Consider the following 118,091-nt stretch of genomic DNA (forward strand, 5'->3'; position numbering starts at 1 on the left):
TAGCATCAATAGAGTAGCTGTCTGGTGTTTTGGGGTGAGGCGAATGAGGCAACTCCACCTGAAGACTCAGTGATCTTAGATGAATGGGGTGTCATTCAGGAAATAAGCAAGGGAAAGAGGGTGGATCTTATGCCAAGTGCTGCAGCTGGTGGTGAAGGCCATTCCTCTCAGCCTCAGTCACTTTCTAAAGCTTAACCTATCTTTGTGATCCTTTGCAGCACTGTGTGGAGGAGCCTTTCATGAGCTCCCTCGCTCCTGTAGAAAAATCTTTAACCTCTCCTACAAAGAAGACCTAATGTGTCAGCCTCAGATATTTTGTATCATTTTTGGAGTCTTTAGTCATGTGGAATTTTTGCTTCGGTGAAATTCCGCTCAAAAGAATAATACAGCGTGCCTAGATTGCATCTTTTACACGTGTGACACGTATTGATATTTACAATGAGATTCATGAAACTATTGCACTTCTCCGCTAGATAAAATACTTTTCAACTACCCGTGGCCTCTGACTATGGCAAAAGAGATAGTTCAAGCAGCAGCATAGATGTAAAAATGTTTTGGATGAATAGCGGCGTGTGTAGCTACGTGCCAGTTTGATAGAAAAATAATTTAAAAATTCACCCTGATTCATGCCAGATAATTGTACAGGAAAAGCTGTTGAAGTCTATCTTCAGTTGTCCTAAGAGAATTGTTTTTGACTGTGCACAGGTGGACCTATCAATCTGGTGCCTGTTTACATGGATGCCAGATGTTAGCCAGCGTGACCAAAAGCAATTCAATACTTGGCTTTTTCATCTCCTCTTTCTTTTTCTTCTTCATCTTTTTTTTTTTTGAGTATCACTGAGAAAAAAATGTCTGTTACGATTGCTTCTAAGTAGAATACACATTTGCCTGTATTAACAAGGAGACATTAGGGTGACAGGAAATATAAACAAGTATGGTGACAAGCTACATGTCTATCATTTGGATGTTGCTAGCAAGTTATGCAGTAATTTGTAAGATATGTAAAAACAGTAGAAAAAATTGTAATTGGTAAATACTATACACTTTTTATAAATAAATGAAACATATCCATATGCATGTGATTGAGTCATCCATTATATTTCTCCAGACTGCAGAACAGTGAATGCTGCTAATTAGCAAGAATGATTAAATAGCCAAACCGTTTTATATTATTATATTTTATACTTGTTACTTTTCTGATAAGTGAAGAATAGTCTTTAAGATCTGGATGAATGTGATGAGCTCAGTGGAAGAACCCATGAACACTTCTGATGAAACTGAGGTGAACTAGGTGGAGGAGGACTGCATCAACGTGACGCTGAAATGACCACAGATGGCAGAGAAAGAACAGCTTCAGAAATGACAGGCTCGCTCAGAGAGCGAGGCTGTGGTAAGGCCTCATTGGTTTAACAGAGTGAGTAATTTCCTCAGTCATCCGATGTGTTGAATTAGGAAGAAGGAGAAAGACACAAAGAGAAAGAAAATAGATGGTATATGGTAAATGGACTAGTTCTTATATAGCGCTTTTCCACTCTTCTGAGCACTCAAAGCGCTTTACACAACTTGTGCATTCACCCATTCACACCCATTCGCACAAGCACAACTGACATTCACACACATTCATACTCCGATGAATGCATCGGAGAGCAATTTCGGGTTAGTATCTTGCCCAAGGATATTTGGCATGCAGACTAGGGGAAGCCGGGAATCGAACCACCAACCTTCCGATCAGTAGATGACCTGCTCTACCACCTGAGCTACAGCCAGCTGAGAAGTACATTTAAAATCTCCTTTTTCATACAATGTATCCCAAAATTGTAACAATTTTTTTAAAATTTTACAATGCAGTGTGTAGAGACAATCCAGTCAGGTTAATTTTAGTAACATTTCGATTTTTTTTAAAGGAGAAACAAAATAATTGGAGGTAAAATTATTTTATTCGCTTTACTCCATTTAAAGAAAAAAGATTCTTAGCTAATGACTGAGTGCTAGATAAATAAAAAGATCCAGATCCCATTAAATATAACACTTTATTTTACATGGAAAATGACATTTAATTACTTGCATTCAGGATTTTTGCCATTTGGTACTTTTTGGAGTGTAAGCGAATACAGTTCAATTAAACTCTGCCATACAAATGAAATGAACAAGACATAATCAAAATCCAGAAATGCTACTGCCTTCTCTTGGCTTGGATTTCTTTAACATAGATGTAGGTGAAGTGAGAAATAAAGGGTCTGAGACAAAAAAGAAAAACTGAATTTCTTTTTTGTAATCATGGACACCAAGTTGTCCTAGCACAAGAGGAAAGGAATCTCTGGCTTTCACAACCAGCATCCATGATGGCACGGGGGCACATTAGTGCACCTGGTATAGGGAACTAGCATATTTTTGGAAGGCCTCATTACTCCCCTGAAAAGTGTACACAGGTTTCAGAGCAACATGTGTTTTTCAATGGAGGACCTTGGTTTCAGCAAGACAATGCAAAACTATGTTGCTATGCACTTGCAGGGCTCTGTAGTGAAGGAGTCCAGGTGCTAAACTGGCTCTCTGCAGTCCAGACCAATCAGACCTGGACACGGGGTTTTACATTGTCATTAGGCTGATGTAGGTACAGCCACAATCAGGTTATAGATCAGACCAGATTAAGCAGGGCAGGAAGGCACAGCACATGACACAAGACGACAAGACAGGTAAACAACTGGTCAAAACACAGAGCATCAGTGAGTACGACAGAAAACAACATGCTGGGATGTTACAAGACAGGAATGAAGCATAACAAATCAGTACAGCTGTTGGCGCTGATTGCTGATCGGAGTTCAGTCGTGTCTGAATCAGGTCAACAAATGGCTTTGGCTGTTGGTGACCAGTTAAACAGTATGAGAGCAGTTATAGCAACAAAGGCTGAGAAAGCTGGTTAGAAATGCTCCTGTTGCAGTGGAGTCAGTATCACTGTTTTTTTTTCTCAAGGGTTTGTGTCCAAGCTGTTTCTTTATGTGCCATGTTGTGCATGCTAATGTATCTCTTGTGCTGTTAGAGGACAAGTTACCGTAGCTTGGTAGTAAAAGTCCAGCGAAACTGAAAACTCGGGACCCGGGGCCACAATTGAGGTTTTTTAATCTGCATTTTTTTCATTTTGTGTCGCCATTCAGTTACATTTCTTAAATATGTTCAGTAGATAAAAGGATTTTTTTATTTAACCCTCCCATTGTACAGTATAATTCTACCACATGCTAACATTTTTTGATATGCCTTCTCTGTGTCTGTGTTGAAGGTTTTTCTGCATTATGGGGACCACTCTGTTCTCACTTGGTGTAATTTAATTACAGCGGACCTTGGCACACCCAGGCAGCGCCCACGCAGAGCAGTGCAGAATGCCAGCCGGGAACATCCTGTCTTAGGCGACAGGAACATCAGATGCGACAGATGGCTCATAAATCATGAAGGTACGTGCGCGGTGTCGATGGGAGGCCTTCCTCTGGAGAGCACGCTGTGAGCAGGTTGGCTGGGGGAGCATCAGCTCGGCAATATTAGCACTGGACACATAACCACTGCGACTGGCTCCTCGGTGTCACAGAATCAGGGGAATCACTACGTCATGTTCATTTTCAGCCAGCATACACAAAGTTGTAAGGTGTGATGTGTATATATGTGTAAGAAGAGGTTTATATTTGTACGTTATCTGATTAGGGTGGTCCAGTTATGAAAGTACAGGGTATCAGTTTAAAAAACAAAGTTACAATCTGATTTGCTGTGTGCACCATATGGCAGAGCTCTCACCTAAAAAACAACAGCATTTGGTAAATCAGGTAGTTGGGCCGGAGTAAAACATACAGCTATTTTCAAATATATTTCATGGCCCTTAAAGCGAAGGCTTTTTAACTGTTTAAAATATTTACATTTAAACATTTGGAAATTTTATTCAGCAACGTGGATACTTTTTAATCATTTGTTTATTTCTTACTTATTTACAGGGTTGGTTGTTCATGAAAAGCATATAATATATTTTCAGTATTTCAATGGAAGCTTACATCTCTTTCTCTTCCAACAGACTGAAGCAGATTTAGACCTAATGGACCAAAAAGGATTGGTGCATCTTTGGATCCTTAAAGTCTTTTTAGGGATGCAGCACCATTCTTCTGAAAGTTATTCCCTTATTTGGTTTTTAGGCTATGTTAATTATAGCTCCCAAAAATGGATTCCAATTGGATTTGGATCTATTAGAAGGCATAGCATATATTTTCATTGCTATGCAGATGACACCCAGCTTTATCTGTCCATGAAGCCAGATGACAGAGACTAGTTCAGGGGTAGGCAACACCAGGCCTCGAGTGCCGGTGTCCTGCAGGTTTTAGATCTCACCCTGGGTCAACACACCTGAATCAAATGATTAGTTCATTACCAGACCCCTGGAGAACTTCAAGACATGTTGAGGAGGTAATTTAGCCATTTGAATCAGCTGTGTTGGATCAAGGAGACATCTAAGACCTGCAGGACACCGGCCCGCGAGGCCTGGAGTTGCCTACCCCTGGACTAATTAATTAAACTGCAAGAATGTCTTAAAGACTTAAAGAACTGGATGACCTCTGATGTCCCATCTGACTGTTGGGGTTTTCTCTATATTATTGTAGGATCTTTATCTTACAACATTAGGTAAAGATCCTCATATTTAGGCAGCTGTTGTTGTAATTTGGTGCTATATAAAATTCAGTTGAGCTGAACTAACCATACCATATTATTCACATAATTTTCATCCTGATCTTTTTTTTTTTTTTTTTGCCTGTCCCGTTTGGCTCTTTTGCCATCAGAATTGTTGTCTAAAGGCAAAGAAAGATGCCCAACGGATTTACTTTACCAAATTGACCATCCCAGCCTTGCCATAATGGTCCATTTGATTCACCTTTTATTGTTTATTTTATTTTCACTTACTGAACATGGGACAGACTTGACTGGGGGAAAGAAGGGGAGAAAGAAAGAGGGAAAGAGAAACAGCTGAGAAGAGGGACGGGGGAGAAGGGCAAAAACCAAAAACCAACAGAATGAGCAGAAAAAGAAAAAAAAGAAGATCTAACCCAGCGGTCCCCAACCCCTGGGCCACGGACCGGTACCGATCCGTGAGTCGTTTGGTAACAGTCCAAGAGAGTTGAGGCTCGGGTGTGAAATTTATGGTTTTCAGGGTTTTTATTGTTAACTCTGTTTCCCTGGGACTTTTCCTGTGTTATAGTTGCGTGTCTTATTTTGAAAGAAATATTTACACGTTACCACAGCGACCATAGAGCATTAGGGGCCGAAAGGAGGATGTTACTCTCAATGTTGTTGGCGCATTTCAGGAGGACGCTGCTAATAAAGTTAGACAATTTGTGTTTATTATTATATTTACAAAATACGGTCGTATCATTTGATTTTGTTGTATTTATCCGCGACGCCTTAAAGGCCGGTCCGTGAAAATATTGTCTGACATTAAACCGGTCTGTGGCGCAAAAGAGGTTGAGGACCGCTGATTTAACTATTCAAACACCCCACCCCTATCCCCACCTCACAGTAGGGTCCAAATTTCAAGTTTTCTTGAATTTTGTTGTAGTATTCAATTCTGAACTTGAAACACAATATGGTGTTCAGGTATTTAGGACTGCCAAAGTGCATTATTTAATAATAATTTTCAGTATCTGTCATTTCAAAACTGCCCCTTTATTGAGGAGAAAATGTCATATTTCTTGGATTAAACAACACTGAATTTCACATCATTTCTCTACCCATGCCTATTAAAGCGCTTGACTCTATATATCAGGTTTCATCCACAATTATTCATTTCTCATCTGTTGGGAGTTAATTAAGACACCACATCATTAATTGATCCTGATATGCAAATCATTCACAGGAAAAGTAATTTCCTTTTTGATTGCTAACTGCCTTGGCTTCTAATCAATGTTTTACTTTGCATTCACTCGTGTGAAAGAGTTGCTTCTGCAAATGCTACGCCGAGTGCGGCAGGTGACAATGTGTTACATCAATAAGCAACGATCCTCTTTTGAGTTTGTTTATCTCTCTTCGAGTCTGCTTATGTTCAACTGTGGACGTATATTGAGTCTCAATACACTGTGACATAGGAAAAATCGCAGCCTATTGACATGTACTTCATCTGTTTGTTTATTTGTGTTTTGTAATATTAATAGAAACCCTTCATTTGTTTTAATAATGACAAAATAAGTCATTATTTTGGGAGAAAAATAGTCTACAAATTTCCTTTTAATGAATGATATTATGATTTGAGTTGTTATGCCGTTTATTCATTTGTAGCAGACGTAGTCTAGCATCACTGAAAAGCTGAAAATGTGAGCAGCTGAAGTGGTGTTTTTGTTCCAAAACAAATAAGGTTTTAAAGCCAGAAATAAGCAGCTGGCAAGGCCCCAGCCCTGCAGATACATTATGGTCATTTTATTCGATCAGACATTAAATATCTTAGTTATTGCGCCTTTAAGCAATGAAGGCTTTATGAATATGTATGCACTGTGGCATGTTAATTACACCCAGGTCAAATATCATTTGCATAATATTAGTGTTTCAGAGGACTGACGTAGTTGGATTAGGGGTTTTCGGAATCATAACAGTGTTTCTAGTGTCAGATAAGTTGGCGATAAAGAATTAATTATTTTTTAGATTTCACCAGTGCACTCTCCTAATAATTTAGGCTACTAATTTTTTTGAAGGTCAAATGCCAGACAAAGATGTCAATGTCAAACTTTAAGTGCAATGCAGGTATTACTAGTTATTTTTCAGTTTATATGAATAAGATCAGTCAGGCCAGATCTTCGGGATATAACACGGATATCTAAAAACCTACTTATACAGACAATTTAAGTGCACGGTAATAATGTTTTTTATCCCTTTTGCAAAAAAGGTATTTTTTTCTGTTTTCCATCATCATTATCTTGGAGCTGCTTGCCTTTTTCTACATGGTAAGCTCATGAAGGGTGCAGCTTTGCCTAACAATGGAGAAACAAGAACTCTGCAAAGGTTATCACACCCCTGTGTTACACCTGCTTGATCAGTGGGGTCACCATGCAAGAAAGGAAGCAGCAAATGAAAAATTAAAGACGATTTCAATTTGTGACAGGGAAAACCCTTTGATAACCGGATATGTGGCTGGATAAACAGACTGACAGATGAACTGATGAATAATACACTAACAGACTTTATGAGTGGGATTGATTCCTTCTCAGATCAATACTTCTCATACTTACCTTGATGTGAAAGTGCAGGTATTGCCATTGTGAATCAGAGCACATCACAGCCATCTCTAGGGAACTCCGCTCTTCAGCTTAAAAAAGCAGCTGAAATATTCAGCATTAGTTCTGCTCAAAGCTACTGAATGTCACTGGTTCTCCCTTCCCCACTCAGCTTCCAACAGACACGCGTGCACGCATACTCCTGTGTTTGCATACTAATTTCTTTGTGCTAAACACCTTTCCATCATTCCTCTGATGAAATCTCTAGGCGACGAGATGCACAGTTGTTTGAATTGTTTGTTTGGAGTTTGTTATTCACTTGTTAATGAAACACAAAGGCACACAGCATCTTGAAGTGAAGAGTGGCATGCTGTTATACTCAGTCTGTAACCCAGAATAGGAACATCCAAACTGCAAAATCTCCAATGACAGCTTATCACTTTGAAAGACGAATGAGGACTGAAATTCTGCAAAGAAGTAAACGGAATAATTTTTCACACCAATTTTAAAAAGAATATTTACTTAGCCATTCAGCTGGCACTGGCAGTTATTCTGATCATCAGTTCAGCACTTTAGCCCAGACTACCATATCGCAACATGTTATTTGAACAAGAAGTTCAGTGAAATTATATGACCATTAATGAGTGTGACCGGTGTCTGCAATGCTGACTTCAAGAATTGAATAGAGTTTTGTAATGACTTTCGTGATACCCTGTTTTTATCATAATGTGGCATGAAAATGGGGTGAGGAATGCTCACTGAGTGGACTGAATGAATGTAGCCTTAGCTCTGCTGTCTAATCACACCTCAGCCTCTCTTGGCTATTCACTGTGGTTGCAAAAGAGTTGTTGTGTATTAGCTAAGTTTTCAGAGTGTTTTTGTCAATCCCTTTTTGTCAGTTCGATACGGTTTTATTTATATAGCAACAAATCACAATACTTGCCTCAATACACTTTATATTGTGAGATAAAGACCCCACAATAATGTGTTGCATTCCATGCCGATGCTTTGCTTTGTTTGATGGTGATTTTGGACTGATTTTATCTGGGTAGACCCCCAGTTTCACCTGCTGCTGCTTTAAGACTCCAGGACTCATGTTGAAGTATCCTAACTGAAGCCTGAGTTGTCTCTGGTGCAGCTACTGGAGTGTGAATGTTAGGCATAGAAAAGAAAATTACTTGTATAAACAAGGTTTTGAGTGATTGAGTAAGATTTGATGTAAGAAAGCACTTTGAGGACTCATATTGAGTAGAAAGTGCTACATAAGGACCTGTCCATTTGCTATTCATTTCAACCTGTTAAACTGAGTTTTTAAAATTTGATTTGTTTACCTGGGAAAACCAGGAAGAGTGTTTGAGTTTGAACTTTTTATCCCTTCCTTAGAGAGGCAGAGTGCCTCAGGTTGCTGAGAGGCTAGGCATCTTTGTTGAGGTCACCTCCCCACACATGTGAGTGACAGCACAAGTGGGACACCATTTTATTTGCACTGAAGCACAGACGGAGCCAGATTTTGTATGTGAGTGCAATCCCAAAATAGTGCTGACAGCTGTGGTTAGATTTGCGGGTGATTTATAAAAGTCGTGCTATTTTTTAAACACAGGCACAGTCAGTTCATTTCAATATGAAACGCCCATTATGCCAAGAGCCAATTAAGATATGATATTTTGCTTCAGTTAAAGGGAAAGTGCAATTTGTCAATTGTAATCAGGAAAGCATATAAATATAAGTCATTACGTGTATGTTGAATTAAGGCATACGGAGGCAGCCTGGCAGAGAGAGTCATAATGGAAACAGACTTTAGTAACTGACAGGCTCAAGTGCAGGACTGTAAGTCATGTGATTTAGTAACATGCAAAGCGTTAGTAAATCTGACTCATGGTTGGTAGCAGCCTTGAGCATTCCTCAGTATAGACTGCCTCTTCAAGTGGCCTCTGTCTCTGTATGAGTGGGAAAGGGTGCACACAGGTAGACTACATCTTATGCAGAAGGCGCAATGTGAAAAAGACAGGAGACTGCAAAAAGAATGTAGTTAGGTAGCATCAGATCCTCGTCTACAGGTTAACTTAGGAAATGAAAAGTTTATCCAAGCGAAGGCAGAGGCAAAGATTAAATAGTAGAAGTTGGTAGGGGTTGAGATAGGCTCCAGGTGGTAGGGAAGTGTTGCCAGATAACTGGGAAAATACAGCTGAAGCAGTGAATTAAATTGCCAGGAAGGTGTGCAGTCTATATTTTGGAAAGAGAAAAGAGGACGAGGAGACTTGACGAAGAAGAAATGAAGAAGGCAGACAGAATTACTTGGAGGCTAGCAAAGACTGGGGTCAAAGGAAAAGGCTTATAGTGAGTTTTAAATATGGCTAGATTGTAAAGAAGGAGAATGGGACTCATTTTGATTGGCTAGGCCAGGGGTCAGCAACCTTTAACACCCAAAGAGCCATTTGGACCCGTTTTCCACGCAAAAGAAAACACTGGAGCCGCAAATACTTTTTGACATCTAAAATGAAGATAACACTGTATATATTGTTTTTTACCTTTATGCTTTGTGTGAACAACTAAGGTGTGTTGCTTATAAAATCCATGAAGTGCTACAGAGAAAATTACATTTTATTTATGTAATTAACACATTTTGAACTCTTAAAGAAATATAACAAAAGGAAAGACACCCAGCTGAACTAAAATGACCCATGTAGCAAACAAAAACTGTTGTGAGCCGCCACCCTTATATCACCTTTGGGCTTTTGGATCCTTGACCTGGCTTTTAAAAAAATAATTGGAAAAAAGCACTATGCTGCTAAAAACAGAAAAATAGATATTTGCCAAATTCTGCCTAAATATGTATTTTACCTGGTTAATGTGTGCGGCTGGGCGACGTCTGCTGCGCCGCTGCAGGGGAGGAGGACGCACCTGAGCGGCACCCGCAATCACGCCTCGCCGCCTTAACGTCTGTGCTATCTATGCTGTTGTGTTGGTATGTGTCGGGCTGTGAGCTAAAAAGCTACAGCCGGCTGTATGAGTACAGCAACCGTGTGTGAAAATCGTGTTCATGCAAACATCGTCGGGTGTGCCGTGATATGTTTACAATGGGACTTCTTCTCCTGAACCTCTGCGCACAGCGTCTGCAAATCAGGGCTGTACGAAGTGACTTTCATCTTTACGCAGGACTGTAAGCTGTCATCTGTGAGGCGTGAGCGGTGCTTGTTTTTAACATAGTTCACGGTGGAGAATAGCTGCTGACATAATGTGGATCCGAAGATCCATAATTGGCCTACCTGGAATTGAAAGTCTCGATAAATGCACGGCGTTTCGGTGGGTACACCGGCATCTGCGAGTGTGACGCTTATTTTGAGCGATGAAAAAATAATAGAATATAATTTTATTTTTATATTCCAACATCACAATAATCTTCCAATTTAGAACTACTAGTTAAAAAAGAACTAACATAAATAAAATACAGCTAAATACTTTTCCCAAACCACGCGGATCCGCACTATAAGGACTAAAGAGCCGCATGCAGCTCCGGAGCCGCAGGTTGCCGACCCCTGGGCTAGGCAGAAAGATCAAGCTGGAAAAGATGCGCAGCAGGTTAGAGTAATTAAAGATACAGATGGAAATCTCCTAACAAGTGATGAGTGTGTGTGCTACAAAGACAGGAGGAGTACTCTAAGGAGTTCATGAATGAGGAAAATTAGATAAAGGGGGACAGATGGAAGAAAGTTACTGAATCAGGAAGTGCAGAGAATTAGAAAAGATATAAGACATAAAGGCACCTGCGAACAGGCTGAAGATTCAAAAGGTCGTTGGTCCAGATTACATACATATGGGAGATATGGAAATGTCTCTTCTCTTTTTGCTCTTGACGAAGGTGGTTGCACTTTTCTCCTCTCCTCCTCCTCCTCTCCCTTAACTTCCCTGCTTAGCCTCTTGTGTCCTTGTCTAGTCTCGTGTTTTTTGTATTACTTTTCCCAGGAACACTCACTCACAGTCTGTTCTCTAAAACCTAAAAGAGGAATTATGGATTTGATCAACTGGTCCCTGAATGCAATTGACACCCTTTTCTCAACGAGAAGTCTGGGCTTGGGTGAGCCTGAGTGCTGAAGATATCTACCTATTCAGAACCATGGTAACAGTGTTCTTGCTGATCGGAGCTGGCTTGGCCCTGACTTATCGCAGAATTAAGAAAGCAGAACCGGCTGTTCAAACCCCCAGAAGGCTGCCCGCTGGGATTGAAACGATGGGACGAGGCGTGAGTTTCTCAAAATGGGCTCATTGAGGGCAGCATGGTTAAGATCTTGGAGAAGCTTACGGCTGCCGTGAATACTCAGAATAAGACCTCTGAGTGCAAACTGGATTACATCTGGAGGGGCTCGCTCGGAATAACACCTCTGAGCGCAAATTGGATCACATCTTGGAGAAGCTCACTGCGGCCGTGAGTTCTCAGAATCGTCTCTTTGAGCACAAGAATGACAACATCACGGAGCGTAAGTTTGATAACATCATGGAGAAGCTCACGGCTCTCCAATGGGAGATTGAGAGACCAGTGTGGACTGTTAGAACAGCTTTGATATTCTCATTAGTTGTTCCCACTAAAGAAAAAACCACCATCATAATGCGGCTATCCCTTCGGCACCAGCTGTCGTCTCAAGGCTGGAGCTGAACAAAAACACCCTGATACGTTTTTAGACTGTTCCTCCCGTTCTATGCAAGGCCACCTGGGTTGGCTGGAAAACTGTTTACTTAGCCTGGCAGGGCGAAGGACACTGTCTCAGCTGAACTCTGGACATATACACACAGACATATATATACACATGCAGATGAGTGTGCAGATGTACACTCATCCCCCCTCCAAACGCCTTCAACTCTTAGTTTTTTTTTCTGTTCTCCCTGATGGAGCTCAGTCTGGGGGGAGTTATTTTTTTTTCTCCTTATCTTTCCTCATGTGGTGCATTTTCCATTGTTATACCTCTCTGACCTGTCTTCCCCATGTGATGTTTTTGTGTAATGTATGTATGGCTGGAGGGTAAGATGGCGCCGCAATAGCTAGGTTTCATTTGACGTAGACGTGACGTCGACGTAAAGCGCGAAATTTGACTGGCGGTCGGAAGTGAAAAAGATAAGCGCAAAATCACAGACAGACAGTACGCAAAATGCCTATGTCCTGTTGTGTTTACGGATGCTCCAGTAGGTCGACCAGAGAAACTGATAAACGGTATTTTAGGGTACCAAAAATAGCCCAACGAAGAGGAGAACAATGGAAAATTCTAACCGAAAAACGTAGGAAAAAATGGATTTTAAATTTACGTTTACAGTCGGGAGGAGCAGAGTCTGCCAATGCCCGTGTCTGCAGCGACCACTTCGTCAGAGGTAATGTTATGTTTGCAAACGAACTTATTAGCATTAGGTTGTCGTTAAATTCTCGTTTACTTAGTGCTTTTAAGTTAGTAGTCTAATATTGACTTGATTGGGACTATAGGCTGCCCAAGTGCTTTGGATGACGAAGAGTCGGAGGACTGGGCTCCGACGGTCAATCTCGGCTACGAACGAAAACCCAGATCGGAATCAGTTCTCAAACGAGAGAAAAGAATGAAGCTTAAGGCAGAACAGCATCGATGTGCAGAGGCGATTTTGGATATGCAACAGACGGCTGAGAATGGTTTACCTTGAAACAAACAACTGTCACTCTAACGAAGTCCTAAGGATGTGGCATGTTTGTTGACGTTAAAGCCGCTACCGCTAACTGTTAGCGTGTTTAAGATAAAGCAATATAAGAACAAACACTCACCCTTGCAAACACCAAACTGTATCCATCACGGAGACGTTTTTTTCCAAGGTTGTGGACCCACCCGCTGACAAAAAAATTGTACGCCTCCAGACTCTTGAAAGCTTTCATTTGCTGCCTAGTGTAGTAAGAAGTCTGGAGGACCAAGTAGTTGGTGATATCCACAGCCTCGATAGTAGGCAAATCCTTTACTTCTGTGGTGTATTCGGACATTTTCAAAGAATACGGATCACGTCCGATATATTTTTTAACTATCTGTTTATATCTCTCCCGAGAAACGGGGTCTAAAGTTGCACAATAGCTGCTCTCCTGACTCTCCACAGTGTCCTCCATGTTTACTTCCGCCCTCCACTCAAAAATCGCGCTGCCTCCGCACGTCATCAGAACCACGTGACCGCAACCCAACTATTGCATGCAATAGGTCAGCAGCCTTAACATGAAATTTCCCCTTGTGGGACTAATAAAGGTATCTTATCTGTCTAGGAGAGAGGGCAACAGACATTTATGTGACAGGCTACTTGAGGAATGGGGAAGTGTTCTATTACTGATTTTCAAGAACAATTGCTATCTGCAAAGCTGTAGCAACTAGAGAGGGTTCATGCTGACAAGCCATACCATCAAGATGTAAGAAAGAGTAGTTGAAGCTAGGTTACAAAGACAGGTGACTATTGGTGAGCAGCAGTATTTTTCATGCTGAAAAAAGAGCAATACAGATGCAATGCTTACTTTGAGAGTGCTGATGGAGAATTACAGCTGCACTAACGCTCTAAAGAAAGCATATGTTGGTTTGCCAGGACTGGCACTGTGGTACTGCTTGAGAAAGTCAAGTGTGGCAGAGAAGTATGTGAGAGTGGTGCAGGACATGATGTATGCAGCAGGAGTGACAGATGGGTTCAAAGTGGGGGTTGAATTACATCAAGGATCATCTCTGAGCCCTTTCCTATTTGCAATCTGTGATGGATAGGTTGAAAGATGAGACCAGGCAGGAGTTTCTATGTGTGATGATGTTTGCAGACGACATTGTGATCTGTAGTGAGATTTGGCAGCAGGTGGATGAGAGCCTGGAAGCATGGAGGTATGAGCTGGAGAAAAGAGGAATGAAAGCTAGTAGAAGCAAGACAGAATATGTGTCTGAATGAGGAGACAGGTGTAATGGTGTGGAGATAATGAAGGTAGGATTTTAAGAACCTGGGGTCAATCAATGAACAATGCACAAAAGAGGTGATGAAGACAGGCAGGCTGGTGTGGATGGAGAGTGTGTTGGTGATTTGTGACAGTAATGCAAAATAAAATAAAAATGTAAAAATAAAAAAATAGATCAATTTCAAATAAATCAATTCTTTTGTTGAAAAGGCAACATTTGAAGCAATATAGGAAAAAGTAGAGCTTGAAAAACATTGAGTCATTAAAATCCACCTGGAGAAACTTTTGATGGGCTGCAGGGAGGGATAACTTTTCATTCTCAGTCAGTTATAACTACCTATTACTTTTTTTGCTGAACAGAATAGAGTTGTACAGTTTGCAGTACTGCTGAATGATGAAAGGTGATTGATGGGGGTTTTTTTTTGTATTCGGGGGTAATTTGAAATGCTTTTATCATACAGTGGCTGCTAAAGTGGCAGCTGTGATTAGGCTCCACTCTACAGCATCATACAATGTTCACTTAGCAATCAAAGTCTCCTGTCTTTGTCTGATGCTTTTTTTCTCTTTCTTTCATTTATTTCTACAAATGCAAGCTAGTGCAGGGCAACTGGGCAAGTTTCTGACTTTCTTATTTGTCATTTACCACAACAACAGCCTCATATTATTTGTAATACCCATTGTTTTGCATTAGGAGTCAGTATTTAGAGTATCATATTTCAGTATGTTTTAGTATTTTTGCCAATAGTTTGATTGGTGAGCTTGAAATAAGGTAATGTTTGTATTATTATTTATTGTTTTATTATTATTTTTATTTATTCATTTTAGACATTTTTCATTTTAGATTAGTTAATTTTTTATTGTTATACATAGCAACTAGCACGTTTTTGATGAGAAGGTTTTAAACGCAGCAAGGCAGCAATGGCGGGTAACAGCATAACTCCAGCTCTGGTGTCTACCTCATGCTTCCTTACCTGTTTTTTTTTCTTGTGCAGGCTTTAATTATCTGGTCCCACCTGGTCTGGTCCCACCTGTGCAATCTTGTCTGCTGATAGGTTCCCAGTGTTCTGCCACCTAACTGGGGATTGGCCTTTTGTCTCATTATTAGAGCAGGATAAGCAACAGCATTATAATAAAATTATGCACTAGTATATGATGAGCTTTCTCCGATGGGTTCCCTCTCCCCCCCTCCCAGCTTTCCTCTCCCTTAGCGACAGGGTGAGGACTTTGGCCATCCGGGAGGAGCTCAGAGTAGACCCATGACTCCTCTACATCAAAGGGAGCCAGTTGAGGTGGGTGTGACAAGGATGCCTCCTAGGTGCTTCCTGGGTGTTCTGGGCATGTCTCATCAGAGGAGACCCCGGGTCAGATCCAGGACAGGCTGGAGAACTATATCTCTAAGCTAGCCTGGGAACACCCCTTGGTGTTCCCCAGATAAGCTAGAGGACGTGGCTAAGGAGAGGGAGATCTGGGCTTCTCTGCTTGGGCTGCTGCCCCCGCAACCCAGCCCTAAATAAACAGAAGAAAATGGATGGATGGATGGATGGATGGATGGATATAATGCCATTAAAAGATCTAAAGGAAAGCAACACGATGGAAGATTATTAAGGACACAGCAAGTGACAAATATCCAAAACCAACATTAAATCCAAAATAATCTGGCTTGTGTCAAACTGTGACACTATGCATGAAATGTGCTTGGCAGACAAAGGTGGTAACTTCAACTTTGAAATGAAAAATGTGTCAATTAAAGGCCTCACTAAAATACAATATGAGAATAAGCATGACCAATATCAAAATGTGCATTCACTTGACCAGCCCCTCTTATTTAACTTAATATGACTGGCTGTTGTCGTTCAACATAATCCAGAACATCCAACATTTTTGATTTATAAGGCCTTTGCATCTCTATAGCATGAGGGAATTAGATATTCCTTTGTTTGGTTGACTTCAGTGGCAGACTCCATGAACAGATCATGTTACACACACATTGTGGTTGACCTTGCACGTGCTGCCATGCCTGGAGGGGAGCTCCTCATTCTTATGCCAGTAGACATTATACCAAGGTGGGGGTGAAGCTGAACTCTGCTATGCTGGAAATCAAAGGCAGCAAAAGTCAAATGTATAAGCCATTTATATATCATGACCTGGATGACTGAGAACCTACACTGACAGACTATTGATTTATAATGTCCATACAATTGCACAACATATAAGATTGTTGCAACGTCTTGGTTTACCTGTCAGTCTGAAGCAGAAAGAAAGAAACAGATGATGATTTCATCTATTTTTGTGTTAAGTTTTTAAAAACATGAGTCCATTAGAGTGTCTTTTAGTAAAGGTCTTACAGCAGCACTGACATTTCCTGACAGCAGATAAGGCATTGCCCCCATGAAGCTGTGCTTGTTCTTGGAGTCGATTTCCGCTGTATTTGCAGTACTGTCTCCCTTCACCACAAGGATGCTGGCCAATTAAAATCTCAAAATCTGTGTTATTCAGCACAACCAAATGGCTGTTGACTGCTGTGCAGGAGCCTACAGCGTGGAGGACGGAACTTCCTATGAAAAGTTTAGCGGGTTGGCTTCCAGATGGTAGACAGATCTGCTTAATGCACCATGGGGCATGGTGAGCACACTGCTGCAATAAAATTAGACTAGTCACATAGTACACTTTCTAGGCATTACAAGGAAAATGTTATTTCTATTTTATATGTTAAAAAAAATGAATGAAGATGTCTGAACTATAACTGAACTGGTAAATAATTTTAGGTGGTGTCTGGTGGTTGGGAGGGGGGCGGGGGTTGTTAAAGAAGAAGCAAGCATCAGAAAATCGATAAACATACTAGAGTAATAGACTGTATGTTAAAGATGGACACAGCTTTCAAGTCTAAAAAGTTAAACTAGTCAGTAGACGTCTATTGAAAATGTCTATCGGCTCTCTTCATCGAAGACCTCAGTAAACACTACAAATCAAAATTATATAAACAACACACAACAGTATAGCAGTCTATGTGGAGGAGCATCAGTTTGAATCTAAGAAGTGCTCCTTATAAAACTGCAGGTCTACCATGTAAGTCAGAGGTGGGCAATTCCAGGGCTCGAGGGCCGGTGTCCTGCAGGTTTTAGATCTCACCTTGGGTCAACACACCTGAATCACATGATTAGTTCTTTACCAGGCCTCTGGAGAACTTCAGGACATGTTAGGGAGGTAATTTAGCCATTTAAATCAGCTGTGTTGGTTCAAGGACACATCTAAAACCTGCAGGGACATCGGCCCTCGAGGCCTGGAGTTGCCCACCCCTGATGTAAGGGGATGGGACCTCGCTAACCAGTGGGTAACATCATGTTACCTAAGTGCATAATTAGTGTATCTAATTATTAGGGGTGCAACGATATTCGTATCGATATTGAACCGTTCGATACAGTGCTTTCGGTTCGGTACGCATATGTATCGAACAATACAACATTTGTAATTTATTTTATCAACTTTCCTTCCGACGATGCTGTCTGTGTTGAGCGCTCAGTGAATCTGCGTTCGACTACTCCGCCTAGGCTGCACTGTCGAGCGCAGATCCACTGAGCACTCAACACAGACAGCATAGTCAGAAGGAAGAGCGCAGGGCAAGCTAGCAAGACACATGGACCTCCCCCACCCTCATTCAGATCTGGCGTTTGGAATTATTTTGGTTTTCATGTGACGTATGACCCTGAAGGTAAGCGAGTCATGGACTAAAGTAAAACAGTATGTTGGATGTGCCATGCAATGCTCAATTACATGGGTGGGAACTAGTGTGTTAGCGCAGTTAGCTCGTTAACGTGTTGGCCGTCTAGCCCCACACACGGGGCGATCGGCGGTAGCTCGTTAACGGAGATTTGCCGTGTTGTGGCGTTAAGGTCATTTCAACGAGATTAACCTGAAAGCACTAGTGGGAACACAACGAATATGACTGCACATTTACGCAGACATCATCCTAGTGCAAAGACCAAAACAACAAGCATGCTACTAACTTTAGCCGAGTCATTTAGACAGCTGTTAGCACATGATTCTCCTTATGCTGCTGAGAATATAGCCCAGAAGAAGCGGATAGTATAGCTTTTATTTTGGAAAGAGCCATTTCTCTGTAATAAACTCTCTTTTCCAAAGATGAGTGATTCCTCAATCAGATACAGGGCTTGCAATATCGCTAGCCCGACGTCCTGGAGCTAGCGATTTTTTTCAGTCGGGCTACCAAAATCTATCTCTGCCCTGCCCGTCGGGCTATTGTAGGAAGGAAAAATATATGTCAATGCTTTTGCATTCTTTCAGAAATGTAGCTGGGTAATTATGTCATTGGCATCGGTGAGCCACTGTCAATATGTGACATATTGAAATCGCGTTTGAATTTGCGCTTGTTTTTTTGCTTTCACTTTGCAATCGCACGAACTGTGTATAGAGAGCGACAGCACTGATCTGTGAGTGATGATAATTTGTGCACCAATTCCTCTGACATCGTCTTATTAATCGTTAGCTTACTATGCAAACATGACAAGTGAAATCTCCCGCAGCTTAAACATGTGAGAGGTTGATCGCGCAGAGAATCGCTGAGCTTATGTGAGTCCGTGTGTAAAAGCATTTCAGTTCTGCTGAGCCAAATAAGACAGGTCAGGGTGAAGAAGTGACAGCCAAAGAAAAGCTTACCACAAAACGGAGAAGTTATGACAAATCAGACTATAAGGCAAAAAGAAAGTGCAGCTTTATGGTTTCATGGACAAAAGAATTTCTGTGGCTGCAATATGACGAGCTATATAACCAGGGCTGCACATAAGTGGTCCGCAGGTGCGCATTCGCTGTCAAAATAAAAAAAACACGCACAAGGGTTCGGGTTAAATTTAAAAACTGTACTTTTGAGTTAAAATATATATTTATAATTTTAATAAATGACAAATTAAAAAGGCATGAACATTTTTTTTGTGTCGAAAAAATATCGAACCGTGACACCAAAGTATCGAACCGAACCGAACCGTGAATTTTGTGTATCGTTGCACCCCTACTAATTATGGACTTACATACTTGCACTTGCTGTTTTGAATGTATATATTCAGAGTGAGTGCAGATGTTGCACTTGAAATGGTCAAAAGTTGAGTATGGAATCCTTTCATAGCATAGAGAAAATGTCTTTGTTTATATAAAACTCTTGTGGAACAAATGGTAAGCATTTCAAATGTTCTTTTTATGAATTTATACATTATAATAAATAGATTAACAAGTTTGGTTTGCTACTTAAGTTTTTTACAATTGCAATTTTTTGCAATTGTTTCGCATTTATGTTTTGTTTGTTTTTTTATTTCGTGTCATGTTGTCTTTAAGTTATTTGTAATTTTCATTGATATGCAGTCAGTGGTTTCACAAATTGTAAATGTTTGAAAAATGCCACAGCTGGCATGACAAACACTGTAAATGCTGCAATGGTCATTCCCTGTATTTGCTAAACTTGCTGATTTGAATGTGAGACAACACAGCCCTCTAGAAATGCATGTGCAATACTAGTACACAGACACAGAGGTGTTGTAACTAAAATACTAACAAATTGAGTGTGATCCTGCTGATATGCATTGTGGATGTACTGCATTTATAATTTTGTGGGCAAGTTCAATTGAGTTTACTTTTCATTTTATGCTCATGTTGTCGAGGAGGTGAGACATTGTGCTGTGCCAGGTCCAGAGGCAGAGGGGCAGGTGGGTGATGACAGAGACGGGTGCACAGACACCATGAACAGAGAAAAGGAGCCAAGACTTGCCAAGCATACACAGACACCAGCAAGCCCCCAAATGACACAACATATGGAGTACGACTGAACAATCCCTCCACCCTTCTCCACCCGCCATCATCGCAGCGTCTTTTCCTGCCACACAGCAGCTCTGTGAAAAACAGGCACTGACACTGCGACTGGAAGTGGAGAATTTGAATATTTTGCAACAATGGCAACAGCGTTAGGCAAGTCCTCCAAAGACATGTTAAATCAGATCCTGATTCATACAGAGAGAAGCTCTGCTGAAAACATTTAATTTTGTATAATAAGTGAATCAGTGAAGCTTGTTATTAATAATATTTTTCCCTGCAGTTTCAGAGAAGGTGAGGTGCCATCATAAGAAGACAGAGGGTATGAATGAATAGCAGAAAGTGAGTGTTATAAGATTTATTTGTGATGTTTATGTCTTGGTGTAATCAATGCAGTCAATGTGCTGTCCTCTACAGCAGCTGCCCACCTCTCAATAATGAGGCATAGGCCAATTACTGTCCAGATGACTATCCACTCATTCATTAAAGGCGCACTCCTTGTCTGCAAGCCAAAAAGGAAACAGTACAGGGAGGGCATGACCTTGACTTATGATTACTCCACTTTTATCAAGGCAGAGCCCCCCACCCCCAAACTTTCTGGAGCCTTTCTTTGTCATAGAAACAGGTTATCTGGTTTTCAATAATTCAGAGATAAACATGATCATGGCATGGAAGCAATCGTGTATATCAGCTATCACAGCCCAAGAGCTCTTTGTCTTTTTCAGTTGTCCCCCTTCCTTTCTGGGCTTATTTTTCCCTTCCCCGTCTCCTTCTCCAACCATCACAGTTCTACTTAGTGCAACTCCACTGTAAAAGCCTTTACCACCAACCGCACCAGCAGAGTATCTATGACTGTAGGACACATCCAGTTGTGCAGTGTGCAGCGCTGGCGCTAACAGCAGGCTTTACACCCGCAGTCATTCAGCTGATTCACATGCTGTCACAATTATGAAGTGCTTGAAGCTGAACCAGGTCAAGTAACTTCTTTCCTGCTGGCTGCCTCTCAGGAGTTCATAGCTGCTTCTGCAGAACAAAACAACATATTCAACCCCAGATTTTCACAGAAAGTAAGTAAGTAAGTGTATATCTCTGGCACCCTCAGTTGGCTGCCGATGCATTCGGTGACAGCATTATGACCAACTCTATGTACATTTGTATGTGCTTCATCACTGGTGGGTATTTTTCAGCAAGAGAAATACTTGTCACCATCTGTCATCTCCCACAAACACATGGACAAAATGGCTTATGGTGGTTACAGCGAGAATAAGAAAACAGAACAGTTTTAATAATTTCATTATATAGACCTGGATTCCCCTACAGTTTATAGGCTGCGTTAGTTATTCAGGGCTCGAGACATGTATATTTATATGTGTAAACTAGCATACCAAGTGAGCTTAGTTAAAGGTCCAATAAATGTACTATAAACCGGGAACGCATGGTATTGCAAGACTGCATTGATCATTAAGCATTCATATATGATTTTGTGCAACAGAAGCATTAATTATTTAATGTAAAATCTCAGCAATTTCTCTGAATTAAAAGTATTTCTGCATTGCAGTCATCACGAATAATGAGTTATTAATTATGTTTGTGTCCTGTTCATGAACAGTAGAATGTTGATGTTGCATCTTGGATGTGTTTAGCTTGTTTGGAGAGTGAGAACCGTGGATCCATCCTTACTGTTTTACTCTCTTTAACCTGAAAACCAAGCGTTGGTTGGCCTGTTTAGAACCAGGAATACTGTAACTAATTATTGCCTGACACTGCGGCCATCATAGTGGGATAGTGTAACACCCGTCCCACGTTCTATTGAGAGGGGCCCTGGGTTCCTGTTGTTACTTTCCTATTGATACTCCCTTTTTAATGCTTATGGTATTAAATATGCAATAAAACTACACTATATGGAAATAAATCACACACAAGCAGGTCAATTATAAAGTTAACTCCACTTTAGTGAATGCTGAATTAACAACACAAAGAAAATAAGTAAAATCAATAAAGTTTGTTAAACAATGGTAAGGTATCTACCTCAACAGAAACAAAATAATCAAATAATATTGTGGGCCCACACGCACTCTCACCAAACACACACACACACCTCAAGTGCTACAGTCTTTCTGCTAGCAAACCCCTCGTTGCAGGCCTGAGTCGTGGCTCTGGTGCGTTGGGACCTAAAACAATATGGTCGCTTCACTTGTTGCCAAGCAGTAAAAATAAAAAGCACGTGCAAACAACAGTACTCACACCTCCAGGCAGTTCAAGGGGATAGCGGGGAAACTGGCCCATACGGTAAAAAAATACATTTTTCCTGGCCAAAATATATTTCAAATATATGGTAAATATATTTTGTATTTGTGATGCTCCAAAAAAATATATTTTTGAAATTGAAAATATATTTCTTTCAAACCAAAATACATTTCAAAACATATTTTAGGGTGAAGAAAATACATTTCCAACCTTACAGTAGAATGTATATCAAAGTATCCTTTATTTAAAATATATTTAGTGCAATAATGATGATAATGATAACAATACTAAAAGTAACATGTTTTATGCACATCTGCAAAAAACAGTTGGATTCAAACAAAACAGAGTCAAAGGTCTATCACGAATTAGGTTGTTTATTCATTTGCTTACAGTATTTCACATTACACAATATCTCACTATAATGTAGCGTTCATTGACTTTGAAATTATCTGTCAGTGATACAGTAAACAAGATACAACAACTGCTATGTACACTTTAGTTTTTGACAATATATACAATTTAGTACTTAAAGGAACACACTCCACTGTTTTGGAAATAGGCTCATTCTCCATCTCCCTCAGAGTTAAAAATGCAGCGTCTTCTTTCTAGATCCGTACGTTAGTAGGGCTCTGGAGCGTGATCTTACGGGATGGGGCGTAGCCAGGATTTTTGGTCAAGGCGCCATATTAGCAGGCCAAACAAATGCTTGCTGTGTGGTCGGTTGTAATGTTAGATTGCACTACCGACAAAGGAATAAGCTTGAAAACAGGCTCTCTTTTCATTGTTTCCTCACCTGGAAACATCATGAGGGAGCTTATGTGTTGGATGTTACCAAAAGAAGGCGTCTAGCCTGGATAGCAGCTGCGAGACGAGCTGATATTCAGTTCTCTACCAGCCACAGATATCTGTTGGTGTGCTCCAGTATTTTCATTCAGGTAAGTTCTAAATAAGTTCATATTATTATTTATAGCCTGTTAATTTTATTTTCAATAGCACAAACTTAGAACAAACATGCAGAACTACCTTCTATTTATAGAGTTGCTAATTATTTGGCATTATTGCAACAAACCAGCCTATGAAATGAATGAAACAAATCCTGACTGGGTTCCAACACTACACATGGGGCACTACGAAATCCCTGCTTCAAACTACATGCTACATACCACCATGCCAATCAGATTACTTCTTCCATGTGAGGGTAAAAAGGTGACCTTCCTGGATAAGATGGCAAAGGTTTGCTGCGTTTTGGTGAACATGTGCCCCAGTGTGGTAGTAAAACCAGGGAAAAATGCTCTTGTTAAATACTTTTAAGTCTTGTGCTGTTTATGTAGTGATAAGTTTTCAAAAGAGACAGTAAATTACAGAATGCTAGTAGTGGGTGATATTATACAAATGCTGTCATGATTTTATGTGAACATTTTGTCATTTGTAAACTATACATAACATTTTTTCTACATTGTAACTGATGTGATGTTCGACAAAGTGCTTTTAATTAAAAATAGGCAAACATTTCTTTGTTTCTTTATTCAACTTTTGAACAGTGGTATTTAGTAAGTACATATTCAGTAAATGCAAAGTATTTACATGGCCCCTAAATTAAAACATTATGGGTTATTCAGAACAGAACTATGCTTGGAAAAATATTGTCCCATCAGTTGATCCAACTCCTCCACAGTAGCAGGTGGAACTTTTCTTTTTTGAGGATGGCTTCTTTTACCTGTCACAACGAATGGTCTGTTTATGTTTTGATCAAGAACCTTTTTTTTGGGCAGCTGAAGAGGAGAAGTCTATCTTATGGCCAACCTCTGGCTGTATCTTGGTCATATTACCCAGCAAAACCCAGTATGCAGGTTCATCTGTAACAGTCCTTGTGCCACAGATCCTCACTGTTGCTTCTACATTAAACAGAAGAGCAATGACATGGCTGCAAGTCTCCACGACTCTAGCCATACAGCTGCAGTGGGCGGCTTCAACCTTCCCTGTGATGCTCACAATGACCTGTGGCTGCAATGCTGCAATTCAGTCTTTAAGAGTGCAGGACCTAAAACACACACAGACAAAGTTCATTTAAAGACAAGAACTTTAATAAGCCAAGTCCGACACAAATGTGTTTTATTTACTTTCAAATCCATTTATCATAAATGTAACAAATAAAGTGTTTTTATGTATCCATCTATAGAACGCTGCATGTTATATTCTAAATCTGCATGTTTCTTTTTAGAAACCTATCAGCAAAAAATGAACCTAAAGTATGTAATGCAAGGATGTAATCACTTTCAAGAGGGAGAAAACATAAAGTTCGACTTTAAGTGACAACTATGGACACCTAATATGACAAGCAGATTCTGCAGGTCATTAATCAATGTATAAAACTAAAACAGAATGTATTTTTAGTGACACAAGACACAAACAAGGAAGCAAGATGTGTAATTAGGATTATTTATAATAAATATGAATTAATTAGGGCAATTTCTTTAACCATAAAGAATAACTAAATCCTTCAGGACAATGTCACATCAATGCACTGAACTCACTATGTTATCCCTCTAACAGAGCCTCTACATGTTCTCACTGTAATTTCCCCCTCACGAATGAATTTTTGCTAGCACTAATTTGAATGCTGGGGGGAATCAAACGCATTTTACTCGCAGTACTCAAGCTGACTTACCTTTGCTTGAATGACGGCGTACTCACAACGTGGAGGCTTAAAAATAGCCAAATCTTGTACCCAGTCCTTGGTGAATTGGATGTGCGCCTCCAGAGATTTATAATTGCGAAATTGGTGCGCCGTGTATGCTCTGACTCCACAGACAAGGTATGAGAGTAGATCATGCTAAGTCAATAGCGGTTTGGTCTTCAGGGTTTCTACTCCACGGCTATATTTCATACGGGTCCACATTTCAACAATCAAGTACCGTCTCTTTGCATCTGGACAGAATCTGTCTCTATACCGTCATTTTCTTTTGAGCTACGTTTCAGAATGGTTCGTAGCAATCTTGTTTTGATTCGTGACCTGCCAAGATGGTGCTGCGCTCCCACAATGCATTGCGACATTACGTCAACTCCAAAGCCCTTTGCGTGCAGGAGTGTATGCGCATGCGCATTGCCACGGTGGTTTAAAAAATAAAGATATAATGAAAAGTAATTAATAAAAATTAAATATTTAAACATTCCCACAAATGTGCAATGAACGTGCAAAAACTCTCTTTAGTAGTTGTTGCTGTTTCTTTCTTTCTTTCTTCTTTTTTTTTTTTTTGAAAAATAACGACGTCTCTGAGGCGCGAAATCTGACAGCGAGAGGAACGGCCGGATACAGGAGACGGGAAGAAACAAGCCGATTATGTTCGCGTTAATTAAGTGGTTGGAAGATGTAAAATTCTCAATTCTGCCAACTGAACATATACGAGATTTTAATGAGGATGAATAATTAGCCGGCATGGAGGAAACGGACCTTTATTTCGTGGAGTGGCGACAAGAAGCCAAGGCGGGTGGCCAGTCTAAGAAGCCTCCATCATCAAGCTAGCAGGTGCCTTTTCCCATATAATATTACTTTATTCTCGTGTATTTGGAACGGAAGCGTAGAGCTGCCACCCAGGCAAAAGAGAAATATAAGTATATCACGTTATAACGTGAAAAGTTTATCGTTCTAACAATATACTATCATGTTTGAACAACATGTTTGAACAACATTGTACGAAAAATGTACATAATTATCACGTCCGTACAATATTGTGCGAACGTGACAATTATGTATATTATAATAACGTGATATTATATTATACAAACATGAAAAGCATAATGTTAGAACAATAAACATTTCACGTCATAACGTGATACAGCTCTATTTTTCTTTTGCCTGGGTGGCAGCTCCACGCTTCCATAATTTGGTAATCAAAATATGTAACTTAATTAATTATATTGTGACGTACTTTTGCCTTTTCTTATTATTCTGCCTTCTCAATAACTATCAAAGCCTATTCACATTTAATTTGGCTTTCACAGAAATCCTACCTCTCCTTCTGGCTACAGAGTACTTACCAAGGTTAGAAACAAAGAACAGTTATGCTTTATTAATGTTCGCTAATTACAATGTTCCACATTTCCTTGCTTTTTAAGTCATTTTTAGGCTTTTTAGAGTTTTTGTTTTTTATTTTTTTAGCAGTAATGTTTCTGCCTATTTATTTCAGCCCATGAAATCGAATGCAGATCTTCCTAATGTGAGATTTACATAAATGTAAGTAATTTTGTTTGTCATTGTCATTAATGTTGTTGCTGTTCTTGTTTTTGTGCAGTTTGCAATCATATAAACCTAGCAAGCATCAGTCAGCACAGTGACTAACCTAAACAGATTCTTGCTTTATTCACATATATTATATGTAATTATATATACCTGCACATTGTACCTAGGGTTGCAGCCACTTGGCCCCACCCCATTGTTGTGACAGCCCTGATTGTACTTATACACTGCATCTGAACAGGGAACAGTCTGCCACATTAATGTATTTTTAAGTGACTTGTTTGTAATACATGAATTTGTTTTTTACAGATGTCAAAGTCTCAACCTCATGCTGCCCTCCCCCATCCTCCTAAAGTAAGTATTTGTTGTTGTAGTTTTTTATGCGGTGTCTGTGTCACATGCTAATCATAATTATTGAAATAACTGTTTTCTAACAGATTTTCCAAAACACTAGTTATGTTTGTTGTCATTCAGACCAATACTACTGCTTAGACATTGTTTAGTGGTCATGCATGTTTGACAAGCTCGTTATGATACCAAAACAGTAGGCCTATCACAATAATCGATATATCGACTTAACACACAATACATGTACATGACCTCAATAATTGTTGATGATGTAATTTATCCGCCATTATATTTACAAAAATAAAATATAATGATAACAAAACAATAACATTAAATAACATTGTTTTCTATTTGTTAGAAAATTTACTATTTATTCAAGTTTTTAAGGTATCTAATATTTTGATTCCTAATTTCAATGATCTAAATACTTTAAGAATTAGATGTTGGTTTGTCAATTGAAAGTGTGTAGATCTTGCATTATTATGGTGTTATATTATGATTATACATTCAAAGACATAAAATGGTCTTAAAATGACAATGACATAACTTGTCGCAATTGTTTATGGGGCAATATACCGACCAACAAAAAGTCGCTATCGTAACAGGCCTTCAAAACAGACGGTTTTATGATTGATAAATTCAAAAAATAAATACATTTAATTTCTCTGAGATTCTCTAATATTCAGTTACAGTTCACAACACAGTTAACCGTACATGCAGTATTATACTGTAAATATAAATCTCTGCATTTAGCATCCCACTAGAAGCGTCACAGTTACTGCCTCTTTTTTTTTTTTTTTTTTTTTTTTTACAAATACCTGTACTATCACTAACACATTTACTGTTTTACTTTTAGCCTGTGGATACAAATGCAGATTTCCTTAATGTAAGTTGTGAATTTTAATTACATCATGTTATTTTTATTATTATTTATTTATTTATTTTATTTTACATTCAAATATTTCAAGCTTCTTGGTTAAAGAAGCTTGATTGCTAGTAGGTAAAGAATAGTTCACCTATAATTCATATTCCCAATTAATTTCTCACCTCTGATTGAATGCCTTTGTTTGTTTTCCTTTTGACTATAACAAAACATTTTTGCTGGATATATATGGTGAATTTATATGCATAGATACAGTCGTAGTGCTTGACACATGCAAACAGCAGTAGATGTACTAAAAAGGAAATAATTACAATCATGATGTTGATTGCTGATGTCAGTATATATATTTTAGAGGAATGTTTTGTTTTTCACCCAAAATGAACTATATTGCTTCAGAAGAGATTTATTACCCTACCGGACTCTTATATATTGTTCTGTTTTTTGTTTGTTTTTGTTATTTTCAGGTTCAATGGTGCGTGTTCTTCTAATGGCCGCCTTCCCACTGGAGGTTTTGATCCACAGCAATTTAAAAGGTAATCAGCTTTGAAAGTCAGTTCAAATGGTTAGCTAATAGTACTTTAAAAAGCCTACAACTCTGTCACCAGTTTCTTTACCAAAAATTACCCATAAAAGTATCGCTCAATAGCATATATTGTAGTTCAAATGTTTAGTTGTACAAATATCAAATTTTTGGAAATCTAAAACTAGTCAAACACTCAAATGTTCATGCTTTTTATAGGAGGACAGAGCAAAACGGACATCGGCGCAGAGTGAAGAACTGCCCTTGATAAGGACACTATGACAGCCATATATAGTAAGTGAAGACTTTCTGTGTATCTAAAATTGCATACAGCACAAGTAACTTACTTTGCAACCATTAAAATAGGTTGTAAAGTAAGTTACCAATACAAATAGGTGATGATGCATTGTAGTGGTTGGTCTCAGACAAAGAAGGTCAACAGATTTATGAATGCTGGAAGGTAAGGAGAGACGACCAAAAGGGGTGTTAGCATTACTGTAATGTGAACTGGATAGACTTCCCATCTAGGAAAAAAAAGAGGTAAAATTATGCGTAAAATATATCTGTATTAATATCTGTATCTATATAAACAGAAATATCTGTTTGCTAAATGAAGCCAGCTAACATAAATCACATTTTTATTTTAACTCTGATAAAAGTAATAGAACTGTGACTTTTGTTTGTTACAGTGGCGGTAAGGAAGGGGTTTCCCAGCGTGTCCAGAAGGGCTTTGAGGATTGCCGTGAAAGCTGGGGGAACTGAGACTGCTGGAAAAGGAAAAGAAATTACATTTTAAGTATGCTGACTTATGTTCATACAATCACACACACATATACACACACACACACACACACACACACACATATGTGTGTGTGTGTGTGTGTGTGTGTGTGTGTGTGTGTGTGTGTGTGTATATATATATATATATATATATATATATATATACACACACACACACATATATGTATATGTGTGTGTGTTTCTTTTAGAATGTTTGAGTATGTAATGAGAATAAACTTATAAAATGAATATTCCTTGCTTGATTGATATGCTATATGTATGTTTTAAACATCAAATAAAGATTTCTTTCAGATGTTACATGTGAATGTGTTTTCTTAGAAATATATGAAGGGTTAAATTTATATTTTTTTGAATGATTTTAAATAAATTTAAATTGTATTTTGAAATATATTTTATTAATATATTTCAAAATATACAAAAAATGGCCAAAAAATATATGTGCTAAAAAACATTTCAAAATACATAAACATATTTCAAAATGTATTTTAAAATACATTTTGAAATACATTTCAAAATATACAAAAAATGGCCAAAAAATATATGTGCTAAAATACATTTTAAATATATAAATATATTTTAAAATGTATTTTAGCACATATATTTTTTGGCCATTTTTTGTATATTTTGAAATATATTTCAAAATGTATTTTAAAATATATTTTTTTACCGTATGGGGGGTCACGGCTACCAGCAGGCCGCGGCAGCAGCACTCAGTCGTCGTTTCCACGTGCTCCCACGTGAACACATAACTTCAGCACACCAGCAGAAGGGACCTCTCTGACACGCCAGCAAGACGTCCGTCTCCTCCTACTGAATCACACAACCCTGCTAAATGCCAGTTCACATGCTATAACATTCAATCTTAGCATTAGCTTAATAAATAAAAACAGAGCAGAACAAGAGCTTAGCGAATATGCTAGGCTACGCTAGCGGCTATGTTAGCAGTTGTGCTAGCGGCGGTGTTAGCGGCTAGTCGCGGTTAGCAGTTAGCAGTTAGCCCGTTTTACACAATAACATTGGGTTCAAGTGTCAGACAAAATTCACATTTACCTCACAGTAGGGTACAACAGTTCTCGACTCCAGTTAACTATCCGTCAACCCGAAAATACGTCGGTCGCCCTTCTATGAACTGTGTTCACTCGACACTGTTCAGCTCTCGTCTCTCTCGCTTCCTGCAGAGTGCACACGGCTCCCCACTTACTCCCACCCCTCTACCTGAGACTACTTCAGGGTTCACTGGAGCTGTAGTACATATCAATACCATATCAAAAATAATGACATAAACCTCAAAATACAAATAAGAAGGTTGTGCATTTAACTGACACACATCACATACTTTGCAGGCATTTGTATACATTCTTGAACACATTAAACATTTGCAATTAACTATCAATATTAATGAACAAATTTAAATAATGAGCTACTTATATAGCCAGGGCTACAATAGTTTAGGACAAGACTATGCAAAGTAGAATCCACAGCAGTGAAATAAAGACTGACAGGTGACTATCCCCAATACAGACCACCATATGCATGCTGAAATCAGCCGCAAGTTTGTTTGGAAAATCACAAGCAATATTTGCTGAGTGCTCCCAATTTTGTAATTGGTGTATAATTTAAAGGCGCCATGGTAGTGGTGTCATTAGTATTTTTACTTTAGGCCTTACAGCATCTTCTCGTTGCATTTTTCTCATTTTAGAAAGCCTGAAGAGAGGCACAGATTGCATGCAACAGTCGATGTTCAGTTAGTTAAAAGATGAAAAAAAGCCAGGCCCCGAAAAAGCCAAAATTAATCAAATCGCAGGCTCAGCATGCGTGGTGAAGGCAAGTCTCTATAATGAATGTTGTATGAACAGGAGATGGATTGGAGGGCTTGCTAATTTAGTAACGTAGAAACTAATGGCTTTTTTCCTCTTGTATACTCTGCCATTTCTGTGGTTGCCTCTCTCAGCAGTGTATATTTTGACCATTACTTTTTTGAGGAAACTGTCGGTCTCTGTGTGTGCATGCGTGTGTGTGTCCCTCCTCTTCTTTCCCTCGCTCCCTCTGCTGATTGCTATTCGTGTTTCAGAGGCAGCCTGAACCCTAGAGCTCAAAGAGTTCAGTATCGACAGTTGTCCACAGTAGTGAGAAAACGAATGAGGAGGCAGTAAGAAAAGAGTACGAGAAGGAGGAGAAGCCAGGAATTCATTAAAACAGTTACTATGTTAATAAATACCAGTTTACGTTTCTAACAAAGGCTCATGTAAATTTACATAAAGGTTGATCGAGTGCATCCATCTGGAACATGAAGTTTCTGTAACAAAAGAAGTAGCTGCCTCGATCACACTATTTTAGGCTGCAGTTCTCACCTCGAGCCTTTATGACATTCAAACTTATATAATTTCTCTCAGACAATATGTGTACATCTGTGTTTTTGCATGCCATCTTACACCCTCAAGCTTAAATAGCATGCCGCTTCTTCCTTACTCCGCTCGCTACCCACCTGCAACATACATATGTAAATGTCCATTTAAAAGGGATTTATACCTTTTTTGTTAGAAATAACAAAAAATACTTTGATATTAATGCATGTACACTGCCTTCAGCTGTTTTTATCTGCAAGAATTTTCAGTGTAACGCTAACACATTATAATGAAATGTAATTCCCGACTACCGGTTCTCATGTGGTCTCCAACTTCAGATTCGAGGTTGAATTCTTTGAGATATAAACAAACAAATACTCAAAACCATATTAAAGATTACATGGCTGCATATATCCTCACTATTTATCTCTCTCTCAACTCGTACATGCGAACATGCCAACACACACACACACACGTATACGCCTACTTACGACCACTGGAATATACACCCTGGCAAATACTGTTTGCTGATATGCGGATTGGGTTCAAGAGCGGAACAGTGAGCATTTCAATCTAAACAGTAAACACTCTTAATTGGATTGTGTGCTTATGTGCTTTGATGTGAATCCTCTAAGGACTGTATATTATTAGGCCTAATTGATTCTGATACATATTTACATGAGTTTAGAAAATTACCCCCCCCCAAAATATAAATGAAAAAATAAATAAATAAAGTGAGTGGCTTCATCATGAGTCTAATTGCCACCATTTGGTTGACACTACCATTACTGACGCATTGTGTTATTGAGGTGCACTGCAGACTTCCACATTCTTACAAATTAGGCCCAATGGAGGCAATGGGAGCCGAGCAAGAGGGCTCACCATCACCCTAAGGCTGAGAGGTAGAGCACTGAACTTCTTTTGCTAGCCTTGAATACTGTCACCTGCCTGCGGAGGGTGTGAGTCAGGCAAGCCAACCTTTTTCTCTACATATAAGTATTTAAAGTCCCCAAAAATGTCAGCCAACACAATGCCAATGCAGTCACTTTGCTGATGGGTAAGACACTAACACCACAGTGTGTATGTGGTCTGTGAGCGCTACAGAAATCCAAAAGTCAGACAGCAAAGTTCAAGACCACTCTAGCCCATACTTAACACTAGACAGATGGCGTTCCAAATGCAGGAGCAGAGGATTAGGTCTGGAGGTTGATTGAAGGTTTGTGCCACTTTTTGGCACTGTTCTCCTCCGGGTGACACCGTGGTGGAGGAAATAACACGAGCTCCTTGGCCAAGCGGGCATTCACATCTTTGGTTTCACATCACCTGCAATTTGAATTCCATTACTTGCCATGCCACACTTCAAATAAAGCTCGGTCCTATTAATTACCAAAGTATGGGTTCAGGGTAAAGGTGAACGTGCAATTACAGAATTAAATCAAGGCCCTGTTTAGCTTGTCAGTCCTGACAGAAATAATTTGGGTGAATTATTAAATGCTTCCACCGCTCTCAGCTGCTTCATTGCCACCTCAGAAATATCAAGCAGCGAGAATCCACCCTCTGCTCTTTCTTCTCTAAAATAAAACTGTTAATTGTGCTTATTTTAAAGCATGATTAATAGATTAAGAACTGTTACTGTTGTATGTAAACGTCTTTGTGCCGTCGATGTTTTCTGAACCTTTTAATGAACGAGGTCAAGTTTAATGAGATCATTCTTAATCAGTGGTGGTACAGTGATCTTGCAGACATTGTATTTAATTATCATTCTTTTAGGTCCAGTGAATTAGAAGTTTTAATTAGCTACTGTTCAGATAATATTAAGTTCCGAGGTTATGCTATAATTAGCATATTGGGCTTGCAAAAACAGTCAAACTTACACAACAACGAATTTTATTTCAATCCAAACTTCTTCTGCTGTGTGTGTGAATAGAATTGTACCAGCTGTGGCGTCAGTTTGACCCGCACTCCTTTTTTAAATGTGTGTTTCTCTTTCCTTAAATGTAAAAAAATCCAAATGTCTTGTTTTGTAGAGTTCTGCTGCAAGCAAGCATTTTAACTAATTTTCTATAATGAAGCAATTTGCCAGTGGCTGACTAGATTCAGTGGCTGAGTTTTGGTCTCTATGACAACCAGCTGTCTGTAATTAGCAAATCAAGCCAGGGTGAGGCTTTAGGCAGTCCGAGTGGCTACAAAAGAAGTCAAGTGGCAAGTGTTCCAGTAATTGTGCTGTCATGAAGTTTATGCTGAAATAACTGCAGGAATGAGTTTTCTTCTCGTGGGTTTTCTCAGGTATTTAAAGCTTAAGGTTTTCTGTGGTTAAAAAACAATTACAGCTTCTCAGTGCTGTGCTATTTGGCTTACTGATTTTTTTTTTTTGTGTGTGTGTCTGTGCGTTTTTTTTTGTTTTTGTTTTTTTTGTTTTTTTCTAGCACTGTTGTGCTCCACTCTGTGTCAGCTGGTGGTGCATATTGTGCTAAAACAGCAAGAGGTATGTAGTGCACTTCAATGGATGCTGCTACTTTAAAAAAATATATAATTACCAATTAGTGGGTATATTTGACACTTCACAACAATGAACCGGCAAACAGGTTTGTTTTGTCTTTGTTTGTCTGTGCTGTAGCCCGTGCAGCTGCTTTGGGTTTGGATTATCCTGGAGTACATGGAGCGCCTGAACTCTCTGGACCAGCTTACCATGGAATCCCCCCTCACCCCTACAATCATGAATGGTTTGAGACTGTACCAAACATGGCCACCCCTCAACAAAATTGGCCAACTTTTCATAACGTGAGGCATAGACAAGCTAACCTAGGAACATCTGACAGATTTCTAATGACCCACGGCACTTACGGACCAGTTCAAAATGAATACACAACAAAGCCAGAGCACGGCTTTCCCAGAGGACAGTCGGTCAGTAACCGCGGTTCCAGTTTTAAAGGGGTCATGCGTGTTGCACTACCAACACGAGCTGATGCCCCTAGCCAGTTTGACCTTGTGAATAGGGATCCTCAAGGTCACTTGGTTGTCTATGGTGAACATGACCTTGTTGTTGATGAGTCCGTCCCAAATAGACAGGGCATTTTTCACCATGCACTCCCCCTGCCCCAAAACTGGGGTCATGGTGCTTACCAGAGAGCTCGAACTGTACATGGCCTCAGAAGAAAAGGGCCTGTCCTTGGTTCAAATCACTTTAAGAAAGTCCATGGAGCAGCAAAGACTAGTTGGGGTCCTCTTATGTTTGGTAGTTGGAGATACAGATTTCCTGGCCTCAATGCTAAACAGTTTGTTCAAGGTACCCCAACCCCCTTGGTGGTCTGAGAGACATGAAATCAGATCCCGTTAGACTTATTCAAATGAAAGGGTCTGACATTAAAGGCCCTGGCATATAGCTCTGCTGTCTTGTCAGATGGTGTTCCTTTGACTTTTTTTTTCTTTTTTTGAAGTTAACAGGGAGGCTTTTTGTGCAGGGTGGGGGTGAGAAGTGAGTCTACAATCTTAGTTTCACTGGAGACAAAGGGGAGGGATGTCCCTCCTACACTTATCTGTGTACAAGCGCCTATATTGTGTGTGTGTGTTTTTTTTTTTTGTTTTTTTTTTGTTTTGTGGGTTTTTTGTTTTTTCCTCACGTGTAACTCCAAAATGAGTGATATTACACACCCTCTACTGAATATAAAATTTGTAAAATGGTTATGGTTCTCTGGGGGTGTTTTTGTTTTGTTTTTTAAAACACTCTCCCACCGCATTATAAATGACTCACTGGGGCCTGGATGCTACCACAGTGCCATCTGTTGGTTCCAATGGGTAGAGAGCCTTTGGCTCACATTGTTGTACACAGGTGCTGCTTAATGGAGGGTCAGCCTTTGACAAATCCCATAATCTGTTTACAATCTGTTGTTTGCAAGTACTAGTAGAGGCTATGCTAATTTTTTTTCAAATAGCCTTGGCATTTCAGTGATGGCATGCTGCACTATTGGTCTGGAGTTTCCAATTAGATAATTCAGACCGTGCAAATTGGTATCACTCATTTTATAAAACAAAACTTTTTTTTTTTCTCACCAATGCAGAACATTGTCAGGAATTGCTGAAAGTTTGTGTGAAATGGTACACTGACCCATAAATCACTCAAGAGCCTAAGAGTGGGTTATGCGCACTAATCTTGAATGTGAAGAGGGAAACTGATGACGGAACAAAAATAAACCAATTAGCTGTTTGTGATAAGCAGGAAGGAAATCAATCACGGGAGGGTGGGGAAAAAAGAATTCAGTAGCTGCAGTGAGTTTGAACCCCACCTGGCAACCTCGCATGTGTTTATGTTGGGCTAAATTCAGCGAACAAGTGAAGACCCTTTCAAAATATATTTTGCAAGACAGGGAAAGGAAGGACAAACTTTTCTTTAGTCACTGATGGCTACATTAAAAGTGCCACAATATCCTGTGATCATTTGCCTTCTTAACCTTGATCAATAGCTTAATGACCCTTTTTACCGCTTCGAGGAGGGAAAGGAGGAGGCAGGGGGATTTACTATGTTTAAGCATGTGGCGAGCAGTAAGGACCCATCACCAGGCGCTCACTGCTGCTAACAAAGAAATCTAGCTTTCCAAATCTTATGACATCAGAGCTTCTTTCATGCAACACAGTTTCACTTGACTTTTGTAATGATTAACAAGCTCTTGTTTTAATTAAACATGCCAAATTAAGGCACTTTTAGTTGGTGACATTCTATTACTTTTCATTCTTAAATATTCCAGTAAATCATTGTCACAATTGTCAGTTGTTTTTGTTTTGTTTTTAAACTTAATTTTGCTGCTGTGTTGTGAAGAGTTGAGGCTTCAGGCAGACTTAAGTCAGCACCTCATTGATAGTCTCAAACGCAGCTAAATAGGCTCTTACTGCAGGGCCATTAAATCAAAATATATTTCACGCATTTTGTTTTGTATACACGGTGTAATTATTCGCACTATTAATTTCACACACTTGTACATTCCACTTCTTACTGACTTGACCACTATTGTGTACCAAGATTTGTCTGCGACCTAGGCTAGACCAGGCTTGCTGGGCTCTTTATCATGTCTGTTAGAGAAAGCATTTCTGCTTGCCTGAAAAATGTGTAAACACTGAGGCACTGCATTTTCCCTTAGCATCCTAAACAGTGCCTGCAAAATGGAAATAACTCAAGAACTTTTCAACAGGATAACGGTATACAGTGTATGAAATCACCTGTCTGTAATTAATAGCTCGTGCATAAATTGAGGATAATACTGCAACTTTCCAACAAACCTTCACTATATAAACCAGGGGTGGGCAACTCTAAGCCCTGAGTGCCGGTGTCCTGCAGGTTTTAGATCTGTCCTTGATCCAACACAGCTTTTTCAAATGGCTAAATGACCTTCTCAACATGTTTTGAAGTTCTCCAAAGGCTTGGTAATGAACTAATCGTTTGATTCAGGTGTGTTCAGGGTGATATCTGAAACCTGCAGGACACCGGCACTCGAGGCCTGGATTTGCCCACCCCTAATATAAACCATCCCACAGCCACCAATCCACCAAATGCAATTTTTATTTATTTTTTTAATAAACTAAATTATATCACTTTGTGGTGAAGATCGCTCATTTCAGGACCCAAGATCTGAAGTGATAGTTTAAAATATTTTGGTGGGCATTTTTGCCATGTGGGGAGGATGCACAGCAAAGGTCCCTGGGTTGGAGCAAAACCAACCTCTCTGCATTGAACCTTTGTTTTATGCTTCTATTATATCAAGCAGTGAGCTAAATATATATATTTGATTTACAAAAAAAAACATTATTACTCAAGATTTATTTACAGATATTGTAACCGCTAGGTTTTAACAGTCCTTTTTTGTTTTTTTTCATAAACACCTCTTGAAGCCTCCAATTTATGCTCAGCCTGCAGTGAATATGAGCTAAATGAACAGTCTTTAGAGAAAGTTGTAAAAACCAGCTGAGCCTAGGAAATTAATCTGAGGAATCACCAGACAACTAAAATAAAGAAACCTTTGTGTTACATTCAGTGTAGGTCAGTCTTTTTGAATTTGCTGTCTTTCAATTAAAAGAGAGAATTTATTTTCTTTAGCCACTGAAAACTGTTCCACTGAAAAAGTCTATTTCATTTCAATTAATTTTTATTTATATAGCACCATTTCACAACAGTCACCTCAAGGCGCTTTATAATGTATATAGAAAATCCCAGCAATCTCCTAGGAGCAAGGACATGTGACAGTGGAAATGGGAAAACTCCCCTTTAACAGCAAGAAGCCTTAAGTAGAGCCAGGCTCAGGGAGGGAGGGCCATATGCTGTGACCAGTTGGGGGTGAGGGAAGGAGAAGAAAGCAAAGAAAGATGGGACAAGAGGCAGAGTTTAAAAATTACTAATGATATCATGCCGTAGTGTATAGCTGATAGCTGAAGACTCTGTCTCGCATTCTGCGTTTAAAAACTCAAGGAACAAAAAGCAAGCCTGCAGTCTGAGAGCAAAGTCCTTTGTTGGGACAATATGGTGCTGTTTATGTTTTAAAAAAATATGAGGCCTGACTTTTCAATGTGAGAAAACACATTTTAAATGCAATTCTAGATTTAACAGTGAGCCAATGAAGAAAAGTTAATGTGGGTGGTCTTTCTTTCTAGTCTGTGTCAGTACAGTCAGTATTTGCTACAGTGTTTTGGATTAACAGAAGGCTTTTTAAAGAACCTTTTAGAGCAGGCCTATAATGAATCGCAGTAGAAAATGCATGAGCTAACTTTTCAGCATTACTTGCTGACAGGATCTTTCTAATTTTAGTAATATAGCTCTGATGGGGGGGAAAAAATAGAAGTAGTCCTACATATTTGTTTAATGTGTGGGTTGGAAAAATGGCTTCAAGATTCCTCACAGTGTTGCTTGAGGCTGAGATAATGCCATCCAGATTATCTAGTATCTGGTCAGACACCATTTACTAATAATTTTAGATTAGAGGAAAATAACTTTAGTTTTTGTCTACATTTAGAAATAGGAAGTCAGAGGGCATCCAGAACTTTGTGTTTAAGCTCTGCTTGTCATGTATTTGATTTGTATCAAATGGCTTCATAGATAAATAAAGCTGGGTATCTTATTATAAAAATGAAAATGTATATAGTGTAGGGAAGAAATAATGGTGGGGAAAGGTGTTAGTCCCAGCACAGAACCCTGTGGAACTCCATAAATAACTTTAGAGTGGAAAAACTCTTGGCAGCTAATATTCTCCCACACATTCTTATTTCAAAGAGCCAAAAAAGGGTGGGAGGAGCCTTAAAATCTTAAAATATTTCAAATGTATTTTTTACTGCTTTAATTTGACTTTTAAGTTCCACCGCAGGTTTATCGCAGTTTTCCAGGTTACCCAGTCCAGAGTGTGTTCCACTGCATGTTGTGACACACACCTCTTTTAAAGCAATGCTGACTGTCTTCCGTTACAAAGGCTCAGTTAATAAGAGCGTGTATGTGCTGTGTGTTTTGAAATGTGTGTATTTCCTTCTCGTGTTTCTTCCCCTCCTCTTGTTGTCCCACGCAAGGCTCTCACTGAGCTCACTATAGCCTGCCAGCACAACTGACCTGTGGTAAGGGGGAAATCAATAGTCAATTCCATTTTGCAGCCAGCGTGTGACAGGTACTAGATAGGAGTGGATTGGGTGCATGTAAGGAGCAGGAGCGAGAGTTGGAGCTTGTCTGACCCTCTCCTTTCCCTGTCTTTCTCTCCCTTTCCCTCCCTCACACACAGTGGCTCACAGGCTCACTCAACCAACCCGCAAGGTCGACACAGCAGTGTAGTGCCAGAGGCCACGCTCAATAGTGTAACACAACTCGGGGGTGTATACACACATTAAACACTGTCAATGGTGAATGTGGTTGTGCTCATAAGGGAACTTGTATGACAAGCACCATGAATGTGCAGAAACATATTATGAACTTATTATGAAAATTTAGTTACTGACAGTTTTTGTTTTTAATTGTTGTTGTCACACATTTTGTGCAAGTAAAGCAGTTTACACAAATTGCATTAAACTAAGACAGTGATCACACTATTTGTTCCCAAGCATGTTTAATCTCCAAAGTTCGTTTGGTTCATTTGACTGGTGTGGTTGCTGTGTACTATTTCTGGTCAAGGTTTAGTGTTCTGCACCCTGGTGCACTTCACACTTGTGAAGTATGTAGGAAGTCCTGCGCTTCCTCAACGATGGTGCTCTTTGTAAAAACTGCTTTATTAAGTAATTTACACATCTATAAGGCATGTGATAGAGCAGTGTGTCACTGTTTCCAAAACTGCTCCGATTATACCACAAAGTGCAAAATCAGGAACCTGATTGTCCTCCATAATCTAACGTTTCCAAAGCAAGTTAGTCTCAGGATTGTTTCCAACTACTCTCTTTTGGCTATCAATACCATCATTGTGTTTTATCTCCAAAGACCAGGGACAATGAAAGGCAACTATGCCTAGTGTGAGTATGCCTAAAGAATATCTGGGGCCAGATAGCACAATGGGAACGCAGGTTTGCCGGGAAAAGGTCGGTGGCAGTCTTGTTTAGGCATAGACCAAGGCGACTGTGCCACCCTAAGTGCACTCACAGATATAATCAAACTGACAGACTTACAGAGATTTAAATTAGGTATCGAATACATGTCCACATAAATCCTACCTGCCAAATCTGCTTTTAATTGTGTAGCAAAGCAAGCTGAACTCAAGTCATGCTAGCAAAAAATAATCGTTAAAACTGTAAATTGGACAGGGATAATGAACAATTTAGGAAGCATGTAGGATAAGGTCTTGTCAGGTCTCTCTTTGGTTTATTTAGTTCAACTTAATACATCTATTTTCTTCTACTCATTTGAAATGTAATTATTTATTAAAATATTGCAAATATGGTAAACATGCCTGCGTAATATTAGGATAGCATTGAATAGCACTGAAATATCAGGAAGCATTATCACTGTGAACATGCAAGTACACTGGCATTAGCATTTCACTTAAGTTGAGTCTCAGAGCAACAACATGGCTGTCATATTTTTTTTTAACACAAAGATATATTTTTTTGAATGCCCATCCTTTTATTATTTGCATTAGTTTTTTCCAGTTCCATTAGTTCTTTCAGCCTCTTCTTCAAAGAATGACGTGTGTTCTGCTTTTCTGGAGGTTTATATTTTAATCATTTGAAGCTCTGGTACAATTATACAAATGGACTGGAGGTAGATCACTTTGAAATATAATTTATAATAGGCTCTTTAAATAAATAATTAAAAAGAACACATATTATGGACTTTTTATTCCCAGTGTTGTGATTCAGTTCAAAAGCATACAAAAATGTGGGACACAAAACAGGCAGGTGCAAGAGCAACCAAAATGAGCTTTAATAACAGAATCAGGTACAAAGAACACAAACACGCATCTGTCTCTTTCTAGCTATATCTCTATATATTGAGAGGAAGAGATGGAAATCACAACACAAACCAATAAGCTGGGAAATAAAAAGCTACGGGGAAAGAAACAACAGCAGGACAAGACACGGACTTAAAAGAAGTGGAAAGTAGAAGTTAAGGTTGACTAATTAAACACATGTGAAACAAAAAGGGTAGGCTGAAAATCAAAAAGAAAGAAAAATTAAAAGTAGGAAGTAAAACCAAAAGCTACCAGACAAATAAATAACATAATGAAACAATAAACAGCCCCCCACAGACTTCAAACCATCATGCAGACTTTTGCTTTAAAACCTACAAATACTAGTGGTATCATTGAAATTGAAAAAATTACAGTCAACAAAAAATATAAATAGATTTTTTTCCTATTATAGACAGAGATATCTTTTGCTAGTCTCTTAAACATTTTTGACCATGTCCTATGCAGTCTATAAAATAAATAAATAAATCAGTATATTGACAAATGCAAAAGTAAATGTAAAGACTGTTACCCAAATATTTCCTATTTTTACTTTTAACACATGAGGAGATGTGTCATAGTGGAGCAGCAAATGATAAAAAATGAAGAGGAACAAATCCAGTGAGTGGATGATGGCCATACATTCCTAACAACAAAAACTTGCACCCGATTCTCATCGGTGAAGAGAATCAGGTGCCAGTAGTGACCTGCCAGTTTCTTAACTAAAGGATGTTGGACCCTGTTGGTCAGACATGTAAACATAGGTGATCCAGTGGAGATAATTTTGCCACTGTATGTCCTGTGTCGCACAAAGGAGCAGATGTTGTTCCTGGAGCTGGATTGATGGCCTTTTAAAGCTCCTTTCCACTTTCCTTTTGTAACTCCATGTGTCCTAGTACCTCAAATACACACTTAAGACTGCTCTGAGCTGTGTCTGCTCAGAGACACAGCAAACGTTATTCTAATGGCTTGTATTGATGTGGCATCCTAGAGGAACTACCTGTGAAACCTAAATGGGCTGCAGGTACCAGATCATGCTACCAGTAGTGACAAGACACAACTGGTAATGGGGTGAGAGGGCTTTTTTGCGCAAGACAACAGTCCAGCCGCTGCAAGGTACAGGCATAGGCAAAGCTGTGAAAGGAAGCTACTGGATGCAGAAAAATGACATCGACTGACAGCACACCAGCGAAGGCAGCTGCAGGGGGGTGGCTGCAAGATGTCCCCAGTCTGCTACCAGACCCCCACTGGAAGATGAACTGGTTTAGTGGGCAATTATGAGCAGTGATGCCAGCTGACAACCCTGCAGTTGACCTGATCGCCGGTGGAGATGCAACAGGCTAAAAAGCCGAAGCAGGAAACACCACCTCACCTGGACAATGAACTTATTTACATAGAACATCTGCAAAACTACACAAGCTGTGTATGTTGAAGCTACAGAAGATGAAAAAAAAAAATCTAATTATTATTTAATCTAATCATCTAATTATTCTAGAATTCCAACTCCAAGAATGACTGGTTTTTTTTAAGCTTGTTGTTTCAATGTACAGTAAAAAAAAATTCAATATTTGATTTTACTTTTATTTTTGTTTTCTTGCATGTACTTCTCATTTGAAATCCCCTTGCAACACTTTCTGGGGTTCCAGACCTGTGCTTAGACCAAGCCTTTTCAAAACCCTCAGTTTCTTCTTTCAGAGGTTCACTTCCCATTCAACTTTAATTTGGGCCATGTTGCCTCACTTTATTGTAAGTCAGTTATTGATCAAATGCAGAATTCATTATTGAGTACGTGAGCGTGAGCTTCCAAGTCGGCAAAGCAGTCCATCATGATGTTGTATGTCCACTGGCAAATGGTAGTTTTGGTTTGCCATCAGTAAATAGGTTGTTAAGTTTAATGAAACAAAACTAATAATTTTGCCAACGAAAATCAAATCAGTGCAATCAGTATTTTACATAACTGGTAGTAAAGAATGCTGAATTCGACTTATCAGGCTGAGTGCAGCAGTGGAATATCACTCTTGTAACAGAGGGCAATATTCAGCATTTCAGTATACACGCTTAGCACAATTACAGCAGTTGTGACTGCAGTTCACTATAGTATTTCACTGTATAGAAGCAGACAGATATGAGATGACGTTTACAGCAGTGTCTAATTTGGGTTAGTCGAATTTTTAATGTGAATGAGAATCTAAGGAGGAGACGGCATTCTGTTAAGCATAGGACAAAAACCGTAATCAAACCTAGCAAAGCTTCATCAGTTCAACTTGGCTTCGGGGCCCTCGGCTAATTTTACCGCTCACTGAAACATAGCGTGTAATACCCAGTGGATGGCAAACGCTTCGTTCATTATTGCTGATTAGGGGAAAAAAAGATCAAGCAAAATATGTCAACTCATGATAACCAGTTAATGTGTTTTTAATTAATGCTTGCTTTTCTTTTCTCCAGGTTGATTCCTACCCTAAAACCTACCAGTGCGTGTATTTAATTCCTCCTCCAGCAGCTTCTTGATTAACAGTTAGCTTCCATTATGCTTTTGAGGGCACGAGAGTGACCGTGCAGGGATGCGGCTGTTAGATTAAAAGTGGAGTGGGTGAGCTTGCTGGGTCTCCTTGCATGCAGTGAAATGAGACCTAAGCCACAGATTCATTTTAGAATTTAATAAGCTAATAATCGTGATATGGCAACTAGTTTCAAGTGTCCTTGAGGGGGGGTTCAAGGCACAGTTTACAATCCCATTTAAGAGCTTGTTCTATTACCATGCTGACAAAGTCTTAGACAGGCTCAGAGAGGGAGATGAGTGCATTTTGAAGCTACTTCAAAGGTCACACAAAACACAGAGGGGTCAGCCTGAGCCAGAATGATCACATTCTTCTTGCGAGAAGACTCCCTGGAGTCCGACTGAAGGACAGTTGACAGCTGCTGTATTAGCATCTTCTGGGAAAGTACTGAAAATTCAATTCAGCTGACATTTAACAGCTATAAGTTGAGCTATAATGATTTTTCTAATTACTCCATTAAACAGCCAAAGCCACCTGTAAAAACTTTTTGCTGAGCTTTTAAAAATGTGAATTTGAGCAATGTGAACTCCCCATTCTTCCTTCCCATAACTGGGCCCCATCAGTCACATGTTTCTTCTTGGAAAATAGCAGTTTCACAAATGCAAAACAAGGATGTTGCTGCCTGTGCTGCTTCTTGGCACACACACACACACGTCCTCAAATCCGAGCTACTTTGAGCCACGCTGTTTCATCTGGTGCTATCAGGGCTGATAAGAGCCTCTTGTCTTTCTGGGTCTGCTGCAGCTGCTGTGTGGTGAGTGGCAAGCCTCTCTGATGGCTCTCCTTTATCTTCACATCAAGCAATTTGCTGCTTCTTTCATTTTGATACTTGTGCCAGATTGAAAAGGAAAACTTTGCTAAACTTGTTTCTGAATGAGGTTAAAGCTAGGTAGTTGCATCCTCATCTACATGTAAGTTATGGACCACTCAACTTATTTAAAAAAAATCATCTTTAATCCATGTTTAATCTGATTTTCTGGTCCCTCTGTATTGTAGATGTGACATTTATCATCCTTTGTAGTTTAATACCTAATACACACACACTACACACTCTTAATACATTTAGGATTAAATAAGCAATACTAAGATAAGATGGTGCTTTATAGTACTTGAAGCGTATCGTTTGAAACATTTAAAATAAGTTGTTAGATCGTCGCACAAAGGTGTTTTTACCTAAACCTTTGTTAAATTTAGTACAATACCGCAATGTTGCCCAAGTCATCATTGTCTTAAGAGCTTGAAAAAGGCGACTGGACTTCTTTATGTTTTTTTGAAGTTGTTTCACCTCTCACAACTGAAGAAATGTCTTTGATTAAAGGTGAAATGTCTTTAAAAACCTTAAAGAAATCCAGCCGCCTTCTTTTTCAAGCTCTAAAGACTACAGTATGGCAATGTTTTTAACATGTTTTATGACTGCAGTTTTCTTCTAATCACGGGGGCAACAGTATTTTAGTGTATGGAAAACATCTTCTGACAGTTTAAAAATCGGAAGTTAAAAAGATTGATTCAATCGGTCTGGGATTTTAGATACTGCCCATATAAAAGGTCAGAATGTCTTAACAGCCATGATAAGAAAAAACAAATCATTCTTTAACTCCTTTTAAATCTCTTTTCAAAACACACTGTATAGTGTGAGAAATAAAACCAAAAAGGGGAAATAGCGGTGAGTCTGTCATTACACTTTGCAATGTGTGAGGGATATTGCCAAATCCTTTAAGTGGGCGTTCTGTAACCCTCAACAGCAACAGGAAAGGAAATCTACTGAAGTTGTAGAAAAATATTTCTTTTAACATGGAGACATGACTCACCGAGACACAAAAATAAATTCTACATAATGTATTCTCATCTATATGTTCTGAACATAATTGGCTGAAACGCAAAGAATAGCCAGACTTCATTTATTCTGCCTTTATTTTAAGTATGTCATATTGTGTTGTTGACAAAATACACTCCGAGTCTAATACCCTTTTCTGCTCTCCACCTCGTCTCTCTCGCTCACTCTCTCTGTCTTTCCTTCAATTGCCTTTTGTCAGAGCCACAGGCAATTACCTATTAGTAGTAAGCAGAAATTCTAAAAAGGAAAGCGGAGGGAAATGGGGGCCTTTTTGCACAGTGCTGATAAGAAACGGAGAGAAAATTCCATTTCTCTCTCATTGCAAAACGCAGTCTTCACCAAATAGTTATTTTGGACTGAGGGCAGCGATCTAACAGTTTGAGTGATAGTTACAAATTATACAAATTTTAGGTTATATTTCCTCATCTTATGGAGGTGTTACAATGACACTATGAACATAACATTTCTGCTCAACGGTTGAATGTTATTCTACACCAGAAATGCTTTGGATAGTCAAAATCTAATATGTCATTTGTGTCTTTAGCCTACAGAACAAATTGAACTGGACTCTGAGCAGTCGCCTGGTGTTGTGCGCATGCTACATGTTAAGCTGAGGAACAGTGAGTTTCTCAGCTTATTCTCAGAAACAGGCAGGTTGAGTGTTACAAGACCACAGGAAGTTTCTCAATGCTGTACCACTTACTGGTTCTGGGTAGATGTCTGTATGTTGGTGAGTCATGCACGCACACACATTCAGTACTGTGCAAATGTCTTATTTCTTTCCCCATCACATATTTCTTTTATATTTTTCTAGGAAAATGGCTGCAGTGATTTATCGAAACATGCATGTATAAATTGAAAAACAGTATACGGGGCAAAACCAGATCTGACAAGTGCAGTCAAAGAGCGCAACTCCCATGAAGGTCAAAGGCTATATGAAAACTTTTTATTAGATGCTAACGGCACCCTGTTTTCATATCAACACTGATGTTTGACTTTTGACCTTTGACCTTTTAGCATTACATACTAAAATGGTGTATTTTATTATCTTTACCTGTATGCTCGGAGTAGATCTGGCTGAAATCTTTTACTACTATAAACTGTAAAAACTTTAGATTTTAAGAGATATTCATCCATGTGTGATTTTTGCGAAACTACATGGCATCATCGTGATGCCGTAGGGTGTTGGATTAAAAAAATAAATAAGTAAAAAGACTATTGTGCAGCTCTCTCCGTGCTATGATGTGTTATACTCAATACGGTGTCTTGACATTTGTTTTCAAGGTCAGCTTTGACCTCAGGGGCTAACAGTAGAGGTCAAGGTCAAATGCTTAGCCAATCTAGTTACTCATGTCCCCCAAGGCCTAGTTTATTGTTGAAGTTTAAAGACAACCTGTAAAATATTGTGGGTAATTTAAAGTTTTTTTCTGATTTTCATATTTGTTGTGACCTTGACCTTAACCTAACCTTAACCCAATTTTCACCCAAATTAAAGCTGGAACAGCTCGTGGTGTTATTGATATCTACCATCACACAAAAAATGGAATATGAGAGCTTTCTGTTGTTAATTCAGTTTAGTTTGACTTAGTTATTTATTAGTTTCATTGTTAGTTTCTTTTTAGTTGTTATTGTATGGAGGGGTAAATGGTAAATGGTAAATGGCCTGTATTTGTATAGCGCTTTTTTCTAGTCCCTAAGGACCCCAAAGCGCTTTACACAACCTGTCATCCACCCATTCACACACACATTCACACAATAAAAGCTGTGTACACAGTTTCAGTAAACACACCAATGAAAGCCTCAACAGGCAAGTTGTAATAAATTTTTTACCAAAATAATGAATATTGCATGAATTATTTCCTCTGTATTTTTTGTTTTTTAGTCTTTAGTCATTTGAGTTATTTTCCTTTTTTTAAAGTCTACTTTTCATTTTTATTTCAGTTAACAAAAATAGGCTTGATGACCATTTTTCTTTTTAAAACAGCCTGAACTCATGTAGGCATGCTTTCTTGTAATTTAAGTAGTCTTCAGGAATGGGTCTCCAGGCATTTTGAGGGAAATTCAAAACTCTTCTTCAAATCTTGTCTGCCTGTTGTTTCATCCTCTGCAAGGATGATCCAACACTGCTTCAGGAATATTGAGGTTCTGGTTCTAGGGAGGTCAGTCCATGACTGATAGTATTCCACTGTGTCTTTTTTCTATACAGGCGTGCTTTTACTGCATTGGCAGTGTGTCTGTCATCACTGTCAAGCTAAAAAATGAAAACACTGCCACTCAGATGTTTTCCAGATGGTATTACATGGTGGAACAAACTTTGACAGTACTATTCTGTGTTCATAGTTCCATCCGTTTTGACAAGATTCACAACCTCTCTGGTGGAAAACAGCCCCAAACCGTGACAGAACCTCCAGTGTGTTTTACAGATGACTGTAGATGACTGATGTACCTCTCTCCTGAACACCTCTGTACATACTGACAACAATTTGAACCAAAAATTTCACGTTTGAATGCCACACTATTTTCAGTCATTTTCAGTTTGTGTCAGCTTTTTCTACCCATCCCTTTCTTAAGAGTGGCTGTCAAGAAGCCATTCTTTGCTTTGAGATCAATTCTGATGTGGCTTAAACAACAAGAGATGAATCCACAGAACTAAAAATTGATTAAAAAGCAGCCAATGTCCAGAGAATAAACCGGAAAACTGCTGTTCTAGACCACTTTAAAAAATTATAAGAAAGTATGGCTTCAGTGAAGCAAAACCAAAAGAAATGAGAGGTGATTCAAGGTTTTTGCACAGTACTTCACATCAGTGTGAAATGTAGTTCTGATGAAGACATTAATAAGGGAATCAACAATAAATAATCTGGCATAATTTTAGATAATTCCCAAGAGGTTTCCTTACTATTGAGTTGCTTGCAGTGTTTAATGAATTTAAAACTCTACTCTCACATTTTTATGATTCTGCTCCCTCGTAATGCTGTTTATCAGTTGCAAACTTTCATTGCCACCTGGTATTTTATTTTATAATATAAAGTGACACCTGTCCAAAATTGAAATGTCCAGAAATATATGTTTAAATTTTAGCAAACATTTTTAACAATGCACTGAACACAATTCTAGTAACAAAATCCCTATTCTCATGTGAAATATTATTTTGAATGTTTTTATTGTACATACACTGGTTTTAATGCATTAAAATATGCAAAACACATGATTGTGTGAATAATTTGCACAAAGTTTAAAACTACATGTCTATATGTTGGTGTTCATTATACAATTAAATGTTCTTTTAATACCACTAAAAAACTCGATTCCATTGTTTTCTGTTACTTTAGTAATCAGTTAGTATTTGCTTTAGTACTCTAAACTATTTGTCTTTTCTTCCACACAGTACCTTACAGTTGCAGAGATACTGATATAGGCTGTGATGGCATGTCTGGGTGGTGCTTTGTAAACCAGAACAAAGATTTCTGTGAATTTTAAACTTCTGTGTAATGGTGAGTTCCCTAACTGATTCTCGAACTAAAGAGCAAGGTTGACTTTATATAAAAAGTGCAGTATGTTTGAGAAATGCTGCCAGAACTTTACCAACTAGTTCTCATTTTGCTATAGTCACACTACGGACCGTGACATAGGAAAATTATTTGTCTCCACAACTGCTTGCCATCAATCTCAGACAGAAAAAAAAGAATCATTGTAATGGCTGGATAACAACTGATTTTTTTGTTTTCTTGGTCATAGGAGTGTTGCTGTCATACTTTGACTCTAGCCATTTTGTTTACGTCAGACCAGTCAGCAACCACCTAGCAAACACAAGTCGTGTGAGAAAAATATGACTGGTTTTGACTGGTGGTTGGAAGATGCTGCCAGTTCTTGTGAAACTGATTGCTAAAACCTTACGAACGCAGGTCTAGCGATTGGTCAATGACTCCTCGGTAACCACTGGCCACTAAAAAACAAAGTGTCTTTGAGCTGCTGGAGTTTGTTGGGGGTTGCACCTGGTGACAGCCAGCAACTATTCACCAACTTGCTGGGGAATGCGTATTTTTCCCTGGTGACCAGAGGTTGCCAGCAGGTTATCAACAGTCTCTAGGCCTATGTGAAAAAAGTCCAGTTACACTGTAACAGGTGATACATTTTAATATATTTTATATTTTTTATTAAATATTTCTCTCAAAATTTAGAAAGAGTTTCATCCGTTTTATTTAACAGTGTAACAATGGAAACTTGATAGCACCTGTGGATGTCTCTATCTGTTTTGTTTTTCAGCCAGCAGAGCTTTAAATGTCACTTCCCCGGTGAACCCAAGATGCCACGAGTGTTGGCTTTTATTTATGTGCTTAGATTTTTATTTAATTTTTATTTATTTATTTGAGTTTGTCAAGTGTCAGTGCTCAGTTTTTTTCTGTGCTCCACAAACACAGACAGAGATCAGGGAGGCAGGAGATGCACAGTGTGTATACTGAAATATTATGCGTTATGGAGATCACTTCCAGACCCTTGAAACACCATTGTCACCACCACCACTGTCAATTCCTCCCTCCCACAATGCACCTTGTCACTCAAATATTGTTTTGACAGAGCATGAAAGTTGGTAATTTACCAATAATGCATTTCATTTTGGCTGCCTAACAGGTTTTATCATCATGATATCCAAATGGATGTCAGTGATTGTCATGCTGGTGACATTTGTGAACGGAGCAAGAAATGGTGAGTGTAGGTGTCGGAGGAAGATGGAAATACCAATTACAATGACAATTCTTACTATCATTTTGTGTCCTTTGCCTTGGAGATTTTACCAAGTAAAAGACTAAACATTTAGAAAAAACATCTGAACAATCTTCACATTACATCTTTGTTTTTGTTTTTTTGTAATTTTTAGAGGATGGCATACAGCCCTGTGCAAAGGTCCACACATCCAGCTCAGTGGTACCTTTGGGATCCCCTGTGACAGCCACATGTGTCATCAGAGAGGACTGCCCTTTGGTCACTGGACAAGATGTTCATATAGAGTGGCGCCTTGATGATAGGCTTATTCCCAGCAGTCCAGAAGCCAGTGAGAGCAGCAGGGTTTCCAGAGCTGTTATATCAAGCTTCAATCACACCCGAGCAATCCTCACCTGCTGTATCCAAGCCTCTCCTCCTCAAGTAGTCGCAGGCGTGGAGATCCGAGCTGGATGTGAGAAGCATTTGCGATTCTTTTGTACATGGATCAAATTAAATTCCATTTAAAAATGACTTTGTTTTTCTTTTTACCTTTAGATCCACCAGAAGCACCGCAAAACCTCACCTGTCAGACAAACCTCACCAACCCCATCACAATCACCTGTAGCTGGGACCCTGGGCAGAGGGAAACCCACCTGCCCACACAGTATTCCCTCCATACTGAAATGTGGTAAAAATATGTAACAAATGGAATACAAATGCAAATATACAAAATATAGATTACAGTGAAAGACTGGTCAAGCAGTAAATATCATACTGGTATCAGACGTGTTATCTAGGCTTTGTCTTCAAGGCTGAACGACTATATTTCTTAAAATGTAATTTCATCATTTCAGGGCTGAAAATGAAAACTATTCTTATAAACTGCCACAAGGAGTCCATCACTATACCATCCCTCGTTTTGAATTTGTGCTGTTTTATGACATGAAGATATATGTGAAAGCTGTGAATGAACTTGGAGAGACAACCTCAGCACCACTTGTTTTAGAACCTGTTAGTTCGGGTAAGGAAAATATTTTGGGGTTTTCTTTTTTTTTTTAGCATTCTTCAAGCTCTGTTTGTATTATAAGTACTATATTTCATAGACAATACTAAATTGTACTTAAAATTGGTGGGAAAAAAAATTATGCATGCTTTTGTTTTTGTCACTATTTCAGCTAAGTTTGACCCACCCAGTATTCAAGTGATTTCTAAAAGGTATGGCTGCCTGAGGCTGAACTGGAATTTGTCCCCAGACCAGGCCTGGCTCCAGTCTTGTGGGTTATTAAACCTGGAATACCGATTTAAGTCTGTTGACAGCACACAGTGGAATGACCCAGTGAGTGCAAATCAACCCTTTGTTGATATCAACTGAAAATGTATCTTCCCAAACATTTGATCCAGTGGCTATAGACATCCAAATGCTGATATTCCTTCCCTGAAGTTCACATTGGATATGCAAGAACTTATGTTTGTACATTCTGTGTCCCTGAAAAATATGCCAGGTCTTGGTTCAAAATGCTAAAACTCCTGTGGACATGTGTCACCTGCTGCATTGGACTCGGTATTTTGCACAGATCAGAGTCAGATACCAGCAGAGCCCCTGGAGTGAATGGAGCAGCAGCCAGTCTGGTGTCACCTTGGAGAGTGGTAAGATCAATTCAGACTGACACCATCAGTCAGTCAACCATTTCCCAATCTATTGCCTTTTCTTCCATTTCCTGGTCTTTTCAATATATGCTAATGTCATCTTCTGCATCTGCCATTACTTTTTTCTATAGCGCAGGTTGTATTGAGCTTTGTTGCATTGAATCCATAAACCTGTCTTGGATGAAAAAGTTTTTATTTTCAAAGAGTAAAAGGAGATGTGCAGGCTTTTGACATGCAACATGCTGACAGGTGACTCTTTCTTTTTAGCTCCCACTGGACGCCTAGATTCGTGGATGGAGATATCTGAGGATCCCCTGCTAAAACAACTCAACATAAGCTTGTTTTGGAAGGTACACACATCACACACGTTGCTTGACACCTGTCACAAATTGATGCATTTTGTCTTCTAGCTCTGGTGGAGCATGAGAGGTCGTCTTTTAAAATATCTCCTCACATTTTTTCCTTCTGCTTCAGCCATCAAAAAGATTTCGTGCCAATGGCCAAAATGTGTCATATATCGTCTTGGTGCAAAAGAGAGTGGTGTGCTCTACAAGGGAGAACTACTGTACTTTCAGTCTTTCTAGGAGCGTTAAGAAAGTGTATGTAAAGGCTGTAAATGCAGCAGGGAAATCTTCTCCCACTGTAGTACAGATTTACAAACATAAAGGTAACTCACTCACAAAACAAATGAATGCATCATATCATGTGACATGTAGAATATGATATGCATCTTTTTCTGTCTGTAGCTCATCCTGTAGTATTAGATGCCACAGCAGTCCCATATGGAAACAATTCATTTCTTGTTCAGTGGAGAAGCATGGATTCCTCAGGACTCAGCGATTATGTGGTGAAATGGAGACCTTTGTTAAAATCAGGCCTCTCCCACATCCAGTTTGACATTGCTGGCCAAAACCAGTCCAGCATTGTTATAACAGGTATGTTTTACAATATTTGTCTTCCGCTTTCCTAATCGGATGATTATCCTCTACAACAAGAATTCGAACAATCACTCTTGTGTAAGATCTTCCTTTTCCTGTGCTTAACCTGCCTCTACACACTGTTAGACTCCTGTGGGCAATGATCCACCCTAACCTCTTCTCACTCATCAACAGGCAGCTTTGAGCCCTACAAGCCCTATGGGATCTCTGTATATCCAAGGTTTACGGATGGGATAGGCCCTCCTAAGACATTTAATGCCTACTTGAGAGAGAAGGGTAAGTCACCCAAGACACAAAGAGTCTCACACAAGCCAGCAGAGGTGTGAGCCAGACTCCCTCAACTTTGAAGTAGTCAGAAGAGCGTTGACTTACAGAATATATATTTTGTAATCTTTCACAGAACAGCTGATACATGATGAAATAATGCCCTCTTGTGGAAAGAAATGAATAACCTATTGGAGTAAAGACCTGGGCTGTCTAATATAATGTCTAATGGTTAAAAACTCTTTCTAGTTCTACTAATCACTTGTGATGTTGTTCTTTTTAAAGCCCCATCCATGGTTCCAAAATTACATATTCAAAAGACCTGGAATTCAGATATTAAGATTACCTGGGATGAAATACCATTAGACCAACGAAATGGAAAGATCCAAGACTACACAGTCTTCTACTGGAATCAGAAGGGACCCGTTAACGGTAGGTTAAATACCTTATCTCTGCTATGTTGTATAGGGTATTTTAAGTACTTGATCCCCTCTAATGTTTAACTGTTCTTCAGTTGTGAACGTAGATACAGAAAAAAGAAGTGTGATCCTTAAAGACCCCAGTGTGCATGGAGCTGTCTTGATGGTTAGCACATTTGGTGGGAGCTTGAATGGGTCAGCAGTTCATTTTGAATTTCAGCCCTTTGGTTAGTACAATCATTTTTTCTTTGGAGAAAGTCAACACAAACAGAATATGATCAGACGTGACATTACGTGTCTTTTCTTTTCTCAGATGAGGTCGCTAGTGCGATGATTGTAATCGGATCAGTTTTTGGACTTTCATTGCTGATTATTTTCATAGTCCTGACTTGTTTCTCCAAACATGAAAGGTAAGCTCATGCTCATACTGTTTAAGCTGGGAAGCTGTAATGCTGTTTATTCTTAACACACTACCCTAATTCTTTTTTTCTTTAACTTCAAGGTTTAAGGGGATTTTTTGGCCAGTTGTTCCAGACCCAGCTAACAGCTTTGTCCTAAGACTGACATCAGAATCAACACAGGTGTGAAAGCGGACATCCGTTAGAGGACAACAGAAATGTTTTTATACATTTATACGTTCCTTATTACTAATGTTTTTGACTAAAGCTGCAAAAATCTGCAATATGTAGAATGAAGAGATTGAACCCTACAGGGAATGACTGTGAAATTCTGCAGGAACAGTTTAGCTTCTTCCTTCTCATTATTTGGTTTAATGCCCTGTTAATTTGTTGTTTTAGCTTACAATGCTTTTCAATGGAATTAAGACAAATTTAACAAATACCCGCTAAACACAGAGGTTCATTTAACAGAGAAAGAGGCTGTTTAAGGTCTCCATCAGGATCTGGTGAAAACTAACAGGAGACTTAATTTAAAGCATTCCAACTGATATTAATTTCTAATGTTAGATATTTAAAGCTTGTTTTGCTGCATGAGTGAAAAAAAGACATGACATGGTGTAAAGCCAAGAAATTGATACTATTGTTGTCTCACTTATTTTTCACTTGCAGTATACCCATCCTTCATGTGACAGCGAGGATCCGATATATTTGTCCCACCTCAGCTTTCCGGACATCCCCATGAAACTAAGCAAAGAGGAGGATGATCTTTGGATAAACAGTTCAGAAGAGACCAGTGACCTTGGAGAGTCTATTTGTGGTTCGCCCTTCATCACCGAATACTCTGGCTCAAACAGTGACTCTGTTCCTTATGCTACTGTGGTGTTCTCTGGTTTTTGTAACAGCCCACCACCCAAAGAGCCTCATGTCTACCTGCGTTCTGAATCTACACAGCCCCTCTTAGAGGCAGAGGAACCTTTCACGCCGAAGTGTTACCAGAATCTAGCACTAGGTGGAATGACAGAGGAGCAGCATTTTTTTGGGCCAAGCCATGATTGTGTACCTGAAGAAGTGGCAGACCCAGAGAGTCTTTGGAATGACTTTCCTTTTCTACGAGCATTAGCCATGAATGATACTGAAAATGACTAAAGCACCATTGGCAATTACAAGTAGAACTGCTTTGTTGGAGGCTTACATAGATCTAAGTATGTGCAATGAATTTAATGTGATAACGTACACAGCTGTAAATAACATGGCTACTAGCTAGAATTTTTTTAAGCTGATAGAAATCATGTTGATATTTACTGATTATCATTGCAAAGTTTTTGTATACTTTGTAAAACTTCTGCAGCAAATGAAGTTTCTTCTTGTTTTTTGTTTTTTACTTTAACCTCCTAGGACCTGATATCCACTTATGATGACATTATACTGCTACTGTTCTATCAAAATTTTAAACGAATATCCTCATGTGGCTCTTATTTTTCTTAAAAACAAAAATAAGGGGGAAAAAATTCTTTGTTTTTACATTCATCGGGCCCCAATATGCCCAAATATCAAAGACAAACTAAAAATGCATGCCGTGGAAGAGTTTGGGTCTTAGGAGGTTAAACTATATTGTTGAGATTATATTTTTGTGGATTACATGTGAATTCTCTGATTGAATGTTTTACACCTTAAAAGTGTTTTCAATAAAATTATAAGTACTTTTTTAATATTTTAATGCTAAATATAGATATTATTTAAAATAGCACACTAATCTGAGATTAGCAGGACAAATTTGCTGGAAAACTCAGAAATGTCACATAAACTGATTTATAGATCCATTTATAAAAGCTGTATAAAGGATAATTAGTAACAGTAATCATCTGTAACAGACAACTTAACAGAGAACCAATTTTAAACCAGTACGTTCTTTCTAGCAGTAATTTGTTGCAAAACATATAATTTGTTTGACTTTAGTTTTGTTTAGTTAAATATATGAAAATTGTCAAAGAGAACAGTTTGGCAGGCATAAAATAATATTTTTGCACCAACATGATGATTCTCAAAGAATTACTGGATGAAAACTTGGCATATCAGTGTCAGCTTTAAAAGAAATCAGAAGACACTTGACTAGTGGAGCACAAAAAGAAGAAGGGTCAGGCCTAAAAATTATCTACAGCAGACAACCAGCATCTGAAAGTCATGTTCTTAAGAAATAGGGGAAGGGGGGACTCACAAAGACTGGACATATTTCTCGAGTCTCTCTGGGATATAGGGAGAAAAGGGGAGAAAAGTTATATTACAAAAGTAATGTTAAGTTGAATTATACAAGAACTGGACTGAAAAATCAGTGGAAATTGATCTTGTAAAGCGGTGAATCCAAATGTAAAAATTTCAGGTTCAAAGAATCTTTAATAGGAGGTCAGAATAGAGAAAATGGAAGCTGTGTCCAGGTTCAGAGCTGCATTTCTTGTACGAATTAGTGGCAGAAATGTACCATCAGATTTTGATCCACCACACGACTCTGGAAAGTGTCTAATTAGCAAAGCTTCATTTTTCAGTATGACAGTGATCCCAAACACACTGGAAAATGCAATAAAAAGCATACCTGCATAGAAATTAAACACAAAATGGATCATCATGCGTCCTGGATTGATCTCTCCAGAGTCCACATCTCAACATTATTGAATCAGTGTGGGATCATCTTGACAGAGAATGAAAGAAAAGGCAGTCAACATCCAGAGAACATTTGAATATCCTTCTGGAAGCCAGGAAAGTTATTCCTGAAGAATACTTCAAACTACAAGAAAGTTTGCCCAAGAGAGTCCTGGTTATGTTGAAGAATGTGGTCATACCAAATAATTTAGCATTGTACAAACTCTGTTTTTGTCTTATATATTGTATTTCCCCGTTTCAATACACCAATTTCCCCTTTTCCCAGCAAAGAAACGGGTAGTATTTTAGGAGGTTTGCACAGCATTGTATGTCAGCAGTTATAAATTGACAGTTTATTACCATCAGTGCTCTTTTTACTGCTTTTTATTTAAAAGTAACAGTAATAATTTTGGGAGGGGGCACTTCTCATTAACTGTGACTGCTTCAATTATTAAACCAAACAATTGTCACTGAAAATAATAATAATAATGAAATGTAACGATGAAAGATTCCAAAAGTCGTTTTACGCTCGTTTTTATCGACGTGCTCTGGGATTGTTATTTTAGCCTAGTACAGCATCTCGCAATCGCTACTCGGCTAGTTTAGTCTAACCAAAATGGCGATCCTCATGTAGGGGTCGAGTGTGATTATTGGACGAATTTGTCAGCAGTTTTAGACAGTTTATTCTCCGTCCTTGTTATCTATACTGTGAGCCATGTTCACAAACATAGGCCTGAGGGCAGTTCTCAAGGTCCAAGCTAGTGTTTTGCGGGAAAGCTCGGCAGCTCTCTGTTGTGCTGCATCAGTCAAACCGTGGACGAACAGGTCGAGTTTACTGTCAGGACCAAACGTGAGAAGTGGTAAGTGTGAGGAAGACAAAACTTTCTTGTGGGTAAATATCAGTCAAAACATGTGTTTCTGTGAGCAGTTCGTAATTTCGCTAGGTCTTCTTGGGAAGTAACTAACACGAACGGCAGGCGGCACTGTTGGCGGAGCTACATGTTACCCTGATAAGCGGAAAGACCGCATACTTGACGTCTGAAACGATTTTCATCATAACGTACTCCAAAGTGTAGTAATCGGCTTTGCACAGCCTCCCTACGCAATTCATTTTTCTATCACACAGTTCTCTCCACACCACCAAGACAGTGTGAAGTTACTGGCAGGTGTTTCGTCAGCTGCTCAGCTACTTGTCATTGAAAACAGTCTTTCACAAAAACCCATATGTTCATATTTCTTTTGTTGAGTCTATGAAAAATGCCAAGTGTGGGATTTCTCATAGATTCTTACAGATTTGTAGAGTTTCAAATGTGTACAACTATGTGTGGCTGATATATTTTTTTTCAGGTAGGAGATGATGCCACACGCAAAACCAAGCAGTGTAAACACAGGGTAGTTTCACAGTCTGAATTGGCTGTTGTTTTAAGTCCTGCTTCCTTTGTTGCAGATTTGCTAATTTTCCCTTCCAAAAACTTTCTGTGCATATGACAGTCTAAAAATATTAAAGTGCGCAAGGATCTCCTGGTGTGCACAAACCGGGTTACATCTTCATGTGGAGTCTTGATTCTCTTTTCATACTTTTCACACAGTCTCAGCTCCCACACAGATCAATAAATACATGCTGTGTGGAAAACTGGGACATCTGAGTTTTGCTTTTTGGGGGGGTTGATTTGTGTGTAATTTCTAAGTAGACAGGATAGCTTGTCAACTCTCAGATAGAGGGACTTTGAAGAGCCTCTCACAGCTCTTTTCACACACCTCCGTGTGCAAAACTGATGCCTGCTAATCAGAGGGTTGTTGCACACACAGGGTGTGAAACAAACAAAAAGAATATCAGAAATATTTTTGACACGAAGCCTCTAAAAGAGGACTAGGTAACAGTGTAGTGCTTTAGCTACTTGAAACTTTTCTCCCCTAAATGTTTTTGTGGTTATCTCCCCTTCTGCACTTCTTTGCTGCTTAATCTGATGCAATATCTTGCTTTCTTATCATAATATCTGGAGCATCTACAGAAGCTTTTCTTTCATTTTCCCCCTCAAGTCTACTAGAATATGACAGCTTTTTTTTCTTTCTTTTTTTTCTCACTGTTGCAGCCTATGCACTGACAGTCACAGGTTTGCCAGCCCTTCAGTGACAGGCATGAATAAGAGCTGTTTGGCTTGCAGGCCGCTTCTCTCTACAGTGCTATGACTAATACAGCAAATAAATACTTTTTAACCCAAGGTTTGTACGCTGTACACTGCAGTCTATCAGAATTGAAATCACCAGCAGTGTCTCAAGAAAAATGTATGCTACCTTGAAATTTTTTACTTTGGTTTCTGCTGTTGATAACTTTAAAATAAGGTACAGAGAATTTCTATTAAACTATTCTCAACAGCAAAGATTACTGCCAGGTGAAAACTCGGTGAAAAGCTCTTTCCTGATGAGTTTCCTTCAGTGGATTGCAATATTAGTTGCACACGTTGGTGGATTTTTGAAGGAGGGCTGAACTGTCGCATAACATTAGAGAGGAAGTGACATCATTTGCTGTTTTGATATTGAAAACCACTGCTCTTATCGCCATCTGATATGTACATAGTTGCGTTTTAGGGTGAGTGTTTGACAACCGTTTTAGAAAGATTATCTTAGTTTTACTCTACAAGTTTCTCCATCAGTCACGCAAATTAAGCTTCATGAGTCGTTTCATCATCCTGTAGATTTCATTTACGTATTTTTTTTTGTTTTGTTACAATAAATCAATGATTTTCTGACAACTCAGCTTGCAGCAGAAATGTTTTTATTATGTATTATCCCAGAGAGGTGTTTCTCTACAAATAGGATAGTCAAGTTATCCCAGAACTTAGGGGTCTGCTTATGCTACCCTATTACCTGGTGTGTTTTTGAATCATTTCCATTCATGCTTATAGGAAGGAAGATCTTAGAGTATTTCGGGATAATATTTAGAGGGACAATACTCCTCATAATTTAAAATAGCTTATTCACAAATAAATGTTAGAGATTATAAGTAACTTTCAGGCTTTGTTGTTTTTCATACAGCTCTCTTACGCTCTTGCTGTGTCTTTGGGCTTATTTGTCACACTCATATTTCAGATCATCAAACAAACTTCAATAGAAGATGAGAACCCAAGTAAATAGAAAAGGCTTTTTTTTTTTTTTTTTTAGTGATTTCATTTATTAAGAGAAAAAAAGTTACCCAAACCTACCTCAACCTATGTGGAAAATTAATTCATCTAAATCTAAGAACACTGTGTTACCTTTGGCAGTCATTCATTTGCAATAAGTGGCAATGAGTCCTTCACATCATTGTGGAGGAATTTTTGGCTCACTCTTTGTGGAATTCTTTTAGTCACAATGACATGAAAGGTCATGTCAAAGCATTTCTATCAGATTTAAGTCTGGACTTTGAATAAACCACTCCAAAACTGTCATTGTATTTTTAATTTTCTGTTGTTTGCTTTGTTTTGGGGTTTTTTTTTGTTTTGTTTTTTGTTTTTTGTCTTTTCTGTTGTTGTTTTAAAGCCATTCAGAGGACCTGCTGGCTTGTTTTTGATCATTGTCCTGTTGCATAAGCCAAGTGCGCTTGAGCTTCAGGGTACAAAATGACTGCTGGACATTCTCTTACGGGATTTTCTGGTAGAGCGCAGAATTCATAGTTCCGTCGATTACAGTAAATCATTCACCTCGAGAAGGAGCAACAGGAATCAAACTTGACTATTTTTATTATGTGCTTATGATGCTGACCCCAAAGGTTTTTGAGCGATCAGCAAGATTAGCAGCAGTGGTTTCTGCCCCGGAACTTCCCCATAGATGCGAGTGTTTTGAGTGTCTTCCAAAGACCAAGGAACTGATCGTGGACTTCAGGAAGACCAGGAAACACTTGACCCCTGTTTCAATTCAGGGGGTCAGTGTTGACATTGTGGAGGACTATAAATACCTTGGAGTACACATTGACAATAAACTGGACTGGGCTAAAAACACCACAGCACTTTACAGGAAGGGCCAGAGTCGTCTCTATTTTTTGAGGCGACTGAGGTCCTTCAACATCTGCCAGAAAATGCTGAGGATTTTCTATGAGTCTGTTGTGGCCAGTGCGATCCTCTATGCTGTTGCATGCTGGGGGAGCAGGCTGAGGGTCGCAGATGCCAACAGACTTAATAAACTAATCCGTAAGGCCAGCAATGTTGTGGGGATGGAGCTGGACTCCCTCAAGGTGGTGTCGGAGAGGCGGATGCTGTCCAAGATAAAGACAGTGTTGGATAACACCTCCCACCCACTCCATGACATGCTGGTCAGTCACAGGAGCACGTTCAGTGAGAGACTGAGATTACCGAAAAGCACCACTGAACGACACAGGAAATCATTCCTGCCTGTGGCCATCTCCCTGTACAACGCATCCACTTAACACACTGTTTGCTGCTACAACTACACATGTTTCTTTTCCAAATATTTATTTATGAGTGACTTATGTATGTATGTATATATATGTATATATTGTACTATTCTTAGTTAGTGTATTGTCTGTCTTGTCTTAATGTTGGTTTAAAATGGAGCACTGTAACAAAAAATAATTTCCCCCAGGGATCAATAAAGTATTCTGATTCTGATTCTGATTTTGGAATCATGAATACTGACCTCAGCTGAGGAAATTGAGGCCTTTTTTAATAAAATAAATCATTAGCAAAGCAACGATTCCCTTGTTCCCTTCTACTTTCAAAATGAGTTTAATCTCCTAAGCAGTGGCTCTGTAGTGTAGTGTTTTACACATTTGCCAGACAAGTGAACAATCCCCAATTCGATCCCTTGAGAGAGAATTAGATCCCTGGAGGGAGGCACAAATCCTTTCGGGGTTACATCATGAGAGAATCCGGCCAAACCAAACACGTGGAGCTACCTGCTGTGGTGATCTCTTGTGAATAACAACTGAAAGTAACATTTTGAATCTACTAAACGTGAATGTTTGCAGTGATGCATCTGATTTCTCAGTTGCAGGAAGCTTTGCTGTTCCACAGCCAGTGAGACACTATGCCCGGGCTGCAAAGAAGAAGAAGACAGGTATTTAAGAGGAACTCTCATCACCATAGTGTGCGCATGTGAGCATTTATAAATGTGTACATAAGTTAAAGAAAGAAAAATCCAAAAAGTATTTTTCCTCCAGGACCTGAGAGCCAACTCAACGATCTTCCTCCAACAATGCTGAAGATGGATTATGCAGCTGTTCCCCTTGCTCAAACGTAAACATATACAAAATGATTAAAATTCAGACTTTCTATTAATTATTTTATAAAAGTGGACGCACATAGTGATTGGTCTACTCTTCTAACACTATTGTATTTTCTGCTAACAGAACTGATGATCTTGTCAAAAGGCTTCTTTCACTGGAGTTGGCTAGTCATGTAAGTTTGTCTTTTTTATGTACATTGTTTGGCCCTCTTGTGGGAAAGCAGAGGCATAAACAAGTAGTTCAGCGTTAATAACTAATAATAATAATCTCATCTTCAGAAAGAAAAGCTACAGCTAAAACAAGAACAGCTAATTGCAAAGGTCCAGAGAGATGAGAGTGACCGAAGCTCAGAGGAAGTACAAGGTGAGGTGCTATATTTTTCATTATGTTGCACATAGTTTCTTCACTGAAAAAAACACGGGATACAACTTTTATTTATTATGCGATGTTGAAATTCTCCTGTTCTTTCTCTCCTCAGTGGCTATATTGACTGCTAGAATCCGAAACTACCAGGAACATTTGCAAAAACATCATAAGGTGAGAATAAAATGCATTTAAATTAATCAGCAGGTTGACAGATTAAAATGACGTAACACATGTAGAGCACTTGACTCTCACCACTGGAAGTTTCATGTATGAATACGTCTCTCCACATTTCCTCTCTGCTTTTGTGAGGCCTGCATGTGCTACAGGATATCCTGTGTACTCCCCCACATTAAATAAAAAGATGCGTAGCATGGCCAAGGTCGGAAGTTTCCGTGTTACATCATAGCCTAAACAATTTTATTAAAATTAACAACTGTTTTTATGTGGCATGACGAAGCAGCTGTTCCTCAGTAGGTGTCCTGATTTCTAGCGCATGTTGCTCTGTTTGTATTTACTTTCGATATTCTGTGTTGTTTGATGCTAGGATAAAGCAAACAAGAGGCGAATGCTTATGGCCATTGACCGAAGGAAAAAGATTTTGAAACACCTTCGGTTGATTCGCTACGATGCCTTTGAGAAAGTGTGTGAGCAGCTGGGCATCACATACACCTTCCCCCCAGAGTACTACAGACGGGCCACCCGTCGCTGGATGGCCAAGAAAGAATTCTGCATTAAGGTAGCAAATAAATGAAGCTGTTATTTATTAAGTATACATCATCTCTGCACATTAATGTATACTCATATCTGTTGGGAAAAACTTAAAACTTTCCATTACACACAAGTGTAATGGAAGTGTAGCATATAGAGCATCTAGGGCATTACTCAAGCCTTCTGGAAACTCTTCTCTATACATTAAAGGTGTTATTTTATGCCCCCCACTAACACTTGGTCATATGTGTTTGTGTGTCTGTGTGTGTCATCTCAGGTCTTCAAAGCAGTGCAAAAGCAAAAAGCAGAGCAGAGGCTGAAGATAAAGCAGAGTTCAGGCTCCACAGACACGGAGTCAGCAAAGACAAATGCAGCTGAGATCTAATGAGACAAAAGCCACAATCTGTACACCTTCAGATGTAGTGATGTATCATGTAGATAAATAAATGGTTTTCCCATGCTGCCGTCACACGATTTTACTTTCTATTGTTGTCATTCTGATACCAGAACTGTCTGGAGATGTCAAAGATTAATAAGAATAAAATATCTGAGAAAGCTGGGTTGGAATAATCCTCCAAATTGTAATTGAACTAAAGCATGACTTCTAGATGTATTAATTTAAGATCTCATTTTAGAAAACCAGGAAGCCAGAAACTCAAGTATAGTATTAATATGCTAATTAGAAATAAACCTACACTGCAAATTCTCCATTTTATCTGAGAGGATACTCTGTGTTAAACCACCATGGCAAAAAACTAGCGCTAAAATATTATCACTAGATCGACTCTGTGCGTTATTATGGCTTCATATCAGCACCGGTGTGTGTTTTGTTTTTGTTTTTATGTTTTGTTAATCAGCTGTCAGTGGCAGTTCACCTCATTTGTACCAAGTTGAGGCATATCAGATAAGGACTTCTTCCTGGAAGAGTACTGTTGAAGCAGTATTCAGGCTTTGTGGAAACATGAGATTGACTTAATCCAACTATGTTTAGGGTCATAAAATGCTTGTTGGTAGAATGCAGTATCATTTATCTTTTTGAGTGTTGTTTAAATGTACAGTAAGTTAATTCAAGTTAGAGAGAAATTGTTAAAAAAATCTAATTAAGAATTCCTGACATTCCTGGCATAGTGTTATATTGGTAAAAATTGGTGAGGTTGCTAAAGCATCGGATTTAAATGTACAACATCACGAGGCAAGGTTAATTTAATTCTCATATAGGGTATAACAAGACCGACATTTTCATTAAAAGCTATTTTTACATTATACATTAATATGAAAAGAAGGCTTTAGTTTCGTATAGTTTTGTGCTTATTCAAATCCTGAGTAAATCCATCCCTTCTTTTGCATACTGCACTAGTGATATAGTGTTCTAATAGATTAAAACCTCAAGACAAGAACGTGTTGCATTTGTCGGTGTCATATGAAAGTGTGACCTTAACAATTCTAACTGCATGGCTTCCCTGAAGTCTACTGATCTGTCATGAGATCAGAAAAACTTTAAACTCTCAGTCACATACATGTGCTTGTGACCTTGTGATTTGAGGTTGTACACTTTATCAGACTAAAAAAAAAGAAGCAATTCCTGTTAATGGACTGATTTTTTGCCAGTGAATCGCCACAGATCTTTGTCGTCCCCAGAAAGTGCAGGCTGTTGCCAAACCAGCGTTTCACAGCTCAAGCTCGTCACAATTTCCTGTGTGGTGTGCAACTTGTCATTTTGAGCAGGTGGAGCTCATACTCTCACACTCTTCTGGTAAGTGACACCATTTTTTCCTTTCACAGCAGATAAACTTAAAAGTTAAATATTCTTAAATTAAACATAAAAATTATATTTGCAATTCGTGCGCATGTTATAGTTAAAAGTTGGCCTTTCCGTTATGGCTGCCTTGATACAAGATAACATGGGCTTTCATTTGTTCTTTGGGTTAAAAACCACATACATGACTCTCTTTCATACGATATTGTGAAAATAGTCCATGTTACACTAACGTATTCCTGCAACAATGTTTTATTTAGAAATATATATTTTACAGGGAAAGTCCAAAAAGTATTTTTTAAATCATAATTAGATTTACCTCAAATGACAGAGTAAACTGTTGCATGCTGTGTTGAGGAGGGTTTTCTGTAAATATGTGATGTTAATTAGTGTGCAAATATCTAATGCTCTCTAATATGTTTTTGACTAGGTACTTAAACCACAGAGCAAATAAACAGACCAAGTAATCCAAATGTCAAACCCAGTGGTCACCCATCAACCAGGTGCTGGCGGCTATGGGACTAATGTTCAAACAGGAGAGTGGAGCACAGGCTTGTGTGCCTGCTGCAGTGACTGTTTGGTCTGTAAGTACAAGGCACATCATTTGTGCATGCACACTTTGTTTTGTTCGTTTTAGACATTCATAAATGTACTCGTGTTGTTTAGGTGCCGTCGGTTGTTTTTGTCCACTGGCACTGAGCTGCTACACAGCAAATAAGTATGGTGAAAACTGCTGTTTGGGTTGCGTGCCTGGAGGCTTAACAGCCATGAGGACTCACATGAGATTAACCTATGGTATTCAGGTATGTTACCCATGCAACTCAATGCAGTTATTATAAAATCCAAACTTCAGAATACCGTACCTTATGCAATTAGTCTTTAGGTTGTAAGTATTGCACGTATGATAGTCTGTTTCAGTCTTGCTTTTATGAAAGACACAGATTTTGCAAACATGGGAAATTTTGTGCGTTTCCCACAATTGAGAAATCTGCAACATTTCTGTAATTTATGCAATCTTTTAACCACAGGGAACAATATGCAACGACGCCTTGATGATCTTCTTCTGTGGACATTGTGAAATGTGCAGGATGGCAAGAGAAATCCGCATCAGGAATGGAGAGATTTCACAGTAACAAGAGTTTTTCATGATGCTCAGCTATTGTGGAAGTAACTTGTTTACCCATGGAGCTTTCATGCAAACCAAAAAAAGCATTTAATGAAGTATGCATTTATGTGTGTATTAAATCTTTGGCCCTAACTTGCAAGAGCAATTGTGTATTATTGTAAATAAAGTGCATTTTCAACAGGCATCACATTTTTTGAACAACTTTTTGAAATTTGATGGCTCACCTTATATCATTTATTTCTCAACGTAAGAGTTATGCAACTAAAAACGTCCAAGAAAGCTTCTAGAAAAGATTGTTGGGTATTATCGTAAATCAGTTGTGAGCAGCTGAGTAAAAGGTTGATCTTCCTTATGAATTATAATATCGTTATAATTGTCATATAAGTCGAATTGTACTGGTTAGAATGCTTAGACTTGCCATGAAACCACTGGTTTGCATTATATTATATATAATTATATAATATGTATGACTACATGGTGAAAAATGGTCCATCTATCTCTAATCAGTGAGCTCCTAATTTACAACGCGGTTGTACCTCGTCTAATCCCGCCCCTTTCTTTTACGTATTTACTACATAGGGCTCTGATTGGCTATTTATTTCGTGGCCTGGCAACCAGAAGCGGCTTTACCAAACAGACAGACCACCCACCAGCTAAAACATTCGAGCTAGCTGTTTTGTCTGGAAAGATTCAGCTGTTCAAATTCCATCATGTCTTCAAGGACTCTGCCGCTGCTTTTCATTAATCTCGGCGGGGAAATGTTGTACATCCTAGACCAGCGTCTCCGAGCTCAGAATATCCCTGCTGACAAAGCTAAGAAAGGTAGCTAGTTTAGCAGCTTTCCAGCTAGCAACACAATTGTTATCCTGTTCAGAAAAAATATTAATGTTAGACCGCAGTAAGTGCACATGTATGTTGTTCGTTTACTTGTTTCTGTATTGATGATGTCGGTGTCTCTGTCGAATCAGAAAGTCAAAATAAGACATGTCTTTTCGTAGGAGAGTGTGACTGGAAGCCCTGTAAAACAATTGTGTATTGTTGCCGCTCTGTCAGTTTAAAAGATATCACTGGTTTGTTGTAAAATGATATTAGATGATGTTAAGCATTAACCACCAGCACACGTGGCAGTCTTAAAATCAGCTGTTTACTTACGTACCATTTCCCTTTGGATTGATAAAGTTTCCACAATACCTGGCTGGATAGAGGCGGACAGAAAGAGAGGTATTATTACAAGATGCAATGAGGCGCTGATGCATTAGTAGCTCTTTTGCTCTGCTTTGGCTTAGCCTGAACCCATGCCATGCGTAAATAATGAATGAATAACGGATGAGCTGACAAACAATGTCCTGCTTCATTGGTTGTAACAACCTTTCTTATGTGTGTCTGTATTCCAAAACTCCAGTTTTCAAGCTTCCAAGGTGGCGTTCGCATACATATGCTGGACAAATTACTTCACTTCATGAACCAAAGTGAATTAGTCATATACCTTGAACCCCCAGTAAGTTAGCCACAAAATAATGTTACTTTCCCAAACTTGAGTGATCTAAAATGTAAGCACTTTTTAAGTAAACCCTAAAGGTTTAGTTAAGGTAAGTATTGCTCCTGCAATACTGGTAAAAAAAAAAAAAAAAGGCAAAACCTCCCCCCACCCTCCAAAAAAAACATCTTTGGCTGTAGGATTTCTGATAAATAGGTCTGCTGCTTTGTTAGGGTCTTTGGGTTTCAGCTCTGGGTAAAATCGTTTTCGGCAATGTAGAGTGTAGAGCGCTAATCTGCCTGCTTCTGAGCTAATAGTATGGGAAGGGCATTTGTCTAACCTTAATTAACATTTTGTGCTTTAATTGCTTGTCTGAATAGTTATGAATGACATCATCACCACCATGTTTAACAAAAAGTTCCTGGAGGAGCTTTTTAAGCCACAGGAGCTTTATTCCAAGAAGGCCCTACGGACCGTGTTTGACAGGTTGGCCCACGCATCCATAATGAGACTCAATCAAGCTAGTATGGACAAGGTAAGACATCATGTATTCATATACAGCCTGTGTGTTTTTAATTTACTCTTGTGCTCCCAATATTTTGTTTGCATTTTTAATTACAAGCATTGGCTTTCTATCCATGCACCAGTTACATTTCTTCAAAACCACACAGAGATGTTTTTATCACAGCCTTTTCATTATGCATATTGGATCTACATTAGATTTGCCTTCATGCCAATCAATATAAATCAAGTGTATAATGTAACATTTTTGTTGTGTTTAAGCATAAGGCACATTCATTTACATACTATGTCTCCCTCTACTGTTTATCACTCAACAACAGCATGCATTTTTCTGATGCCTAAGACAATGTGTTGATGAATGTGTCCCTGTTCATAGCTCTATGACTTGATGACCATGGCTTTTAAGTATCAGGTGCTTCTCTGTCCACGACCTAAGGACATCCTCCTTGTGTCCTTCAACCACATGGATGCAATCAAAGACTTTGTGAAAGATACTCCCAGCATTCTCAGCCAGGTTGATGAGACTTACCGACAGCTGATAGAGGTACTACATGTGGGACTTTGCTGTCTTCACATTTGTTACAAGAAAATATAGTCAGAAATATTTTATATTGCTTGTGGGGATTTTTTTTTTCCTGCAGTTTGCAGCAAGATGTATATGGTTTTAAAAAAAGTAGCATGCAAAGAAGCTCCCCTTGGTTAACTACATAAAGATAAATGAAGAAGATAAGAAAAGCTCATGGGGGAAAGAAAATCAAGGACATTCTTAATAAGAGTGTAATCACGTGGCATATGAACTGGTTTAACACTCTTATACTGCAGCTGGTGATGTACTGAGAGTCACTACTTCTCCTCAGGCCTTCTCCTCCAAGACAAAACTCACCTCTTGTGTTAGAAATGACCAAGCAAGCTATGAAGGCCCACTTAAGACAAAGAAAGCCATCTAAGCTAGCGATTTCAATTCTGTGTTGCCAGTACCGCCAGCATAAATAAATGTTTTCATCAGTTTAGATTTTTTTTTAATACCAATATGTATTTTTAGATGTATACGCCTTTGTCCAGTGGTGAATTCCAGCTGATTAGACAAACTCTTCTTATCTTCTTTCAAGACATGCATATAAGGGTGAGTCATCATTTGTGACTTTTTATTATGAAGATGGTATAACTAATTTTTTCCTGCTTGTTCAGTTAATGTTTACTTTCTCTGTGTTTGTACCTTCTTCTATGGCAGGTATCTATTTTCCTCAAGGACAAAGTGCAGAATTCAAATGGCCGCTTTGTTCTTCCCACCAGTGGTCCTGTGCCCCATGGCACTCAAGTCCCTGGCTTGATAAGGTACCACAGTAAAGAGCTCTTATCCCTCAGACCCAGGCAGTCTGAAGTTTAAAGAATATTGTCAATGAGTAAGACTAAATAAGTGGCTTTGATAATATACTCTTTCTCTTTTCATTGAACTTTAATGTCTGCCGCTTTGTCTTGCATATTGTCTCTTTGCTATCTTACTTGGACACCGTAATCTGATTTTACGTAAGCTTATCTGTAGCTAATTGCATTACAGAGGTCTCGTTCAAGAAGTATTTGACTTCTAATTTTAGATACCGTGCATGTTTAGCTTGGATCAAAATTCTTAAGGATTTGCTGTGTGAAACATTTAAGCAGGAAATAAAGGCTCTTTATCATACTATGTACTAAATGCTTTCCTGTCTCTATTTCTCTCGTGTGCGTGCGTGCGTGCGTGCGTGCGTGCGTGTGTGTCATTTTTTTGTAGGATGTTCAGCTGTACAGGTGAGGAATTCACCAGGCTGAAGTTCAATAATGGAGGGAACTATACCACTGCACTCCGTGAAGGATCTTTTGACATCTTTGGTGATAGAGTCACAAAACTGGGCACAAACATGTACGATGCTGGAATCTTCCCTTATATAAACATGCCTTGTTGTTTTTATGCAGTTTTCATTTTTTGTGATAGTAAGCCAGGACGAGAGGGATTTTAAGCACACAAAAGAGAAATTACCCGATTAACCTTTATAAAGGATAATGAAAGGAACTGCAAAAGCACCCTTGAGGTAGTGTATTGTGTTAAGGATCATTATCTTGTTGTGGACGGCATCTTTATTTTTCTTTTCTTTTTTTTTTTCTTTTTTACAATCAACTTTTTTCTTTCTTTTTTTTTTTTTTTTTTTTTAAACTAATACTGTGTTTAGTTTCCAGAATTTGCTTAAATTAATTAATTCTTCTTTCTACTAGTTGCACTGGCTACCACAAGAGCCTAAAACATATCAAATTCAACCTATCCTGCACAGCTGGAGAGGGGTGCATTTGATTAAAATCACCATCCTTTTATTCTACACATATACCTTTGCTGAATGTAGCTCTAAAAATGTCAGTCTGTAGTACTTGTTTCCACAATGCACAAGGTTTGGTTTAGGTGTTGATTTGCAAACGTCTGATGCTTAGTTTTGTGGTAAGGATACAGGAAATGTTTTCTTCTGATGGTGGTCACGTTTGCACAGCTGTTGCAGCACAACAGAACAGTTCAGCTTCGTGTTAAATCTTCCCGAAGGCCTTTTGCATTCAAACAACAGCTTTTTTTTTTTTTTTTAGTAATCCTACAATTTCTCTCTGAAAGTTCTCTTAGTTTTCCAAACCCCACCCTCCGTTTTTGCTAATAATTGATGTGTTTCAGAATGATAGGCAGCTGCTTCCATTGCTTAAGCTGTGAATTGTTCATTAAAAGCTTAAGCAGTGAGTCACAGCTTTGAAAATTTCATCATCTGGCATTTCCTTGTGAAGTATGTGCACAAAGCCCTAAAAACCAAATTTTGGTCTGACACTAGTCAAAACTTAACAGAGCACAGATGTCTTGGTGTGCATTGTTTCCTTTTTCACTTTAAAATTGTACAAACCATTCTTACAATGTTGAAAGACTGTTTCATCGTCAGTGTTTGAACACCATTGTATGTTGACACGTTTTCTCCCTTTTTAAAAAAAAAAAAAAAAAACCCAAATGTAGGTACAGTGTAAGTCGCCCAGTGGAAACTCACATGTCTGGCACATCTAAAAATTCTGCTCAGCATACAAAGGTGAAAACTGACAATTTCAATAACGCACAAAACGATTATAAATGTAAAGCATACAACTTCACTTTTAAATTTAACACACCGTTGTGTGTCAACAGGTCAGCGCTGCTCCAAACCCTCTGGCCAAAGAGGAACTGAACCTGCTGGCCAGGTTAATGGGAGGGTTAGAAGTTCAGAAACCAGGAAACGCAGACACTGGCTTCCGAATTAGCCTCTTTGCTACTGACGAAGAAGAAGAGTGAGTGTCCATATGTATCAGATGTAATGATTTCATTACTATTCCAAATGTGAAAAATACTTTTTATTTTCTTTGAAACAATCAGAAGTAACACTGTGACTCTGTTACAGAGAGGCATTAATATCAAGACCCGATGAGCTTTCATATGGAGTCATAAACATCCAAGCAACCAAGGTAAATCTAAATGACCTTAAATCGCAGCCAACTTGTGTAGGAAAGCTGCATATCCAGCATTTTTTGGTGTGTGTGTGTGTGTGTGTGTGTGTGTGTGTGTGTGTGTGTGTGTGTGTGTGTGTGTGTGTGTGTGTGTGTGTGTGTGTGTGTGGCATATTTATTTACAGAAAAGCAATTTGTCATCAAAGGGCAAGGGTAGACTATAAAATTAAAAATCTCAGTATTGTTGTTCTTTTCAACACTATGAGAACTTTGTTGTTGTTGTCACTGCAGAAACTACACAACTGATTACATACCAGGAAAACTTACAAAATTACACTGGTATTTGTTATGCTTTAGACAATCTGCTTCCCTTTCCCTTCTATCTCTGATGGGGTGCCGCTCTTCTCCCACTTTAACCTCCATATATAAACATCTTGCTTTTCCAGTGAAATGAAACGTATCTGAAAACAGACCTTAGTTCTGAAAAATCTCAATGCATGATCAGGACTCTTCATGGAATTATTTGAATTATAGGACTCATTGTAACAGCCATGAGCACAGCTTTCATAGAGGTTCTAGACTGTTTATTAAAGTAGCATCCGTCAAACAGCAGGTGAAAAAGGATACATTTCAGATCCGAACAAATGCCCTATTGCTCGCCCCTTTGAACCAAGAAGCAAGAGAGGTAAACTTCAAAAAGACTGAATCAAGGCTTCTTATCTCTGACGGGGGGTGGGGGAAATCCAGTCGAACCACTGATGGACTATTTGTTCCTGCCTCTGATAAAACCTTTATTGCACTGAGGGCTAAATGTTACTTATCTCAGTGTTGGGCTTAAGACTGTATAGTAATTGATTCAAGATGTGAGGCTTTGCCAGACCAACCAGATTTACTGTGATGAGGCTCAAATCCTTGTAATGGCCCATCCAACACTCTGATTGGTGCGTTTTATTGTCTTTCAGGACCAGCAAGCCAATGCAGAGTTGGCCAAGATCATGGGTGAATTTACAGAGTCAGGAGATCAGTCTCCCAGTGTCAGCAACAAAGGGGACGACCTTCTGGCCATGATGGACGGTTTGTGACATGGTCACAGTGACAGAAATGGCCAGGGATTGGGAACATTGCGTTGTCAACAGTCCGCACTACTAAAGACCAGTCTGCTTTCCATACCTGCAAATGCACTACAGCAGAATCGCATGCAGCCAGAAAAACTGCTTGCTCAAGTGCTTTTACAAAGCAGGTGTGAGCAGTTTTGTTGTCAGACGATCAGCTGCATATTTGCATTCAAGAACAAAGAATGTGTGGTGAGGCAAGCATTAAGCTGTAATAGTATGTTTGCTGTAAACACAAAGGTATTTCGGTTCAATGTACAGTTGGCTTATTGTATATTAGTTTATTGACCATGTGATAATAGCAAAACAAGTGTTTATACAGTGCAATATCTTGCAGCTTTTATTCTATTCTATGTAATATTCTTTAAATTATTTTAACAGTTGCAATGACCGAACAGTTTGAGTCAATTTTCAGACTGAGTCCACAGTTTGGTGGTTCTTTATTTCTAATTATTCCCCTTTTGAATTGTATCTTAATTTACACCATCCAGAGAAGAAGTTTGTGAATTCTTCTGTTCTAATGAACAAGTGACTACGTGATGAGAGAACTGGAGGAAACCCAAGTGCTCTTTTTCAGTGTGACATGAATTCTTTAGTCTTTATTTGGTAACAAATGTGTTTATCATACTGTTCTACCTTAAGAGTCTGAGGAGCAACTTGTAAGACATATTCCATTATCCTGTGATGTGTATGTAAAGTATAGAAATGTGCTTATAGAAATGAGTACATTGTTATAGTATAGCATAATGCAATATGACTGTGTAATATGTAAATATGTTTATTGCGTATACTTGATTTTCTATGTAGGCGAGTCCATATTGCTGCTTTTATTGAATGTGCAGTGTATTGTTTGGGGGGTTTGATTTTGGAGTTGTTTTTGTTTGTTTGTTTTTAAATAAAAAAAATCTAATCTCTTGAACAGATTATTGTATTAAATGCATCACCAGTTTGGGTTCTGATGCAACAAAGTGTTAATACTGGCATGAACCTTGAAACAGCTTGTTGTAGTTAACACTTTCAAGCAGTAGGTGGCGCGATCTGACTTTGCAACACAGTTTGTATTAAGCAATGTATCACACGGGACTCCACTTAGTTAAAATCCTGCAAAAAAAAAAAGTGATCACTGTGGAGGACTCAATGAAGTGCATTTTAAAAGTCAGAGCAATTAAGGCTTTGTATGCTTAAGCATTTACCAGCAAATTTGAAAACTACAATCACCATGCTTCAATATCTCCACAAAACTTCTCTTCTGCAGTACAAACACCTAATGAGAACTGCTACTGAAACAGTTGTCTCTTGTACGTGTTATGTCTGCAGTCAGACTGTGATTGTCTCACACTCACGCACACACACATCAAAATGGAGCATACCATGCAAGAAAAACATGCTGAGACACTTCTCCAGATTGATGTTGGGGAGGAGGATTCTGGTGAGGTCTTCCCAATAATCTTGGCAAAGGGGAGACAAGAAACACTGTATGCCCTAAGGATACAGCCTACTTCCAAAACAAACAGAAACTTAAGCTCATACCAGTCATCCTGCAAGACTCTTTATTAGAATCAGCCACCTGAATCAGCAGCACTTCAGAAGAAACAATGCTTCACCATAAAGCTTTGCAAACAAAAACTGCACTTCTTGTTCAATTGGTGCACGCAGTAATATAAAAAGGGGGGTGATTTTGAATTAATAATGTCCATGCAGCCTTGTCCTAAGCATGATAACAACAACCCTCTAACAGGTTTTCCCATAGACCCCATGTTTGAGTTATGATTCAGTTTCCTCTTTAAAAACTGTGGGCAGGACACTATAAAGCCACAGGGTGACATGCGTTTCATGTGGCTGGGGGTATATGCTCGGCTGAGTCAAGGCAGGAAGACTAGTGCAACTCAAATAAGGATCTGATATTTAGGTTGCCCTCTCTGTGTCTGTCACATCTTCCCACTGGTTTGAAACTGGTACACGTGGGTGGAATTTAAGGTCAAGGTAAGTCTAAATTGAGATAGGTGGGCTCTCCTAAATGCCACTGTCATTCAAGACTGTTTTTACTGAGTAAATGACTAAGACTTTTACTTTTGAGTGGGGTCTACTGGTTGGCTGTTGCTGAATAACATACAGAGAGCCCTTGTCAAGAAGACATTTCTCCAAATTGATCTAGAAGAGAGGGACCAGATATCGTAAATATGTTATGTATTTATCAGATGAAGATCTGAATGAATTCAGTGATACACAGTTTCACTGAGTCATATGGTTGACCTAAATTAAGTGTACTATGTAGGTCATTAAAGAGAATCTGCAAGGTAAAGCCTTATGAAGCAACAATTCAGAGATCTCCTTACGTAATTGTGCACGAAACAGTTAAATGAAAAGTAAAGTCAGTGAGTAAAGTTAAAGACTGCTGTGTTTAATGTAATATTATAAATTATACGGAATTCCCTTTAATGTTAGATTTAACAAATGCAAGTTGTTTAATGTAAAAGCTTCACCCCTATTAATCCCGCTTCATTGTGAGTACAATCTTGCTCAAATAAACAAAGGAAAAACCCATGATTTATCATATTATCTGTAATTAAGTTGCCAGCAAAACATGACATTGCAAACATCATCCTTCAGTATGATTTACAATAAGCCTCTTCAACTCTTATGTAATCATTTTCACTTTGCAACTTTTATGATGCAAAGATAATATTTTTTAAAATGCAAGAAAGAACGCTAATTAAATCTTAGACTGTCTGGCAGACAGTCTTGTAGCTAAACTTCTATTTGCATAGAATTTCATCATCACTCTGAAACGGCTATGAAAAAACTGTCTGCATTGGTCGAGTGCGGCTGTCAATCAAATAAATTGTGTGCGTCATTTCCGTTGTCAGGTGGCGCTGTCGCTGTGGAAAGATGCGATCAGCGAAGAGCGGAGGCTTTTCCTTAATTGCTCATTTCGGTAATAGAGGCTAAAAAAGCCGAAAGCAAACCTCTGTGGTGTCTGCTGTGTAAAACGAGAAGCGCCTCACATCTACCGCAGCGTTCACCGAAGAAATGTCCATGTTTTAAGGAGGCGACACAGATTTAACCCGGCGGTTTAGGCTCGAGGTAAGTGAGATGGTGACTACGTTGCTATCTAGCTTTTTGGCACGGCTAGCCAGCTGTAATGTTACCTACTTTGTTTAAATGGCCTGCCGCCTGCTCTGTAGCCTCGAGCTTGGCGTTAGCTCACATCGCTCGCCAGGAGCAACCATATTTAAACCTCTTGGGTACGCGAGAAGACACGTAAAGCAGCCGTATTTCAGCTAACAGCCGCTCAGTGTAGTTGTCACCGAAATACTAACTCCTTGTTGTGCTGTGTGCCCCCTTTGTGTAGTCGGTAGATCCGTATTTAGCCGAGTAAATCGATCATATTCGCTGCCGTACTAAGTTTGTATGCGTGCCTAACATTGGTTTTATGTCGCTGTCGGTAAGTGTACAATGTAAAAATAACTTGCCTTGTGGTGTTTAAGCAATTGCCGCAATCAAGCATTCATTTATTCGCGCTTTGCAGTCTGGTTTAGATGCGTGTACCTAAACGTTTGAGATCGTTCAGGTAGTTTTTGTTCAAAGAGATCTATAGAAGAGCCAGACATCAGCGTCTGGCTGCTGGAGTACTGAGCTGCCTGTAGAGTGAATTTGTCCAAGTTGCAAAGCATAACGTCAGCGCTTTACTCTACGACCCGTCTCGTTTACAGTGCTTGCTGCCAGGACTGAACGGTGTCCAGTCCAGACTTTGTGGTTGCAAAATGGCACCAAACGACGTGTGCGCGTTTGTAGTTGTTTTTGTCAGGTGATTTGCAATGTGACCTTGTGTCCACGACGTTGGTGTATGGTCAAGGGCGTTGTTTTTGCCAGAATCTAGTCGGCTGCATCTAGGAGCAGGGGCAGCGTGTGAACGGATATCAGTAGCATTGCATTTAAGCATAAGGACTGGAGATCTGACCTTGGAGTTACTTTGTCTGTAACTGGCTTTGCATCTGTGCATGTGTTATAGCATACCTTTCTGCACGGTTTTACTTTGTAATGTTTACTACCGAAGTGCCATTTTGCTTTTTCTCCATCTCTGTACTACCTTGCTATCGCAGTTCAGCTTTTCTTGCAGGCCAGACAAGTGGCTTGGAGTCTGGGTGGGTGGATCTTGAGACACCTACGTGGTTGTTTTGTTCTGATACTATTTAAGGAGCCCACATTTCTCGTGGGCACTGGCAGCGTGTCTCTCCTCCTTTTGTGTGATATGATTCAGAGGTTTTATCTGTTCTTGTCCTCCATCTGATACAGGCAGAGGCAGCCTTGCTTACTAGATCATAGGCTGTGCAGAGAGGCACAGCAGTGTCAGAAAAGGAACCGTGTGTTGTCATCACACTGAAGTAATTTAGGTCAGTGTGGATAAATTGGTTAAATTGACCTTTGCTTTCTTTGATGACTCAGGTTGGCTCCACAGTACTGCAGCTAGTTTTTAGTAAGTACATGAATAGCTTTGGGTTCATTTGTGTGTTGTATCTGCCTATGAGTCATTTTAGTGTTGTAGTTCAAGGTGCATAAGCATTTCGGCTTATTCGGTTGGAAGAGAGAGTTGCTCCATGTACTTATTTAACTCTTGCACTCATCCACAATTTAGTTTATTTTCTGGAAACGCTGGAAGCCCCGTGTACACGGTTCGTTCTGTTAGCTTCTTTGGCGGCTGCCTGAAAAATTTATTTCCTGCCCACAAGTCTCATAAATTGTAATGCCTAATTATCTGTTGCTTTGTGTCCTCTAGTGTAAGATGCTTTCTTACTACTGGCAGCATGACTTGGTGTCACTCTGGCTTGTGCCATAAATGCAGTCAGAAAACCTCAGCTCATCAGACTCAGTGGGTGATGACTAGTGGAGATGGAGACAGATGGGCGAGAGACATGATGATGACACTGTCTGCTGTCTGGGATCACAAAAAGCCTCATGGAAGTGAGAATTCATACCAGCTCTACTGACTGCCAACTGTCCTGCCTCCTCTCTGCCCAAAAAAAAAAAATTACTAACTGGCAGTGGTGCACGATTAGTTTTGAAACAGGAAGATGGGCAGGTTCATTAAAAAGAATTTTCTGGAGTTTGTCAGATGCAAGATTGAGATATTCTAAAGCTTTTTGGGTCTCCATCAAACTTTAAAAGATGTTGTATAATATAAGGTTTTTGTGTGTGGGGAATCTCTGCTGTGGCTCAAATATGCATACTACTTATCAGTGACATTTAACGTAGAGATGCGACACTCAGATATATCGCTTGTATGTGGACATTTTGTGTGAGCTTTTCTATCTCTAAGCTGCACCTGCCAGAGGCTTGTGCAGACTCTTATCGGTGTCATCGCTTAGACTTTTAAGGCTCTCTGGACGACAGCTGGGTGAATCATTCCTCTCGGTTCAGGGCACTACTTCCCTGTTATGGGAAACGGATGGGGTTTCATTACATAGGAACTCTGTATCAGTAAACAAAACATGCTGCATACCTCTTGCTCTCTGAATTCTGGGAGGCAGATCAGATCTGCTGTGTCAGTTAACGTAGTTTGTGCAATGATGTGTCACACTCTCTCTGCTTTTTCTGGCATGTGAATAAAGTTCCTATCAGGACACTTTATTTTATTTATTTTCCCCCTCTGTAGTTAGAATATATCCGTTCAGATAGTCCTGGCTGTACAACAGATTTAGAGCGGAAGGATTTTCTGAATCAAGTCCACTGCAGCAGGAAAAGCTAAAGATTAAAGTATTAATCGGAAAAGCTTCCATTTTAAACAGTATTGTGCAAGTGGCTCTAATTTATGTGAAAGTGCTAGCTGTTTAAATTGCAGATTTTGGCACATTAACATAGGCTGTTGGAGATTGAATCTGAGGTGTTACCCTTGCCACGAGCAGCTATTAGTCGGAATGGTGCTGTAATGGCCTCGCATTGACACTGAGGTGTCGGTAACTGAGTGTGGAATATTTAAAGGTGGAGGTGCTACAAAGCCTTCCCCATTGTTCTTTCTACCACAGTCTGCAGAACTATTGCTAAGTTTATAGTAGATATGTTAAACATGTATCACTAGTTTTAAAAATACAGACTTGATTATAGATGAGTAGTACATGACCTCTGTTCAATTTGCTTTGTTTTTTTGGTTTTTTTCCCCCCCAGTCAGATGCATGCACTTTCCCTTTAACCTGACGGTCTTTATCTGATGTGCTAATCAGATTTATTCCCCTGTAGAGCTCCAGTATGTCTAAGCGGCGCTCGTCGGAGAGGGGGGCTGGTGAGACATCAGGCAGAGCCAGCAAGCTGCAGAGTCCCGGGATATCCGGTAGTAATGCCAAGAGAGCTGGGCCCTTTATTCTTGGTAAGGACACTAGTAGTGTTTGCTCAGTTCTGAAAAAGGTTGAAATGTTGGCTGGATGAAATTTCACCTAGTGTGCATTGTAAATATGCTTCACATGAATACAGGAAATAGGGGGGTGTCTGTCTGTGTATGAAGGGCCTAAGACAAGAATTTGAAGAATTTTTGCAGATCGTCATGACATTGACTAGAAAGGTCTTAGTCTGTTTGAGCAACTTTATTTCCTCCCATTGAAAAAATAATTTCTTTCCTATACTATAAAATGTACATTGGACACAACTCTTCCACTCTTTGCAATACAGACTTCCAAAGAAAACATTACACTTGAGGTGTTAATGGGTAAATGCAGCCTTTAATGAGTGGCAGTGAGAGCACACACACTTCAGCATGTAGCCTTTTGGTCATGCAGCTGTTCCCTTTCGTGTCCTTGCAGGGCCTCGCCTGGGCAACTCACCAGTGCCGAGCATAGTGCAGTGTCTGGCCAGAAAAGACGGCACAGATGACTTCTATCAACTCAAAGTAAGCCTGTCTGGGTAGAAATGTTGTTGTTTTGTGGTGTTTTGAGTTTCTTTCTTACAAACATATGACTCAATTAAGATTGGGCATCTTGTTCAAAACAAAGCTACGTCACCTGTAGACACCTGAACTTTTGACCTTCCTTTTGTTGCTGTTCATTTTATTGCCCTGTTTAAGTCTAGCAGTCAGTTTACTGGGACTGTTCGATGTTTGTTAAACAAGTGGGGAGCTTTACAGTTGAGTGGAATGAGGGTTTGCGCCACCTGTAATGTCAACTTTTAAACCTCACAACCCTCCGTCATACGTATGACACAGAGCTTGTTTACTTCATTGACCTGAGTCCAGCTCGACCCTGTTTACTCCAGAACTTGGTGACTTAAGTCATTAAATGTTTTGTTTTAGGACTGAAGAGTAAGCAATTAAAGTGCGCCTTTTTTGGGGGGGCGGGAACGCTATCTGTGCCTTTAGCCCTTTTCTATTAGTACCTACTCAGATGACTCGCCATAGTTTTCCGGGTTTTCCATTAGGTAATAGTACCTCGTACCAGGGACTAAAGTAGTACCTGCTCAACCAGGGTGCCAAAGTGATCAGAGGAGGTGGAAAAAATGTGACGCTGTCACCAATTGGCTGATCAGTGGTGTCGCTCGATGAGTCATGAAAGCATCTCGTTCACGAAAATCAAAACCACCTTTTTAAACCTGGAAATCGGGGAAAAGGTTACAAAAAACATTTTGTGATCCCAGAGTCTGACGAGAAGCCACAGACCAAGCAGCAGATATATAGTTGCTTCGACGTCCATCTAGTAACGTTGGTATCGCATAGCGTCACGGGACACTTGGCTGTGTTGCTATAATGACGACCACACACATTAGGTGCTACTCGAAAGGAATGGGAAAAACCTGTCGGGTTGATCCGAGTAAATGCTAATGGAAAAGGGGCTTTTATAAACTCTTGTCTTGGGGCCTAATGTCTGCTCTGTGTGTGGTTACTGCAGATTTTGACGCTGGAGGAACGAGTAGACTCTGCCAAGGAGACACAAGAGGAGAGGCAGGGGAAGATGCTGCTGCACACCGAATACTCACTTCTTTCTCTGCTGCACAACCAAGATGGTGTGGTCCACCACCATGGCCTCTTTCAGGTAGGCTGAGACTTGAGTTGAGTTGCTTTTTGCTTTTGTCAGTGTGGAGGGATAAAATGTTTCTTAGTTAATGTTAGGAATATAAAGTTTTTTTGTTGTCTTTTTGTTTGTATGTTTTTCAGTCAATATTTGCTTTAACTGTTGTGCAAATAAGATATGCTAATGGCATCAACCTGTGTCGTCTATTTTGAACCACTTATTGATTGGTCCTTATTTGGCATCTAGTTATGGCTGAATTTGTCCTCATTGTAAAGAGGTCTAAGAATTTAAAACGCTTTATTGATTTATCTACAGTGAAGTTTGTTTGGCTGGCAAAGAAGTGTCTAATATCCAAAACTATGAAAACTTTCTGCCAAAATGTTATTTTAAACATTGCACTGGCCTAGAACCTCACAAGCTGTGCATTAGTCAGCACTAGGTCGGCAGGCATTCTATATGTGGAGAGGTTTCTATCACTTTCTATTCATTTTAGAATATGGTTTCATTATGCAAGTACAAGTAACGGCATGCACTTATCAGCTCAGTGGCAGCAGTAAGCTTGTCAGCCAGCTGTTATTCTCTTATCCAAGTGGTTTCAAAAGAGAAGTGGGAGTGCCATTAAAACTATATTTATCTGCAGTCATCTTCTGTTTACACTCACATTTATTCATAATGACCCCCACCGCCCACCTACCTTTTCACCTGTCTTCCCGTCGGCGTCCTCTTAACGTTGTTATTGTTAAATCTCTGTCTCCGTTTCCTCTTGTCTCTCTTTCACATCCTGTCTCTTTCATTCTGCCTGTGTTCTCAGAATAGCTGCATTGAGCCATGCACTCTGATTCATTTAGGCTTGTGATATTGATTGGATTATTATAGTGCATCTGTGCTGTGAGAGGCTGGGTTTAATGTACTGTTTAAGAGGTGCTGACTGAATCTTAAAAAAAAAAAAAAAAAAAAAAAGACAATCTGATACAAAAATCAATAAAGTGGTGTCTCTGCTAGGTGGTGCTGGAAGATGGAATCGCCTATGCTGGTCTATAGCACCCAGTGTTTCAGGGTAGATGTTGTCTTTATCTTGGGTACAGGCAGGCTGTTAATGGCTCCTGCGCTGCAATCTTTATTTCCAATCAATCTGTTAAATCTATTTGATCAGCTGATAGCAGAAAGCCCTTTTGTTTGCATGTGGTTTTGTTACCCCTTTTTGACTGGATATGCTGCATATTAAACGCATTACCTTTTTATTCTCCAGGATCGAGCCTATGAGATTGTGGAGGACACGGATGCTAACAAAATGCGCAAGATGAAAAAGCGTCTCTGCCTCGTGCTGGACTGCTTGTGTGCACATGACTTTAGTGACAAGACGGCAGATCTAATAAATCTCCAGCATTATGTCATAAAGGAGAAGCGCTTGAGTGAGCGGGAAGCCATTGTCATCTTCTATGATGTGGTGCGTGTGGTGGAGGCTCTTCACAAGGTAAATCTAAACGGATTGTGCTCGACTCATCGAAGAGCATTGTAAAGAATATTTCCCGTTGCACCACTCCAGTGTGTCTAAATGAAACTATGATTGTGCAATTTTCTGAGCAAACAGTTTGGATACTGCAATGTTTTGTCAACTGTTTAGAAAATACTTTTTTTTTCTCCCCCCCCCCCCCCCCCCCCCCCCTTCTATCATCATTTCTGATTACTCATTTCCCATGCTCCTGTGCCACTCCTAGAACAGATTGTTGTGATACGAATGATTCACAAAGCACAACATAACCTTTTTTTTTTTCTTTTTTTTTTTCCCCCCTACTTTTTCCTGCTTGCAGAAAAACATTGTCCACAGAGACCTCAAGCTGGGAAATATGGTGCTGAACAAGCGGTAAGATGTGCAGCTTTTATTTCAGCACGGCATGTTAGTTGGCCAGTAATTCCTCCCATTATAGTGGGTGAGTTACTTTAGTGTGCCAGGCTTCATTCTCTCAGCTCACATGTGCATTAGGTCTAAACTGGCTCCAGCAGCCTGCTTCCAGTGTATATCTGAACATCAGTACAACCAGAGGTCGTGTTCTTAGATTAAGGGCAACATCAGTATCAGGAAACGAAAGCCTCACCATTTTGTGCTTAACACTTCACCCATGTGTGTGACTTCCTATTGCTGGATTTGTATTTCTATTTTTTTTTTTTCCTTTCTTAAAAATGAGAGGCAAACTGGGCACTGGTTATGCAGCATGCAGGACCTTAGGTGCACCTCAGGTCAGATTTGCCATGCAGAATGAAAAACTACTCATCTGTAAACCATTCAACTGTTTAGAAAAGTGTATTGAGGGGTAAAACTGCCCCCCCCCCACACACACACACACACACAATGGAAGTGCTATTTTTAGAGTTTAGACAATTGCAAAATGTTAAAGATGCATAAAGTTGTCTCAGAAAAAAGTTAAACATTAGGAGGACACAAAACCTCTTTAATTAAGGACTGAATGACTAAAGCTGACAGTGTTGTTCGGCCATGATCTGCAACTACTTGTACTGAGATGTCATGTACTTGGTTTATCTGCTTTATTGCACACTTTTTCATCTACTGCATCAGCACCCATAACAACCTGCAGTAGTAGTGATGAAACAATGTTTAGACCAGGGTAGGAGGGTGGTGGGGAGAGGAGCAGACGAGTGGAACACTCCGTCCCAGCTGGAGACAAAGGAGAGGCCTGCCAAAGGCCCATAGCTCAGAGCTGACTCACACCACCATGTACTGCACACACAGTCATCATTTATTTCATTATTTACACTACAATCCCTTTTCTGCATCTGTTGTCTGATCTATGCCCTTTTGTTATATCATTTTTTTAATCCATCGTCCGTCCGTCCCCCCCCTCCCCATTTTAGGTTAATATTTTTATTTATATCTGTAGGTTGTCTTTTCTTTTTTTCCTCTTTGCAGTAGAGTCACCACTTGTATTTACAAACAATAGACTTCATAGCATACAAGTGCATCATACTTGTTGGTTGGCATGTTTCCTCATGACCCCACCCTGAGTACGTATGACTGTAATGTCAGTGTGCAATTTCAGTGCCAGCTGTTAACAGTATATTATGAATCCGTATTCAGGGTCACTATATTTAGATCTATAGGAATTCCTAATTTTAGATTCCATAGGCGTATGTGGATATGAACTACATAAATGTGTCTTTTTAAATTCTGTAAAAGCTGACAAACTCCTACTATAATCGATATAATAAAATGAAAATACAGTTGTATTAGACATGTAGTGGCTTTTGCATTGAAAACATTTTGTTACACAAAAACCTGGAACTTGGTAAGACCATTCAAATCAGTGGTTCCCATAATCTGCAAAATGAAAGTCTCTGAACAAGTTGCCCAGCGTGTAACCTCTTCTTGTCAGCTGGTGTATTATGATCAGAACATTGTGGGGAAGGAGAAGTCATGGGAGTTATTTAGGTTTCTGGTTTCCTGACTTGCCCTGGGTCACATGACCAGGAAGCAGAGATGATGTGGTCTCTCTTGCGTCCTCAGGGACCCTTGCCTCACGAAGCAAACATGCAATTTCATTTACCCAATCTCCGGTGCAAGAATAGAAGCCTGTGTCGTGATGCACACAGACAAAAGGACAGATCTCTCTATGAAGGAAGCTTTTATGTTGAGGGTCCTTGAAGCATTGCCCTCTGTTCCTTTGGCCTATCCTTGTGCAGATCACAAGGCTGCTGTGTGGTTACAGTGACTTGAATTACAAAAGCTGTTAAAGGGTATTGATAACATAAAATTCTGAAAATCAAATTGCGACTTTTTCATAGGAAGATTGGAGGATTTTAGTCAGAGCGTTTAGCCAGAATTGTCATGGGAATAGTGAATGAAAAACGAGGCAGGGTGTGAAAGTGAGAGAGAATAGGGGAAGCTGTTGACCTTAGGCTTTTTAGAAAGCGGATGTGGGTGAAGAGCATGATCCAAAGGACCCGAGCTAGTACACGATGGCTGCTTTTGTGTGCGAGTGCCCCCCCCCCCCCCCCCCCCCCTTAGCGTGTTAGCCCTGGGAGTGATCGTGTGGGTTTGAAGTTGTTTGTGTACATATTTTAAACTTGAGCTTTATATATTCATTTAACAGCCCATCACCATGCAGGCTTAGTCATCGAAACAATTATTCTAAACCACAGGTTGACTCATGTTTGTCAAAGTGCAGCTTTGCTTTTTGCTTTTTTCCCCCCCTTCCCTCTCTGCTAAAGGAACATAGTGCACAGTCCCTCAGTTTGCTCATGGCAAATTTAACTGCACTGAATCAAAGTCTCATTGGAGAAATCCTAGTACTACCAGGGAAGCAAAGTTAATCAAACCTGTAAAAAGAGTGAGTCTCTGAAGCACCACTGTATCTGGACTGATGTTGTTCTCATAAAGGCTGTAGGCCAATAATAGCTAACACCATACCATCGGTGCTTATTTGTATTAAGTATATTAGCTTTATGCATGGTTTCAAAATTGAGATTTGGCTACAGTTTGTCTTTGATCCAAAGTGTTCTGCAGTTAAGCCCTGTTGCTCTGAGCATAAAGTTGTTGTTTTTGTTTTTTGTTTTTTTTGTTAAGATGCCAATACTGCATGTAAAAGCTTTCAACAACTTTTGCAGAGCTTGAAGCCAACTTTATCATTTGTTGTATTTTTTATTTATTTATTTAAATCAAGCCTTAGGGGCAAGACAAGTCTTTATTCCGTTAACTGAATGTGTTGTGTTAAGTCTGAACTGTGTTTTGAGCAAGATTGTTGAGAACATTAAAAAAAAAAACAACAAAAACCCCCCTATCAATGGGAATATTGTGTTCACCGTTTGATTGAAAGCATTAACAAGTTTGTTTTGCATGTCCTCACAGGACTCATCGAATCACCATCACAAACTTCTGCCTGGGAAAGCACCTGGTGAGTGAGGATGACCTTCTGAAAGACCAGAGAGGAAGTCCAGCTTACATCAGTCCGGATGTACTAAGTGGTGAGTGAGGGTTTCAGGCATGGATTGTTTTTTTTTGTTTTTTTTGTTCTTTGACCAATTGTACCAACTATCAGAAGTGAAATGGGTTTGCTTAGTGTGGGTGAAACAAGTGTGCAGGGTTTTTTGTTTGTTTTCCTTTTTTCCCTCCTCCCTCCAAATGCAGACTAGAAATGTCTGAGTAAAATTATGGAATCGTGATTCCTTCTCTGAAGCCAGATAGGAACTTTGTTTTTGTGTTGTTGGTTGTTTTTGGTTTCATAATGCTTAGCAGTCAGGTCTTGTGTTGGATTTTCCGGTTATTGAGCAACCCAGAGGTATGTTGCAATCCTGGACTGGCAAAAGCAAGAAATGGCCTTTTTGCTTTTATTTGAGTAATCGCAGTGATGTTGCATCCTACTGCTGTATGGTATGCATCTGCAAGGGGAAGCTACTTCTTTACTCTTGTTGCTCTGCTTTTTTGGCTTTTTTCCTTTTCCCCAGCTTGATGGTGCTTCTGTTAAAATTGCACACCCAAGTGCCACTATTAACGCCAATTCAAAAAGAACTTTAATTACTGATTTCCAATGCAAACTCTAGGACAGAAAACAAGAGAAGTATAATTTCAAGCGCAGTTCTTTCATGTCCAACCAGTCAAACTGTAGATAAAACCGCAGCGTGTATATCAGCATAACGTGACAGGCACACAATTAAACAGAGCTTCAGTGACTCATACAGTGATGACTCACTAGAGGGAAACTACTCCCATCTACCCTTTCCCCTCCCATCCCCTGCCTGTGTGTCACAAGCTTTAACATAATTGCCTGCTGCTGTTGCTGCCGACTCCCTGGCTCTAACAACAACACTGCCTATGGTCATGCACAGCCATGACACTCCACCCTCGCCAGCATCAGCTTCTCATTGTTGTTCTTCTGATTTAATGTCTCGTCTGGCTTTCAAAACATTTTTTTTTTTTAAGGTGCTTCTATTGGAAGTTTCTTTGAAGTACAACAGATGTGGAGTATTTGCTTATACTGTTAATCATTAAACCTCGTGATTTGATGTAGGGCTGAACGATTATGGAAAATAATCTAATTGCGATTTTTTTTTTTTTTTTTTTTTTTTTTTTGCCCCAATATTGCGATTGCGATGCAATATGCGATTATTTTTTAAGGTCTTTGTCTTCTGTATTATTAAACAAAGACAAGCAATACATCATATAGTATGGCCAATACTATATTACATTAATTTTAAACTGTTCTTTCCTGGAAGACAGACCTCTGTTATGATGACATGAGGTGATGCATGAATTGATGACTGACATTTTTATTTAACTTCTTCAATCACAACAGTATATTTGAACATACACAATAGTTTATTTTTAGCTTACAAACATCTGAGCATAAAGTGCTGACAAGGAACCCTGGTGTAAACATTAAAATGAAAGTCAGTACAATGCAGATTGCAGAAATATACATTAAAAAAAAATCAGTGGCTTTACCACACTCAGTTTTTCGACATCTGTGAACTACTAGACAGTCATTAAATTAAAAAATAATATTAAATAAATAAAACTAATAAATAAAAAATACACACATCTTACTGATCTCTGCAGTCAGTAACATTACACATAAAGTGCAAACATAATAGCAATTGTATAAACACACACACAAACACGCCTTTAAAGTTTAAAGGCGTGAAATTGGACGGTCTAGTTCTGATTAGCGTCACCGCTGTCTCGGTGGAGTTTAATAAACTCGGCCGTCTGCTTCTTGCTATCTAAAATATAACCAGACACTGGTGTAAATTCTCGACTGTCTCATACTTCTGTTTAATAAGTTTTCTGTTTGACGTTTAGTCAGCTGTGTGAAAACCAAGGAGGAACCCACCCGGGGGATTAATAAAGTTTTATTTTATCTAATCTAATAACTTTAATCTCAGCCAAACCGATTTACTCACGAACAAACAAAACACTGAAAAAAGCCCAACAATAACATTTTTAGGTTGTCTAAGTGACTTATATATTACGTTTAACCCGAGCAGCGAAACTCCGCGGTGATCTGAAAATGATGTGCCGGGAGTTGTGCCGTTCTCGGCCGCATCAGTAACCCTCGAGCTCCCGGCTAGCTGTCGAGCTGGTGGGTAGCAGACGCCTCTGAAAACGTCGAAGCACTTTTGCAAATATGGGATATCTTGAAAAACCGAGCAGATATTTGATGTTTACACAACTACTTTCTCGCCTGAAAATATGTTAAGTTTATTTTGTGACCCTGAAAGATTAGTATGAGTAATTTTAAAACTTAGTAGCGGCCGCCATTGCTGGAAACTGGAGTTTGTCTGGGCCGCGCTATGAATTCTGGGATATGGTAGTAATTTGGACAGCCTTCGGCGCGTCGCTGTGACGTAATCGGTCTACAAATGCGGCCTCAGGAGGATGCAGCCCATGAATTTGGACATGTCCAGAGTATAATCGCAGCCTTTGCGGTTAGAAAATTGCACTTGATCATGTCGCGATATTATCGCAAATGCGATATATCGTTCAGCCCTAATTTGATGGCAATTTAACTTGCTGAACAGTTGGTTCCTCCTCACAGGGCAAAAACTGACATTGCACCAATTGTCAACCTGTTTTCTGTTTGTCATGCATGCTAAATAGACCCTTATCCCCTCCTTCCTGCTTCCAGGTCGACCATATCGTGGAAAACCTAGTGACATGTGGGCGCTTGGTGTTGTTTTATTCACAATGCTGTATGGCCAGTTCCCCTTTTATGACAGCATGCCTCAAGAACTCTTCCGCAAGATCAAGGCTGCTGAGTACTCCATCCCAGAGTGAGCATTTATCTTTGTGGAGATTTAATTAAAGTGATCACATTAATATGACATTTTGCTCTGTTATTATTCTTTCATTCAAATTTGTTCTGAGATACAATCTTGCATTGTCTTTTGTTGTACTGCAGTAAAATCAAGGATTTAAATGCATTTGCTTTCAACAGCATTTTGATATTTATTTCAAACCTGACCTTGTAGAGGTTTTTGTTTTAGGTTTTTTTTGCTTTAAAGAAAAATCTTGTCCTTTTCCCTTACACCACCATTTATAGGGACGGCCGTGTGTCAGAGAACACGGTGTGCCTAATCCGAAAGCTACTGGTGCTGGACCCTCAGGAAAGGCTGACTGCAGGAGAGGTGCTGGAGTCCCTCGGTGCCATCATTGCCTCATGGTAATTGCGCCACCTGCTGGATGTTTGAGTGAATCAGATGTTTTGCATTTTGTTTGCAGAGAAACGAAAAAATTTGACTTGCACTGCTTTATTTGCACATTTCCTGGTATTGGCTATAAACCATTTGCAGACAGACAGTTCCTAACGATTAATGTGTTATGTTTAATCACAGGCAGTCAGTTTCAGCAATGAGTGGCCCTTTGCAGGTGGTTCCAGATATTGATGATCAGGTCAATCACCCAGAACAAGAGGTAAGATCTTGGAGGAAAATTACATTTAAACTTAATAATAATGGATTGGATTTATATAGTGCTTTTTAAGGCACCCAAAGCCAAAGACCATACCACTATTCATTCACTCTCACATTCACACACTGGTGGAGGCAAGCTACAGTTGTAGCCACAGCTGCCCTGGGGCAGACTGACAGAAGCGAGGCTGCCATATCGCGCCATCGGCCCCTCTGGCCAACACCAGTAGGCGGTAGGGTAAAGAGTCTTGCCCAAGGACACAACGACCAGGACAGAGAGCCCGGGGATCGAACCGGCGACCTTCCGGTTACAGATGCGATTCCCAACCCCCTGAGCCACGGTCGCCCTAGGATACACAACTCAAAGGATACATATCGTTAGCTTCATAGCATAAGTGCCTAAGTCATTGACTTAGTCAAATGACTTAGGCAATTATGCTATGAAGCTAACGATATGCAGCAGGAGCTACATACTGAAAGTGGGTCGTAACAACATTGTAGCCACAGACCATAGGGAATTTGGGTGACCCAAAAGTGATGAATCACTTCCAGTTTGGACACAGCCAAACTGAGCGTCCTTGATGCAACTATCAAAAGTTGAATATTAAATTTTAGTTACAAAAATCTCTTTACACAATGTTGACTTTTTGCTACCACACTAACTGCAGCATATTGAACTGGATGCTTTCTTTCCTCAGGCCAAGGTGATAGAAGAGTCTTCGCAGTACGAGTTTGAGAACTACATGCGGCAGCAGCTGCTGCTAGCTGAAGAGAAGAACACTATCCATGAAGCCAAGAGCTTTCTCACAAACCGTCAGTTTGGCAGCATCCCACCTGTAAGGCGTCTTGGACACGATGCTCAGCCTGTCAGCCCACTAGATGCTGCCATCTTGGCACAACGTTTTCTGCGGAAGTAATCCCTCAATGACCAATTCTGGACTCTGGCCTCCCAGGAAGTAAAGAAACCTGCAGAGTCTAGAGAGGACTGGTGTAAACCCATTCCCCTCACCCCCCTCACCCACAAAATTGAACTTGCATACAGGAGGCCTGAGCTGATGTACAGACGGCCTTGTATGTAGGTGGGGTTTTGGCAGTCTAGGTGGAACAGATAGAAAGTGGGTACCAGAACAAACTGCCAACCCAGAACTTCACTTCTCCTGTCTGAATCCTCTTGTGAAACATGGCAAGGCCTGCAGGAAGATCTGAACCAAAGGTTCCTGTCTTCAAGTCGCCCACAGTCAGATCTCACTGTGCAGCAGACGTGATTGCATAGTTTCACACGGCCCCAACACAAGGCTCTGCCTGGAGTGTTGAAGAAACTATCAACCCTGTGTTCCTCCTCTGTCGAGGATGCCCTACTGTAACACTTCCCTTCCCAACCAATTCTGGATCCCCTGAGCAATACAGGACCAGAATCATGTAGCAACCCCCTTTCTTCCTAGTGGTAATGGTATTGCCTCAAGTCGGATCACTTGATCACAGATGTCACTTCTGTATACCTCCATTCCAACCTCCTCTCCTCACTCCTTCCTCTCAGTCTGTTTTCCTGTAATGTTCCTGTCTGTAACTCTGACTTCAAATCAATCTACCTCTCTGTCTCTCTTCTGTTGGTAAACCATGCTCACTGTTCTGAGACAAGGGATTGTAACAATTGAATCTTGATGCCACCAGTGACATAGCATTAATGTTTTCTGTCAGTGATAATGCTTTGAAACCTTGTCAGTGGTTTCAAAAATTCAAATAAGCTTTTTTAAATCATAATTAAGTAGCATTTATCCCTATATTTGCATTGAAGAAAGAACTGAAGATCAAAGTATGTACAAGCATCCTTTGGTATTTACAGAATGCATTGTCTCCCGCTTTTGCTCATCCCTGTGGAAATCTATTTTTAGCATCTAGGCAGCTAGTGTGAGGTACCTGGAAGTTACAATGCCAAGAACTGAATGGGGGAAAAACTGTTGGCTCCTCCCTGCCAAGGCATATTGATAACGCTTCCACAGTGCCAGTATAGTGACGATCGGGCACTGTCTTGTTTCTATTGCCAAAAATCTTGCCTTAAAGTGCCCCTATTATCCTTTGTAGGTTTCCCTGTCCTTTTAGTCTTGCATGACTATTTCCATACATGTGAAATGTCTGAAAAGTTGGAGCCAAGTGCAGTTCAAGGGGAATTATTTGCTACTGTGGAAAATGGTGCTGATGAAATGCCTGAAACTCCTTGCTTATATTCCTCTTTCCCCCCCTCATCTGCATTACTATGTAACACACTGCCATTGTGGCAAAGGTTTGGCATGACCTCAAAGGTCGAGCAGCTGTCTCAGCTACATGCAGACGCAGCCAGCTGCCTCAGTCATTACTTCCTTGCCAGAGTCGCTCCTGCTAACTAAAATGTCACAGCTATAAGCAAAGCACAACAAAAGTTCAGTTGTTCGCTGCAAGCGTGAAAACCGCTTTCTTTGTGTACTCCAGCATCTGAAGAAATTTGAACTTTTCTTCTTAATATTCACGCAGCCATAACGGTTAGGAAGTCGTTTATGTGTTTGGTGTTGGCATGGTGCCCGGCTAACTGTACTTTCCATTTTCTTCTCTTGGGCTCTGGTCATACTAAACTGTATTTTAATGCAGCTGTTTTCCCACTAAACATGTTGTCATGTGAACATGTTTCTGTTGCCACAAAATGGACTGAGTATAAATGGTGTCACAAACACAACCCCCGTGTGTAAATGAGCTGTCACTTTAAAGCCGTTTTCTGACCCCTGCTGCTCTGTACTACAGTTTCTATAAGCGCAATGTCATCTGACCAAAATCCCCTTTACCCAAGTTAGGCATGCATGTGATGGTTGCAAATACTTTTTCCAAGCTTTCACGGAAAAGAAGCAAAAATGTGGCTAAAGCTTTGTTACCACTCAGAACAGGCATTTGTCAAGCCAACTGACCAATGAGCAGGCTTAAGGAAAGGGGGCAAAAAAGGGGTTTCAGTGTAAGTAATGTACAGTGTGAAATTTACCAACCCATCCCACACTCATGCATGTGTGCGTGTGTGTGGACCATGTAAACCTGTTCTGTGGGCGCTCCCTCTTTAAGGCCTGTAAATAAGTCTAATAGGGGCACTTTAAATTTACTTTTAGCCAAGGAAACCGGTACCCACAGGCTCATTCAGAATCAAATGGCTTCCAGGTATTTAACTTCCCTGTTTCTCTTTATAAAGACGGATTTGGGATAAGTGTTTCAGTATGAATGTGAATGTTTGACGTGTCCATGAGTGCATGTTGTCTTTTGGGCCAGGCGAAATGATGGTCTGAGGCTGTTAACTGTCTCAGACCCTTTAAGCTATCCTCCAATCATTGTGTTCTGTTATCTGGCCTGCCTCAGTGGCAGACACTGTGAAAACTAGTGCAGGCTTTGCTAAAACCGGGCTTGACTGAATGTTTTAGGGGATGACATTAATGCTTTAAGATTGGAAATGATCACATATCTGTTGCCATTCTCAGGCCTCTCTCTTGTACATGCTTGTATTATCTTATGGCGTAGGCTCCTGGCTGGTAATGAATACTATAAGTCATAGAAAAATTCAAATACAGACTCAGATTTTAAGTTTAGTTGCTGGGTTTTCTTGGCATTCTTAAGTGTTTCTTCAAACCATGGCAAAGCTACTAACCAGTGACTGTTAGGCATTTGTGCACTGCAACTTGCCTTTGCATATTGGTACCTGCTTTCTAGGCTTATTTATATTCAAACTGATTGCATGAACTTAGGCTCTTGAATACTTTCAAATCTTTACTACTTCCCCTTGTAATTTCATACTTTTATTCACTTGTGTAGACTTTCTCCCAAATGCCTCCACTGGAGCTTGCATCACAGACATTGATTATAGATGGTCCCAAAAAAATTAAGTGACATTTCAGACAGTGTCACTTAACTTTGGGTCTGTTTCATTGATTTAGACCAGTGAAGCAGACCCCACATCTTTGCTTTAAGCGTCAGCTCAAACAGTGGTTCTGCTTTAACCCTGTTATTTTGATCCTTTTCTGCCCGTTCATGAAATGGTAGCATTTCTATTTTGTTTCCATTCTTTGTATTACTAAGTCTTTCTTTCCATTTTGCCATAATGTCTGTGATCACCTTAAGCTACACTAATGAGACTGACTTTTGCATAGTTCTATTTTTTTAAAGAAAACAAAATGATACTTGCATGTTTTCCTTATTTTATAGGAGGGGTTGTTTTGTAGTGTTTTGTTTTTTCCTTTTCTTATATTTACCCCCCCAAAAAACTCCTTACACTTGCTGGTCAGTATGTAAATAATGCACCATCATGACTGCCCCAGTCATTGTATCTATTCCACCCCAATGAGATACCAGCTCTGCTTCAACACATGGGATTGATGTGTGCTTTAGCTCACGTTGGCCTTCAAGTACCACATCTGGAGGCTGAAATGTGTAAAGACAGCTGTTGGCTTTCTCCCACCTCAATGTGAATTCCATGGGTTATACAGCAGTATTGTAGTAGTAATAGCATAGGTTCAGTAGTGGCTGTGGGGGTTTTCTTAGCACCATAACTACTGCTGGATTTTTACATTGATACTGTGGAAAGTGTCTTAACACCATCTCCAGTGACACGTCTACAGTTTAGTAACTCAAGAGTTGATGTTATGTCCCCTGAATCAGTGTTTCACTTTCTAGCTAGTGGTTTTTACCACATTCAATGTGTTTTACAGAGTTGTATTGGTAGATTGCATTGTGGACTGAAAGCATGGAAATTGTGAGAGAACTCTGTGTAAAAACACGTGATTATTGCAGGATATTTGGATTTGCCAGTAAAACAAGTTGTAGATGATTGGGTTCCAAAAAAATCTCAATCTAAATTGAAAATCAACCTCCCCAACTGAAAGTAAAAAATTTTATACTTTTTTTTTTTTTTTTTTTTTTTCCCCTCAAATTTAATTTTACCCTAGTTTTAAAGTTGTCAGTATATAACTGATGTATAGCTGACTGTTTCAACTGGAAACTTGGTGTAGGATGTGTGGCGTAGTTTAAACCCAATGGGAAAATGTGTTGTAAGCTGCTTGGTTGGACATGGGCATCTAAATACAGAAAACTGCGTAATTGTACAGATGAGAACGCGTTTGTATAAAAACATATTTTTCTACTTCATCAGATCTCTACATGCATGTCAGCAATAAACTTTGATATGGAAACATCCAGCTGTCTCATTCTTTCCCACTAGGTGGAGCAGTTAAAACAAAAACAAGACTGCAGTAGGGGGATTGTATTCTAAGTAGACCCATAAAAAGACTACCTCTCCTATATATTCTACCAGATTTGGACAAAAGAAATCTATAGAAAACTTGTACAACTGTTAGACGTCTCTAGATGTGCGGTTTCAGTGCGCCACCCGTGTTATAAATGACTCCCTTTGTACTGTCTCACTCTTGCAGTGACTGTGGTTTTGGACCACACTGAGGTAGGCTTTCTCAGAAAGGAAGCCTCCTGCTGGCTCTGACAGCATTACAGTACCCTGTGGGGCTGGTCTTCCACCTCACCTCATGTCACTCAGGCCAAAAATGCTACACATGGAAAGCCTATTTTAAGCAGACCATAGACTCATTAAATGTGATACTGACAAAAGTTACTTTTTTTTTCCTTTTTTTTTTTTTTTTTGTTATGTAATGTATACTTAACCTACATTTTACAGGAATGACTTTTACAGCAGGCCGTTTGTTGTGGAGTTTACATGTGTTCTCTGGATGCTCGGGCTTCCTTCCACAGTCCAAAGACATGTACAGGACTAAGTTAATTGGCAATTATAAATTAACCACAGGTGTGAGTGAGAGTGGTTGTCTAAATATTAGTCCGCTGACAGGTTGGCAAGCTGTCAAAGGTATATCTCTCACCCTGTGATCGCTGGGATTGTGTTCAGCAGCCAAAACCCAGAACTTGATAATGGTTTGGAATTTGTTTTATTCTAATGGTCTTAAAAACTCAACAAGTAGTGAGCAAGGACACAAATGCTGTGCTGACTCATTGACAAGAATGCCTAAGCTTTAACCTTTCCAATATTTGTTGTCTTTTAGTACATTCACAGAACGTCAGGATAGAAAAGTCCAGAACCTTTAAGGGACTAAGCTCTGCTGATTTTTATTCCCTGTAAGCTACAAGCAGCTGGCCTTGAGGATGGCCCATAGATTCATGTGTCACAAACAGGTGTGCGTTAAAGACAACATCAGACATCTGCAATGTTCTTGCTTAATTACCTTGGAGAGCATTATGTATCTGATTCCTCTAGAAAAGTGCAAGAGTGGGGTTATGCAGCTGGATGTGGATAGCAAAGGGTAAGAGAGTATCCACATTTCCAGATGTGTGAATGTTGCAGTGTTGTCATAACTTTCTGTCTGTTTTAGTGGTAGCAGTAAATTTAAGTGTTTTGGAAATAACTGATTTAAGTTCCCAGCTGCATCAGCATTGTAGTCATTACTGTTTATGTCTTGTAGGGACTGTGAATGTGTCTCTATCAAGCACTGACTCTTTATGGCTTCTCCGGGCAAGACACTTAAGCAAAACACACTAAAGAAAACAAAAATGTAGCATTGGAATTAAAACAAAACATGATTTTAAACCATAAATGCATCAAAGCTCATGGAATGCTGAATATGTGCCTCTACTTCATGGCCCAGTCCATATCTGCTATTGTTGCAAAGGCAAAATGATCTCTGACTCGCTCTCCTAGGAACTGAACAAGTAAGGTAAATATGTGTAAGATGACTACAACGGATAGTCCAGGACAGAGCTGGCCCTCTTGACCAGTTCGTTGGTTTGGCTTGTATGTGGGGTGGGATATATTAGGGAGCAAGTAAATATTTTGTCCTTAAAGCATCATCAGAACTGCAGCTCTTTGTCCTCAGTGGTCAGTAACTATCTGGAAGCTTAGAAAGGAACAGTGGTGAACTAGCAACGGGGTCATGGGAAGTCACTGATACACTTGGGGAGCAACAGACAAGCTACTGTAGCTCAGATTCCTGAAAAATGTAATGCTGTTTCTAATAGAAAGGTGTCAAAATACACAGTGCATCAGTTTGTTGCGTACAAAGCTCCAGACCAGTCGGGGTGTTTGTGCTGACCCCTGTCTACCGTCAAAAGCAGCAACAATGAGCATGCAAGCATGGAGCAATGGAAGAACATGGCCTGCTCTTATGAATCATGTTTTCTTTTACATCATGTGGATGGCCGTGTGCCTTGCTTACCTGGGGAATACCTGGTACCAGGACTCGCTATGTGTAGAAGGCAGTGTGATGCTTTAGGCAAAGTTATGCTTAAAAACCTTGGGTCCTGCCATCAATATGGATGTTACTTTGACATGTACCACCTACTTAAGCAATGTTGGAGATCATGTACACCCTTTCATGGAAATGGTATTCACTGATAGCTGTGGCCTCTTTCAAGAGGACAATGGGTCCTGCCACATTGTGGCAATTTGTTGACTTGGCCACCATATTCCCAAGATCATAATCCAATTGGGATGTGCTGTACAAACTAGTTCAATCCATGGAGGTTCCACCTTGTAACTAACAGGACTTAAAGGATCTTTTGCTAACATCTTGGCACCGGATACCACAGCACACCTTCAGGGGTCTAGTGGAGTGCTTGCCTCTGTGGGTCAGGACTGTTTTGGCAGCAAAAGAGGGGACCAGCACAATTTTAGGCACGTAGTAATGTTATGCCTGATTGGTGTATCTGTGCTTTAGATTTGTTTTAAATATGAATACAAGTTCATTTTTGACTAAACAGCAATCCAGTATTGATCCCTAGCTCCTAATACTGTAAAAGTAAAATCCAGGATCTGAAGAGACCAGTATTGTTAACAAAGTTCATTTTAGGGGAGAAAAGCAAAAAACTGGCCTCAAAACAAAATATGCACATGGTACCCATATGAGGAGTGAAAACAGCTGGAATAGGTTTTACTTTAATTGTTTTAAGTTTGTCTTTAGTCGTGTTCATTCTTAAAATGCATGATAAGCAAAACTTCTGACATAATCATAGTACTAATAGCCACTGTAGCAACAAAAGCAAATACCTTCCTTTTTTAAATATCTAAAAACAAATTTCTTTTTTTTTCTTGTCTTCATTTATTTTGGACATATGTTGTACTACTGTAAGCTACACCGTTTAAAACAAGTTCCCATGTTCTGCTGAACCTAGAAAGCACTGTTAATGTTCCACTCTCATATGACGATAAAACAAACGAGGTAACAAAACCACTTGTACTCATATTCGTCCCACATTAAAGAATCAACTTAATTCCGTCACAGACGGGCTTAGACGATGCTATAAAACTGGTGCCAGCAGGAAGAGACTTTGTTGTGGTGCCGTACACATGGTACTGTACTGCCAACAGAGAACAGAACAGACAGAATCTAATAATGCTAACAAATAAAATAGTTTTCTGGTAATAAACCTTTTTTTTTTTTTTTTTTTTTTTTTTTTTTTTTTTTTTTTGTGACACATCTACAAAACTACAAAAATGATTCCCATACAGACTTAAGTACAGTTAGAGCTGAGACCAGACCTTGATTTCATTTGACTGCTTTTGAGTTCTCACAAAGCAATACATTTTTTTGGAAAAAGACTAAGACCAGGGGATTCACTGCTATCATTTTTATACCTGTGTTAAGTGTTGGAGCTGGACACTGTGCACACTTGCTAACACCACCTAAATTTAAAATGCATTTGCAAGTATGCAAATGTCTTTTTTTTAGGTTCTAAAACAACAAGCGCCTTAGGTTTTTTGATAGGTTGAGATGTGTTGTGTTTTGGAGCTTTGGGAGGGATGACAGTAACTCACTGCTGTTCCTGCACCTAGAGGGCACATTCCCCTAAATGTATTGTTTTTTGATCACTATTGTTACTTTTTTTCTTTTTTCTTTCATGGGCTCTCATCAGTCTGGTATGTAATGTGGGTATGAATCGTACCACAAGGTATTTCTAAAGCTTCACACACACCCGGGGCATAACCCCTCTTACTCACAATCATCTGAAACCTATCAGTGTGCATGTGGTCAGAAGGTTGTTTACAGCCTCTCTGTTTCTCTCCATGACCTTGTCCAGTTCTCAGAGAGAAACACCTCTGCTTCTCATCTCTTTCAGGACGGCATCTTGCGATATTCTTTAAATTACTCTTTTGAGTGCATGTGTTTGACGTTCCTCGCACATTTAGCCTACACATGGGTTTATTCAGAGTTAAGAATGCTCGACATAAAAACTCAAGAGAAGAGCCGGGCCAGCTGTGGGTGGAGACGCTCTTGTTCATTTTTTTGTTCACTCCGTTATTTCAGGTAACATTTATATATTTTCTAAGAAAAAGCTTTACTACTAAGGTAGCACATTCACATTTCATTGAATTACTTTTGCCTGTCTTCACCTCCTGAACCCGTCCATCAGCAGATGAATGGGAAATCCAACGTGGCTCAAGAATGAGTGTCATTTTCAAACTGCCCGCTAACTCTGAACATCTGGTCCGGGGAGGGGAGGAGGGCAGCTCTGTCAAAGGGAGCCCTTGTGTCCCCTGTCAACACCATGAGAACAGCACACCGCGAGGCGAACAAGGAGGCGTGTGTGCACTGTTCATACTGTAATGTCTTTAACAGGCACAAGTTAGACTCATGAATACTGTGTATTTTTGGAAAGAGCTACAGTAATATGAATGGATGTTCTTTTCTTTAATTTGCCTTGAAATAAACTAAATAGACTAAATAAAAATTACCATGTGTTCCTTTGGATTAGTAGTCTACAATTTTTATTTTTTAAATTTTTTAAATTTATTAATTTATTATTTTTAAAAAAAAGCAAAATGCGTTGGTGGCTTTAGAAGGATTTTTTTTCTTTAGGTGTAGTGCAGAAAGGTTTTTCAAAATAATATGGGAACATTATACGTTTTCTTTTTGTTTTATTACTGGAGCCTTTCTTTAGGCCACACACAGATGGCGTCAATAAAACATAGTCTGAGTCAAGAAAAAACATCTGATGCTACAACCAAAAGCAAAATCAGGAAATTGGAGAAAGATTTTAGGACTGAGTTTCAAGAAAACAATACTTAATGTGTTTGAGATATCCTAAAATTACCACTGAAAAGATTTATGGAAAGCTGGAAACACATAAAAGTGTGCTATTTTGGAAAACACCATTTGAAATGAAATAAATCCCATTAATTAAAATTCCCCGGAGCTGGAAAATTTATACCCTTAGTACAAAGTCCTGTTTTAATTTCAGCAATTGCCTTTTGTTTTTATTCAAATTGGCAAGATTATACGACCACTTCAGTAATTTAGAGTAAACTACAAAAAAAAGGACTCGCTAAAGTTTCTGTAAGCAGACGTGCTCTTTTTTTTAATTTTCTCCTGATCTTGTGGTTGTTTATGCCACCAGATGGATCTTTTTTAGTTAATTAATTCAGCGTCTTATTGCTGCCACCTGTTTGTGAAGTTGTGTCTGACATTAATCAAGCTCAAGGGGAATGTTTCCCAAAAGATCTGTTTACCTAATGTGTTTTTCATACAAGTTTTAGTTGCCAAAAGCAAAACTTTCATACAATCACATTTTTCTTTACCGCTATTCTATTTAATTTTCAATACTTACAGCAGCAGTTACAAATTATAGTTGAAAATGTGAAATGATGTGCATAATATTATGAAATATAAACTTTGTACCTCATATTGAAATGCCTTCCTCTTTGTCTTACTAGGTGGCTATAAAAATATTTTATTAAGCAGTCCATAATGTTGTCATGATTGAAAAATCTTCATGTGTTACTCCCTGTGGAGCATGATTTCATGCCAGAGAGCAACATTTGATCATGTAATTTGATAAATGTACTATTAAGTGCGATGGAATTCTTCTCTGTGTGATGAAGCCTCTTGAGATAAGGTATTTTTCTTTGATTAAATAAACAAAACTCAATCAAATGAGATTAACAGTCGGCTTGAGATGAACCCAGGAAAGATGTTGCTTTGTTTGATGTAAAAGCCACATGTTGTATGTATGACAGAACTGGGTCCTGGCCTCTGGGATCATTTTGCAAGGGAAAACTGTACCTGCTGTCCAAAAACGGAGCCAAAAAAACTCAACAAAATGTGAATGAGCGCAATCCTCAAAACGATAATCGGTGGTGAGCAGAGGTGGTATTAGCTTGGGAAACGGTTGATGGTGATTATGACTCCTGCAGCTGTCTTCACTCAGCGCAGCCAGAACTCCAGGAGCTCTGCTGATGTTAAATGAACAGCTCAGAGAACTCAGCTGTCTGTCTGCACCTTTCCTTGTCTAATGACGTTTGGCCTCATACCACAGACTCCCTCAGATCCAGAGATGTAAACAGTAGAGACACGTCGTTAAATCTCATACTGGACTTTTCTGCATATGCTCAAGAGTTCAGGGTGATGTTTCAGTTTTAACAGACATAAAGACCATATTAGGAAAAGAAGGTTACCTCTATAGTGTGCTCTGGGATACTCAAAACTTGGCATTTGTTTTATATTTAAAGTGTTCTTACTTATATGTACTATTCACCATCATAATGATCATAGCTTTTTGTGTGTAGGGCTTTTTTATTTTGTCTTTTTAAGGTTTTGTTTATTTCTGTAAGTATATTCTGTGCTGACTGAACTTAAAGTTTCTTAACATTTGTGGCTCATGAATAACTGGATAGCTGTTAACCAGAGCACAGAGGAGCTGAAGTCTTTAAGAAATGTCAGTTTCTGCCTTGTCCACTGCTTTCAGCACCTAAACATACCACACGTCTTTTCAACTAAACATCACTATAGAAGGCCACTGAGCGTATTCAGTATAGTAAAACCAGACAACTATATCTGATATTAGGTTTTGGCATCAGGGATTTTTCTTGACATACGACAGTGCTGTGGAAAGTAAAGCCCATCAGCAGTATGTTCAGAAACCAGAAGGTTTCATGTTCAACAATATTCCAGTAAAGAAACCAGATTCGTCAAAATGCTGAATAAACTCTGACTCTCACATCCTCCTCTTCTTCCTCTCAAGTGCATCCCACTCCTTCATCCTGTATCTGATGATGGCAAACAGTACCCTGTATTTCCTCTCACTGTCCCTTCAGTAGTGAACTCTGGTGTGGGCGGTCAATGCTCGTCTCCGTCTCTTTGTGTGTGCTGTAAATATTTTCTCCAATCAAAGAGTCAAACTTCAGAGCTCGGTGTAATCTCTGCAAGTCCATCAGCAGGACTGACATCAAAGCACAGGATGAAGCACTCTCTTAGTCAAGAGTGCACGCCACTTCTACTCAGCTAAGTGTTTTTTCATGAAGAAGGATTTTATTTTTAGTTTAAATTATCACAGGTTGGAGAGAAACACTAAGTATATTTCTTCTCTCACCCAAACTGGTCGCAGCAGATGGCCGCCCCCTCCCTGAGCCTGGTTCGGTTAGAGGTTTCTTCCTATTAAAAAGGAGTTTTTCCTTCCCACTGTTGCCAAAGATACTATTTTGGAAAAACATAAAATAATACTATCCTTTTCCATCCCTACCCAGATGTTCTAGGTATGAGCCTAAATTTCCCACACAGTATAAGATCTGGTCAGAAGGGCAGACCTTTGAAAATGAGTCTATAAGCAGCTATATTGCTAGTTAATAATAAAAGGTGTTAATTAGAAGAAAAAAACAAATTCTTGACTGATTATACAGAAAAACTGCAAGAATTTTAAACAACTGTCAATAAATGAAAGTATGCATAAAAAGATGCATGTGTCAATACTTTGATTCATTGTGAAGCTTTTATTTTAAACACGCCTACTGTTATCTAAAAATACCCACTATGTTGATCGAGAAAAAGAAAACAGGAAGACAAGCAACCCACACAGATCATATTTTTTTCAACTGACTCTTTGTCTCCAAGCCATCCCACAGAAAGCCAAATAGAGCCAGAGGTGGTCATTACTGGTGGCTTCCCAGGGCGATGCTTCACCGAGTATCCTGGTCTATTCTCGGTCGGTTCGGGTAAAGTTGGTGCACAGCGGTTCTTATAGTGGAAACAGGGTGACAGACATTCATATAGGGTGTAATTCTTGCGGTTGTGTCTTCAGCCCCAATGAGGCATGGGTGGAGTACCACTTACTAAAACCAAACCAAGATTTCCCAAGTGGTGCCAGGCACCCATAGAGAGGAAACATGTCTGGACCAATCTGTGGCTACATCCTAGTCCACATGAGAAATTTTTGGCTGCTGTTTTGCTTTGCAGCTACATATTTTTGTGTGAAACTGTAATAGAAGCAGCACATAAGAACTGGGGCTTAGGTCTACAGAGGTCTGTCATCTGCACACACTATATCCATGTTTGGAGCTGCTGCTTCTTGCTCTGTTTTGGCTTTTTCGCATCGTTTTATCGCATATGAGTCATCAGAAAGTTTGCAATGTGTTTAATTTATTTATCTATCACAGAAAAAAAGGAATACAATGTTTCTAAAATTAAGAAATTGATAATTTAACAGAATAGATTTCATTTATGCAGACCCAGGGTGTACAAAAAAAACCTCTTTTGACTGAGAACATTAAGGCCCATTTTTTCAGGCCTGGGCTTCCTTTTGCACGTTGTTTTTAAAGGCAGCAGGCAGCTCGAGGTCCTGACAGGCTATCATTTCCCCTGAGAAAATGAATGTATTTTAAAAATATGGCAGCGAGCCTCTATAATTTTTTTTTTCTTAAAGTGACGCAGAGTGCTCTGTGTGAAGTACACTGAAATAACACGGATAAAGAAAAGTTTCAGAGGCCTGAATATTACACTGATAACATCTCTTCCTGTGTTACTTAATTTAAGATACCAAAGTAGTCATTACAGCTCTGGGAACACTTTAACCTTGTGCCCTTTCTTATGCTTGATATGGATGCAATCAGTTTTATATTGTAATCATCAATTTGAGATCACTAAGTGGCTATTCTTCCATCCAGGTAGTGAGCACGCATAAGCCCACTGAAATTTCCGTTACAGAGCAGAAGCTATTGCTGTGTAACTTTCAAAACATCAGTGCTCCACCTTCAAATACAGTTAGATCACAAACCAAGAAAAAAAATCTTATGCTTTGGCATTCATCAATTGCAATAACAGTCAAGCTGCAAAATAAAAAACACAGTTTCCAAAGAAGTTTGGATGCTCAAAGCAAAGAATGAATGCAATGACTCATGAATCACTGAAGTCCTTCATTTAAATAAAAACTGCTGAAAGAGACGCTGGATGTGGTTTAGGCAATATGTTTTAGAAATAGGCACAGCCCCTTCTAAAGACAAATATCTGTTACTCAGGAGGACCCTGCATATATTGTTTATCATTAATCATGATTTCACAGAAGGAAGGAAGTTTCTCATGCCACTAGCGGTTATGCACTCCTATACTACTGTGGAGGCCAGCATTGAACTGTGTGCTGATGACTGGATAGACACAGCACCCGTGGTTTTCCAAAAACTGTAGAGACTCTAGAGCAAATGATCATACTCCATCTGGTCATGGCCCAAAACTTCTTCTGCTGTGTCCCTGCTTGCTCCCGGTAGACACTTGCATGCATCATTTCTCTCTCTCTCGCTCTCTGTTAAATGCGCACGTACACACACACACACACACACACACACACACACACACACACACAGAGAGAGAGAGAGTCGTGTTTTCATGTCTTTGTGGAGACCCTAACCCAAACCCTAATTGACAAAATGCTTTCCCAGCTGCTTACCCTAACCATAAAAAATTAATGCCTAACTCAACCAACTGTAATCCTGACACTTAAATCATAATTTGAATCTCAAAAATGCCTTCAAACTCGTGGAGACAGGGATTTTGTCCCCATAAGGGCTATTGGTCCCCACAAGTAAACTTCCAAATTTTGGTCCCCTCAAAGACATGTAAACATAGTATTCACACACACACACACACACACACACACACACACACAATACTTTTTGAGGCTGTAATAGTTTATTTTCTTCTCTCAGTATGTCCCATGGTGAACTCAGCAGTCAAGCTCCTCAGAATTCTTGTCTGGTCTCCCAGAGCCTCCAGGCTAAACATTACCCTCTGTGCTATACTGTCCAGCCAAACTTAGCTGTTGATGCTATTTCTGGACACTGAAAATGACACGATAGTGAGTCAACCTCAGCTAAAAATGCTGAAAACATGAAGTGATGCTGACAAAGAACACAACTTTAATTTTAAGCTTGTGTTTTGAATCCATCAGGTTGACGTTTGGAACAGAAACAGGTGCGTGAAATGGGAGAATTTCTACAAATACTACATTAAATGACAGATCTTTATATTTAATTCATGCTCCATGTAATTAGAGAGAACTGTTTGGTTTGGAATCCATGCAGAGGAATGAGGAACATTATTCTTGGACTTTTTACTCCATCTATTTAATTTCCCGTGAATTCATTGACGATATCCTCATGTTGCAGCTAATGCTGCAGCTCTTCAGATTAGATCCAGAAGAGATCTGGTCAAAAAGAAATGGTAGGAGACTGCGTGCTGTGTGAGAGGTGAACTAGGGGGCCAGGCAGTCTTGATCTGCTTGCTTTGTAGTCAAATGCCACAGCTGCAGCCCTGGAATTTCATTCTCTCCGAGGAGATGTTTATTACATTTCACCCAGTGGAGTTTAAAAAAAAGCAGATATTCTTGGAGTGTGTCTTGATGGTGTCGGGTTCAGTGTAAAAAGATGAAAAACAATCATTTTTCACCATTTTTTTCTTTTTGCATGTCAATTAAGATTAGAAGCTCAATTAAATAAACACTCTAACATTTCAAGTTTACTCAGCAAAGGAGAACTAGTGAATTGTGCAGCATTTGCATGCAAGCAAAGCAGTTTGGTAGTTTCCAGATTGCAAGTCACTCATTTCATCAGTGATAAGCGTCACACTACCCTGAGACCATGTAAACTCTCGGGGACTGAACAGAAAACTGATTTATGAAGTCTTGCCCACTTCTTTTTTTTCTTCTTTGTGGCATGCAGCTTTAATGTAAACACCCTGACACTGCACAAACTGATTACAAGTGAGGCAGATGGTTTCCACTCCAAGGGAGTCGTGTTTTTGCATACCCCTGTCAAGAGAGTTGAAGAATGCATGTAGCACACAGGCAAACACGTATTCACTCACATATACTATCACACATCTATCCACAGCTATATAAACAAAAAACAGACAAGGTTGATGTATTATATATTTAAGGTGCTCATATATTAGACTTAAGCAAAGCCTCTATTAAAAAATAACAAGTCTGAAAAACATCCAGCAGAAATTGTCAGGGTGGATATGTTTTTTGTTTCTTTTGAGTGATTTTCCAGTGCTCCCATATTTTTTATCCTTAGAAAACTGTAGGTCATTAATTTCCATATATATATATATATATATATATATGTGTGTGTGTGTGTATATATATATATTAGGGGTGCAACGATACACAAAATTCACGGTTCGGTTCAATACTTTGGTGTCACGGTTCGATATTTTTTCGATACAAAAAATGTTCATGCTTTTTTAATTTGTCATTTATTAAAATTATAAATATATATTTTAACTCAAGAGTACAGTTTTTAAATTTAATGTTGCTGAAATAACAAAATAATAAAAAAATAAATAAATCTATCTGATCGAGGAATCACTCATCTTTGGAAAAGAGAGTTTATTACAGAGAAATGGCTCTTTCCAAAATAAAAGCTATACTATACACTTCTTCTGGTGTATACTCTCAGCAGCATATTAAACATATCAGGTCCCCATAAGGAGAATCATGTGCTAACGGCTGTCTAAATGACTCGGGTATACTTGTAGCATGTGTGCTTGTTGTTTTGGTCTGCTTCCACTTGTCTTTGCACTAGGATGATGTCGGCGTAAATGTGCAGTTATATTCGTTGTGTTCCCACTAGTGCTGTCAGCGTTAATCTCGTTGAAATGACGTTAACGCCACAACATGGCAAATCTCCGTTAACGAGCTACTGCGGATTGCCCCGTGCGTGCGGCTGGACGGCGTCAACACGTTAACAAGCTAACTGCGCTAACGCACTAGTTTCCACTAATGTAATTGAGCATTGCGTGGCACATCCCAGATACTGTTTTACTTTTGTCCATGACGTGCTTACCTTCAGGGTCATACTTCACATGAAGACCAAAATAGTTCCAAACGCCAGATCTGAATTAGGGTGGGGGAGGTTCAATTTGCCATGTTGCAACTAGCTTTGCTTCTGTCTAGCTAGCTTGCCCTGCGCTCAGTGGATCTGCGCTTGACAGTGCAGCCTAGGCAGAGTAGTCGAACGCAGATCCACCGAGCGCTCAACACAGACAGCATCGTCAGAAGAAAAGTTGATAAATTAAATAAAAAAATTTGTATTGTTCGATACATATGCGTACCGAACCGAAAGCACTGTATCGAACGGTTCAATATTGATACGAATATTGTTGCACCCCTATATATATATATATATATATATATATATATTATATATATATATATATATATATATATATATATATATATATATATATATATATATATATATATATATATTAGGGGTGGGAATTTAACGCATTTTAACATAAATTTAACGCAAAAATAACGCTCAGGTGTGTACCAGCTCACTCCCTGTGGCTGCTTGGCGGGGCCTGGCGTCCATGGCTCAGTTGGGCTCTTTTCGGGGGGTGGGAACCCACGGATCTCGGACCTCTGGGTCTGGGGATGGGTCCACTCTGGCACGGCTGGCTCCCAGAAGAGCCCACAGGCACATCACTATAGCCCCTGTGGCTTCTACACCACGCTGCTGGGTGGCCCCATGTCTGGGGCTCTCCTCCTCTGCTCTTTCCAGGAAAGTCCTCTGGATGTCTTGGGCCTGGATCTCCTCCATGCCTGCTTCATGCCTTGGGGGGGCTATGGCTCCGCACACCCTCTAGCAGATTGTTACATGGAGAAACCTTTTGAATACAAGTGCGCTCATGCATACAGGTGTGCACACAGGTGCTCACAGACACAAACTACACTTTTCTTGGCTGCTACCTCAAAGCATATTGTGCACAGTTGGTCTTGCGTGCTACAGAATAACATTCAATATTTAGTATTTATTGTTAGTTACAGTTATCTAGGTTATTGCTGTGGTGTCGTGTTTATTGTGTTGCTCTCTTTTTGCTTGTTTTCTTTCTCTTTTTTTGGTTCTCTCTCAACAGGTGATCCAGCGGAATTTTTCTTTAGTGTCTTCTCTCACTGTCCCTCTTTCCCTCTGTTTTTCTTTCCCTCCCTTTCTTTCTCTCTCCCTTTCCTATCCCCCAGTCATGTCTGTCCCATCTATAATAACTTAAAATAAAATAAAATAAATAAATAAATAAATAATAATAACAAAGGTCAATCAAATGGACCAATACGGCAAGGCCATGATAATCCACTTGGCAAAGTAAATCCGTTGGGCATCTTTCTTGGTCTTCAGACAATAATTCTGATGGCTAAAGAATCAAACGGGACAAAAACACATTTAATCACACTTTCATTCCAAGCAAGGGGAATTTTTGTCAATGCATGATTTCCTGGTATACCGATTACACTGATGCACACATCGGAGCTACAATCAGAAGAAAGCGCGTTGCTAGGACTGATTAGAGGGAAATTTCATAAGACTATCCAGGGGAAGCCTTAATAGAAACATTGTTTTGTGCAAAGTGTGCAGAAAGGAGTTTGCATACCACCGAAAAACTTCAACCATACAGTAACATGTAAATGCAAAATATGTTGCAGTGAGCACAGAAACTGTGGGAGCTGTTAGCGCTAGCAGTACCAGTTCAAGTACCAACAAAAGGTGTCGGCAGCCCAAACTGGATAAAATAACTGGCTTCAGGCCAAAATTAGTAAGTCAGCATCGGACAAACTAACAAATTCTCTCGCAAAATGGACTTTTCTTGACATACAGTGCAGTGAAAAAGTCTGCACCCGTCCTGATTTCTTATTTGTTTGCATATTTAATAACCCAAGTAAATACAAAATGCTGTTTTTAAATGAGGATTTCATTTACTAAAAGAAAAAAGTTACCCAAACATACTGGGCCCCATGTGAGAAAGTAATTGCCCCCTAAACATAATAACTGGTTGTGCCACCCTTAGGAGCAAGAACTCCATAATTTCACTGTGCATGTGCAATGTCAATAAAGGGCTATTCTATTCTATTGGATTCTATTTTATTCTAACTGCAATCAAACATCTGTGATGACTGGCAGTGAGTCTTTCACTGTGGGGGAATTTTGGCTCATTCTTTTTTGCAGAATTGTTTTAATTCAGGCACAGTGGAGGGTTGTCAAGCATGAACGGTCTGTTTAAGGACATGTCAAAGCATTTCATTCTGATTTAAATCCAGACTGTGGCTAGGCTACTCTTGATTTTGTTTTTGTTTTTGTTGAGTCATTCAGAGGTGGACTTGCTGGTACATTTCAGATCACCATCATGTTGCTTAACCAAAGAGGGTTTGAGCTTCAGGGCACAAACTGATGGCTGGAAATTCTTCTTTAGGATATTCTGGTGGAGAGGAAAACCAAATCAATCAGTCATCCAGGCCCTGAAGTAAAAAAGCAGCCCCAGACCATTACACTGCCACCAGCATGTTTGACTATTGGTGTAATGTTCTTCTCTTTCTGGAACAAAACACTTCCAAAAAGTAAAACTTTTGTCTCTTCAGTCCACAATATATTTTCTTGAAAGTACTTGTTTTTTCAGTGCACTTCTGGAGTAATTTTTATAGGATCCTGGGAAGGTTCTTTACTTCTCCAAGTTTCATCCATTTGTGGATAATGGCTCCCCCGTTTTTCACTGGAGTCCCAAAGGCTTAGAAATGGTTTTGTAAGCAGATAGATGTCAAAGATTTTGTTTCTTGGCTGTTTCTTTAGATCGTGGCATGATATTTTGCTTTTTTAAGATCTCTTAGTCTACCTCACTTTGGTTCTATTTAAGTGATTTCTGGATTCAACAGGTCTGGCAGTAATTATGTGGTTAATCTCAATTAACCACAGGGAGGGAGGCTATTGGGTGTTCACATAAGGTGAGATAGGTTTGTGTAACTTTTTTGTCTTAAAAAATGAAATCATCACACACACACACACACACACACACACACACACACACACACACACACACACACACACACACACACACACACACACACACACACACATATATATATGTTTGATGGTCTGAAACATATAACTGTGATAAACTATGATATGAGGGAGGGAACAAATGCCTTTTCAAAGCACTGTATTGCTGTTAGAGTCTGCTTTCATGCTAACAACAAAGAACCCAGTCAGTTCAAGAACTCAGTAGCCCTGCATTTTGAGTGACAGTTATATAATCTCAGGTGTGCCTGAAGGAAGAGATAGATTACAGTAAGAGGGTGCTTTGATATGGGTTGATGGTGGTCAAAAAGATGAGATATGTCCTGTACATGTCAGGTCTTGCTCCAGCTTCTCATAGGTAGGAGTAAATCATTAAGTGCTTCAGCTGTTATCTGTAAAGGTGTGCATGCATTCACAGAAGACGCTTGGACATTTTTGACAACTCCTGTGCTCTGGAATGCAGTTGCTGGTTTGCAACCAAACCAATTTCCTGCTGGCTTATCTGCAGGCTAAAGATATTTTCTGAGAACAGAGGACGGAGGGTTTTTCCCCAAGACCCTTGAGTTTGTGACAAACTCGGTCTGGCATAATTAAAAGCTGTTCATTCACTTTTGACAGCATTTTGCTCTACCAACTGTGCACCAGTGTCAAAGTGCTTGTGCGTTTTATATGAAAAGCAGCCCAGCTTGTTATCACAAGTGTCAGTGTTTGTTGACTATAACTGCAGGGGTTTGTTCCGCCAAAGAGGTAAATGACCAGCAGCCCACAGCAGTGACCACGGTCCAGATGGATCAGATGGATGCCTCTGTTTCAACAATGTTGATTTAGTCAACCATGAGTCAACAGTTCCCAGCAGAGGGGGACAGTAGGATGGAGGGGGACAGAGGAAAGGAAGTGCAGTGGTGTTGAACGATTACATGGGGCTTAAGCTTCTGGGATGGGGGCAAACAGGAAGCAGATGCCTGAATGATTCACAGGCAAAAAAAGTGAGCTGTGTGTACCAAAGGATTTGGGTGTGGACTGTTATAATTATGTGATGTTGGTGTGCATGAGTGCATAAGAACACAGCCTGCCTGCTTCTTTTAATTTACAGTAAGACAGAGTCCTCTAAAAATCTATTTTTCAGTGCAAACTTTTCAGAGCGATGAACTAATCTTTTACCCTTTTCATTATACTTAAGGAGATTTGTCAGAGTAGGCCTATGCTACCATACATGTACTAACAGCAAGGTTTGCAGAGGCACAGCAGCTCTACCTTTTACATCTGCCCTGCCATCTGTCTCTTTTGACCTGTTGGATCTTGTTCTCAAAATGTGCTGTCAAGCAAACCTGCACTCTGACTTTCAGCATGGTGACTTTCAACCTGGCCCAGCTCCACAGTCCCTTTCAACAGCTGTGGAAGTGTGTTATTATCTCGATTACACTCCTCTAGCACACTCCTCTGTGCACCACCCTAATGAGAGGGAGAAAAAAAAGAGACAGCATCTAATGACTTTGACCTCCATCATTTACACATAAGTACATGCTTATGTTTGTCCTTTTACATGAATGTTCTCCTTGCGTATGTGTGGCCTTTCACTGTAAGAGAAGTCTAAATGGAAACATATCGTTTGTTGACATCTTTTTTTATAACCATTTCTGTTTCACTATATGCTAGGGCTTTTAAGCTTTTAAGAGTGCTATTCTCCAAAGGCTGCACAATTACTTGTGGTTTATAGTGAAAAACAGCCTTTGCCACATTTCAGCTTGATGTTTCACTTTAGCTTGTTCCCAGCAGTCATAAATACCAAAGACGGCCTGTATTTTTAGCCCATTTTATGTGGGATAATTCAAGTTCAACTCTAGAAATCTGTCTATCACTGTATATGTGAATACAAGTGCATGCAAGTGGATATATGTGTAAGAGATGACTGTTAGGCTGGGAATTCTTAAGTAAAACTGTGGCTTTGAGTCATATGTCAGGATTCTTAAAAAAGGGATGCACCCTGTGGATTTATTTGGCACCCGGTAGTTTGATTAAGTCCCAAGAGGGCGACTTTCTGCCGAAAAGCAAAGGACTTGGCATGAGGGCAAACATATTGTCTGTTTTTGTCTGGTCATAGTCTGTTTTTCTTTGGTTATATCCTGCTTCAAAATAAGCTGATTCCTTGTGTATATAAAAAGGAAAAGTTCTGAGTTTTCTTTATGGTGGAAAATCAGAATCCAAGTAAGTAGTCCGTATGTATAATTAGTTCAGCATCCCCATGTGACTTCACAGATTCTTTCCAGAATAAAAACGCTCCTGGGGCTTTAGGCCAGATTTGAGGATGATCGTTGCACTTAAAAAAGCGACTCTTTAATTTTGAAGCATTTTTTTCCCTTTTTCTTCTTCATCTTTTAACACTGCACAGAGTCACAGTTTTTTGAATCCCAAATAAGATACAAAGCCATTGGTCAAATCAAGTGGGATAGGCTCCAATCCTCCACAACACTGAATTGGATAAGCGGCTAAGAAGATGGATGGATGAAAGATGTATTAAACTTAAATTTAACAGAAAAGATATCTTTTCAGTTTATAAATTTAAGCCTACAGAATTATTTGCAGCATCATTATTAAAAGTACAGGTATTTAAATGGAGTTGCTAAAATACCTCAATTCAGGTTCCAGTTTAGCTCAGTGACTGAGGTTGACAAGATACCCATATGCTGAAATGCAGCAGTCCTTTGCTGTTTGTCTTCCCCTGCACTCTCTCCCCTGTTTCCTGTCTACTCTTCACTGCTGTCAAAAAAGACAAAAAAAATCTGTTTTAAAAAAGTGTTTGGCGATACACAAGAACAATCCATTGGAAGACAATAAAAAACACGACTTTAAAACTGAGCAAACGTGCAGTCAGGAGTAAGTGTTTTATTTGCACACATGTTAAGCAGATGTTTGAGAAATATGTTAATATCTCGTTTACAATGGATTTGTAAAATGTGTAAGGTAGTTAAATGCACTAGTTTGGCATTCAGAAGTGATCTCTGAAGCATTAAAATTATATTTCCTAACATCAGCAAATCCTTTCTATATTCGTTAACAGGGACTTTTGGACTGTTATGGCTCAAGGTACAACCAATATTCTTGTTCACTGTGAACCATAAACAGTTAAAACCAGCTGAAAATTGCATTCTTGTAAATTGGCCCAAATTGTAAACTAAATTGGTAGCTCTGAAATCCCCTGAGGCACCTACACTGCAGTTGGAGCCTCCACTTGCAACATGTGTGGTGCTCACTGTGTAGTCGAGGATGGGAAGATGGCTGGAAAAGAGACTGGTTTGTGTTTGAAAGGTATTTCAAAAAAAAGTTTCAAGCTGTCACTTCCTAATCTGTGATACCAATAAGCAATGGAATTTTATACTTGGGGATAAACAGTAATCCTTATATTTGGTCAAGCTCTATTGACCAAATTGCTCTTGAGGAGGTTTTGTTTGCATGCAGGTAAACATTTAATGTGAAGAGAAAGAGTTGACAGGTTTCCAGATTGGATGAATGGTGAACATGCTTTTCTTGCACGGTGAAACCAATGATTTGTTTGTTTTTTCGTAAAGAATTCATTCATCAGCTTGTTTGGAACGTGTCTATTTTGCAAAGCTGGAACTAACATAGAGTCAATGCAGGGCAGAAGGCCACAGCAAAGGTATTGTTTGGGCCAAAGCTGGCTTAAGCTGTAGAAGTGGAGTATTTTACATGTGGCAGCCAAACAACAGCACTGTCATTTTGACAGTCAGTATCAGGTCTCTCCTTTTCTCTGCATCTGTGTAACTGTCTGTGTGCGTTCCTCTGCGTGCATGTGTGTGTGTGTGTGTGTCCGTGTGCGTGCAGGAAAGACAAGCAAACTGGCTCCAGCCTGCTCTGGGATTAATGCCTTTATCAAGCCATAATGACTACTTTAGCTGTTTTTAGTGTCAGCCTCAAATTTGATAGTGTGTAAGTGTTGGTGGCCATGGGTATGCTCCAAAACCTCTGCTGTTCTGTATAAACAGCCGTGTCTTTAAAACGCACTGGCTGCAATTGTTCTATCTTGGCTTTTCATTAAAGTGACATCCAACTGAGCTACTACAAGAGCTTGATGTATCGTATGAAAGTGTTAAATGCAAAGTTTTGCAAAGGAAAGTCTGAATACATTTTAAATCAATGTTGAATTCGTCACGATTTTCTAAGCTTTAACAAGACAGCTGTGCTTCATCTGTGAGAAATACAAAGAAACCGGCTTTCATCTCTGTCTGGACTTTGTGTAACAGTGTTTAATATTTTTTTGTTGTTGTTGGTTGTTATATACACATACACATGTGGAGCAGAATATGAACTGTGCTTCAGTGTTTTTACTCTACTTCTTAAATCAGAAACCAGCGTTTCACTGGCTGCATGGCATTGATCAAGTTTTTAATGATTCTCTAAAGGAAGCCATACACACAGTGCTGCATTGTTCATGCTTATTTTGAGGTATATACTTAGCATCTTTTACAGTTCTCTGCACACGAAAGCCCATCATTATGTCTCATGTGCAAACAGATGGGGAGTTTTGGTGTTGCTAGGAGGGGTGCTGCTTGCAGAGGTGGACGGAGGTGGAAATAATTATTCATTATCTTGGACTGCAGCTTTTCCTCTCCTACTAGATGTTGCTCTCACTGGTCTCACATTGATCCTCCGCAGACTTTTACCCATATAGCCTGTGTATAGAGCACTCTAAGCCTGGCTGTGGTGGTTTGTCAGTCACATAGTTTCCACGTAGTACATACTTGTATACACACAAAGAGCTATTCTTAAATATGCAAAGTAAGGCTGGTTTATAAAAGAACAGTGTGGCCTGTTACATAGTCTTTGTAATGTTATTCAGATGTTTACAGCGACACCGATGGGACCATTGTTTAAGAGGAATATCAGTCCTTTTGAATCAATATTTGTGCTCACGTGTGGTTTCAAGTTGTTTCCCAATTTAAGTAAATTAAACAGGGAATCATACTTAAAACAGTATTAAAATGGATTAAGGACCCAAATCTGGTATTGGAGGAACAGAATAATTTTTAATGATAACATTCAAAGGCTTTTGCAACTCTCTTGGAACAGAGACAGGGGACATCTGTTTAAATCTACTCCTGTTTGTATGTTCTGAACTTATAAAATGCTTTATAATCATTAGCCCAGACTGCCAGAGTCACAGCAATCTGCTTCCCACAACAATACAAGCAAAATCATTACTACCAGTGAGTCACTACATGCAGTGTTGATCTACTAAACATACATGAAAACTATTTATGCCCATTTTTTTTTTCATATTAATCAGCCTGGTGACAACAGCTTAACAAAGCTAAATGGAGGTTACAGTCATGCCGACTAAACATGCCCCCTTGGGTCCTTTGTGCGGCTGACAGTGGGCTGCCTGTGCACATAGGTGTGGGTGACCTGTGGGGCTATCCATGCAGGGCAAACCTGCACTTATCCCACATGGTACCATGGTCAGTGTGCCCACACAGCGCCCAAAGCAGTTTTGCTCTTATATGGGGCCAAGAGAATTCTTTCTTGGGAACCCAAAAGGGCAAAACTGCCATGGACCCCAAATGGGTTAGTCTCATATGGGCCTCATGGCCTTCATATGGGTTTTCACACACAGAAAACCCATATGAAGTACCCAAGGTATGACGTACCCAAAAGGACAAAACTGTTCTAGGCCCTGTGTGCTGCCTGGTGCTCATAGGATGAATGTGAATTTGCCTTTCCCCACACAGCCTCATGTGTGGCAAACATGAGCTTGATCCTGACACAGAGTGCATTCTGGTTCATCAGCTGGGGAATATCGTGCATTGTCATGCATGTGTTTTTGTTCCTAACTAAACCGTCGGAGAAAGTTTTAGAGGTGTTTATGTTTCTATCTGTTCTCTGTCCAGTATCTGAACTGGTTAACAAACAGCATTAGTATCCCAGGAGTACTGCTGCTAGCATGGAAAAAGTAAAATGGCAAAGTGACTGATGCATAATATTAGCAAAGGTTTAGGTTCCAACATTATCAATTTCACACACAAAGAACTGCATACTTGCATTGATTATTATTTTTCTTATGAAATCCAATAGTCTGCCATGACAAAGAAAACACATGTTTTCTGTTCTGGAAGGAAATTTAGCTCCTGTTACTTTATTTTCTTATTTTAATTTTGTCTTGTATTTTATTTAAAAGCTCCACAAACTTCACCATAATAAGATAAGCAGATCTTCATATTTTGGGAACTAACTGCTGTAAAACAAAGAGAGAGACAGTGAAAGAGATTTAGGAAGAAAGGGAAACTATGCAACTGTCAAGTTGCCAAGATGTTAAGATGTTTATGTAATCTCTCCCCTGAATTTTTGCAATCTTTGTGTTCCTTCCCCACTCATTTAACCCCTGTCAACCCTTCTGTGTCCATTGACTTGCGTAGGAGTGAGCGTGAGCACTGGGAACTTGGGAACAGTGTGCAGTATGTGCATAGACTGCGCCTGAACAACTCAGGATCATTTCCTGTCCTCAGCTTCCAGCCTAATACCAAACAGACCTCTTCCTTAATATCCTTTCTATTTACCACTCCATGGGTGTGCCGGAAGTGAGGTCATGGTCTTCTTGGCATGGACTTCTTATTATAATAAAAGAACTGTACAACAATAAAAAAATAAAATAAAATAAAAAACAGCATACCTTTTTAGAGGTGTACCTATTATATACATAATCTGCATACCAGATTGTCACCAATGAAAGACTTTCTATAGTTTAAAGTACTTCCAGTAAAAATACTTCATAAAAATATCCACAAAGACGGCCGAAGACACATGTGCTGAAAACAGTAAAATTCCACAAAGTAATGGCTCCTGACAGTTGCAGTCATGGTGGAAACATTTCCAAAGATGCGCAGAAGATTTTGGCTGTTCCACTTTCTGGTGTCAGTGAGCCTCCTTGAGAGCATTGCTGACCAAAGATATCTGCATGATCTGCAGAGTTAAAACAGTAAGATTTAATACATCTTAAGAGCTAATCCATCTGTTTGTAATTGTGGAGAAATACTGAGTCGTCGATATGTGCTTATACACCTCTATTCATGTGTTCTAGTGTGTTTCTATGTGCCCAGGTATGTGCATGTGATTTATTATTTATGAACAGGGAGTGGAAAATCACAGCAGGAAAGAGATCAGGCTCGTGACAAAACAAACCCTGTGCACAGGAGCTGCCTTCTCAGGATCCCATCTGTCCCATAAAGAAGCAACTGCAAGCAGATGCCTCCAGTGTGATTGGTTTTTATGGGGGGGCACAGAGGCCAAAAAGACAAGTATGTGCTTTCACGCACTGGAAAAAGTGCAGAAAGCACCTGAAAAAGACCTTGATGAGGTTAATCCAGGTAATCCACGAATGCATTAATGAGCCATTTGTGAAGGGCAAGTTGTTTGTACCTTGACAAACTCGAGGATACATTAAAAATGTTTCTTTTCTCTTTTGTCTTCACTCAAGCTGATGGTTGCTTCAGTGTTACTTCTTTGCAATATTTCTTTGCAGTTTTATGTCATTGTATGCTTTTGATTAAAGAAGGAATGATGCTAATTCTCTCAGGGCGCCCTCCCTGGATATTAATTTCAGTTTGCTGTTGAGTCATAGGGGTGGTGTTTTCCTCCCCCTATCTCTCTCCCCTCTCTCTAACAGGAAGACAAAGGTTTATTATTCTTTCATAACTATAATCACATTATTGCAATACTTGAGAAAAAAAAACGCAGCCGTTCCCTAAACAGATTGTTTTGCATTTACATTTTAAGAAAATTGCGGATGTCAGAAGTGCAAACAGCCTAAGCACTTCTTCTCTTTATTCCGCTTGCTCTACTGTGGTTTCAGCCACCCGAATCCAAGCCTTTCATCAGAGGTTTCCATCTACTGTTCATTCACGCTGCCTCGCTGCGGTGCAGATCCCCAACAAAGGCTGTGCATGGCAACCTTTGGAAAATGAGTGGGTGTGGCAGCTCTCTCACGAAATGTACTGCAAATATTAATCTAGGTTAAATACTGTAGTTAGCTTTTGTTACTATGAAACCTGCCTCGAACACACAGCCTCACCTGATCCTGGCAGTTAGCTTTGTGAGCAAGTGCTATCTTGTTTAACTCTCCCCACCACCACCACTACAGTCTTTACACACTTTATGTTTCATTCTTCCCTACCTGCAGACAGACCTTTGCCAATCATTAGTCACACTCCCTTCCCCCATCACCGTTTCCATCTCCAAAAATGCTGTGAATTTATATTTATATTGAGCACCACACGGGAAGGTTTGGGTTTGTCTGACATGATCCAGGAAAAGTCTGTCTTAAAGCCATACGTGCTCTGTAATTAGACTGCTCTCATTATCTTTAAGTCATTTTCACCTCCTCCTCTTCTTCTGTTTCTTCCTGTTTTTATCCCCAGTCTCCTACCCTTAACATACCCACCCTCCTCAGACTAACCCAGTACTGGCGTGTAAATCAGCCCCAGGGACAGGTGGACATCTGCCAGTTATGAGGAGATTCAGGCAGGAATGTGATAGCTGATGCAGCAAAGAGAAGCATTCAAATTCTGGCGTAAAGGAACTCGGCTTTTCCACTAACGGTGCTACAGGTTCTCCTTCAGCACCTCCTTCATCGATGCAGACGACTGGGTGGATTTTTGGAGAGATGCCTTCCACTTTCTTTTTGTTTTGCTTGCATCCAAAGACAAAGGGGGAAGCAGTAACTTGAGAAAGTGGTGGTGGGAGGATGTTTGATTTGGAACGATGATCCTGAAAGACCAGTGGGTGCAAAATTAAATGCAGTTTCAAGTGAAGTGAGTGCATGCTTAGATTTTGGAGCCTCCAAACTACGTGGGTTAACGAGCGAAATATGTGGGATTTAGACCAGGATGTTCTTTCAAGTCCCAGAAGGGTGTAGCACAATAACAGCTCAGCTCTGACACTGACACTCTGGAAGGATAAAATGAACACTTGATTTCACTCTTCTCAGCTTTTCTTCCTTATTTTCCCATGAAGACTATGGGCAAAACTAATGAAAAATGTCACATTGCCCCCGCAATCATATGGCTTCAATAAACCTGGCAAACCCAGAGCTTGGTTAAAAATGCTGGTAGTTAAACTGCTTGCAAAATATGACAAACAAAGGTCGGTGCATGCTGAGAATACAAAAATACTGTTCATGATATGCAGCAATCAAACATGAGAAAAACATTATTATTACCAGTGTTAACTCAGTGGTGCGGTCAATTCCTGATGCAAGATACTTTTTCATGTATCTTGCAGCTGTTCTCAATTAGTATGTCAACTCCTTCAGCGTAGCAGTTGACATATTATTGGGATTACATGTTTACTATGTTTTGTGTGAGGCTGCTTTTACCAGTGCTGTTACCAGTCGCACTATCTCGTAACACGACTCCTTTAAGTTACAAATACTCATCAAAAACACACATTTTGAATTATAAATCAACATTAAGCTTTGTCATTGCATCGTAAGTACACTGAGCCACATCAGTTTTTGTCAAAATAAAGCCAATGGAAGCTTTAGCTTACTTTACTTTTTTTTTTTTTTTTTTTAAGTAAGCTGGTACATGCAGCTTACTTTACTTAAGCTGCATGTACCAGCCCTACAAGCCTGGGATAGAATTAATGTAAAGTTATTTAA

The 118,091-nt window shown here is 39.5% G+C and overlaps 4 protein-coding genes and 3 long non-coding RNA genes across 11 annotated transcripts; 6 read left to right on the forward strand and 1 right to left on the reverse strand.

Annotated features, from left to right (window-relative positions):
- The first annotated feature begins 25,460 nt into the window (after positions 1–25,460).
- LOC308406265 lies at positions 25,461–29,045 on the forward strand. The gene is made up of 8 exons (XR_013973497.1): positions 25,461–25,729; positions 26,206–26,245; positions 26,391–26,437; positions 26,750–26,794; positions 27,645–27,674; positions 28,136–28,204; positions 28,411–28,485; positions 28,881–29,045. It is a non-coding gene; the product is annotated as an uncharacterized lncRNA (long non-coding RNA).
- On the reverse strand, positions 27,681–30,168 carry LOC308406266. Its single transcript, XR_013973498.1, has 3 exons — positions 30,043–30,168; positions 29,660–29,802; positions 27,681–28,958 (listed from the first exon to the last, which is right to left on the reverse strand). It is a non-coding gene; the product is annotated as an uncharacterized lncRNA (long non-coding RNA).
- A 3,375-nt stretch (positions 30,169–33,543) lies between these two features.
- LOC308406286 lies at positions 33,544–35,278 on the forward strand. Its single transcript, XR_013973503.1, has 3 exons — positions 33,544–33,623; positions 33,764–33,822; positions 33,955–35,278. It is a non-coding gene; the product is annotated as an uncharacterized lncRNA (long non-coding RNA).
- Positions 35,279–43,904: 8,626 nt separating this feature from the next.
- On the forward strand, positions 43,905–55,168 carry csf3r (colony stimulating factor 3 receptor). 2 transcript variants are annotated; one of them, XM_080897035.1, is made up of 18 exons: positions 43,905–44,044; positions 45,669–45,854; positions 48,513–48,618; positions 49,757–49,831; positions 50,004–50,300; positions 50,384–50,516; positions 50,683–50,849; positions 51,004–51,164; positions 51,331–51,475; positions 51,743–51,825; positions 51,950–52,142; positions 52,222–52,410; positions 52,588–52,689; positions 52,963–53,109; positions 53,192–53,323; positions 53,410–53,506; positions 53,599–53,677; positions 54,164–55,168. In XM_080897035.1, the coding sequence occupies exons 4-18, from the start codon at positions 49,768–49,770 to the stop codon at positions 54,638–54,640; spliced, it is 2,466 nt and encodes an 821-aa protein (XP_080753161.1). In that variant the 5' UTR covers positions 43,905–44,044; positions 45,669–45,854; positions 48,513–48,618; positions 49,757–49,767; the 3' UTR covers positions 54,641–55,168. The 2 variants fall into 2 exon arrangements, with proteins under 2 accessions (XP_080753161.1, XP_080753160.1); XM_080897034.1 differs by lacking the exon at positions 48,513–48,618.
- Positions 55,169–56,729: 1,561 nt separating this feature from the next.
- Positions 56,730–62,897, forward strand: mrps15 (mitochondrial ribosomal protein S15). The gene is made up of 8 exons (XM_080897624.1): positions 56,730–56,988; positions 61,112–61,180; positions 61,284–61,359; positions 61,473–61,521; positions 61,628–61,712; positions 61,828–61,886; positions 62,260–62,451; positions 62,701–62,897. The coding sequence occupies exons 1-8, from the start codon at positions 56,844–56,846 to the stop codon at positions 62,806–62,808; spliced, it is 783 nt and encodes a 260-aa protein (XP_080753750.1). The 5' UTR covers positions 56,730–56,843; the 3' UTR covers positions 62,809–62,897.
- Positions 62,898–65,311: 2,414 nt separating this feature from the next.
- oscp1b (organic solute carrier partner 1b) lies at positions 65,312–72,809 on the forward strand. 3 transcript variants are annotated; one of them, XR_013973566.1, is made up of 10 exons: positions 65,312–66,127; positions 67,163–67,317; positions 67,681–67,848; positions 68,347–68,427; positions 68,536–68,639; positions 69,073–69,201; positions 70,318–70,387; positions 70,483–70,645; positions 70,733–70,796; positions 71,741–71,817. XR_013973566.1 is itself a non-coding variant. In XM_080897623.1 (10 exons), the coding sequence occupies exons 1-10, from the start codon at positions 66,016–66,018 to the stop codon at positions 71,858–71,860; spliced, it is 1,083 nt and encodes a 360-aa protein (XP_080753749.1). In that variant the 5' UTR covers positions 65,313–66,015; the 3' UTR covers positions 71,861–72,809. The 3 variants fall into 3 exon arrangements, 2 of the variants coding, with proteins under 2 accessions (XP_080753749.1, XP_080753748.1); XM_080897623.1 differs by having other exon boundaries at positions 65,313–66,127; positions 67,741–67,848; positions 70,483–70,622; positions 71,741–72,809; XM_080897622.1 differs by having other exon boundaries at positions 65,314–66,127; positions 70,483–70,622; positions 71,741–72,809.
- Positions 72,810–74,762: 1,953 nt separating this feature from the next.
- Positions 74,763–93,493, forward strand: stk40 (serine/threonine kinase 40). Of its 2 annotated transcripts, XM_080896262.1 has the most exons (12): positions 74,763–74,974; positions 76,668–76,852; positions 78,125–78,251; positions 78,682–78,767; positions 79,759–79,902; positions 81,131–81,355; positions 81,693–81,745; positions 84,743–84,858; positions 87,519–87,663; positions 87,933–88,052; positions 88,225–88,303; positions 88,998–93,493. In XM_080896262.1, exons 2-12 carry the CDS (start codon positions 76,847–76,849, stop codon positions 89,214–89,216), a joined length of 1,320 nt encoding a protein of 439 aa, XP_080752388.1. In that variant the 5' UTR covers positions 74,763–74,974; positions 76,668–76,846; the 3' UTR covers positions 89,217–93,493. The 2 variants fall into 2 exon arrangements, with proteins under 2 accessions (XP_080752388.1, XP_080752389.1); XM_080896263.1 differs by lacking the exon at positions 76,668–76,852.
- The last annotated feature ends 24,598 nt before the right edge of the window (positions 93,494–118,091 follow it).

The sequence above is a fragment of the Rhamphochromis sp. 'chilingali' genome (assembly GCF_963969265.1).
Source record: "Rhamphochromis sp. 'chilingali' genome assembly, chromosome: 11".
Classification (NCBI taxonomy): Eukaryota; Metazoa; Chordata; class Actinopteri; order Cichliformes; family Cichlidae; genus Rhamphochromis; species Rhamphochromis sp. 'chilingali'.

Excerpts from the sequence above, each read along its gene's own strand:
- csf3r (XM_080897034.1), top strand. The coding sequence starts at position 45,812 with ATGCTGTACCACTTACTGGTTCTGGGTAGATGTCTGTATGTTG. Across the intron at positions 52,143-52,221 it reads ACAGATTTACAAACATAAAG|CTCATCCTGTAGTATTAGAT; the intron begins GTAACTCACTCA and ends TTCTGTCTGTAG. Across the intron at positions 52,411-52,587 it reads GTCCAGCATTGTTATAACAG|GCAGCTTTGAGCCCTACAAG; the intron begins GTATGTTTTACA and ends ACTCATCAACAG.
- mrps15 (XM_080897624.1), top strand. The coding sequence starts at position 56,844 with ATGTTCACAAACATAGGCCTGAGGGCAGTTCTCAAGGTCCAAGCTAGT. Across the intron at positions 56,989-61,111 it reads AGGACCAAACGTGAGAAGTG|TTGCAGGAAGCTTTGCTGTT; the intron begins GTAAGTGTGAGG and ends CTGATTTCTCAG. Across the intron at positions 61,360-61,472 it reads GCTGTTCCCCTTGCTCAAAC|AACTGATGATCTTGTCAAAA; the intron begins GTAAACATATAC and ends TTCTGCTAACAG.
- oscp1b (XM_080897622.1), top strand. The coding sequence starts at position 66,016 with ATGTCTTCAAGGACTCTGCCGCTGCTTTTCATTAATCTCGGCGGGGAA. Across the intron at positions 67,849-68,346 it reads CTTACCGACAGCTGATAGAG|ATGTATACGCCTTTGTCCAG; the intron begins GTACTACATGTG and ends ATGTATTTTTAG. Across the intron at positions 70,797-71,740 it reads TAAACATCCAAGCAACCAAG|GACCAGCAAGCCAATGCAGA; the intron begins GTAAATCTAAAT and ends ATTGTCTTTCAG.
- stk40 (XM_080896262.1), top strand. Across the intron at positions 81,356-81,692 it reads TGGTGGAGGCTCTTCACAAG|AAAAACATTGTCCACAGAGA; the intron begins GTAAATCTAAAC and ends TCCTGCTTGCAG. Across the intron at positions 88,304-88,997 it reads TCAATCACCCAGAACAAGAG|GCCAAGGTGATAGAAGAGTC; the intron begins GTAAGATCTTGG and ends TTCTTTCCTCAG.